The sequence below is a fragment of the Palaemon carinicauda genome, chromosome 9, assembly GCF_036898095.1.
Source record: "Palaemon carinicauda isolate YSFRI2023 chromosome 9, ASM3689809v2, whole genome shotgun sequence".
NCBI classification, from domain to species: domain Eukaryota; kingdom Metazoa; phylum Arthropoda; class Malacostraca; order Decapoda; family Palaemonidae; genus Palaemon; species Palaemon carinicauda.
In genome coordinates, this window is record NC_090733.1 from 150560731 (window position 1) to 150665730 (window position 105000).

A 105000-nucleotide genomic window follows, 5' to 3' on the forward strand; every position below is an offset into this window, starting at 1 on the left:
CAAACTCACTTGTTTGCTTTTAAATTAAAACTGCGACACTTAAGATATTAATACACTAACTCTCAGTTAAATAACTCCCAGACAGCAATATATAAAACACTGAATATCCAAAGGTCTCTTAGGTACACTCAAAACTAAACTGGGTAATTATCATTACGAATAAACTTACTACAGTTCATTAACAGGATATGAGCGTAACTATTCTAAACAATGGTGATTGGAATAATGCACTTTACAAAAATAAATATATTCTATATAAATTACAACACTTTGGAAAAGAATTTACATAATAACAAATACAATCACAGGAAATATTAAGTGTGAACAAAACTTAGATTGAGACAAAAATGTTACAATCTGAAAATTATATAATAACTTGACTTTAAATGTTAAATCTGAATAATCCTTAGACTAAGAAAAAAGAAATAATACTTACGAAAATTATACAATCACTTGTTTCATTTGAAATGAAATCTGAATACATTATCTAAGTTCGACACTAAATGAAAAATAGATAACCAGATCACAATACAAATACCTAACCTTCCTACAGGGCCCTTTACAAAAGCTCTAAGAGAATTTTCATAATAAGTACTCACTACACACGATATATGCAGGGGCACAAAATCTCTTTGGAGAGGACACACTATGGGTACTGAACACTTTTAAACAGCTGAGAGAGAGGTGAGATGGCAATTTTAAGGCTGGATTTCTCTATCTGTCTATCTAACCCTGGTGTCGCCTTAATATATGAAACCTAGATACTTCCAGAAACTTCCAAACATTTGGAAAGCGTGGAGGGCCGGGCATAAGCGTCAGAGTTACCAAGTATCACTCTCTCGAAAGTGTACTTAGACGACTCTCTCAGTCAGCCAGCTCCGCCCACCCTTTGTCCCGAAATAAAAAAAAAAAAAGATAACATCCTATCACTAGGTTTTTTTGCAAAAATTCTAAACCACATGGTATCCAAAACAATTGTGTATTCTCTCTCAAACATGAAGAAATACCTCATGAAAATATAAAAGAACATTACATAGGCCCTTGTTCATATTTCATAGGGTCACATAACACTCTCAAACAGATTACATAAGATTTTGTAACAAAAATACATGAAATAAAAAAGTTAATTCTTAAAAATAACATAAATTTACACATACTAACTTGAATAAAGAATACAATGAAATTAACGATGAAGGCCTAAAGTAATTTACATAATAAGCTTGAATCTACACGAGGAGAACTCGTCTTAAGAGCTGGCTAACCTCTCATCTATGCACAAATATATATATATATATATATATATATATATATATATATATATATATATATATATATATATATATATACATATATTATTACTTGCTAAGCTACACCCTAGTTGGAAAAGCAGGATGCTATAAGCCCAGGGCCCCAACAGGGAAAACAGCCCAGTGAGGAAAGGATATAAGGAAAAATAATGTATTTGAAGAACAGTAACATTATTAAAAATATTTCCTATATAAACTATCAAAACTTTCACAAAAAAAAAAGAAATTAGATAAAATAGTGTGCCCGAGTGTACCCTCAAGCAAGAGAACTCTAACCCAACACAGTAGAAGACCATGGTGCAGAGGCTATGGCACTACCCAAGACTGGAGAACAATGGTTTGATTTTGGAGTGTCCTTCTCCTAGATGAGCTGCTCACCATAGCTAAAGAGTCTCTTCTACCCTTACCAAGAGGAAAGTAGCCCCTGAACAATTAAAGTGCAGTAGTTAACCCCTTGGGTGAAGAGGAATTGTTTGGTAATCTCAGTGTTGTCAGGTGTATGAGGACAGAGGAGAATCTGTAAAGAATATGCCAGACTACTCGGTGTATGTGTAGGCAAAAGGAAAATGAATCATAACCAGAAAGAAGGATCCAATGTAGTACTGTCTGGCCAGTCAAAGGACACAACTTTCTAGCGATAGTATCTCAATGGGTGACTGGTACCCTGGCCAACCTACTACCTTTATATATATATATATATATATATATATATATATATATATATATATATATATATATATATATATATATAGATAGATAGATATATAGATAAACAGATAGATAGATAGATAGATACGTGTGTGTATGTTGTTAAATTACACCACCATTTATTAATTAAATAAGTGCCTTTATTTGAGTATACTCCAAAATTAAGAATTTCATAATTTCGTTACGGGAACCATTATAATTTTAATGAACAAATTTAGTGACATTTTACCGATCAACAATGGATTGTAGCCTACTGGTCTAATTGAAAACTTTTCTTATGAATACATAAAATAATAACATTCATCTTCACTTGTAGGAAGGAGTATAATTTAAACAGTATGATTACTATAAGCTAATTCTTTCGCATAGTTCAACCAGAAAGTTAACATTTTGTACAAAAAAAAGAAAAAAAAAACTATCGAAAGGATATTTATGAAATGGTATTTGGTTAACTGCTGTACTAAATAAATGTCTATGCTTTGATTGCAGAGGAAATTCCAATCACTGCAGCTGACGAATCGCTAGAAATTGGCTACATAATTCATTTCTTACTATTTATTCATCGGATGTCATTTAACACCATTAAATATAACATTTACAACAATGGCCTCTTATTCATTCAAACCAAAATTGTCGGAAAATTACTAACTAGGCTAGCTGACCTCCGTTCTCTGCTAGGGTTACTAAACATCGGACTACCGGTGCTACTATAGTGTGAGGTCTACCGCCATATGTGGCCTACCCAGGTGGAGGGTGAGGTCTACCGCGTGACCAGCGTCCTAGAGCCCCGCACCTAACCATCGAACATGTGAACTGCCCAAATCCATCAAAAACGTGACTTGCCCATATAAAAGGAAGCAAATGGAGCTCCTAAATCAGGTTTCCCCTCGGCCTAAAAGAGATATCATCGATTGAGGGCATTAAAAATGTTGTTGAAGGAGTTTTATAGAAGAGTCATTCTGACAGAAGAAGCAGCACTCACCTTTTTAAGAGAGCACAATCTCTTGGATACAGTTCAAGAAGCAGATTCATGCCATAAATGTGGTTCTGTTATGCAGGAAAAAAGAAAGCGTAACAGAGGAGGAGAATTCAAGCCTGTGTTACATTACCCTCAAAAGGGTATGGAAATATATAATACATTTGATGTACGAAGAGTGTATCGCTAGAATAAATGTATGGAAATATATGATAACATGTATATTTTTACCTTTATTCATTTTTTTAATGTAATTAGAAATCCAATTATCTTTGTCATTTCTAAGAGATGTTTAAATTAAGTGTTTATTGCTCAAATAAATGTATGAAATGTGTTTTATTTATGAGGGACGAATAATTCAGCTGTAGACCTCACGCTATAGTGCTAACGGGAGGTAGATCTCACGCTATAGTGCGGTAGACCTCACGCTATAGTAGCACCGGACTACCTCAGGGAAGTGTACTTTGCCCTATTTCATTCTGCATCTATACTATTGTTGTATCGAAAATACTACTATGACACACAATTTTACTTCTCCTTAAATGATATAGACGACGCTGCTGAAACTCCAAACCGAATCCTTGATAGTGTTAGAGAATGGATTACAATTACAAAACTAAAATCAAATAAGAACAAAACTTGGTGTATGGTGGTGGGAAAGAGAAACAGAGTGAGAAGCTTGGGTGATATTCAAATAAACATAAATAATGACTCGGTGCCGATATCTAGTAAAGTTCACGACCTTGCAACTTGTTTTTCAATGCCCAAATAAATAATGTAGTAAAAACTGCTGGTTATCATCTAAGAAATGTTGCTTTTATAAAAAAAAAAGTACCTCGATGAATACTCTACAAAGAAACTTGTAATAAACTGTGTAATTACCAGCATTGACTACTCTAACAACATCTACTACAATCTACCAAAAATACAACTTGAGAAATTAAAAAACATAATAAACAGAGGAGCAAGACTGGTAAAAGGTGCCTCACCTAGAGAAAGGATCACTCCTATACTAATTGATCTATATTGGCTGCCGATTAACGCGAGAATTTAGTTACAATATGTACAATAATCCAACTAACTATCAGAACCGGTAGTCCAAAATATCTAAGAGAATGGCTACATATTGTGCAACCAACATATCGTCCTGACATGAGAATAGTTACAGATGGTTTCAAACTATTAGAACATAGATACATGTCTACTGTAGGCTCAAGAGCCTCGAAATATGCGGCCCCGAAACTATGCAATAAGCTCCCACGAGACATCCGAATAATTGAAGATATTAAGGCTTTCAAGAAGAAACTTTAGACTCTTATTCTGCTAGTGTTTCGATAGCGATAATCTAACACTAGGCGAGCAATGCGCATTATAAATTGTTGAATGCTCCCGAATGAACATCATACAACAACCGTTGAGGTCCTTTAGAAAGTAGGGGCCCCCGGCTGCACAGGACCAGATAAGCAGCCCTTAAAGTAAGTAAGTAAATAAGTAAGTAAGTAAGTTAGTAAAGCTTTCAAGAGGAAACTGAAGGTTTTCTTATTTTCCGAGTGCTTCGATAATGTGGATTTGACATTAAACGAGCAATAGGCCTATGCAGTGTGAAATGCATAATGCCTAAGAATGCATACGATAAAATAACTATGAAGGTGCTGTAGAAGGTGGGGTTCCCCTGCAGTATAGGATCAGAAAAGCAGCCCTTAAAGAAAAGGAAGTAAAGTAAGCCACCTAGTGTACCTAGGTTCTAGTGTACATTAACATCATAAACTACCATTAACTATACATATAGTGAACGGCAAAGCAAACACATGCTTATCAAAAAAAAAAAAAAAAAAAATACGTTCCTCGATTATTCATTTTGAAAATGCTAGCAAATCCATACTGGTAGGCCTAGCAATGCCCTAGCTAAAAAGGATGAGTGGTAATTGGGCTTACCTTCAGATTAAGCTGTTAGAATGCCAAAACTGACGTAATTTTTCCGGATCATATTTCAATACACTCCACTTATGCCCTTTCTTGATGCAATTCAAGCCTCTGAAAATTAACAAACGCTAATACATTCCAGAGGTTCATTAAACTATTAATAACGATGAATTACGAAGACACAAAATAAATAGTTGTTCGCGTCACGGTGACAATAACACTACTGTATATGATCGAACAACCTGTGATTAGTTCAGCTCCTAAATTATCAATAAGATGTATTCAAACTTCTAATAATATTTTGTGCATTATATTATAATCACAAGACGATTTTGATAACTACGGTTGTATTTTACTTTTTTATTCTTTACTATGAACATATAAATAAAATGCAAAATTATTAAAAGTACTCGTTTGTAAATAAACCTAGGTCTAGGGAAAGTGGCTTAAATTCCCTGAAACCTGGGAGTAAACCGTTCCTAAATTCTTTATTCTGAAGCTTATAGGCTTAATTTCCGTACGATTTCAAGATTTAAGTCCCATTGATAATTATTACACTCTGATTAATAAAGTACGTACCGTAGAGAGCGGTTTATACTTGTAAGATTTTAACGGTTTACCATAAATTCCATTCTCTGAAGAGAATGTCAAAGAAAATGGACGAGTTCAAAATGAAGGTATCTCTGGAAAAAAAAAACACTATGTGCTTAGCCAGGAGGTATAGCTTTTATACGTACTACACACAATTTGGTGGGATCACGTGATCTGAGAGCAGTAAATCAAACGTTAATGTTCGATAACATAAAATAAGAGTTGGATTAAGCGCTAACTTATTGAATTATCCAACCGAGAAACATATGTGGTGGGCTTCTTCCTTTACTTAAAACAGATGGTTGTCACTCACTGTCCAAAGGAAAATGCAATTTTTTTGGGCGTTGTGTTTTACAGTAAGCAGAGTAATGAGAAACTCGACCTTCTTCATTTTGTTTCCCTGTGGCTAAACTAACTAGTATAGCTTTCCGTGAAATTAAAACACACTTGATGGACCTTCATGCTTATGGAGGTGTAGACCTGGAGATATTTTTCCTTTGTTTATTATAAAGACCACTGACTTCTTAGCTCCTAAATTGTATGTTACCTTTTGCAAGTTAGAAAGAAGGGTTTTAAGACTTATTGGAGAATTGGTAATGTAACTCCATTAAGTAAATGTCTTTAAGGTAGCTTTAGCCCTGTTGATTACCGCCCAGTTTCCACAAATCCTATATTATATAAAGTTTTAGAATGTCTATTGGCAAAGTGTCTAGATATGTATGCTGGAGGACCGTCTGTTCCCTAGTTTGCAATTTGGCATAATAGTATAATAATAACACTAACGAAAAGGAAAAAACAAAACAAAATGGGTGTCTGATGTATTTAAAGTTAATGTACTTTGGGCGGTTTTGATTACTACAACCGTCGAACCCATATTATCAAAGTTTTAAAGACGATTGAAACGAAAAATAAAATACAATTGATAAAACACATTTCACAAGGGAAACAAACAAATAAGACCAAAATAACCTATGCATTTGTTTAAAATTATATAACTGCAATGGGAGTATTTTGTACGATTAAATAACATCTTATACGAACAATGTTTATATCTAAATCAACATGCAACTTTTATGATAAGTCAAATTTGTACATGGAAGGATTTAATTATTATTTAGTTAATTTATACATTTCAGTACAATTAAATAGTTTTGATTGCATGGAACGGTTCACAATAAACAAATCCACAAAGGTGAAGTAAAGTAGAGTTTATGCTGTAGTGCCGGGTGACAACGAAGACGAATGTTGCAATGTTGCAACGAAAACCTTTAGTTAAAGTTGTGAGATCTAGTAGAGGTAATAAATGCTCATTTACACACACACACACACACACAGAATAGAAATAGCATCCACTCAGTGAAGCGCCTAAGTACATGCTAGAGGAGCACTCAGTTGAGGGCAAACCTCTACCATGGCAGCTTATTTCTCGACCTTGACCCTGACCTTTGACCTTAACGAATTAATTGGCGTGGATTTTCCCACACTTAAAATGTGTTTTTTATTTAGGCAGTTTAGCCTACGGTCAACAATAGTATGCCAGGATGACGGCCTAAGTCGAAGAGAGTATCATCCAATGTTTAGTTATCCCGAAAATTTAAATGGTAATTTATCAACATGAAAATAACTGTAATATTCTTGTCAGGTTTATTTTATGCCAAGCAAGTTTTTCTGCAATTTACTGTTAGGTGCCAGGTCAAAACTCCCACTTCCTGTAATTTCAGGATGCTACTGTCGGTATATTTAGTGCCCTTTTTAATACTAAGTGGTGAAATTAATAAATATTTGTGTTCGCCACACAAGAGACGCTACTAGCTTGTTGTATGCATGATAGCGGCTACCTGTATTGACAGCCGACTAAGAATAGGGGCGTAAGGCGGCGTCGCTGGGTGGCTAACCCATTAGGTAAGTAGGTAAGGATACGGTTTGTAGGTTAGGTTAAGAGGGGAAGTTTAGGTTAGCTAGTATCCATTTACTATGCACGTCGGAGGAACTGGCCGCTGATATACAAAAGCTCCCGAGTAGCTTTGATGACGAACAAATATTTCATGATCAGCAATGATATATGTACGGTTAGTTGAGATTTACCTGGTTTTGAATGGTATGTTAGGTTAGGTTTAGATGTTACTGCCGTTGCGAGGGGTAAATAGGTGTTCTCCTGTGAGTGCACAACTGTCATGGTGTTTTACTCCAGATTTACTTAAATAAATGACTTAATAGTCTACACTGTATAGTACGGTACCATATAATTGGTAGGCTTTTATTTTATGTTCGTACAATCTCCCTAATGAAAAAAATAAGGTAATTTATTCTCATGTCAGCACAAAGACAGTTTTGGATATGAATGTGGGGCTCTTTCAATCTATTTAGGCATATTATATGTTTTTATACACATTTTTCTCCTGGATACTTAATCACATTTGGTTAACTATGAGCAAAGTATAAAAACACTGAATAATAATCGCAGGAATAATCAAGACTTACATACTGTATTACTGTGGACATTTTTCATTGCCATTTGGCCAAACAGCTCATCCTTGGTTTTCCTATCTTTATCCTCTTGAGTTTTGGAAAAACTGCAATAGGGAATTTGTATGTGGTAGAACAGTTGAATAGTAGTGAACAATACTCCCTTGCTTTGCTGATTGAAAATAAGTGGAACTTGCTTATTACCTCTGCAAACGAAGTTGGAAGTAGGTTATATTTTTGCCCTTGTGGGTGTGTGTGTTTGTGAACAGCTTTCTGGCCACAATTTTAATGGTAGAGTAATAAAACTTGCAGGGATTAACACTTATGTAAAAAGCTGGAAATTATTAAATTTTGGAAGGTCAAGGTTACGGTTAAGCAAAATGTTAAATTCACGTAATGAGCCATAAGTTTGGACATCGTTGTCACAGAGACTTCAAACTTGGTTCATATTTGAGCATATGAAAATCAAGCTAAAATACAATAAGTACTGTAATAGAAAATCTAAATTTTTTACACCTAAAGGATTCTAGGCAATGACACCAAGGTAATAGATTTTAGACAAAGACCTTATAAGTATTTCAAAATAGATACATGATACAGTATATCATATTTTTAACTGAACTCTAATCAAAGGGTACCACACCCTGTCCTAATTTGGGCCCGAACCCTCAAACCTAACCTGGCCTTGCAAAAATTCTTTCGATAGATATCAATGTGCATTCAATTTAGCTTATGTAATGTGATATATTACACAAACCTATCTACTCTAAATGTTAATACTACCATTACACTAGAGGGGGTATAAGGCAACAGCTGCCCCTAAGAAGGTATTGAAATAATACATCTTATTTGTTCAATCTGATGTCAACATGATCTATCCACCAGCACAGGATACATCAAAGTTTGTTTTGAGGTAAAATGGCAGACATGAGAGATCTTTTGTAAGTTTATCACACCAAATCAATATTTTTATCATTATTTTATCTCACTATTACAAGTAAGGAATACATATTACAGTTACTTAGGATTTAGAGATTGCAAAAATGTAAGAATCAAATCTCACTAACTTGACACAGTTTCATTCACAACCAAAGCAATAATAGTTGTATTAATCTAAAACAAGAGTGAATTTTTGGCTAGGCACTTACCTTAGATGGGTTGCATATGACAAGGCCTCTGGCTGAAATTGGAACTGCAATATTGTAGTACTAATGCTTGCAAATTGGCTCAAAGGGGTTTAAGGGTCTGAAGATAACATCCCTTGAGATGACTGTTTCATTGGAAAATAGCTCAAATAACTTGATAAGATTTTTCCTGAAAATACCAAGTTGCCAAGTTATCAAAAATTACTTGAAATGTGTCATCTTATGTATGGTAACTCAATAAGGTAAACATCTAATCTACTGCATTTTTCATTCAAGTGAGGGAGCAGTTTCTCTCATTCAGTGTGTACAACTATTTAGAAGTTAACAGTTTATTTTTTGTAGTGAAATTAAACAAAAGAATTATAAGCTTAAGACTACTGTACTAGTTAGTGGTTAAAATAAAGTAAAAATACAAGAGAAGCAATTGAAAAATACAACCTAGGTAAATTTGTCAAGCTCTACTTTTTCTGCAAAAGGCACTTTACTGTGCGTTGTATATTAGCCTATGAATAAAAACTAAATCTGTTAAGGCTTGACTCTGGTCATTAATATAAGGTCTTTGGAGCATCCCTCTATCCCTTAACTGCATCATGTTAATCCTTCTATTCACCTCTGTTCTGCTTCCTTTCCTTAACCTCTTTTAACTTTATGTAATGCAACAGTAACTGGTGAGGATTTTCCACCAGTTGAACCTCATCCCTGAATGGCCTCCCAGATCTCATCTCCTTGCTTTTTGAACCAAATTACATACATCCAAGCTGTGGCCGATTAAAACTGGCCTCAATATTTGCCATAAAGAAATCTTGATATGGCTGCACAGCTTTTTTATACTTGATTGTACAGCAATATATCATAACATCACTTTATAGTACTTAGAAAGTTATGTCATACACAACTGGTGATAGGACACCCCTGGAGCCCTCCAACCTGTATAATCTCACAAACACCCCAGAGGCAGCATCATGCCTTGAGAGCATAGGATCCCCCATAGGAGGACTCAGAGAATCATGAAAAAAAGGTGATGGATGATGAACTAGCCCATGAAGTAAAAGGGCTGTATAGGGTAGAGGAAGAGCTGAAGTAATAAGATTTATGTTTAGTTTCTTATCTGACTAAAGACTTTTCCAGCCATAGACCCTGCCAGCCGACTTAACCTTACCTATGGCGCTGTCCTAAGCAAACATGTTATTTTTATTAGTAAAATAAATTTTTGAATATACTTACCCGATAATCATGTAGCTGTCAACTCCGTTGCCCGACAGAATTCTATGGAGGGATACGCCAGCTATCACAATACTAGAAGGGGGTGTACTTACCAGCGCCACCTGTGGCCAGGTACTATAGTACTTCTTGTTGACACCTCCTCAATTTTTCCTCGGTCCACTGGTTCTCTATGGGGAGGAAAGGAGGGTCGATTAAATCATGATTATCGGGTAAGTATATTCAAAAATTTATTTTACTAATAAAAATAACATTTTTCAATATTAAACTTACCCGATAATCATGTAGCTGATTCACACCCAGGGGGGTGGGTGAAAAACCAGTGTACAAGACTAAAGGATAGCTAAGTATCCCGTATTTCATATAATCAGTTATCCACAATAACAATGAAATAATAAGTACCTGGTAAGGAAGTCGACTTGAACCGTTACTCTGCCTTTAATAAGATCGTCTTCCTTACTGAGCGCAGCGTTCCTCTTGGGAGGCTGAATCAACTCAAAGGTGCTAAAGTATACAGGGCTGCAACCCATACTAAAGGACCTCATCACAACCTTTAACCTCGGCGCTTCTCAAGAAAGAATTGACCACCCGCCAAATCAACAAGGATGTGGAAGGCTTCTTAGCCGACCGTACAACCCATAAAAAGTATTCAAGAGAAAGGTTAAAAGTTTATGGGATTATGGGAATGTAGTGGCTGAGCCCTCGCCTACTACTGCATTCGTTGCTACGAATGGTCCCAGGGTGTAGCAGTACTCGTAAAGAGACTGGACATCTTTGAGATAGAATGATGCGAACACTGACTTGCTTCTCCAATAGGTTGCATCCATAACACTCTGCAGAGAATGGTTCTGTTTGAAGGCCACTGAAGTAGCCACAGCTCCCACTTCATGTGTCCTTACCTTCAGCAAAGCAAGGTCTTCTTCCTTCAGATGAGAATGTGTTTCTCTAATCAGAAGCCTGAATAGTAAGAAACTGAGTTCTTAGAACTTGGAAAAGAAGGTTTCTTGATAGCACACTATAAGGCTTCTGATTGTCCTTGTAAAGGTTAAGACCTTTTTAGATAGTACCTAAGAGCTCTAACTGGGCAAAGTACTCTCTTCAGATCATTCCCCACCAAGTTGGACAGGCTTGGGATCTCGAACGACTTAGGCCAAGGACGTGAAGGAAGCTCGTTTAGCAAAAACCGAGCTGCAAGGAACATGTAGCCGTTTCAGATGTGAAAACAATGATCCTGCTGAAGGCGTGGATCTCACTTACTCTTTTAGCTGTTGTCAAGCACACGAGGAAAAGAGTTTTTAATGTGAGGTCCTAAAAAGAGGCTGATTGGAGAGGTTCAAATCTTGATGACATAAGGAACCTTAGGACCACGTCTAGATTCCAGCCTGGAGTGGACAACCGACGTTCCTTTGAGGTCTCAAAAGACCTAGGGAGGTCCTGTAGATCTTTGTTGGTGGAAAGATCCAAGCCTCTGTGGCGGAAAACCGCTGCCAACATACTTCTGTAACCCTTGATCGTAGGAGCTGAAAGGGATCTTACTTTCCTTAGATATAACAGGAAGTCAGCAATCTGGGTTACAGTGGTACTGGTTGAGGAAACTGCATTGGTCTTGTACCAGCTACGGAAGACTTCCCCTTGAGACTGATAGATTCTGAGAGTGGATGTTCTCCTTGCTTTGGCAATCGCTCTGGCTGCCTCCTTCGAAAAGCCCCTAGCTCTTGAGAGTCTTTCGAAAGTCTGAAGGCAGTCAGACGAAGAGCGTGGAGGATTGGGTGTACCTTCTTTACGTGAGGTAGACTTAGAAGGTTCACTCCTAGAGGAAGAGTCCTGGGAATGTCGACCAGCCATTGCAGTACCTCTAAGAACCATTCTCTCGCGGACCAGAGCGGAGCCAACCAACGTCAGCCGTGTCCCTTTGTGAGAGGAGAACTTCTGAAGTACCCTGTTGACAATCTTGAACGGCGGGAATGCATACAGGTCGAGATGGAACCAATCCAGCAGGAAAGCATCCACGTGAACTGCTGCTGGGTCTGGAATCGGAGAACAATACAACAGGAGTCTCTAGGTTATCGAGGTAGTGAACAGATCTATGGTTGGCTGACCCCACAGGGCCCAAAGTCTGCTGCAAACATTCTTGAGAAGGGTCCACTCTGTGGGGATGACCTGACCCTTCCGTCTGAGGTGATCTGCCATGACATTCATACCGCCCTGAATGAACCTCGTTACCAGTTAGCTTTCGATCTTTAGACCAGATGAGTAGGTCCCTTGCGATCTAGAACAACTTCCACGAAAGAGTCCCTCCCTGCTTGAAGATGTAAGCCAGGGCTGTGGTGTTGTCAGAGTCCACCTCCACCACTTTGTTAAGCTGGAGGGACTTGAAGTTTATCAAGGCCAGAATAACCGCCAACAACTCCTTGCAATTGATGTGAAGTGTCCTTTGCTCCTGATTCCATGTTCCCGAGCATTCTTGTCCGTCCAAAGTCGCACCCCAGCCCGTGTCTGATGCGTCCGAGAGGAGACGGCGGTCGTGTTTCTGAACAGCCAAAGGTAGACTTCCTTGAGAAGAAAGCTGTTCTTACACCACGCGAGAGAAGACCTCCTCTCTTCGGAAACAGGAACTGAGACCGTCTCTAGCGTCATGTCCTTTATCCAGTGAGCAGCTAGATGATACTGAAGGGGGGGGGGAGGTGGAGTCTCCCTAACACGATGAACAGGGCCAGCGATGAAAGTGTCCCTGTTAGACTCATCCACTACCTGACTGAGCATCGGTTCTTTCTCAGCATGCTCTGGATGCATTCTAGGGCTTGGAAGATCCTTGGGGCCGACGGAAAAGTCCGAAAAGCTCGACTCTGAAGATCCATACCCAAGGAGACAATGGTCTGGGATGGAACGAGCTGAGACTCCTCAAAATTGACCAGGAGGCCCAGTTCCTTGGTCAGATCCATAGTCCATTTGAAAATCTCCAGACAGCGACGACTTGTGGGAGCTCTTAAAAGCCAGTCGTCTGACGGAGCCGGACACAAGATCATGGTACTGCTGCACAGTCTGTGAACTGTCAATCATGGGCAAGCGAGGAAGTACAGTGACAACCCGAATCTGTCTAGACTGTCTGGGTCGTACAGACAACTCCTTATCGGGTTGCTGAGGTTGCCGCACTGCGTCACAACAAGTCACTTCTGTTGGTTGTTGAACGTCTTACCCGTGACACATTGACTCCGTAAACAAAAAATCCTCTAACAAGGACTAAGCTTGGACTGCATGTCTTGCAACACAGCTCAAGGTCTATGGGAGCAGGTGTGGTAACAGACGGGATTAGCGACTGAAGTGGAACCATTACCTTCCCTGGAAGCATGTTATGCTTAAATAAAAGTCCATAGGAGGCTATGCAGCTAAAGGCTCCCTCCAAATGACAGAGTCCTCAAGGGAATATCAGAAGGAGGGAGAAAAGAACTTTCTCATCTACAGGGACCATATCCTAGAAAAGCTAAGTTCTCTCAGTGAGGGTTCACTGGTGCAAAAGCAGCAGACTAGAAGGCAACGTTATGAAACTGCTTGACAGTCTAGTGAGTTGGCAACAACCAAAGATGTGTGACTGAGAAGCATGCGGTAAGGTATGCAGAGCATGTTGTATGCAGAGTATGCTGTATGCAGAGCATGCTGTATGTAGAGCATGTTGTATGCAGAGCATGCTGAATGCGGAGCATGCTGTATGCAGAGCATGTTGTATGCAGAGCATGCTGAATGCAGAGCATGCTGTATGCAGAGCATGTTGTATGCAGAGCATGCTGTATGCAGAGCATGCTGTATGCAGAGCATGCTGTATGTAGAGCATGTTGTATGCAGAGCATGCTGTATGCAGAGCATGTAGTATGCAGAGCATGCTGTAAGCAGAGCATGCTGTATGTAGAGCATGCTGTAAGGTAAGCAGAGCGTGTGCATGGCGTTTAACATTTCTCAGAAATTCCATGACCAGTGCTAGAGTGCTTTATGCATGCTTGCATGGGGTTTTAATATCAACATAATATTTACCTTACATTCATAACTCATGATTCATATTTTTGCCATATTTTGCGATATTGTTAAAAAAAAATATATTGCAAGGAATACAAATATATTTTTATAAGTAAAACAAATAACCTCCATTATCATAAGGTTTGAAAATGGAGGTAAGGTATGCTGAACAGCAGAGTCAGAACGAGCTGGAACAACAATAGTTGTGGTTTCCTCTTCAAGACTCTGTTGAGGGAACACCTGAGGCTCAGTCTGCAAAGGCTGATCAAAGGAAGTAGCAGAAGGTAGGCGCATGGGTGGAGGAGGCTGACTCCTGGCATGAGTGGCTGAACTCAAGGGTTGCGCTTGCTGAGTGGTTGGCGGATGCGCAGTAGCAAGTTCCTGAGGAACGAGTTGAGGTTCCTGCGGTGTGAGCTGAGAGCGAAAAGGTAGTGGCTGCGCAGAACGCAGTAAAAATCTCGCAAGTTGAGGCTCCTGAGGCGCAAGGCTAAGGTGTTAAGGTGCTTGCCTTGAGGAGGGTTGAGCTCGCTGCAGCGAGAGCTGAGGAGACTGACTCATGGATGGGAGAGGTTGTACCTCAAGCGAGTGTTGCCTCACTGGTGGAACAGCAAGTGGAAGCGGAGGAAGAGAGGTATAAGCCTCCTGTTCCCATTGCTGAGGTTGCCTTAAGGAAGGCGGAGGGAGCTGCACACCACTGGGATCAGTAAACTCATAACGTGGCTCAACATCGTACGCCTGGCAGGTGGTACTGCGGTCAGGCGGAGCGAGCGCAGGCGGAGGGAGCGCAGGCGGAGCGAGCGCAGGCGGAGCGAGCGCAGGCGGAGCGAGCGCAGGCGGAGGCGCAACCTTCTCAGCCCGACACTCGCGCATCAAGACCGAAAGTTGTGACTGCATGGACTGCAGTAGAGTCAACTTGGGGTCGGCAGACACTAAGGTCTGCTGAGGTAAAGCCTTAACAGCAGCGATCTGTTGCGGCAGAACCTTACTCCTCTTAGGCGGAGTGCATTCAACTGATGACTGAGGAGAGTCAGAGCTAACCCAATGACTGCATCCGGGTTGTTGAACTCTAACTTCGTACGTCTGGCATAGGTCTGGACTTTACGTTTAAGAGGTCTTGAGACCTGAGACCAGCGTTTTCTCCCCTAAATTTCTTCTGCAGACGAGCAAAATAAGGGCTCAATCGTCTGCGGGTGGGAGTGACGGTCTCGGTAAGACACGCCCACAACCACCGAGGATACTTCTGTGCGCCGATCAAGGCCTGCTGAACCCTTTTGTCCTTCGACATTGCTTCTCCCCTGGGCTTGGGAGCTTGCAAGAGGTCCCGGACTGGGAGGACGACTGGCGCGCACAGAAGTACCCTCACGCACAACACTGACACACTTTGCGCTAATCACTTATCACTTTGATTTTCTGTTTGCACTTATTTCACTGAACTCGAAACTTTAAGTGGTTTGTACCTGAAACACGCAATTCTATCCTTTCTCAAAAGTTAGTAATTGCGAAAACAGAATTACAATGTAACAGAAAAATCTAATGAAAGATAAATAATTCAGTGGCTGGAAAGAGACTAAACACTAGATCACTCTAGAAACGTTTACCTTCTTCCCCTAAAGAGACTAGGGAGAAGAGCAAAAACGATAACAACGTTACCCGCTTGAATGAAACGTTTATCCTCCTCTTTCTCCCTCCGTCTCTATCTCTCTCTCTCTCTCTCTCTCTTGACTTAGAACCTGAGAGAAGAGCCCAATCATATATATCGTTAAAACATATTATTGTTAAAGAAAAAAACTGAAATATTTCCCAAAATGAAAAGTTCCTTTATTAGGATTAAAACCATTAAGTTAAGAAAGAATGAACAAAACGCTAGACACGGTTACTCTTACTGCAACGTGAAACCGTGAAAATTCTTTCTCTATCGTAACGATAGAGCGCAAGTTGAACGTTCTGAACGTCAACAACTGCAGAGACAAAACAAAACGTTAGTTCAACTTTGAAAACAGTACTAGACTATCAAAGAAATTCTTTCAAAGACATTAAAATAGCATAATATGTTAACAGGTAAAACCGAAATGACGGGCTCAATGTTAATTAACTTCGGTACCAAGAAAAGACCGCCTACTATTAGGAAGGTCGAATATAAACAAATATAAGAATTAATTTTAATAAGTTTATAATAAAAGGAAGTTAATCGAAGAGGCCTATAAGAGGCGGAGAGATATAAAATAAATCTATAACTTTTGTTAAGCAAAATTAAGAAAGAGAGTCTATACTCTCTTAGACACCAACACTTCCGTCTAAGGGAAGGGTCGGCCATTAAAAGGTGAAAGAGAGTTCATACTCTCTTCGTCACCATAATTAATCAAATTAATTCCAAAAGCTAACTAAGCTAATATAGAAGTTTCCAGTAAAGCGACAGCCGAAATCAAAGAGAAATACTTCACCAAAGTCGTGAAAATACTCCAAGAACATAAGCGTATCCCAGAACGTCTTGCCGGAAGCACGACAGAGGAAAAATTGAGGAGGTGTCAACAAGAAGTACTATAGTACCTGGCCACAGGTGGCGCTGGTAAGTACACCCCCTTCTAGTATTGTGATAGCTGGCGTATCCCTCCATAGAATTCTGTCGGGCAACGGAGTTGACAGCTACATGATTATCGGGTAAGTTTAATATTGAAAAATATCACTTAAGAAACTATTGAAGTTAACACCAGAATTTTGTATCTCACCTGCCTAGGAATACTTTTGTCCCTTTGGGTTTTAAATTGAATTTACCCTCACTCCTCTCATTTAACTTGGGACGTGGAGCGTTACTGTGAATCTGTGGACAGCTTTATCAGTTGTTACAAGTTTTGGTTATTTTCTGAAGAACCTTTCCAGTTTAGGTGTTCTTTATTACCAGAATTTTTAGGATTTTGCACTCCACAGAAGGAATGGCATACATTGATTTTGAGTGAAAATATTTTTAACCATTAAAGTAGATATCCATGGTTTTGGAAGTTGTATGATGAAAAAATTAATCTGCTGCAGTCTAGTAATGGCTTAAACTCCACTCTTTTGGTGTTAAGATGAACACTGTAGTAAATTTGTGTAAAATTGTCATTTCAAGATGATGCTCCAGGTAGAGCTTACTTTCATTAGCTCTTTGAATTGGTTGAAATCACATAATGTTATTGCATGGATGGAGCGTAAATGCTCATGGGTAATATTTGGTCAACAAAATACTGTACCTGCAGCTATTATGTAAGCTTGGCTAAGATCAAATTGGAACTTAAAAAGTTTCTGGGTTTCTTAGAAAATACATAAAAAATGGAATTTTAGTAATATAATTTCTTATTTCTATACTTACCTAATGTTCTTAATGCTTCTTCTCTAGAAGCTCGGTTTAATTGACATTCACCCATAAAATTTGTCTAATTTCCCTTCCCTTCAATAAACACAAGCTCTTAGTAAAGGAATGAAACATTCTAGCAGCAAGTTGTAAGAAGTCCAGAACAGACAAGCCAGAGTCTCCTTGTCCACCCAGTTTCTCTCTCATTACAGTTTAATTCAGACATCCTCCAGATTGTTTACCTATTACAGTACTGTATAGTACTGTGCATTAAGATAGCTTCCCCTGGATTTGTTAGAAATTTGGCGGGGAGTGTTCAAAGGAATAGTTTCTGGGAGATCATGATCCACATTCTCTTTGTGTATCGTTGCGATGCTTGCATTTCCCTCTAGGTCTCTCTTCAAGGAAAAGTATGTTTCAATGGCTGCCGATAAAGTTAAAAGTTCAAAGCGCTAAAGAGAAGTTCCGGGAATATCTAGGAATAACTCTGCTAGTTGGTTATAGTGGATATGATGATGATAGTGACACACATCTACCTTTAGATAATTCACAAAATCAGTAATTTTTTTTTTATATTGATGAAATTCAAAAGTTCTTGACATTGCTAGCTTCTTTTGTTGAAATAAGAATTCCTGTAAATTTTCTCTTAAAAACAGTAATTCTGATCCTAACCTCCCAGTTGCCCAACCTAACCCAAGTTCCAAATTTGAGTCTAGTTTCAATAGTTTTTTTTTTTCAGGGAGGGTTCTGAAAGTTCACCGCAATACAGATTCGATAGCCTCTCACAGAGCTTTGAATTTTTCAATTATTTTAGACCCTTCTGTTGCCTAACCCTTGCATTGCTGCAATCCTAGTCGCTCTGTTAGACAATTAGATCGTGCGGCAGAAGTGTTGGTAGTCTGCATCCTAATATCCCTCCATTCGCTAAAGTAAGCACTACTACATGTTGATGGCGTGACATATAGGATTCCCCTAAATCTTGATAGGGTGAACAAACTGGGAAATCAGCTGATTTTACCTTGATTCAACCTGCAGTTACAGGAAGATGAAGAGGAAGAAAACACGGAGGCAGACCTTGGAGGAATTACAGTATCGACTTTTCAAACCTTATATAATCTTATTGCTGAGAAATACCCTAATAAGTTGATTAAGTTATATCCAGAAGCTTCTTGTTCTTCCAAGACTGTTTATACCCCTTAGTTCACCAACTTTGTAGTGGATAGATAGAATCAATAAATTGTTGACTCAGATTCAGGTAAAAGATGACAAATTCGAAGATAATTTGTATTTTTCCTAACCATACAAACCTTAGCTATTTACAAAGGGTATTACTTTTAGCGTAGCTGAAATGGCGAGCCATTAGAATTTAACGAGGGTGTATTACCCCCGCGCTAGTTAGCGGGGGGGTAGGGGAGTGGTAGCTAGCTACCCCTCCTCCCCCTCACACACAGGTGAATACTCACTTTCACTTAGAGGTAGGACTTGTCTTGGGGGACAGGGCTGGCGGGCAAATATGTGTAAATAGCTAAGGTTTGTATGGTTAGGAAAAATACAAATTATCTTCGAATTTGTCATTTGTTCCGTAACCGAAATACAAACCACGCTATTTACAAAGGGTGACTTATCCCTTAGGAAGGGTGGAAAGTCCCCAGCCATACTGGCTTTGGCTTTACCCGGGGACTCAGAATCCGAGTGAGTCGCACTCGAGAAAAGGAGTCCCTGCACCTCACAAGTTCCTTGCACCGCAAGGAACCATGTGGCCTACGTAAGCTTGTGTGTGAAGGAAGAAGTGTGACCCGTCTTAGGCAGTTGACCTGGAGTTCCAGAAGGAACTCTGGGTTAGGACGTTCCCAATACCACCTCGTCAGGGTATGGGGGACGCGACAGTATTGACTCAATACTCGGAACACAAGGAAGCATGGTTTACCTGCAGAGGTTCGAGGTCAGCTATGCAGAGACCAGGATGCTGCTTCCCCGTAGAGGGGATGATGAAGAAAGAAGTAAGGGCCAGACATACTTCTTTCGTTCATGCAGACTAAAACCTGATAACAATGCCCTCAACCTTCTGCTACCTGTCCAAAAAGGAGCCTGAGGTTAGACCAGCTGTTGTGTAGCCACCACAGAGCGATAGAAAACGTATCGAGACTCCTGTGGGTCACGCCCTGCAGGAAGCGGGCTGCGAAGGTCATCAGACGCTTCCAGACTCCAGCTTGTAGCACCTGCGTCACAGAGTAGTATTACTCGAAGGCGAGGGACGTTGCGATGTATCCAACATCGTGCTGTAGGGAGACGTGACGGGGGAGGGTCTGAAGACAGGTCGAGATGAATGTCCTTGAGTCCGGGCTGAAGAGGTGTACTGGTGACTCTCCCCCCATGTCCTCCTTGTGTTCCCAAATCGGCTGCAACTGAGGCCAAACTGCAGCTGTTCCCAGCGCTAACCTCTCGATTCCTGTACTGGCAAGAAAGAGAAGGTCTTGGGACATCAGACACAGAATGGAGACTCAAAATCTTGAATGAATCGGACCGAAGGGTCGGGACCCTCAGATTCTGAGTCTAGCCAACAACTCAGGAGCGAGCCTGAATGTTGCCTTCCCCTCTTCCTTAGAAAGGGGGGGAGTAGTAAGAGACCAAGAAGATTGCTTACACACTGGCCGTGGCCAGAGTGAGCAGAAGACCCAAGGCGGAATACAATCCGAGGCCTGTCGTAAAAGGGTCTTGAGAAGATCTCTTAAAGGACTAAAAGTCCGAGCCATGCTCCAAGTTGGAGGTCTTCCTCCGACTAGGGCAGGGACGATCGTAGCTTCGCATGAGCGAGAATAGATCCAGCGGGCAGGAAAAAGTTATTCCTTTAAGCCTGAAGGTCAGGGAAAGGCTGAGCGACAGGCTTCATTGCCAAGAGCGGAAAGGAGTTTCCTCCCGCCGAAAGGCAATAAGACCGTTATTGCTGGAGAAGAGGCCTCACGGGAAGAGGTATATCTCCCACGGCACCAACCACCTTAGACTCTTCACTTTGCCTGGGAGACCCCTGTGGATGACTATCGCAGATGACGCGACCTCCGTACCGCGACTGTAGCGGGTTGTCTCTTCTAGAGGAGGAAGCGTAGTGTCTCCAGGCATGAAGCCGAAGCGACGCCCCGGTTCGGGAGAGATGTCGCAGTGTGGTTGCTTGAGTAGCCTGCGCCGTGGGAGAAGCTCTCCCGGGAGTTCCGTCAGGGGAAGCAGAGGGTCCAGAAACCGTTCTGCGCATAGTCCCAGTGGAGCTCTCCCATTGAAAGGTTGACAGACAACCTGGTTTTGTTGAGACCCATTGTCCGCAGACAAAAAGGAGGGAAGACGCAGGCGTCGAAGTTGTCCCACCATCACCGGAATGCATCTTGCCAGAGTCTCGGGGTCTGAGACTGGGGGGAAAACTAGCGGAAGCTTGAGGTTCCAAGCTGTCGCGATCAGGTCCCCCAGATCAGCACTTGCTGGTTACCCAAGGTCAAAGACCCCTAGGTACACTCTCTCTATGAGGCTCTGCTTGGATAGTCTGAGAGAAACATTCCCCTGCCTGGAATGAGAGAGCCGATGGTGGAATTGAGAGAATCTCAATCATCCCGGTATCTCTACTGCAAGATGTGAAGGTGTGAAAATGCGTCCCCTGCTGGTTAGCATGAAGTCGACACGCAACGGGGCGACTTGGCAGGAGCGGTAGGACTGAAGAGGGGCCAGACTAAGGCCCTTAAGCCTGCCTGAATGATGGAGAGGTATCCTTCAGGTCTTGACCATAGGCCTGGACCGGAACATGCCCCCCCCCCTTTCCTTTGACGAGTCCGAGAACCGCATCAAGAATGTGGGGAAAGGACGAGAATATCTACTACCATCAAGAGGCTCCATAGGTCAACACCCATTGCAGGTTTAATAGTTCCGCTGGTCCCATAGGGCCAGGGAGTCCGGTTAAACATTGCCTGAAGCCACCGGAACTTGGATCGCCCCACATGGAACTTATCCTGAGGCGACCGTTCGGACTATAAACGGGTCAATGAGGAAAGAAGAACTAGGAAACGTTCCAAGGTAGGGCTGAAAACTCTGCTTGACTGAGAACAGGTACTGCGACTCTCCTCAGTCTTGCCACAGTCAACCGAAAGGAAGGCTCGGAGGATGTGGTAACAGAATCTGGCGTCCCCAGGTGGTCACCCATCCAAGTGCCGACGTTGCTTAACCTCGCTGGACGGACGAGAAGCGGGGTTTCCAACGTGGTAAGGCGGTTGACTCAATATCATGGCCAGATACTCCAGATGTTGAGGCAGAGGAAGAGAAGGCTCCAAGCAAAATACCATGAGCCCACACTCATGGTCAGCATTCGGAAGCTTTTCCCGGCGCTGAAGAAGGTCGAAACCCGAGCCTACCGGAGTTGACCAGCCCTCCAAACAGCAGAGGAGGCGGAAGTCTGCACCTGAGCGGCCAAGAGGAAGGCAGGGAGAGTTCTCTGGGGAAACAAACCTGCTATGCCACGGCGGGATAGCCACACTGCATCATAAGCAGGAATACTTGCAGTTTAGGCTGAATTCGACGAGCACCCTGGAAGATGGATGGAATGGAAACTGAAAGTACCCGTCCTTCCGATCCAGGGTTAAAGGAGTCCTGTCGCCTCGTTACCAGTCTGATCGATTCTGCTGGTCTACGCTGGCCGAAGTTTGTTCGACAAACTTGATCAGGGCTGAGAGGTCGACTATGGACATCCCCTCTCAGATCCTTCCTTACAAGAAAGGATCGACTGAGGGGGCCGGGGGTAAAGCCGTCGATGATCCTAAGGAAGACCTTCGCCTAAGGTATGGATCATTCTGCCCAACCGGGCAACTCTGCTGATGCTATGGCATAGAGGTTCAGAGACACTGAATTCGCTGACAGAGACGGCAGGCGCGATATCCTTGGCTACTCACAGAGATTGTGCGGGAATGGGCATCGGGAAGCTGTCATTCGGATGAGTAACCTTAAGCATCCTCCCAGCGAAAAAACCTGCAATCCTAGAGTTCGTGAACTCCTTTTAGGACTATGCCCCCCCGGGGGAGTCTCCCGTGCCATCTGTTCCTGACAGGAGGAAACTGCAATTGGACACCTTGTCCCAGTTGTCGTAGCCGATAACTTAGGCCGACGTGGTTGAAAGAAAAGGGAGCTGGAGCCCTGCAGAGTCTGGAAGAAAGCGCCTTGGAGGAGTGAAACCGGAAGTCGATTTACTCCGCACAGCAGATGTTTAAGTCTCTGTCCTTGGGCAAAGACAAAACTCTTCTCAAGGATGGAAGGGTGTCTGAGGTTGTTGACCTCCACAGATGAGACACCCGAAGGAAGCCTTCAGTCAGTGCGTCCAGATGGTAAAACATCGAGCTTGTCCGCAAGTAGATACTTAACGACGAAAGGCCAAGGTGCCTGAGCTCGAGAGGAGGAAAGTACCCTTGATCTTCCTGTAGCTTCCTTGAACCAAACCTCGGGCCGTAACCGAGGAGGGAAAGGACCTGGTAAGCTCCCAGAGGAAGAGGTAAGCAGTCACCCCTTGTCCGATGGAGAAATCTTCAACGGAAAGCCCCCCCGCCAAAAATCCTTCCAGGGCGGGAGAAGGGGAGAGTACTCGTGCAGGAGAGGGGACCCTCGAGACCGACCTCTTGGGAACCAACTTCGCCCTGGGGGAAGTCACCACGAAGTCCACTCCTCTCTTTCTCTTCAGCGTAGGAGAGACAGCCGCTGGTTTGTTACCCTGGCCGGTGAGTGCTGGTTTCATAACCCTCATTAACGCCCGTGCCAGCGGATCAAACCATGTCTGCTGCTCCAAGGACACAGAGTCCGAAATCCTCGCTAAGGTGAAAGGGATCGGGCGATCCTTTGGAGAGGACACGACGGTTCCTGCCTGAAAAGAAGGTGGGAAGAATGCTGTACTGACCTGTCTTCATCCTGCACTACCAACCTGTGCTTGGATGGAGGTGATCCCGAGTGCCGCCTAGGAGCACGCGTCCCTGCTGCTACCACCGGCTGTGGAATTCGCCGCGAACTATGGTCGCGCGAGGGCGAACGGTCGCGCAAAGGCGAATGGTCGCGCGGGCGCACAGGCGAGTGGTCGCGCGGGCGCGCCGGCGAGCGATCGCGCGGGCGCGCCGGCGAGCGATCGCGCGGGCGCGCCGGCGAGCGATCGCGCGGGCGCGCAGGCGAGCGATCGCGCGGGCGCGCAGGCGAGCGATCGCGGAGGCGAGCGATCGCGCGGGCGCGCAGGCGAGCGATCGCGCGGGCGCGCAGGGGAATGGGCGTGACGGCGAGGGATCGTGCTGCCGCGTAGGTGAAGAAAGATCGCTGGCGGTAAGCGATGGCGAGCAGCATGTGTAGGTGAATGATCGCGTGATAGGGTGCGATGGTGATCAGCATCCGCAAGAGGGCGAGCGTTCAGGGTTGTGCGATGAGGAGCAGCATGCGTAAGCGGGCAATCGTTCAGGGTTGTGCGATGGCGAGCAGCATGCGCAGGTGAATGATCGCGTGAAAGGGTGCGATGGTGATCAGCATCTGCAGGAGGGCGATCGTTCAGGGTGGTGCGATGAGGAGCAGCATGCGTAAGCGGCCAATCGTTCAGGGTTGTGCGATGGCGAGCAGCATGCGCAGGTGAATGATCGCGTGAAAGGGTGCGATGGTGATCAGCATCTGCAGGAGGGCGATCGTTCAGGGTTGTGCGATGAGGAGCAGCATGCGTAAGCGGGCAATCGTTCAGGGTTGTGCGATGGCGAGCAGCATGCGCAGGTGAATGATCGCGTGAAAGGGTGCGATGGTGATCAGCATCTGCAGGAGGGCGATCGTTCAGGGTGGTGCGATGAGGAGCAGCATGCGTAAGCGGGCAATCGTTCAGGGTTGTGCGATGGCGAGCAGCATCTGCAGTTGAGGGTCGCGCGATGGCGGTCAGCATCTGCAGTTGAGGGTCGCGCGATGGCGGTCAGCATCTGCAGTTGAGGGTCGCGCGATGGCGGTCAGCAGCTGCAGTTGAGGGTCGCGCGATGGCGGTCAGCATCTGCAGTTGAGGGTCGCGCGATGGCGGTCAGCATCTGCAGTTGAGGGTCGCGCGATGGCGGTCAGCATCTGCAGTTGAGGGTCGCGCGATGGCGATCAGCATCCGCAGTTGAGCTAGTAGCTGGCGAACCATGTTCCTTCAGAAGTGTTGGAGAACGTTGGTGTGCCAGCTGTAACACACGTGGGCGATCTGGAGATCGCTGGCGAGCTGATGATCGCTGGCGAGCTGATGATCGCTGACGAGCTGACGATCGCTGGCGAGCTGATGATCGCTGACGAGCTGATGATCGCTGACGAGCTGATGATCGCTGACGAGCAGAAGGCTACGCGTGGAAGCCTGCGCAAAGAAGAAGAGTCCTTGACCCCGACCTGAACCGAAGTTCTAGATCGCGAGGGCGAACGTGGGCGCACAGGGCACGTAACAGGAACCACAGGGAAGATCATCTTGAAAGCGCTGACGAACAGGAGAGCGCTGACGAACAGAAGGGCGCGCAGGGAAACCCTGACACGCAAGGGAAGAACCCCCGTGGGGGCAACCCTTTGCCCCGAAGGGATCGTTGTCCGCCGGGAGACTGATGTCCGTCGGAAGACCGCTGTCCGTCGGGAAGACCGTTGTCCGTCGGGAAGACCGTTGCCCGTCGGAAGACGAGATTAGACTGCTGTCCATCTGCACCAAGACGGAAGATCGAGAAAAAGAAGTTGTAGGCTGCAAACGGAGATTCAAAAAGGCGCCTCAAGCACCCTTATAGGGAGATGAGAGGCCCTTACGACGAGGCGGACGGAGGGCCTTACGGCGAGGGAGGCCAACAGCAACAGAAGAAACCTCCGAAGAGGAGTCTCTATGAGTGTACTCTCTCGCGAACGAAAGAGAAACACTTCGTGGAAGAGACTGGTCAGCCAGTGACCTAAGAGGGGCAATCCTCCGAAGAGGAGCTCCTGCAGTTGCCCAGCCCCTTGAGCGAAACTGCAGGTGCGACCGCTCAGCACCAAGAGCATAGTCGCACGAAAAAAAGGCAAGAGAAGAACCCCCCAAAAGAGGAAAAGCTCAAGCCTGGACAGGAAAAAACTTCCCTCGGAAGGAAAGTTATCCGCCCAAGGAGGCAAGCCTCCTGACTGTTCTAAAATGAACTGGAGAGCTGTCCGTCGACACGGGAGTACTACCAGTAGAAGGAGACACGCCCCTGACGACAATACAAGGGGGGAGGCAGCAACAGCCGAATCCCCAGGACTCAACCAGACAGCTCACACCGTTGCTATATTACAGAAACGAACTAGATCGGTAACTGTAAAAAAAAATAAAACAAATAATATTAGTACACATTCATTCCCCCGGGAAGGCTCCGAAGAGGAATCCCGAGGAAAAGGAACAAGAATTACACAACAGGCACGTGCCCTCACAACCACTTACACTCGCGGAAGGAGAGCTGTAACCAAAACAGAATTATAACAATTATAATTATGTAACTATGTAATTATGTAATTTAAAAATGAATGAACACTAAAGAAAAAACGAAAACCCCGAAAGGAATCGTTCTACAAGCTGAAAAATTAACAACTACAATTAGATCCATAAACTAATTGAGACAAAATGTACGGCGTAGCAACCCCACCCACACGGGAAGGAAGCTACAAGGGCGTAGTAAAACATAGTAAAAGGGTGAACGACCTCAAGAGAGAGAGAGAGAGAAAGACCGAAGTCAAACTCGATCGCAACCCATAAAATTAGGCCGTGGTGGCCTAACTGCCGAGGCCTCCACGTAGATATCGTACACTACACACACACATCTGAAAAGGAAACTTACTTATTTCTATACTCAAATATATATACAAACATGAAAACATGTTTACATATATATTGAGTAAAAGAAAAGTAAGCGATTAAGTAAAGACAAAACAGACAATGGCTGCCAAGCGAGGACCAAGACAGACACGTCTGTCACAGTCCGAGCCAAAAGTGAAAGTGAGTATTCACCTGTGTGTGAGGGGGAGGAGGGGTAGCTAGCTACCACTCCCCTACCCCCCCGCTAACTAGCGCGGGGGTAATACACCCTCGTTAAATTCTAATGGCTCGCCATTTCAGCTACGCTAAAAGTAATACCCTTTGTAAATAGCGTGGTTTGTATTTCGGTTACGGAACAACTAGCAATTCAAGTTCCCGTTTAGTCCTTAAGCATTCCACAGTATAATGCAGAGGTATGCTGTCTTGTGTAAGACACATCAGTTGCCTATCAGAGTCGAGTTCCTCGTAGTCTCTAAACATTCTATAACGCTGAGATAAGTCTTACACAAGTCAGTACGACTTGTGTAAGACTTATCGGTCATCTAACAGAGTAGTTCCTCTTGTAGAGTCTCAAATTCTTTAATTACAGTAATATGTTATTTTTATTAATAAAATAAATTTTTGAATATACTTACCCGATAATCATGTAGCTGTCAACTCCGTTGCCCGACAGAATTCTATGGAGGGATACGCCAGCTATCACAATACTAGAAGGGGGTGTACTTACCAGCGCCACCTGTGGCCAGGTACTCAATCATTTGTTGTTGACACCTCCTCAATTATTCCTCGGTCCACTGGTTCTCTCTGGGGAGGAAAGGGAGGGTCGATTAAATCATGATTATCGGGTAAGTATATTCAAAAATTTATTTTATTAATAAAAATAACATTTTTCAATATTAAACTTACCCGATAATCATGTAGCTGATTCACACCCAGGGAGGTGGGTGAAAACCAGTGTACAAGATTAAAGGATAGCTAAGTATCCCATATTTCATATAACAGTTATCTCAAATAACAATGAAATAATAAGTACCTGGTAAGGAAGTCGAATAGAACCGTTACTCTGCCTCTTTATTTAAAGCTCGTCTTCCTTACTGAGCGCAGCGTTCCTCTTGGAGGCTGAATCAACCCAAAGGTGCCAAAGTACACGGGGTTGCAACCCCTACTAAAGGACCTCTACCAAACCTTTAACCCAGGCGCTTCTCAAGAATGAATAGACCACCCGCCAAATCCAAGGATGCGGAAGGCTTCTTAGCCTACCGTAACAACCATAAAAAACAACAATAAAAGTATTCAAGAGAAAGGTTAAAAAAAAGGTTATGGGATTAAGGGAATGTAGTGGCTGAGCCCTCACCTACTACTGCACTCGCTGCTACGAATGGTCCCAGGGTGTAGCAGTTCTCGTAAAGAGACTGGACATCTTTCAGATAAAATGATGCAAACACTGACTTGCTCCTCCAATAGGTTGCATCCATTATGCTCTGCAGAGAACGGTTTTTATTAAAGGCCAACGAAGTAGCTACAGCTCTTACTTCGTGGGTCCTTACCTTCAGCAATGCAAGGTCTTCCTCCTTTAAGTGAGAATGTGCTTCTCTGATCAGAAGCCTTATATAGTACGAAAGCCCATTCTTGGACATGGGTCTCGAGGGTTTCTTGATGGCACACCATAAGGCTTCTGACTGTCCTCGAATTGGTTTAGACCTCTTCAGATAATATTTGAGAGCTCTGACAGGGCAAAGAACTCTCTCTAGTTCGTTACCTACCATGTTGGAGAGGCTAGGTATTTCGAACGATCTAGGCCAAGGACGTGAAGGAAGCTCGTTCTTTGCTAGGAATCCAAGCTGAAAAGAACATGTTGCAGATTCGGTTGTGAAACCAATGTTCTTGCTGAAGGCATGAACCTCACTGACTCTCTTAGCTGTTGCAAGGCAAACGAGAAAAGCAGTCTTGAGGGTAAGATCCTTGAAGGAAGCTGACTGGAGAGGTTCGAACCTAGATGTCATAAGGAACCTTAAGACTACGTCTAGATTCCAGCCTGGAGTGGAAAGACGACGTTCTTTAGACGTCTCAAAAGACTTGAGAATGTCTTGAAGGTCCTTGTTGGAAGACAGGTCCAAACCCCTGTGGCGGAGAACTGAGGCCAACATGCTCCTATATCCTTTAATCGTAGGTGTTGAAAGGGATCTCTCATTCCTAAGATGTAGAAGGAAGTCAGCTATTTGGATCACAGAGGTATTGGTAGAGGAAATTGAATTGGCTCTACACCAGCTTCGGAAGACCTCCCACTTAGACTGGTAGACTCTACGAGTGGAAACTCTTCTAGCTCTGGCCATCGCACTGGCTGCCTCCTTCGAAAAGCCTCTAGCTCTAGCGAATCTTTCGACAGTCTGAAGGCAGTCAGCCGAAGAGCGTGGAGGTTTGGATGCAACCTGTCTACGTGTGGTTGACGTAGAAGGTCCACTCTTAGAGGTAGAGTCCTGGGGAAGTCGACTAGCCATTGAAGTACCTCTGTGTACCATTCTCTTGCAGGCCAAAGGGGAGCAACCAGCGTCAGCCGTGTCCCTTCGTGCGAGACGAATTTCTGCAGAACTTTGTTTATTATCTTGAACGGAGGGAATGCGTACAGGTCGAGATGGGACCAGTTCAGAAGAAAAGCATCCACATGAACCGCTGCAGGGTCTGGAACAGGGGAACAATAAAGCGGAAGTCTCTTGGTTATGGAGGTGGCAAACAGATCTATGGTAGGTTGACCCCACAAGGTCCAAAGTCTGTTGCACACACTCTTGTGGAGGGTCCATTCCGTGGGAATGACCTGATTCCTTCTGCTGAGGCGATCCGCTGAAACATTCATATCGCCCTGGATGAACCTCGTGACCAGAGTGAGGTTTAGACCTCTTGACCAAATGAGGAGGTCCCTTGCGATCTCGTAAAGGCTCCTCGAATGGGTCCCTCCTTGCTTGGAGATGTAAGCCAAGGCTGTGGTGTTGTCTGAATTCACCTCCACCACTTTGCCTAGCAGGAGGGACTTGAAGTTCAACAGGGCTAGATGAACTGCTAACAGTTCCTTGCAGTTGATGTGGAGTAATCCTTGTTCCTTGTTCCATACTCCTGAGCATTCCCGTCCGTCCAAGGTCGCACCCCAGCCCGAGTCCGATGCATCTGAGAAGAGATGAAGATTGGGGGTCTGGATGGCCAATGATAGACCCTCCTTGAGAAGGAGATTGTGCTTCCACCACAGGAGAGTGGTCTTCATCTCTTGGTTGATAGGGATAGAGACTGCTTCTAGAGTCGAGCCCTTGTCCCAATGAGCAGCAAGATGGAATTGAAGAGGGCGGAGGTGGAGTCTTCCTAGCTCGACAAACAGGGCCAGTGATGAGAGGGTCCCTGTGAGACTCATCCACTGTCTCACTGAGCAATTGCTCCTCTTCAGCATGCTCATGATGCACTCTAGGGCTTGGTTTATCCTGGGGGCCGATGGAAAAGCCCGAAAACCCTGACTCTGAATCTCCATTCCCAGGTACACAATGGATTGGGAGGGAATGAGTTGAGATTTCTCTATATTGACTAATAGACCTAGGTCTCTGATTAAGTCTAAAGTCCAATTGAGGTTCTCCAGACAACGACGACTCGTGGAGGCTCTCAACAGCCAGTCGTCTAGGTAGAGGGAGGCTCTGATGTTCGATAAGTGTAGGAATTTCGCTACATTCCTCATCAGATGAGTAAAGACCATAGGAGCTGTGCTTAGGCCAAAACACAGGGCTTGGAACTGATAGACAACCTTTCCGAAAACGAATCTCAGGAAAGGTTGGGAGTCTGGATGAATGGGAACGTGAAAGTATGCATCTTTCAAGTCCAACGAGACCATCCAGTCCTCCTGTCTGACCGCTGCTAAGACCGACTTGGTCGTCTCCATCGTGAACGTCTGCTTGGTGACATACTCGTTGAGAGAGCTGACGTCCAGCACCGGTCTCCAACCTCCTGTCTTCTTGGCCACAAGAAAGAGACGGTTGTAGAAGCCCGGGGATTGATGGTCCCGGACTATAACCACTGCCTTCTTCTGCACAAGTAGCGACACCTCCTGTTGCAATGCTAGCCTCTTGTCCTCTTCTTTGTAGTTGGGAGAGAGGTTGATGGGCGATGTGGTCAGAGGTGGTTTGAGGCAGAATGGAATCCTGTAACCGCACCTCAGCCAACTGACAGACTGTGCGTCTGCACCTCTCTTCTCCCAGGCTCGCCAGAAGATCTTGAGTCTGGCTCCTACTGTTGTCTGGAGAATCTGAGAGTCAGTTCTTTCCCTTAGATGTCCTGGATCCTTTCCTAGACTTGCTCCTGTGAGAGTCTGGACGGGAGCTTCCTCGGCTGGGGGCTCTACCACGAAAGGGCGGTATGAACCTCGAAGCCGGGGTATCAGCCACTGGGGAGCGATAAGTCTTGGGGACTGAGGTGGCAACCTTAGACTTACGAGCCGATGAGGCTACAAGATCGTGCGTGTCCTTTTGTATCAGGGCAGCAGACAAGTCCTTAACTAGCTCCTCGGGAAAGAGGAACTTTGAGAGTGGAGCAAAAAGGAGTTGTGACCGTTGGCAAGGTGTAATGCTGGCGGAAAGGAAGGTACACAGTTGTTCCCTTTTCTTCAACACCCCTGATACAAATAACGACGCTAGCTCACCCGATCCATCTCTGATGGCCTTATCCATGCAGGACATTATTAGCATGGCAGAATCTTTGTCCGCAGGAGAGGTTTTCTTGCTGAGGGCTCCCAGGCACCAGTCGAGAAAGTTGAACATTTCAAATGCTCTGAACAACCCTTTCAGAAAATGATCCAGGTCTGAGAAGGTCCAACAAACCTTCGAGCGTCTCATAGCAGTTCTCCGAGGCGAGTCCACCAGACTTGAGAAGTCAGCCTGGGCAGAGGCAGGTACTCCTAAGCCTGGTGCTTCCCCTGTGGCATACCAAACGCAACCTTTCGAAGCGAGCTTCGTTGGAGGGAACATGAAGGAAGTCTTGCCAAGGTGTTGTTTAGACTGCAGCCACTCCCCTAAGATCCTTAAAGCCCTCTTGGAGGATCTAGCTAGGACAAGCTTAGTATAGTTGGACTTAGCTTGTTGTACGCCCAGCGAAAACTCAGATGGTGGAGAGCGGGGAATAGCAGAGACGAAGTGGTCTGGGTAAATCTCCCTGAGTAGAGCCAAGACCTTACGAAAATCAATCGACAATGGAGAAAGCTTAGATTCGTCCACGTCTGATGAGGGATCAAGGTGTGCCTCCTCATCATCCGACACCTCATCAGCAGAGGGTAGCGAAGCGATCGGACCAGAATGCTGAACCGCAGAGTCAGAACGGGTAGGAACAATAACAGTGGTTTCCTCTTCCAGTAACTGTTGAGGGAAAACCTGAGGCTCAGACTGCAAAGGCTGAACAACAGACGAAGCAGAAGGCAGGCGCATGGGTGAAGGAGGTTGACTCCTAGCAAGAGAGGTTGAACCCAAGGATTGTACAAGCTGAGCGGAGGACGGAGGCGGAGTAGTCCGTTCCTGTTCCTGTGAGATGAGCGGAGCATGATGAGGTTGAGGCTGCGCAGAACAAGGTAAAGTTCTCGCAAGCTGAGGCTCCTGAGGCGCAAGTCCAGGGTGTAGAGGAGCTTGCCTTGAGGAGGGTTGAGCTCGCTGCAGCGATGGCTGAGCAGACAGACTCACGGAGGGGAGAGGTTGTTGTACCCCAACCGAGAGTTGCACCACTGGTGGAGCAGCAAGGGGAGGCGGAGGAAGAGTGGAATAACTCTCCTGATCCCAAAGCAAAGGTTGCCTTAAAGAAGGCTGAGGCTGAACACCACTGGGAACAGCGAACTCCGAAAGTGGCTCAACATCGTACGCCTGGCAGATGGTGCTGCGACCAGGCGGAGCAAGTGCAGGCGGGGCGAGCACAGGCGGAGCGAGAACAGGCGGAGGGAGTGTAGGCGGAGGAGGAGGTGCAACACTCTCGGCCCGACACTCACGCATCAAGTCCGAAAGCTGAGCTTGCATGGACTGAAGCAGGGTCCACTTGGGATCGGCAGAAACGATAACAGACTGAGGTAAAGTCACAGTCGGGCTCTGTTTTGGCAGAACCTTACTCCTCTTGGGCGGAGTACAGTCGACAGATGACTGAGGCGAGTCAGAGCTGAGCCAATGACTGCAACCTGGCTGAGCACTCGCGGACTGGACTCTACGTTTAAGCGGTCTCGAGACCTGAGACCAACGTTTCTTTCCTGCTAGTTGATCAGCGGACGAGAATAAGACGGGCTCAATCGTCTGCAGGTGGGAGTGACGGTCTAAGGAAGACACGCCCGCAACCACCGAGGATAGTTCTGTGCGCCTAACAAGGCCTGTCGAACCCTTAAGCCCTTCGACATTGCTTCTCCCCTGGGCATGGGAGCTTGCAAGAGGTCCCGGACTGGGAGGACGACTGGCTCGCACAGAAAAATCCTCACGCACCACACTGGCACCACTAGCACTTGGCACTGCACCGACACTAGCACTCGTCACAGCACTGGCACTAATTCCACCCACTGCACTCTTGACCTTCAGTTCTTTAACTTCGGCCATCAGAGACTTATGGTCACTTACCACTGATTCTACTTTATCGCCTAAAGCCTGAATAGCACGCAAAACAACTGACATATCAGGCGGAGGGCACACAGTAGGTTCGGGGGTAGCCACTACAGGGGTAGGAAAAGGAAGGGGATCATGAGGTGAGGAAAACATAGAAGAGTGAGAAGAACTTCTCCTAACTCTACCTCTCTCTAACTTAGATGAATATTTTAAAAGACGGACAAATTCCAATTCCGAAAGTCCGGCGCATTCCTCACATCGATTTTCTAATAGACAGGGCCTGTCCCTACAGTCAGAACAAGCGGTGTGAGGATCTACCGAGGCCTTCGGAATACGCCTATTGCAAGACCTACATCGTCTATGGGAGGGGGCTTGCGAAACGTCAGACATCTTGTTTCAAAGAGTTAGTCAAAGGGTGATCCAAAAACAAGCAAAATTCGTTAACCGTTATATCAGTATTATATAAAAGCTATCTAGCTAATATAAGAAGGATTCCAGTAAAGCGACAGCCGTTAATCTGAGAGAATACTTCACCAAATATCCGTGAATAAACTCGAAGACCATAAGCGTATCCCAGAACGTCTAGCCGGAAGCACGACAGAGGAATAATTGAGGAGGTGTCAACAACAAATGATTGAGTACCTGGCCACAGGTGGCGCTGGTAAGTACACCCCCTTCTAGTATTGTGATAGCTGGCGTATCCCTCCATAGAATTCTGTCGGGCAACGGAGTTGACAGCTACATGATTATCGGGTAAGTTTAATATTGAAAATTAGATGTTTCTTCTGCCAAACCCTTGCAATTCTGCATCCCTATTCACTCTTTTAGTCATCCAGATTGCAAGGTAGAAGACCAACCAGGTAGTATGGATCCTTATATCCCTCCTCTCACTAAAGCAGAGCAAGCACTCTTAAGCAACATAATTTTTAATTTGGAAGTTGGCATTTCATTTTGTTGATTCTCTTGAAGCTAGTCATTTGCATTATGTTCCATGTGATAACGCATTTTCATTCTCTTGCAAGCTCGGCCCCTAACTCATCATGGGTTTACATTAGTTTGATAAATACTAACACCCGTGCCTTAAATTTTATTGTGCGTTATTTACATTCAGTGAAGAAATATAGTAAAAAAGTAATAAAAGACTAATAAACAAATAATCCATCGCTATTACGCTGGGAAGGTCGTTACATATACTATGCATTTTGCCCCTTAACCTCAATATATGCTCAGCACTAAGATGCCAGTTGTAAACGATGGCTTTATGAGTGAAGTGTCAAGTAAGATCTTAATAGATAAAACCATACATAACTTGTCTTTTTTGTCAAAGTATTGGAAAAGTTTATAATTTTCAGTTTTTATTTACAAATATGACACTGAAATGTGAATATTACACCATTTTAATCCAAATCCGGTTTATTTTACATATAGCTGTAATTTTTTATAGCAGTAAATGGGTATACAGTTTGAATAACGACATAGCCTAGTCCAAGAGGGCTTATGCTAATTTTATATCTCGATGTATGATGCGACCTCCTTAAATTTAGCTTCAAAATTAGTCTTCAAAGCTCACATGTTACGCGAGTATATACGGTACTTATGATCTTGTAGCAAAGGCAAGGCATGGCAAGTCTGGCAAAACACATAAGCTGGGATGATGCGGGAGATGTACATGATAGAAGAGACAGAGCAAGAGTGAGGGCTGTGTGGCCAAGTCAGCTCAGCAAGAGCTGGAATGAGCTGGGCGGAAAAAGGGGGAAGTGGCGCAAAGCAAGCCCAGTGCAAAATAGCTCGTGCTATTTGAAATTGACGCACTGCGAGATTTTTTATTGCGAATATCTGATTTTTTATTTAATAGGTATTACGTTCTCTGTGTCACAATCTAGTGAGACCGCAAAGTATAAACCAGCATAAAGCATGGACTGACTGTATAGGTAAATGTCAGGATGAGGAGACTGGACACTTACTACATGTTTCTTTTTTCATCACATCCCCAATATTAGAACTGCTTCCCCATTGAACCAAGTATCTGTAAGGTCTGAACATAAAAATTATGCATCATTTCAAAATATTGTAAAAAAATGTTGATAGGACATTTAAAGTGAAAAGATTCCCACTTAGATTTAGATTTAAAGTTAAAATTTGCCATCTGAAGTTATAATACACAAAACCCTAGTTATTAAATAACTTGGTACTTGATTGTCTGGATCAGTGGTCTGTTATGCACTGAAAAATGCTAAATACTGTGATTTGGCAGAATTTTTAATAGAGTACAGGATATCTCAAGATTAGACCAAACTGTAGAAATGATTAACTGATGGCACATTATTGGGCAGTATGGTTATTCTTAAGCAACAAGAGGAATGTTTAAGAGTTATCTTCAAAGATATTTGGAATATTCCATTAGCATTTTAGGAGGTTATTAAATTGTTTTCCCTTTTTGTTGTGGAAGGGGGCATCCAAAAGAATACAGTACAGGGGAAGAGTAATTAGCTGGCCATGAGTATGGATCAATGGGATGTAGGTCAGACTTGTTTAGTCAAGGCTTGCAGTACTTATACAAGATATCATTTTTTCCACCTTCCACTCTCAGATCACCTGACAGGTAAAAGGCAAACTATATATCATGATAGAGAATATCTTTTTGGTAACAATTTAAATTTGTCTATTGGTAGTTTTTTTTTAAATTTAAACTTTCTTTACTGATGAATTTTATATATTGTACTGTAAGGGTATTTATTTATTCTTTTAATCTGTATTTAATATGATTTAAATATGAAGCTAATTACTTATTTATTTTTTTACAGGACTACGAAGGGTGAGTTTGTATTATGGCAATGCATCTAAAGGCACAGAACAAGCTTTTAACAATACAAAGGTCGCAGAAGAAACAAGGAACATACCCATTAAATACCAACCGTCCAGCGGAAGTTTCATTTTAGACACCATAAGGTATGCAACATCATCAGGAAGAGTAGATTCAACATTCAAGCCTCCTCCAAAAATAATTATTGATGTAAATGAAGAGAAACCTCCTCCTCTATATAAATACCACATACCAACAAATGCTTTTCAGAAAGTAATCTTATCTGTAGGCGCTGCTACTGCGGCAATCTTAGACCCTCGTCGTGCTGACATGGTTGCAGTTTTAGGTGAAACAACTGGTTACGATGCACTTTCAAAACTTTTTTCAAAGATGATTCAAGATACCGAAGGACAGAAAATTTTACTTGATAAACCTAGAATCAACAGTTCTTTATTGGATTTAAATGAACTTTCCAGACTTCCCGAAGGAACTCTGGGACATGCGTATATTAAATTTTTGGATGACAATCAAGTCACTCCTGACTCGAGACTCCCTGTGCAGTTCGTAGACGATCCTGAGTTAGCCTACATTATGCAGAGGTACCGTGAGGCTCATGATCTATTTCATACGGTTCTTGGAATGCCAACTAACATGTTGGGTGAAGTGACAGTTAAATGGGTTGAGGGGATCCAAACTGGATTACCAATGTGTGTAGGTGGAGCTATATTCGGTCCTTTACGTTTCAAGCCTAAACAACGCCAGAAGTATCTCTCCACTTACCTTCCTTGGGCAATTAGAGTTGGAAAATCTTCAAAGCTATTGATGAATGTTTATTTTGAAAAAAGATGGGATCAATCATTGGCAGAGTTGCGACAGGAATTAGGCATTGAAGAACCCCCTATATAGGACTTCCTGCATAAAATTCTATTGTTTACTTAGTATCATAATGTACTGTATATATTGTAAATTGAAGTTACAAAGTCATTAGAGATTTTATTTTCTAGTTTTCCGAGAAACTGGCTTTTTCATTTGTAAAAGAAATATTTACTCTAGATGAATTTCATTTGCTAGAACATTATGCAGTACAGTAAGAAGCTTATTCTATGTTGCTTGGTCATTAGGTGTCAATTATATTTCAGTGAATACAGTATAACAAAAATGTCAAAGATGAAGATAGTCATTGGTACAAGCAAGTGGTTACAATATTTCGCTTTTGAAAAGGAGAGTAAAGACATGTACAGTGGCAGACTCCTTTATTTGCCATTTACTTTGAAATCGTAATTTGAATATTAATATAAAATGGAATTAGTATGTTTGTTTGTACTTTTATTTCAAAATTAATCCATTATCTAAACATAGCCAGTATATATCACGGGTTGCTGAGAGCATTATGTTATTAAACTGAAATAAACTTTATTACTAACTAATAAGATGTTTTTTATTTTATGAAAACTATCCCCAAAAGAGATACAGTATTTTATGTCTTTACAGACAAATACTGGTTGGTTAGCTTTAAAAGATATATAGAATTTTGGTCATATGGCCTAGTGCTGGGCCTTGGGAGGTCATTCATACCAAGGTGTAATGGTTGGAAGGCTAAAAAGTCAGTGAAATTAGGGTCCAAGAAAATGTTGCAGACCCTTCAGTAATGCTTATAACGCACTGACAGCATTACTCCCCTTGGGAGTACTGGCTGGTTTGTGACTTTGTCTACTATACATCTCTTTTGCAGATGATTCTTGATTCAACTGCTTTTTCCGAGAATGTAATTGTTATTTAGGTAAAATTTGGCTGCTTTTCATAAATAATATTGGTTACATTTATGATAGGAATAAGAAATACCTACTCTATTAAGAAAATAATCATGTTAATAATTGTGCTACAAACTTACTAATAACTAAAAGGTCAGGAATAATTGATAAAATGTACTGCACCATCTTTCATTTCTAAAATGAACCATTTGACAGGTTATCAAGATAGGTCTTTGCATATGAAATATAACCATACATTTAAATCCTTTCTCATGCTGCACTAATGTGGTTTGCAGTATATGCACAAAGTATGAATGAATGAGCATATTGCTTATAAACAAAACCCATGATTCTAAGCACGATACTCTCTAAAAATTACTTACAAAGCTACAAGTTATTTAATGAAGGAGAATCTAGATAATAAAAATAAATGTACCTAAGAAAGCAAAGAAATTCTCATGCAGTACAGTAGTACTGTAATTGATTGGTTTTCTAACAAGGGACCTCAACTGCTTTGTACCAAAGAAGAGCATTGTATGCTGTGTCTGAATTACAGTACAACACTATAAAATCATAGCTTTCTTAAGACCTGAACTGCTCATATTGCATTCACTCAAATCATTGCTATGAATGGCATCCTACTGCAAATGGAGTGGATTAAATCCAGTCCTATAAATAACATTTGGACTTAGATGAAAACACATGGGTGTTGTACCGGTAGTTATTTTCTGAGTTTTCATAAGAAAATTACTACTCTATATAACTTTAATAACGCTTAGTAAAACCAAGTTTCAGTTGTGTGTGATTACACTTCATTTGATAATGTGCACTTGAAGTGTTAACTCAAAGAGCACATGCCCCTACGTAAAGTGTCAAGAAAATGTAGTATAGCATCTTTATATGGTCAATAAATATAAAACTTTACAAAGAAGTTTAAAACACTAAAAAGGTTTGGGTTGCACTTACTATACTCTATTTTCATAGGCATCAATTGCAACTAAAGCTTGCTTTTTCACACTTTCAACAGTTTTTTTCAAGTTGTCTGTTACCTCTCTTAATTTTTCTTTCTTTTCTTGCAATAGTGCCATATTTTCTATAATTTCATCATTCATCACAATAAATTCCTTGGCTTGCTGGAATAACTCTTCTTCGCTCAAGTCCTCATTACTTTTCTCCGGATCTTGGACATCTGTAGTGCCTGGTAAAAAAAGTATAATACTGTATCTTAGTTTAAATGACAACATATATATGTTTTATTACTACAAAGAAATTGGTTGCATATACTGTACAAACAAAGAGAAAGTCATTACAAATCACTATCAAGATATTAAGTAATTACAAAAACCAGCTGTTGAAAATGAACTCTAGATAATCACATATTTGTAAAATGAATCTACTGACAACATACTACATGTTTTTATACCAAAAAATTGACAAATTCGTAGATAATTTGCATTTTTCCTAACTATACAAACCTTAGCTATTTATTAGAGGTATTACTTTCGGCATAGCTGAAATGATGAGCCATGAAAGTTTAGCAAGGGTTAACTACCCCCACCGCTAGTTAGCGGGGGGGTAGGGGGGGTAGCTTGCTACCGCTCCCACTCACACCTGTGATTTAGCTCACTTTGCTTGGAGGTAGGACTTCAAGGGGGATAGGGCTGTCGGGCAAGTTTGTATAAATAGCTAAGGTTTCTATAGTTAGGAAAAATACAAATTATCTACGAATTTGTCATTTGTTCCGTAACTGGAATACAAACCACGCTATTTATTAGGGGTGATTCACCTATTAGGAAGGGTGGACGTCCCTGCCAATCTGGCTTTTGACTTTACCCGGGGGTTCCTAATCTGAGTATGTCAGTACTCAAAAATAAGGAGTCCCTGCACCTCGCTAAAACCTTGCTACGCAAGGTCCACGGCCTACGCAAGCTGTGTGTTGAGATATATAGAAGTGTGACCGTCCAGGCAAAGTTATTCCGAGTCTTTTAGAAGGAAAAACTGTTGTAACCAAGACCTTCCCAATACCACCCCCCCAGGGTATGGGGACGCAACAGTATTAGTTTTAATACTAGGTACACAAGGGAGCATGGTTTACCTGCAATGGTTTGAGGTCAGCTTGTGCAGAGAACCCAGAATGCTGCTTTCCCTGAGAGAGGGGAGGATGAAGAAAAGAATAAGAGCCAGTCAAACCTTTTCATTTACGCAGACTAAAACCGGGTAACAACGCCCTCAACCTTCTGCTACTTGTCCAATAAGGAGCTTGAGGTCTTAAACCAGATGTTGTGCAGCCACCACAGGACCGATAGAAAACGTATCAAGTCTCCTGTGGGTCACGTCTTGCAGGAAGTGGAATGTGAGCGTAGTTTGACGTTTCCACACCCCAGCCTGAAGAACCTGCGTCACTGAGAAGTTTCTCTTGAATGCCAGGGACATAGCTATGCCCCTAACATCATGAGCTCTGGGGCGACGTGAAGGAGGATGGTCTGGATTCAGAGCATGGTCTATGACCTTGCGAATCCATGCTGATACTGTATTGTGTTCTTGGTGACCCTCCTCTTGGTCCTTCCTGTGCTGACGAAGAGTGCAGGCACACGAGGACGGGCTGCAGCTGTTCTTTTAAAGTACAGCCTCAAACTCCTCACTGGACAGAGTAAGAGATGATCAGGGTCATCTGTTACAGAACGAAGACTCGAAATCCAGGAGTCGAATCGTGGATCCGCTACTCCCGGGTTCTGAGTCTTGGCAATTAACTCAGGGACGAATCTGAACGTTACCTCTCCCCATCCCCTTGAATGGGCAATGTCGTATGAGAGACCATGAAGTTCACTGACTCGTTTAGCCGAAGCCAAAGCTAGCAGGAACACCGTCTTCCAAGTTAGGTGGCGATCTCTTGCCTGGCATAATGGTTCATAGGGAGGTCTCTTAAGAGACCTGAGAACTCGAACCACATTCCATGGGGGAGGTCTCACTTCAGATTGAGGACAGGTAAGTTCATAACTCCGTATGAGTAAGGAAAGTTCTAGCGATGAAGAAATGTCCATTCCTTTCAGTCTAAAGGCGAGGCTTAAGGCTGAGAAATAGCCTTTTACCGCCGAGACTGACAGGCGCATTTCTTCACGCAAATATACGAGTAACTCCACTATTGCTGGAATAGTGGCATCGAGAGGAGAGATACCCCTCACGACACCAACCACAGATTTTCCACTTTGCCTGGTAGACTGCAGCTGATGACTTTCGCAGGTGTCCAGACATCCTGACCGCAACTTATTGCGAAAATCTTCTCTGAGAGAGGAGATGCTGGATAGTCTCCAGGCATGTAAGTCGTAGCGAAGCTACGGCTTTGTGGAATATGTTGGCATGTGGTTGTTTGAGTAGATCGTGTCGTGGAGGGAGTTCTCTTGGTGGCTACGTTAGGAGTTGCAGAAAGTCCGGAAACCATTCTGCGTGATGCCATAGCGGAGCTATGAGGGTCATTGAAAGGTTGACCGATGTTCTGGTCTTGTTGAGTACCCTCCTCATCAGACAGAATGGGGGAAAGGCATAAACGTCGATGTTGTCCCACCATTGTTGGAATGCATCTTGCCAGAGAGCCTTGGGGTCTGGGACTGGGGAGCAATACAACGGGAGCCTGAAGTTCAGGGCCGTTGCAAAGAGGTCCACTGTCGGAGAACCCCACAAAGTCAGGACTTTGTTGGCTACTAGATGATCCAAAGACCACTCGGTACTCACTATCTGAGATGCTCTGCTCAGGTTGTCGGCGAGCACATTCCTTTTGCCAGGAATGAAGTGTGCCGATAGTGGTATCGAGTGGATCTCGGCCCATCTCAGTATCTCTACTGCTAGATGGGATAGGTGCTGCAAAAAAGTACCTTCTTGCTTGTTGATGTAAGCCACTACTGTGGTGTTGTCACTCATCACCACCAATGAGTGGCCCGTCAGGAACTGTTGGAACTGTTGAAGGGCCAGAAAGACGGCCTTAATCTCTTAGGAGATTTATGTGGAGGTACTCTTCTGACTCTGACCAGATGCCTGAGGTCGTGTGGTGCAGCACGCAGGCCCCCACCCTTTTTTTAAAGCGTCTGAGAACAGCATCAATTCCGGGGGGAGGACGAGAAGATCCACTCCCTTTCGTAGATTCTCGTCTGCCACCTACAACTCGAGGTCCGTCAGTTCCGCTGATCCCATGGGGATCCGGATGTAAGGGGATCTCATCCTGAGGCAACCATTGGGAACTAGACGGGCCAGTGATGAAAGGTGACTGAGGAGACGTAACCACGTCTGGGCTGGAAGTTCTTCTCCTCTGAGGAAGGGTCTGGTGACCTTCCTCAGCCTTGCTATTCTGTCATCTGATGGGAAGACTTTGTGGAGATTGGTGTCTATTATCATGCCTGTGTATACCAGTCTTTGTGTAGGAAGCAGGGATGACTTCTCGAGATTTACCATGATCCCCAGATCCTGGCAAAGTCTCAGAAGTTTGTCTCGGTGTTGAAGAAGGGTTGACACCGAGTCTGCTAGGATTAGCCAGTCGTCCAGATAGCAGAGAAGACAGATGACAATCCTGTGTGCCCAAGATGACACTAGGGCGAACACTCTGGTGAAAACTTGAGGCGCTGTGGAAAGACCGAAGCACAGCACCTTGAACTGGTATTTCCTGTTGTCTAGTCTGAATCTTAAGTACTTCCTTGAAGACGGAAGGACTGGGATCTTGAAGTACGCGTCCTTTAGGTCCAGTGTACACATGAAGTCCTGTGGTCTTACCGCTAGTCTGACCGTGTCTGCCATCTCCATGCTGAACGGAGTTTGCTTGACAAACTTGTTCAGGGCCGAGAGGTCAATGACTGGTCTCCAGCCTCCAGACGCCCTTCTCACAAGAAAGAGTCGACTGAAGAAGCCTAGGGACCCATCGAGGACCTCCTGGGGAGCGCCCTTCGTCAACAGGATCCGGACTTCTGCCCGAAGGGCCGGACCTTTTGCTGATCCCATGGCAAAGGAGTCTATCGACACTGGATTCTTGGTCAGGGGAGGGAGAGATGTTATGAACGGGACGCGATACCCTAGAAGAATCATGGAGATTGTCCAGGGTTCGGCCCCGAGTTGCTTCCACCTGTCCGAGCAACTTTGTAGGCATCCCCCCACTGGTGGAGAAGCAGGGGGAGTACCTATCCTAGCGTTTGCGGCCTCGGCTGCTCCCTCTAGGATTCTTCCCTCCCCTGGAGGACTTAGTGCCTTTCCTGTCCTTGGCAGGAAAGAGCTTCTTAGACACCATTGTCTTCACTGCTGATTTGGTCGTCGTGGTCTTGGTTGGACGGGGCTGCTGAGGAGCTAGAGGTTTATAGGGCTTGGATGTCAAAGCCCTATGGAGGAGGAAGTCCTGATACGAATTCCTCCATCTATCAGCAGCATGTTCCACGTCCTTAGGCTCAAACAGGTGGGCTCCCTCTAGAGAGAAATGTCTGAGCCTAGCTATCTCGACGTTGGGGACTTGTTGGTGGAATCTCTCTGACACTGCGTCTCGACGTTTCAAGATGGTATTCGCCCACAAGTTCGAAACTTGGTAGGCGAGAAACTCGATCGTGCGATTGCCCGAGAGAAGGAAAGTCTCCATTGCCTTCCTGGTACATTCCTTGGAGAAATCCTCAGTTCGCACCAGGATTCCCAAGGTCCCTTACCAGATATCCAGCCACGAAGTAGCCTGCATAGCATACTTCATGACCTTTTCCTGATTAAGGATCTTGGCCACCAAGAACGAGACCTGCTAGCTGGAGTCTCTCTCTCTAGAGAGACTTCGTTAGTGAGCTCTTCCAAAGACTGGTGGAGAGGAAGAGCTGGACTGGGCTCCTCCAGGCTCTCGAAGTACCTCCTCTGTTGGACACGAGAGGTGGGAGGAGCTTGTTGGTAGAGCCGGAACGTTGGGAGGAGGCATACTCGGAGAGCTGTAGGGCGATCTTAGCCCTGGCACCCTTCAACCCTTGAGACCAAGGCAGGGCTGCACTGGTCTTTGAGGGCTTCTGGGTGCCAAAGACACGGTCTAAGACCATGTCCTTGCTCTCCCAAGGGGGGATCTCTGGGCTAGTGAACCCGTTGAGAACCTCTATAAGAGTCAGGACCTGCCAGAATGCATGTTCTGACTCTTTTTGCTCTCCTTCCGACGTTGGACTTGCAGCGAAGTCTCCATCTTCCAACCCCGAGAGCTCTTTCCGGGGTGGGTCGCGGACATCCCTTGAGTGGCTGGCTGTCTCCGTCTTCGTTTTCCTCGTAAAGGACTTTGGCAAAGTCTTGGAGTCTTTAGGCTCCTTCTAAGGAAGGAGGTAGGACTCCAACATCGAAGGCCTGGATGTCGTGTCCTTCCTGATCTCTGATAGGGAACTCTCTGCGTGAGGGGAGGCTTCCTCCGACGGTGGAATGGAGGAGGTCCTTTCCCCACGCGACTCCCTTGGCAAAGGTGAGGTGAGAGAGTATCCCGGGAAAGATACAGGCGGGACTAGCCTTGATGGCCTGACCAGAGTCAGTTTTACCCTCGAGGAAATGACCACGTCAGAGTCTCCTCTTTTCCTCTTCAGGGGGTGGGAAGAAGCCATGGTTCTGTGTCGAGAGTCTGGAGCTATAGGCTGCTCCGATGAGCGGCCAGACAGGGCAAGATTTAAGGCCTGCGCTACAGCTCTGACTAAGGCACTGACTGAACCATGGCTGATGACTGACCGATACACTGTCAGACAGATCCCCTGAATCCCTGCGAGGAGTTTCCTTTAAAGGTGGATCCGCCTTAGAAGGAGGCAGTTTGGGGATCCTGAACCCCTCTGCAGAAGCCTGTTCCCCTTTTCCCAATGGGCATTCTGAAAGGCGTTTGCGGGGAGGGGAGTGAGGCGATGGTGACCTGACCGAGTGCAGTGCTGGCGCGCGGACGAGTGTTGGTGCGGGAGAGTGCTGGCGCGTGGGCGAGGGTGCAGGCGAGATCTGGCGCGCAGGAGAGATATGGCGCGTACGCATGGGCAAAGGATGGCGCTCGCGCGTAGGCGAATAATGGCGCATGCGCACAGGGGAGTGATGGCGCGTAGGAGAGCGCTGGTGCGCATGAGAATGCTGGTGCGCAGAAGCTCGATGATGCGCAGGCGACTGTTGATGCGGGGGAGAGCGCTAGCGCGCACGAGAGTGTTGGCGCGCAGGAGAGCGCTGGTGCGCAGGAGAGTACTGGCGCGTGGGCGCATGTTGCAGCTGCCGTCAATGAGGGTGAGCAGGTGAAGGGGCGCGCCAAACATTGTAGAGCGCTGACGAGCAGGCTGGTGCTGACAGGCTGCTGGTGCACTGCAGGAGGTTGGCAAGTTGAAGGGCGATGGTGCGCAGCTGCGCACTTCGGTAAGGCCTCAAGAGGCTTTACTGGGAACAGGAACGGTGATGGAAAGTTGGCAGGTCTGTTGGATGGTTGATCAGGAACCGGGATGTACCCTTTGGAAGGGCGAGCATCCACCGATGGAGATCACGAACCATCTGCAGAGAGGTCCAGGACTGAAGTCAGAGGACTAGTAACAGGTCCAGGCACGGTCGAAGGTCGAGGGCCAGAAGATGACTGCAGCGGAGACTCCTCTGCAGGTGAAGGCTGCGACAACGAAGCAGAAGAGCCGATGGTGAAGGGAGACTTCTAAGGCAAAGTGGAAGGCGAGCTTTTCGACGAAGACGCCCTCTAGGGGTCGTTGGATCAGCAAGCTGACCGTACGCCGCAGCAGTCTTCCGAAGAGGAGTCTCTATGAGTGAACTCCCTCGAGGGGGAGAAACACTCACAGGAGAGACAGATGTTGAACTTAGTTTCCCCCTCGAAGGATGATCAGGAACGGGGGAACCAAGTCGGCAGCGACAGCTGGAGAGTCTCGAGGAGCAGAGGAGTCGGACGAGATCATAGGCGACACCTCTGACATCACAACGTCGACAAGGGCCAGAGGATCTACCTCTGATGGCGACGATGACTGCTACACTCTAGCACCCTTGCGGATGATTTGCAGCAATGCGTCCTTGGAGGGCGGACCCCGAGAGCCCAAGGACAACCAAACCTGTAATAAGGAAGTTAGTGACAAGGCCTCACCCGGGGGGAGAGGTGGGGCAGCTTCGCTAGGGGAAGCAACACCATCTCTCGAGAACCGAGGTTGGCCGATATTAAATTGGTCTACGCAACTACTCGACGGTCTCTTGGAAGAGACAGAACGAGTAGGAGCTTCGGAGGAGGGTTGGGAGACGGAAGAAGAGGCCTTGGGTTTTTCTCCCTTCGAAGGAACCTTCGAAGGAGAAATATCCCGTTTAGACTTCTTCCGCCATCGCCCAAACCTCTCCCACTGGTAGGAAGACCACTCCCTTCACTCACTACACTTATTATTACAATCACACCGTTGACCTCTGTCGGTGGGACAAAGGGTGTGGGGATCGGTCTCCACCGCCGATATAAAGGTTCCACAGGGCCGGCCGGTGAGTCCAGGGCAGGTGTGCATGGATGCAGAAGTCAACTCACAAACACACACTGATTGACTGGGGCGTCTCCATCTTAAATGGAGTTTGTTGAACAACCTCGTTCAGGGTTGAGAGGTTGATGACTCGTCTCCAGCCTCCAGACGCCTTTTCTACCAGAAATAACCGACTGTAGAAGCCTGGAGACCCGTCCAGGACTTCAGCCCAAAGGGCCTATTCCTTCACAGATCCCTTCCGGTCAGAATCTGACATTGTCGGATGGAGAGTCAAAGGAGGACGAGAGGGCGTGCATGGAAAAGGACCAAGGCTCAGCCCCATGGAGCATCCACCTCTGCCAAGTGCTCTTCAGGTATCCCCCACTACAGGACTGGTCGGGATAATGCCCTCCCTGGCGGGAACGTCTACGTTTCCTTCTCTTACCTCCTCTGCCCATCTTCGAGCCCTTAAAGCTGTTTGGAACCTCAAGGCTGTGCTGACTGCTTCTTTGGGTGAGAGCTTTTCTTCGAACCCTGGTGCTTCATCAGAGACAACCTCTGTGATGGCAGACCAGGGAGTAAGGACGTGAAGTCAGTATGGAGGAGGGAGTCCTGGCTTGCCTTCCTCCATCTGTCAGCCACTGCCTCAATATCCTTGACATCAAAGAGGGAGGGACCGTCCATTGAGGAGTTGCGCAACTCCATCGCCTCTCTCCTCGGCACCCGCAGTTGGAATTTTGAGATCACAGCGTCGCATCACCTGAAAATCCAGGTGACCCACAGGTAGACGATGTTCTGCATTAGAAACTCCAGTATCCTAGCTCCTGAGAGGAGGAAAGCTGACATAGCCTCCCTCTTCTGGAGAGTAGAGAAGTCCTTGTTGTTAACGAGGTAGCCTACTGTCTCCAACCAAGCAATGAAACAGATTACAGTACAAAGAACATTTTGCAATCCATTCCATGTTTACTGTTGGCAGTGTAAGCTGCAGAGAAGCGCATTGGCAAAGTCACCAGTTTGTCCAGTGAAGAGTTCTGAGTAAGAGCCAGAATCACCGGATCCAAGGGTAGAGGAGATAGATTGTCCTCTACTATCTCATTATATTTCCTCTGCCATACGTACGGAGGAGGAAGTGATCGAGGAGTTCACAGACCGGAGGGAATGTGATGCTCCCGAAACCTGAGCAAAAGCCTCTGCCGCCTTAACCCTCCCTGACCAAGGTAAGGCCACCCTAGTATGGTGGGCCTCGACATATCATAGAAGAGATCCAGGACCTTGTCCTTTCCCTCCGCTGGAAATTGATCTGGTTCCTCTAGTGAGTTGACCTTTCTCATGAAGAAGAGAACTTGCTGAAAGAGATGGTCTGCATCTACAGAAGAGATATTGGAGCTGGCGGACGCCGACAATACACCATTAGTGTGTTCCGAACCATTGTCGAAGGGTTCCTCCTCTTCCAAGTTAGCACCCATAGCTGCCTGGGGAGGGTTCAAGTCGTTAACAGAGTTCCTTCTTGCAGAGGAGTCAGCTCTCGCTGGAGGGCCGCTGTGTTCTGATCTTACGGAAATGGACTCTGCGGTCAACTTACTTTTCACCCCAATGTTGACGCTCAGCCTCAGCCATAGAATGCCAATTCTTGGGGCTGGTCTTTGCTCACGGTCGGGTGATAAAATCTGCAAGAAGGGAGGATCTCTCCTTCCTCTATGCCTCCTTAGGGCTTGTACCTTAGGAGGAAGTGGGAGGAGCACTGCTACTGCAGGAAAGCTCGGGCCGGTCTAGCACTAAAGGCTGTTGCCTATAGTTGTCCGTGAACAAGATCTCCCTAAGAGTTGTCGATCCCCTGCTAATTCAAGATTGAACTGTATCCCCCAATGGGGGACTGTTTGCCTCTGATTCCATTTCCTCCTTTGCAAGATGATGGGAACTACCCCCAGCTTCTCCCAGATAGGGTCCTGGCCAGTGGAAGCCTTGGTAGTCAGGTACCTCTGATACCTTGTGGACTCCTGAGGAGAAGAAGGTCTGGGGCAGCACAAGGAGGAACTTGGCGAGCAACACTGCTAAGCTTGGGATCAGTAGGACCTTCATTCCCCAAGAAGGAATTCGAAACCTCCAAAGGGAAAGATGGAATATCCGGGGGTGGAACAGGTGGAGGAAGATTGGCTGGTACAGCGAGCCTATGCTTCACTGCTTGAACAAGGTACAAGAACCGTGGTGTGTCTATCGAAAACGGAAACGTTCCTAGTGTAGTACCACGAGACTGTTTCCTCGACTTGGATGCGAGTGGCAAGGAATGGGAAGGCACGAGAGGACATTGACTAGTGCTCTTCCCTATGCTCAGCTTCTCTAGGGAAGCAGGTGTCGTCAGCATGAATAACCGAACGATCAGTCTGAGCAGGTGAAGCTACCTTACCTTGTAAGGGAACACGTTCCTCTTGTAGGGTAGACCGATGGCGAGGTGAGCGCTGGCAAGACAGAACCTGGCAAGACAAAAGCTGATAAGCTGGGCCAGTGCACACACCTTTCTCAGCATGCACAGATAAGGTATACTGTAATCTACTTGCATGTAGTGCACAGAGCAAGCTAGTAAAGCAGAGCTGACCTGTGCATAAGTCAAAGCTTCTTACGCTTGCGATTCAAGATGGTAAGACTCGCTATAGTGAGCAATGCGCTTATTAGAGGTAGAGGGCATACATCTAGTAGGCACTCTAGCTCGCCTGCCCACCTCGCTAGGTGATAGGGTGTGCAACGCTGCACGAGACTCGTCTGCTAGACTAAGGGTAGCAAGTTTCTTTGCTACTGCATCATGGAGAGAAACTCTCCTGTTTGTCCTATCCTTCAAAGGGGAAAGGAGGGTTGCCTTCCTATCCTGCAAGGGAGAGGAACTTTGAGTGATTGCATGCAGGCAGTAAAGCAGGTTCTACCTCACGAGAAGTAGAAACCAAAAGCGCAAGCTTCTGAGAGTGATTACACTCAGGAGAAGGCCGTCTCTTCCGTGGGCAGGAAGGACGATCAACCCCTTTTGCCCAGTTAGTTATTTTCCCTGGATACGAGAAACAGGCTGAACAGTGGCTAGTGAAGGGTAGCTCTCCCTCGGAAGGGAAGGCTGCCCAACACCTGGAGACAAACCTCCAGCAAGCTCACTTTGCTTACCTACCGGCTGAGCAAACCCAAATAAAAGATCCACATCATGAACTGCCCTTGACTGCCAAAAGCTAGTCCCAGGGTTCACCCTGGAGGGATCCCCTACCAAGTCACTCTGAGGAGTATTGTCAGCAACTGCTCACACCCACCCGCAGAAGCCGAATAAACGTTGGGGGAGCAGGGGAGCAGGTACTGAGGCCGAGACAGTCTGATACGCATGATACTCTTTCGGTCCAAGACCTATGGAGTTTCGAAGGGGAAGATGGGGATCAACCCCAGGGGAGGCTGTATGCTTCCATTGTGCATCCAACCAAAAGACTAATAGAAGCCTTTTCTTGCAAAAAGAACCTGTGACCCCAAGGAAGGCCACAGCTGACATACCGCGTCATCAAAAAGAGACTCCCCTAAAAAGCCAGCCAGCGCTGCTTCTCTAGGGGAAGCAACAGAGACCTCTGGAGTATAGGGTTGTCCCAGAGTCATATGGGCACCACTTGCGTTCAACTACTCCAGGGGAAACCAACTGAGCAGAGTCAGGATGGTGAGGTCGATCTGACGGAGTCCAATGGAGAGGTTTCTTCCCTTTCGAGGATGATCCTGAAGGGTAAGAATCCCTCTAAGCCTTCTTCATCCGTTGCCTGCTAAATCTCGTCCACTGGGAGAGCATCCACTCCCAAAACTCGTTGCACTAAGACTTGCATACAGGAGTGACCCCCACACTCAGGGCAGAGACCGGAGGATTAGTCTCCACCACTGACTTGAAAGTGGTTATGATCCCCTGGGGTGGCCTGATCTTGACAGTCCAGATCTATTGGCAAAAGCCTATGGTTGTCCGTAAAGGAGACCTCCCTGGGGATCTCAAACCTCTGCTAGTTCTAGGATACAAATCCCCCAGAGGAGGAGTGGTTGCCTGCTGACCCCACTTACTCTTCTGTGGCTTGATGAGAATAATGCCTAGCCTTTCCCACTCAGGATCCCAACGGGTGGAAGCCTTGGTACTCAGGTACTGCTGGTACCTAGAGGACCGCTGAGAGGAAGGAGGGCGAGGCACAGTCTGAGAGGGAGCTTACCTAGAGGAACAGCTACATCTCGGGTTAACAGGCAGACTACACCTCCCCGAAGAACTCGAAACCTTCAGTGGGATGGAAGGGGTACCCAGGGGAGTACAACTGGAGGATTGTGGGTTGGTCCTGAGACCGCCTTCCAAACTGCTTGTACCAGGTATGCAAACCATTGTGCATCCTTCAAAAAGGTGATGGCACTAGAGGGTGCAGACCTGGAGTGTTTCCTAAGCTTAGTAGAGTGCCTAGGAAGGGTACAGGATGATCTGACGAACCGCCGTGTTCCTCTCCATGCTCTATTTCACTTGGGAGGTGATTATGTTCAGCCTGTCTACGAGCGTTTGCGCTCTCACCACCTACCGAAGTAGAGTGGGAAGCTGAAACGGTAAACGCTGCCAAAGTATTATTACCTAGAGAGTGTGATCACTGTCCTCCTTGCTGATGAGGGGGATAAAGAGTGTGTTGGTAAGGCAACACCTGTGGCAGTGTGCGCATGTAAGGTAGGGTCTACCTGTTCTTTTGTCTCGACACCTGCCCGTAGTGCACTGAGAAGTGCACTTGCGAAGAAGCACTCACATTGGAAGCATGCGAGGTGTATACCTTGCATGCAGGTGAGCTAGCTACTTGTGCGTAGCTGCCTGTGGAGCATGCGAAGACAAATCTTTGTGCACTAATGAGTGAGAAATAGCAAACTAGCTATGGTGAAACATGGCACATAGTTGGAAGAGCGCGCAGACCTTCGTCAGGTAGAGGAGCTCGCCGGCCCACTTCGCCAAGTGTTCGGGTGCAAAACAGTGAGCAAGACTAATCTGATAGACTAGGATCTGTGTCTCAGCAAACTAGCTTTCTCAAGAGAAAAGCACACCGGCTCGTCCTTTCTCCTGAAGATGAAGGCAAGAAGCCTTACCCTCCCCCTAAGTGGGCCGATGTTCGTCCACCTGGGGGCGATTAAGTCTGGGCTTTTACTGCACACTGACGCGCAGACAGAGAAGCAAGTTGTCCCTCGTAAGAGGTAGAAACCATAGGTGCAAGTTTCGAAAAACCTGACCCTGCAAAGAGCTCACCCTACGAATACGACGGAAAGAGGTGGGGACTGCAAACATGTGCCTAACCTCATTACTGTATCATCCAGGTCGTAAAAGCTATACTCTGAAGAGCTAGAGCGAGGCATGGAAGAGTCCAGCATACACTTGCGGAAGCCCTAGGGGAGTGACCACTCAGGCGAAGGTCGTCTTTTTCTGTAAACGGGAAGGTCGTTCAACACCTGATGCTACCAAGGAGAGTCCCTCCCGCAAGCAAGAAGGTTGCCCTACCGCAGCTGGCGAAGGGTGACTCCCGCGAACAGAAAGGTTGTCCAACACCTGGAGGAGGATTTACAGGCAGCTCACTCTGCTTTCTCTTGGCATGCTGAGCAAGCCCAGGCAGAAGGTCACCATCATGAGTTGCCAAGGGAACACAGCCAAACCTGGTCCTTGGATTCTCCACGTAGAGATCCTCAACGAATAACCCAGAGGGTACTGGTACCTGTCTGCATCTGCTCACATTCATCTACCGAAGTAGCCCAAACGTAGAGTGGGCTAGCAGAGGCTGAGGTTGGTACATCCAGAGACATGAGAGAATGCTTCGGTACAAGACCTCCAGAGTCTTGAGGGGAGGATCAAAATCAACCGCTAGGTCCCAAGACATAGGACCTCGAGAAGCTGTTCCTTGAATCCATGAGCCCAAGGAAGGTCAAAGCTGATATACCATGTCAGCGGAGAGATTCTCCTACAGCGGAAGTCGGCGCTGCCTCTCTAGGGGAAGCTACGGAGACATCGAAACCGGAAGGTTGTCCCAGGGTCAAAGGGCCTCCACTCATAATCGACTGACCTTCGGAGGAGCCCGATCGAGCAGAGTAAAAATGGCAGGAATGAGCCAATGAAGTTAGACGGCGGGGTTTCTTTGCCTTTAAAGATGACCCCAATAGAGTAGAATTCCTCTTTGCCTTCTTCTTCCGCCACCTACCATATCGCTGCCTAGTAAACAGCATGTGGCTGTTTGAGTACAGTAGATTATGTCGTGGAGGGAGTTCTCTCGGAAGCTCTGTCAAGAATTACACCAGGTCCGGGAACCACTATGCGTCATACCATAGCAGAGCTATGAGAGTCACAGAGAGATTGTCGGATGCTCTGGTCTTGTTGAGTACTCTTCCCATCAGACAGAAAGGGAGAAAGGCGTAGACGTCGATCTTGTCACACCATTGTTGGAATGCATAAAGATGCTGTAACAGTGCCCTTCTATGTCAGGACAAACCTGCATAATCAATCCTCATGTCAAGCACATCTGAAAAGAGAAAGGAAGGGTATTAAGTTTTAGGCCTGTTGTTTATTATCTATTTTGCAGAAGATAACAGTTATCATTCTCTTCCGAGCCAAAATGAAAAGTGACGTATTGTTACTGGTACGAGTGTGAGCAGGTGGCAGGTCTACCCCCAGCTAACTAGCGCTGGGTAGTTACACTTGATTTAAAAGTCTTACAGCTAGTTTCAACTATTGATGAAATAGATCTCCCTTAAATAGTTTTCTATATAAAGTAGTGCCGGAACAAAGCCAGTTTATCTAAAGGGTTGACGGGAGAGAGAGACGGCATGTCCGAACTCTACCCACCCAAAAGCAAAAGTGATGCCATACCACCGGTCTGTGTGTGAGCAGGGTAGCCGGTCTAACTCCCGCTAACTACCGCCAGGCTGTTATAGCTCGCTAAAAAATTTATGGCTAGTTTCAGTTTTTGCCAATGTATATCCATAGTATAGAGCAAAAGGGTTTATATGGTGTGCAGGAAATATGAGTAATAGCCTAAAAAACTTAAATCACTTATGTATGAACTATTTAAGGATTAAAAAGACAAATTCGAAGATAATTTGTATTTTTCCTAACCATACAAACCTTAGCTATTTACATTGGGTTTAACTTTTAGCATAGCTGAAATGGCGAGCCATTAGAATTTAACGAGGGTGTATTACCCCCGCGCTAGTTAGCGGGGGGGGGGGGGGGAGTGGTAGCTAGTTACCCCTCCCCCCCTCACACACAGGTGAATGCTCACTTTCACTTAGAGGTAGGACTTGTCTTGGGGGACAGGGCTGGGGGGCAAATATATGTAAATAGCTAAGGTTTGTATGGTTAGGAAAAATATAAATTATCTTCGAATTTGTCATTTGTTCCGTAACCGAAATACAAACCACGCTATATACATTGGGTGACTTACCCCTTAGGTAGGGTGGAAAGTCCCCAGCCATACTGGCTTTGGCTTTACCCGGGGACTCAGAATCCGAGTGAGTCGCACTCGAGAAAAGGAGTCCCTGCACCTCACAAGTTCCTTGCTCCGCAAGGAACCGTGTGGCCTACATAAGCTTGTGTGTGAAGGAAGAAGTGTGACCCGTCCTAGGCAGTTGACCTGGAGTTCCAGAAGGAACTCTGGGTTAGGATGTTCCCAATACCACCTCGTCAGGGTATGGGGGACGCGACAATATTGACTCAATACTCGGAACACAAGGAAGCATGGTTTACCTGCAGAGGTTCGAGGTCAGCTATGCAGAGACCAGGATGCTGCTTCCCCGAAGAGGGGATGATGAAGAAAGAAGTAAGGGCCAGACATATTTCTTTCGTTCATGCAGACTAAAACCTGATAACAATGCCCTCAACCTTCTGCTACCTGTCCGAAAAGGAGCCTGAGGTTAGACCAGCTGTTGTGTAGCCACCACAGAGCGATAGAAAACGTATCGAAACTCCTGTGGGTCACGCCCTCCAGGAAGCGGGCTGCGAAGGTCATTAGACGCTTCCAGACTCCAGCTTGTAGCACCTGAGTCACAGAGTAGTATTACTCGAAGGCGAGGGACGTTGCGATGTATCCAACATCGTGCTGTAGGGCGACGTGACGGGGGACAGTCTGGAGACAGGTCGAGATGAATGTCCTTGAGTCCGAGCTGAGGAGGTATACTGGTGACTCTCAACCGTGTCCTCCTTGTGCTCCCAAATCGGCTGCAACTGAGGACAAACTGCAGCTGTTCCCAAAGCTAACCTCTCGATTCCTTTACTGGCAAGAAGAAGGTTTTGGGACATCAGATACAGAATGGAGACTCGAAATCTTGAAGGAATTGGACCGAAGGGCCGGGACCCCAAGATTCTGAGTCTAGCCAACAACTCAGGAGCGAACCTGAATGTTGCCTTCCCCCTTCCTTAGAAAGGGCGGAGTCGTACGAGACCAAGAAGATTGCTTACACACTGGCCGAGGCCAGAGTGAGCAGGAGACCCAAGACGGAATACAATCAAGAGGCCTGTAGTAAAGGGTCTTGAGAAGACCTCTTAAGGGACTGAAAAGTCCGAGCCATGCTCCAAGTTGGAGGTCTCACTCCGACTATGGCAGGGACGTTCGTAGCTTCGCATGAGCGAGGAAAGATCCAGCGGGAAGGAAAAAGTTATTCCTTTAAGCCTGAAGGTCAGGGAAAGGCTGAGTGACAGGCTTCATTGCCGAGAGCGGAAAGGAGTTTCCTCCCGCCGAAAGGCAATACTGTAACATCGTTATTGCTGGAGAAGAGGCCTCAAGGGAAGAGGTATATCTCCCACGGCACCAACCACCGAAGACTCTTCACTTCGCCTGGAAGACACCTGCGGATGACTATCGCAGATGACGCGACCTCCGTCCGGCGACTGTAGCGGGTTGTCTCTTCTTGAGGAGGAGGCGTAGTGTCTCCAGGCATGAAGCCGAAGCGACGCCCGGGCTCGTGAAAGATGTTGCAGTGTGGTTGTTTGAGTAGTCTGTGCCGTGGGAGAAGCTCTCCCGGGAGTTCCGTCAGGGGAAGCAGAGGGTCTGGAAACCGTTCTGCGCATAGTCCCAGTGGAGTTCTCCCATGAAAGGTTGACAGACAACCTGGTCTTGTTGAAACCCATTCTCCACAGACAAAAAGGAGGGAAGACGCAGGCGTCGAAGTTGTCCCACCATCACCGGAATGCATCTTGCCAGAGTCTCGGGGTCTGAGACTGGGGGGAAGAACAGCGGAAGCTTGAGGTTCCAAGCTGTCGCGATCAGGTCCCCCAGACCAGGACTTGCTGGTTACTCAAGGCCAAAGACCCCCAGGTACACTCTCTCTACAAGGCTCTGCTCAGATAGTCGGAGAGAACATTCCTCTGCCTGGAATGAGAGAGCCGATGGTGGTATTGAGAGTATCTCAATCATCCCAGTATCTCTACTGCAAGATGTGAAGGTGTGAAAATGCGTACCCTGCTGGTGAGAACACGCCAGAATCATGAAGTCAACGCGCACGGAGCGACTCGACAGGAGCTGTAGGATCTGTAGAGGGGCCAGACTACGGCCCCGAAGCCTGCCTGAATGATGGAGAGGTATCCTTCAGGTCCTGACCATAGGCCTGGGCCAGAACATGCCCCCCCCCCCCTTTTTTTGACGAGTCCGAGAACAGCATCAAGAATGAGGGGAAAGGACGAGAATATCCACTCCCATCAAGAGGTTCCATAGGTCAACACCCATTGCAGGTCTAATAGTTCCGCTGGTCCCATAGGGGCCAGAAAGTACGGTTAATCGTTGCCTGAAACCCCCGGAACTTGGACCGCCCCACATGGAACTTATCCTGAGGCGACCGTTTGGAACTATAGAAGGGTCAATGAGGAAAGGAGAACTAGGAACGTTCCAAGGTAGGGCTGAAAGCTCTGCTTGACTCAGAACAGGTACTGCGACTCTCCTCAGCCTTGCCACAGTCAACTGAAGGGAAGGCTCGGAGGAGGTGGCAACAGAATCTGGCGTCCTCAGGTGGTCACCCATCTAAGCACCGACCAGAACCGACGTTGCTTAACCTAGCTGGACGGACGAGAAGCGGGGTTTCCAACATGGTAAGGCCGTTGACTCAATATCATGGCCATATACTCCAGGTGTTGAGGCAGAAGAAGAGAAGGCTCCTAGCAAAATACCCTGAACCCCCACTCATGGTAAGCATCCGGAAGCTTGTCCCGGCGCTGAAGAAGGTCGAACCCGAGCCTATCGGAGTTGACCAGACCTCTGAAAGCGAAGGAGGCGGAAGCCTGCCCCTGAGCGGCCATGCGGAAAGCAGGGAGAGTTCTCTGGGGAAAAAAATCCTGCGATGCCACGGCGGGATCGCCACACTGCATCTTAAGCAGGAATACCTGCAGTCTAGGCTGAATTCCACGAGCTTCCTGGAAGATGGATGGAATGGAAACTGAAAGTACCCGTCCTTCCGATCCAGGGTTTAAGGAGTCCTGTCGCCTCGTTACCAGTCTGACCGATTCTGCTGTTCCACGCTGGACTAAGTTTGTTCGACAAACTTGATCAGGGCTGAGAGGTCGACTACGGAACTCCCGTCTCAGATACTTCCTTACAAGAAAGGATCGACTGAAGAAGCTGGGGGTGAAGCCGTCGATGATCCTATGGAGGACCTTCTCCTAAGGTATGGATCATTCTGCCCAAACGGGCAAACTCTTGCCGACCCTATGGCATAGAGGTTCAGAGACACTGAATCCGCTGACAGAGACAGCAGGCGCGATATCCTTGGCTGATCACAGAGATCATGCGGGAATGGGCATCGGGAAGCTGTCATCCGGATGAGTAACCTAAGGCATCCACCCGCGTGAAACCTGCAAGGGAGGGGGGTGCCAATCCTAGAGTTTGTGAACTCTGCCGCTCCCCCTAGGAATATGCTCCCCCCCCCCCCCCCCCCCCCCCCCCCCCCGTGGGAGCCTCCCGTGCCATCTGTTCCTGACAGGAGGAAACTGCAATTGGACACCTTGTCTCAGTTGTCGTAGCCGATAACTTAGGCCGACGTGGTTGAAAGAAAAAGGCGCTGGAGCCCTGCAGAGTCTGGAAGAAAGCGCCTTGGAGGAGTGAAAACAGAAGTCGACTTCCTCCGCACAGCCGCTGTCTATGTCTCTGTCCTTGGGCACAAACAAACTCTTCTCAAGGATGGAAGGGTGTCTGAGGTTGTCGACATCCACGGATGAGACACTCAAAAGGAAACCTCCGGTCAGCGCGTCCAGATGGTCCAACATCGAGCTTGCCCGAAAGTTAGATACTTAACGACGAAACGCCAAGGTGCTTGAGCCCGAGAGGAGGAAAGTACCCATGACCTTCCTGTAGCTCCCTTGAACCAAACCTTGGGCCGTAACCGAGGTGGGAAAGGACCTGGTAAGCCCCTTACACAAGATGAAGAAGAGGAAGGTGTAAGCAGTCACCCCTTGGCCGATGGAGAAATCTCGAACGGAAAGCCCCCCGCCAAAAATCCCTCCAGGGAATGACGGGGAAGGGCTAACCCAGGTTCTGGAAAGAAGAGTGTTGCTCAGACCTCCCTGAAGATTCCTCTTATTCTTGCATGTGCCATGCTCTGCGTTTACGGGGTGAGGCCGTGTTCTGGAAATACGCTCCAGAAGAACTCGCCAGGCTGGCCATGTTGCGAAAACCCCAATGGGAATCGTGGTCGCAAGCCCCCTGTGGCTCGCGCAATGGTAAATCAATGATTTGCGCGTGGGCGAACGTGGAAGCGCCCATGCGCAATCACGCAGGAACGCAAACGAAGGTGAGCGAAGGAGCGCAGAAGGAGGGTGAGCGTGGTAGGAAGGGCGAGAGCTGGTGGTCGGCGAGCGATAACCCATAGACGAGCAATGGATACTGCAAGAATTAAGCCGACATTCGTGCGAAGAAACACTGTCGGTTCGCGCGACGGAACCCCGTCGGTTCGCGCGACGGAACCCCGTCGGTTCGCGCGACGGAACCCCGTCGGTTCGCGCGACGGAACCCCGTCGGTTCGCGCGACGGAACCCCGTCGGTTCGCGCGACGGAACCCCGTCGGTTCGCGCGACGGAACCCCGTCGGTTCGCGCGACGGAACCCCGTCGGTTCGCGCGACGGAACCCCGTCGGTTCGCGCGACGGAACCCCGTCGGATCGCGCGACGGAACCCCGTCCGCGGGCGAACATTGGAGAGCATGAGCGTAGACATGCAGGCACGTGGGCGTGCGGTCGCGCAGGAACGTGGGCGTGTGGCCGCGCAGGCACGTGGGCGCGCGGGTGAGCACAGGCGGTCGGGAATCCGATGGCGAGTTGACGAGCGATGGCGCGTTCTGCGAGGCGATAGCCCGCAGGAGAGTGACGGAGCGTTGGCAAGCGATGGCGCGTCGGCAAGCGATGGTGCGTTGGCAAGCGATGGCGCGTTGGCGAGCGGTGGTGCGTTAACAAAACGCTAGCGAGCAGATGAAGAATCGCGCGGGTGCAAGGCGATTGCCAACGCGAGAGAGACTAGTGATGGTTAGCGCGCATCGCGCTAACAGAAGGCGCGCAGGTGCATCAGGAAGGTGAGCGCTGAAGCAAGCTGTTAATCAGGCGATCCTAGACGGTCAGAAAACCGTTGGCGCCCATTGGTGCGTGACAAAGAAGGGCGCGCAGATGTGCGCTGGCAAATGAAGAAAGCTGGCGCACAGAAGGACAGAAGCAAAGGTCGCTGGCGAGCAGGAGGAAGATCTACGGCGAGACTCAGCTACCGGAGATCGTGGTCCACAGCAGGCGAGCGCTAGAACGCTACTGATGGTGGTCAGGGGAACTGACACGCGTGGCAGATCGATGGCGATCGTTGACGCGTAGGAGATCACTGGCGAGCAGGTGAATGTTGACGCGTCTAAGGTCGCTGGCGAGCTGATGATCGCTGACGAGCAGAAGGCAACGCGTGGAAGCCTGCGCAGAAGAAGAGTCCTTGACCCAGACCTGAACCGAAGTTCTAGATCGCGAGGGCGAACGTGGGCGCACAGGGCGCGTAACAGGAACCAACAGGAACAGCAGAGATGATCATCATGCGAGCGCTGACGAACAGGAGAGTGCTGACGAACAGGAGAGCGCTGGCGAACAGGAGAGCGCTGATGAGCAGGAGAGCGCCTGTGCGCTAACACTGAGCAGGAGCAGGAGAGAACACAAAAATCCAAAGGGGAGGCAACAACAGCCGAATCCCCAGGCCTCAACAAGACAGCTCACACCGTTGCCATATTACAGAAACGAACTAGATCGGTAACTGTAAAAAAATAAAACAAAAATCATTAGTACACATTCATTCCCCCGGGAAGGCTCCGAAGAGGAATCCCGAGGGAAAGGAAAAGAATTACACAGCAGGCACGTGCCCTCACAACCACTTACACTCACGGAAGGAGAGCTGTAACCAAAACAGAATTATAACAATTATAATTATGAAACTATGTAACTATGTAATTTAAAAATGAATGAACACTAAAGAAAGAACGAAAACCCCGAAAGGAATCGTTCTACAAGCTGAAAAATTAACACTTTCAATTAGATTCATAAACTAATTGAGACAAAACGTACGGCATAGCAACCCCCCCCCCCCCACACGGGAAGGAAGCTACAAGGGCGTAGTAAAACGTAGTACTGTAAAAGGGTGAACGACCTCAAGAGAGAGATAGAGAGAGAAAGACCGAAGTCAAACTCGATCGCAACCCATAAATTTACGCCGTGGTGGCCTAACTGCCGAGGACTCCACGGAGATATCGTACACTACACACACAACTCTGAAAAGGAAACTTACTGATTTCTATACTCAAATATATATACAAACATGAAAACATGTTTACATATATATTGAGTAAAAGAAAAGTAAGCGATTAAGTAGACAAAACAAACAATGGCTGCCAAGAGAGGACCAAGACAGAGACGTCTGTCCCAGTCCGAGCCAAAAGTGAAAGTGAGCATTCACCTGTGTGTGAGGGGGGGAGGGGAAGCTAGCTACCACTCCCCTACCCCCTCCCCCGCTAACTAGCGCGGGGGTAATACACCCTCGTTAAACTCTAATGGCTCGGCATTTCAGCTGCACTAAAAGGTAAACCTAATGTAAATAGCGTGGTTTGTATTTCGGTTACGGAACAACTGATAAATGGAAAAACTCAAAGCAGCAGTAAAAATCCTTACCTGCACTGGAAGAAGTAAGAGTGAAAATTATATCGGCATTTGTTGCTGCTTTTAAATCTTCTTCCATCTCCTCCCAGGTTGGTGGGTCTGGACGAGCAGGGAAGTCCGGTTTTTTCTTGGATTTAAACATTTTTCACGTATTTGACTGAAAAATACATATACACTTGAAACATGTAAGCAGCGTTTCACTTATAGCTACTTAAACAATAGATGTTACATATTCATGATTACTATGTGTACTGTTTCTCAAATGATAAGTCCATTAACTGTTCTTTAGGTATGTTTTTACTGGAATTTTAGAGAAAAAAAATACTGTAAATTAAATATGACAAATTTGGAAGAAACTTGTATTTTTCCTAGCAATACAAACCTATACTGTAGCTATTTATAGGGGATATTACTTTCGGCTTAGCTGAAAGACGAACTATAAGACTTTTAGCGAGGGTTAACCATCCCGCCGTTAGTTAGCAGGGAGGTAAGGGATAGTTTGCTATCCCGCTTACACACCTGGGCTGAGTAACCACTTTTGCTTGGAGGTAGGACTTCTAGGGGGATAGGTGCTGGCGGGCCAATCTGTATACAGTAAATAGCTACAGGTTTCTATCGTTAGGAAAAATACAAACTGCTTCCAAATTTGTCATTTGTTCTGTCACTAATATAAACCAACACTATTTATAGGGGATGACTTACCCCTTAGGAAGGTAGAAGTCCGTGTCAACTGGCTTCTTGGCACTGACCCTAGGTTTACGCTTACATGCTGTGCCCATAACTAGTAAAAACCCCACACCTTGCAAAAACCATGCTACACACAGCCAGCGCCTACGCAAGCTGTGTGTTTGTGATACCAGCAATGTGACTGTCTAGGTAAGAGTTCTTAGAGTCGTAGGAATCTTTCGAGGCCAAGGGTACCAAAGACATTACCCAATCCTCCCTCGTTAGGGGTAAGGGGATCGCAATAAGTATTATTTCCATACCAGATTACACAAGCAAAATGGTTCTACCTGCAGATAGGTGAGGACAGCTTTGCAGAGGACCCTGGATATTGATATCCCCAAGAGAGTGGCTGATGAAAGAAAGAAAGAGACAGTCTTTTTTACGTATTCATACCAGAATAATCCTGGGTAACCTTTGCCCTTATTGCTACTTGTTCACCAAGGAGCCCAAGGTGTTTAAACCAATTGTTTTGCAGCACCCACAGGACTAATAGAGAAGTTCCTGTGGATCACGTCTTTCAGGTAGTGGGTGGTGAAGGTTATCTGACGCTTCCAAATGCCTGCTTGCAATACCTGCACCACAGAGTAGTTTCTTTTGAACAACAGGGATGTTGAAATGACCCTAACACCATAAGCTCTTGGGTCAGGATTCGGGGCCAGGTCAATGACCTTGCGAATCCTAGCAGAGATGGTGTTCTTCGTGACCCTTCTCTTGACCTTCCCCGTGCTGATGAAAAGTGCTGACACTAGGAGACGAGCTGCTAATGTTCTTTTGAGGTAGCACCTCAAACTCCTTACTGAGCATAGTAACAGTTGATCTAGATCCTCAGTTACAGTGCAAAGACTCCCAATCCGGAGGGGCCCGAATCCAGGATCCACTACTCCCGGCTTTTGAGTCTTGGCAAAAAACACAGGGACAAAATCGAGAGTTACCTCCCCCCATCCACTTGAAAGGGTGATGTCATAGGAAAGACCATCCATGTTACTAACTCTTCTGCCCGAAGCCAAGGCAAATAGGAACACCATCTTCAAAATGAGGTGGCGATCTGTTGCATGGCATAATGGTTCGTAGGGAGCACCCTTCAGAGATTAAAGGACACGAACCACGTTCCAAGGAGGGGGACTAACTTCTGACTGGGGGCAGATAAGTTTGTAGCTTCCAATGAGGAGAGAACGTTCCAATAATGAAGAAATATCGACTCCTTTCAGTTTAAAGTCAAGGTTCAAGGCTGAGCCGTAGCCTTTTACTGCCTAAACCAAGAGGTACATTTTCTCCCTAAGGTGCACAAGGAACTCCACTGTTATTGGAATAGTGGCATCGAGGGGAGAGATACCCCTTCCATGACACCAACCACAGAAGACAGTCTCCTTAGCCTGGTAAACTGAAGCTGAGGATTGTCGAAGGTGTCCAGCCATCTTTCTCACATGAAAATCCTCTCTGAGTGAGGAGGTGCTGGATAGTCTCCAGGTATAAAGTCGTAGCCAAGCTACAGCTTTGTCGAAGATGCTCGCATGTGGCTGTTTGTGTAGATCATGTCGTGGAGGTAGTTCTCACGGAAATTCCGTCAGGAGTTGCAGAAGGTCTGGGAACCACTCTGCGTCATGCCATAGCGGAGCTATGAGAGTCAGAGAGATTGTCGGATGCTCTGGTCTTGTTGAGTACTCTTCTCATCAAACAGAATGGAAGAAAGGCGTAGACATTGATGTTGTCGCACAGTTGTTGGAATGCATCTAGCCAGAGAGGTTTGGGATTCGGGACTGGGGAGCAGTAAAGTGGGAGCCTGAAATTCAGGGAGGTCGCGAACAAGTTCACAGTTGGGGAACCCCACGAAGTCTGGACTTCGTTGGCAACTAGATGATTCAAAGACCACTTAGAGCCCGCTATCTGAGTCACTCTGCTCAGATTGTCCGCGAGCACATTCCTCTTGCCCGGAATGAAGCAAGCCGAAAGGGATACGGAATTGTCTTCTCCCTATCTCAGTATCTCTGCTGCTAGATGGCATAGGTGCTACAAAAAGGTACCACCTTGTTTGTTTTTGTCACTATTGAGGTCTTACTCATCAACACCACGGAGTGACCCGCCAAGAACTGCTGGAACTGTTGGAGGGCTAGAAGGGGCTGCCCTCATCTCCAAGAAATTTATGTGCTGGTACCCTATGAACTCAGACCAGAGGCCTGAGGCCATGTGTTGCAACATATGGACTCCCCATCCTTCTACTGATGCACCTGAATAGATCATCAATTCTGGGGGAAAATGCGAAGGTCGACGCCCCTGCAGAAGTTCTCATCTGATACCCACTACCTGAGGTCCGCCTGCTCTTCTAGCTATAGTAAGCAGCTCTTCTAGGAGCTGTGACATTACATAAATGCCATGGTTGTTTCATGTCTTATAGGAGGGCACTCCAAAATCAAACCATTGTTCTCTTCTCTAGTCTTGGGTAGTGCCGTAACCTCTGTACCATGGTCTTCCACTGTCTTGGGTTAGAGTTCTCTTGCTTGAGGGTACACTTGAGCAAAATTTTCTATCTTATTTCTCTACCTCTTGTTTTGTTAAAGTTTTTACAGTTTATATAGGAGATATTTATTTTAACATTGTTACTCTTCTTAATATATTTCCTTTTCCTTTTTTCCTTTCCTCACTGGGCTATTTTCCCTGTTGGAGCCCCTGGGCTTATAGTATCCTGCTTTTCCAACTGGGTTTGTAGCTTAGTAAGTAATAATAATAATAATAATACGGGGGCTAAAATGTTCGGGGAATTGCTGGTCTGATTCTACCTGGACTTTAGCTGCCACTGGAACGATCAAATCCTGAGGCGGCCGTTGGGCACTAGACAGGCCAGGGATGATAGGTGACCTATGGGACACAACCATTGCTAGGCTGGAAGTTCTTCTCTTCTGAGGAAGGGCCAGCTTCCTTAGACTCTGTACCTTGTCGTCTGATGAGAAGACTTTCTGTTGATTGGTGTCGATGATCATACCTATATATACTGTATCAGTCTTTGAGAGGGAAGCAAGGATAACTTCTCAAGGTTTACCATGATCCCCAGATCTTGGCAAAGCACCAGAAGTCTGTCTCGGTATTGAAAATGGGTTGCCACCGAGTCTGCTAGGATCAGCTGGTCTTCCAGATATCTCAGGAGACACATTGCAACCCTGTGAGCCCAGGATGACACTAGGGTGAACACTCTCATGAAGACCTGAGGTACCATGGAAAGACCAAAGCACAGCAAAATCAGGCTTGGATGAGCGAGGCTTAAAGTGGAAGGTTGTTGATCTTCGAAGATTCCCTCTTGGAAGGGAATGGGACCGGATGTCAACCATGCTGAAGATCCTTGGAAGGTAGTTGGTTCCCGGCTGCCCTAGCCCTGGGGGAACAAGTCTCCCTAGGGGGAGAAGACTCAGGACTACTGTATACCTGTGCACAGGAGGCTACTCTTGACGGAGCGGAGAACTCTAAGGGAGAGAACAACTGGAGTCATACTGTAGCAATCACGCGTTAATCCAGTGTCCTACTGGCGAGCAGCGATCCCGAGCTGACCTGAAAGGGTTAGAAGAAGAGTTACGATCTTGCTTATGCAAGTGGCAATCTAGTCCTAGCGATCAGCGCTTGCGGGCCGGAAGGTGACTAGATGAAGCAGAGGATCTAGGTGAACGGCGAGGAGCTGGCAAAAAACGAGTTAGCGAACACCGATGTACCGGCAAACGACACGGAGCTGAGCGCTGAGAGGTCTACAAACGGCCTGAGGGTGAACACCTGTAAACTGGCTATTGACGAGCAGCTGGTGAACAAGGAGCAGTTGGTGAACTACACACAGCTGGCAAGTGACGAGCAGTCGGGGAGTGACGAGTAACGTGCAGTCGGAGAGTGACAAGTGACTGGCGAACAGCGAGTCAAAGGAGAGTCCAGAGAAGCAGGCTAGTAAAAGCAACGCGTGGGCTAATGGTGATCTCACGATGGCGAGGAACAAGGCAAGGAGTGATGGTCATGAGGTGACGAATGATGATCTCTAAAAGATGAAGGACAATCTTCGGGTGACGAGGACAAGCAGCATACAAATGGCGAGACTCCGAAGGCGAACGTCTAGTGGGCGAGAGATAAGATTACTGGTCTCTAGAGGAACTGAAGAGACGTCTCCTGACAGGAGAAGGAAAACGTCTAGTGTCGAGGAGGACTACGCTCTTTGGGAGCTCGTCAGTAGCGACAAAGTTTCTCCGCAGGTGGAGGCATTAAAGGAGAAGCATGATGGTGTCTGGAAGTTTTCTGGAAAGTGGTCTCTGGGGAGAATCTCACTCTAGGACGAGAGAGATGCCCATTCACAGGAGAGACCTGCCTCAGACTTTGCTCCACGCTTGACGGAAGAGTCGGCTCAGTAAGAAGGGGAGCACAGTCTTTGGCAACAGCAGCGGCAGCAGATGAAGGCAAGGGGCGGGATCCTTTGGTGGTCAAGGTAGACAAAACATTCTGGGATCATGCTGTACCACACTCGACGGTGACAAGGGCTCCCCTCCAAAGAGGCGGTGTACGCTTCCTGTAAGTACCAAGTTTAAGGAGTTCCAGCAATGCCTCCAGTAACACATCAGAGAATGAGAAGGCTCTGCTCAAGGGGAGGAGCAAAACTGCTTCTCTAGAGGAAGCAGTCCTGTCCCTCAAACCACAAGGTTGACCTGATGTTAGCCGGCTTACATTTCTACTAGATCGTTACCCAGGGGAGATCAATTGAGCAGGAGCTTCGGGAAAAGATCGGGAGGTCAAAGAAGTCCTATGTTCCTTCAACTTTGAAGAAGACCCTGAAGGCGAAGACTCTCTCTTAAGCTTCTTCTTTTGCCAGCACCCAAACCTCTCCTACTGGGAGGCAGACCAAACCCGGCATTCAGGGCAGGTGTTGTCCTAACCAGGACAGAACGAACACAACGAATATGAGTCTGTATCAATAGAGGACATGAAAGTCCCACAGGAACAGCCCTCAGGTCCTGGACAAATTCGCATGAGGACGGTCTAGGAGAAAGCACAAACACGCTGAAAAGAAAAAGCTCAAAAAGCAATTAAGTCAGTAATGACAAGTCAAAAAGGAGAGGAGGAGAGTGGCAATGTCTGTTCTCCACTGAGCCAAAGCAAAAGTGGTTATTGTACTCAGCCCAGGTGTGAGTGAGCAGGGTAGCAAACTAACCCCCACCCCGCCGCTAACTAGCGGGTGGATGGTTAACCCTCGCTAAAAGTTTTATGGCTGGTCTTTCAGCTTTGCCAATAGTAATATCTCCTGTAAACAGCAATGGTTTGTATTAGACACGGAACAACTAATGATTTTATTAATGAAAATCTTGAGTTGTGTGAATTACCAAGGTAAGTGCTGGATTTATTTATTTTTATCAAAATAACTCTACAGCAGTTCCCACTCCAGTAAACTAACCTATCCTAACCATTAACACCAATTACAACTATATATATTTCCCAGAGTTACTGTACTGACAAATATGAATAATAGTTTAAAGGGTACTCATGAATTCCAGATGCAAGGGACAAGACATTGCTCCAGAGACAAGACAATGACCAAAAGATTGACCATATATACAATTATACATACAGTATGACCAAAGCCCCCTCTTCATCAAGCTAGGACCATAGAGAACCAAGCAAAAGCCTGCTAATGGCTCAGCAGGTAGACCTAGCTCACAAGGATGGTGATGTTGCAGACACTACTGGAAATTATCAAGCTTGATCAGGTCTCAAAAACCTGTCAGTAAGATTACCATACAATACCACAACCTATTTTAACTATTAATCGAGGTTTGCTCTATGACAATACTAAAGAAACAATTAAATTTCTAAATATGAGAAATGTTTCTTTCTTTACACACAAAACTATACATAATATGGCTTTCCCTCTTTTTTTTTAATTACTGTGTTTGCTTGATATATATAATCAAGTGGATACTAATCTAACACGGTTCATTAGGCCACTCTTACAAAGTCAAGCAAGCCATTGAATGTGATCCATGTTCATTAGTTGGTTGGTTTTTCTCAGGATATTGAAAAATCTTAAAGTATTTTTTCAATATTAAACTTAGCCGGTGATCATATAGCTGTCAGCTCTGCTGCCCGACAGAAAAACCTAAGGACAAAATACGCCAGCGATCGCTATACAGGTGGGGGTGTACATCAACTGCGCCATCTGTCGAGCAGGTACTCAAGTACTCCATGTCAACACAGAACCAATTTTCTCTCTGTCGTGCCACTGGCAAGACCTACTAAATACGCTGTTACTAACTGGATTTGTTTTCACAACTATTTGGTGAAGTACACTATTCCAGTTTTGAGCTTTCGCTATGCAGGGGTTTTATCTTCATCTCAAAACTTGAACTCGTTTTGGATAGATTTAATTATGGTGACAAAGAGAGTATGGACTCTCTTTCACTTTTAAATGGCCGACCCTTCCCTTAGACGGAAGTGTGTTTAGGTTTTTAGTAATTTTGCTTAACACGTTATAGATCTATATATTTTATATCTCTCCGCCTTTATTAGGCCTCTTCGATTAACTTTCCATTTATTATAAACATATAAAAATAAATTTTTATGTTTTGTTTATATGCGACCTTTCCTGATAGTAGGCGGTCCTAACTTGGAACCGAAGTTAATCAACGTTGAGCCCGTTATATCGTATTTAGCCTTTAAAGAATTTAAAACTTTTTAAATTTAATGTTTTATGAAAGAATTTCTTTGATAGTCTCGTACTGTTTTCAAAGATGAACTAACGTTTAGTTTTTTAGACTACGCAGTTGTTGACGTTCATGACGTTCAACATGCGCTCTATCGTTACGATAGAGAGAGAGTGTATCACGGTTTCACTTTGCAGTAAGAGTAAACCGATTCTGACGTTTCGTTCATTCTTTCTTAGCTTAAATGGTTTAAATTCTAAATTAAAGGAACTTTTTATTTGGAAAACCTTTCAGTTTTTTCCTTAAGCCAAATAACATGTTTTGACGATATATAATTGGGCTCTTCTCTCAGGTGCGAAATCAAGAGAGAAAGAGAGAGAGAGATAGAGACGGAGGGAGAGAGAGGAGAAAAAACGTTCCGTTCAAGCGGGTAACGTTGTTCTCGTGTTACTCTCCTCCCTAGTCGCTGTACGGGGAAGAAGGTAAAACGTTTCTAGGGTTTTATTCTTGTCCCCAGGCTATGTGCGGTGAGAGATTGTAAACGTAGTTTATTTGAACTAGTGTTTAGTCTCTTTCCCAGCCACTGAATTCTTTATCTTTATATATGTTTTCTGTTGCATTATACGACTGTTTTCGCAATTACTACCTTTTAATGAATGGTAGGATTGCGTGTTTCAGGTTGAAATCAGTAAAAGTTTCGATTTCAGTGAAATAAGTGCAAAACAGAAAATCGAAGTGATAAAGTGATATGCGCAAAGTGTTACAGTGTTGCGTCCGAGGGTTCGTCTGTTCGTGCCTGTCGTTCACCTAGTCCGGGACCTCTTGCAAGCTCCCAAGCCCAGGGGAGAAGTAATGTCGAACGACTTATGGGTTCGTCAGGCCTTGATCAACGAACAGACGTTTTCCCTCCGTGGTTTCGGGCGTATCTACCCAAGATCGCCCCACCCACACAAAGACGAGAGAGCCCATTTACTTCTCGTCTGCGGAAGAGGTTTCTCGTAAGAAACCTTGGACCAAGGTCTCGCAGCTTATTAAGCGCAAGTCGGTCCCTTACGCGCAAGTCCAACGGCCCAGGTGTAGCCACTGGGTCAGTTCGGACTCGCTGCAGTCTTCCGATGACTGCACACCTCCTAAGAGAGGCAAAGCGGTACCGCAACAGGCAGTAACACCGTCTGTTGCCGCACCTGCTGCTGTAGACCCTAAGTGGTCTTTGCTACAGTCTATGCAGACACAGTTAGCATCTTTTATGCAAGAGTATCGTGCGGAGAAGGTTGACGCTGCACCCGTTAGCCTACAACCAACTACGGTTGTGCGTACAGTAGACGCTGACGCTACCTGCTCCCGCACTCCGCCTGTGAGAGTTCCACCACCCATGCGCAGTGTACCCTGCCAGCCGCACGTTGACGTTCACAGACGCACGCTACCCTCCGTTGACGTTCGCGAGTTACCACAACTACAGGAGGGTGGAGTTAAGTTGCTTTGTTTTGACGCTGTGCTTCAACCTCCGCAACCCACTGTGGTTACCGCTACTCGCCCGCAGCAGACTAGTCAGTCAGGAGTAGAGGCTTTGCTTCCCCACACAGCTATGGTTGTTGCCAGCTCACAGACTGTCAAGCAGTTACATGACGTTGCCTTCTGGTCTGCTACTAATGCACCAGGGCTGTATGTCCTCACGCACCTGTTGTGGTTGACAGTTCAGTTTTTGACAGTTCACAGACTGTCAAGCAGTTACATAACGTTGCCTTCTGGTCTGCTGCTAATGCACCAGTGAGACCCTCACTGAGATAACCTAGCTTTTCTCGGACAAGGTTCCTGTAGATGAGAAAGTGCTGTTCTCCCTCCTACTGATATTCCTTTGAGGACTCTGTCATTTGGAGAGGAGCCTTAAGCTGCTTAGCCTCCTATGGACTTTAATTAAATCATGATGATTTTTTAAGGATCTTCGTCCGGATCTTGTAACTGCTGCTCCTCGTTCGCCTAACGTCAGAACTTACACTAGGCCTAGCTACTTCGAAGCCGTTGTTGTTAAGCTAGTGCTCTCTCGCTCTCCTAGAGAGCGTTACGTTGGCTAGGCGACTGGTTTATGCACCAGGAGGAGTTTTAGGGATACAGCCTTTGATTTCCCTTCTTTTAAACTGGCTTATAGAGCGAGAGTCTGATAGGACACGAGAGAAGTTCTCGGCTTGGGAGTTCATGCCTCTGCCCAGGTAGACTTCTCAATTCTGGTAGACTCGCCCTGGCGCCTAGCCAGGAGACGCTCCAAGTTGTTTACAGGTCAACTTCTCAACTTTTGTCGAGCCTTTGAAGTTTTGCTGTACTATTATGTCACACATAACAAGGCTTCCAGGGATGGTAAATGGTTCCGCCTCAGTCGCTAACCCCGTCTGTTGCCACACCTGCTCCCGTAGACCCTACATGGGCTTTGCTGCAAGACATGCAGTCCAAGCTTGTGTCCTTGATAGAGGACTTAAATACGGAGAAGAACCTTCTGGCCAACAACCTTCCAACCGGTTGGTTGTGCGCCCTGTTGACGCTGAGGTATCCTACTCGCGTCTGCCAGTTGAGGTGGTTCCTCCACAGATGCGACCCAGTGTGGGTTGCCAGTCGCACGTTGACGTTAAGCGACGCTCGGAGGTGGTTGTTGACGTTCAGTGTGTCACTAGGAAGACGTTCAACAACCAGCAGAGGTGACTTGTTGTGACGCAGTGCGTCAACCTCAGCAACCAGGTAGGGTGTTGACTGCACAACCCAGACAGTCTAGACAGTTTCGGGTTGACGCTGTACTTCCTCGCGCACCCATGGTTGTTGACAGTTCACAGACTGTGCAGCAGTACCATGATATTGCGTCCGGCTCCGTCACGCATCCACCAGTGCGACCGGATTCAGCGAGTCAGACGTTGCCCACTCCGTTGCCGTTTCCTCATCAGTTTCGGATGAGGAACCCTCTGATGAGGACGTTGCTGAACAAGACGATCAACCCCCAGACCTGCTATCCATCCAGAAGATGCTGAAGAAGGAACGCTGCCCAGTCAGGCTGTGGATGAGTCTGGTAGGGACACTGTCATCCGTGGATCAATTTGTGTCACTAGGAAGACTACACCTCCGTCCTCTTCTATACCATCTAGCTTTTCACTGGAAAAAGGACAAGACGCTAGAAGCGGTCTCGATCCCGGTTTCCGGAAAGATAAAGTCTGGTCTGACTTGGTGAAAGGACTATATCAACCTTAGAGAGGGTCTTCCCCTGACTGTTCAGACTCCCAACCACGTTCTCTTCTCGGACGCATCGGACGTAGGCTGGGGTGCGACATTAGACGGTAGGGAATGCTCGGGATTATGGAACTCGAGTCAAAGGACAATGCATTTCAACTGCAAGAAGCTACTGGCAGTACGTCTGACCTGGAAAAGCTTCAGGTCTCTCCTTCAAGGCAAAGTGGTGGAGGTGAACTCGGACAACACCACGGCTTTGGCGTACATCTCCAAGCAAGGAGGGACCTACTCTCTGACATGGTACGAGATCGCAAGGGACCTCCTCACCTGGTCAAAAGGTCTAGACATTTCACTAGTAACAAGGTTCATCCAAGGCAACTTGAATGTCATGGCAGATTGTCTCAGTCGGAAGGGACAAATAATTCCAACAGAATGGACCCTCCACAAGGATGTATGCAAGAGACTTTGGGCCACCTGGGGCCAGCCAACCATAGATCTCTTCGTAACCTCGATGACCAAGAGGCTCCCAATATTTTGCTCACCAATCCCGGACCCAGCAGCAGTTCATATAGATGCCTTTCTACTAGATTGGTCACATCTAGATCTATATGCATTCCCTCCGTTCAAGATTGTCAACAAGGTACTGCAGAAGTTCGCCTCTCACGAAGGGACAAGGTTGACGCTAGTTGCTTCCCTCTGGCCCGCGAGAGAATGGCTCACCGAGGTACTTCGATGGCTAGTAGACGTTCCCAGAACACTTCCCCTAAGGGTGGACCATCTACGTCAGCCACGCGTAAAGAAGGTACACCAAGGCCTCCACGCTCTTCGTCTGACTGCCTTCAGACTATCGAAAGACTCTCGAGAGCTAGAGGCTTTTCGAAGGAGGCAACCAGAGCGATTGCTAGAGCAAGGAGAACATCCACCCTTAGAGTCTACCAATCGAAGTGGGAAATCTTCCGAAACTGGTGCAAGTCAGTATCCGTATCCTCGACCAGTACCTCTGTAACTCAAATAGCTGACTTTCTCTTATATCTGAGGAAAGAACGATCTCTTTCAGCTCCCACTATCAAGGGTTACAGAAGCATGTTGGCATCAGTCTTCCGTCACAGAGGCTTAGATCTTTCCAACAATAAAGATCTACAGGACCTCCTTAAGTCTTTTGAGACCACGAAGGAGCGTCGTTTGGTTACACCTGGTTGGAATTTAGACGTGGTACTAAGATTCCTTATGTCAGACAGGTTCGAACCGCTACAATCAGCCTCCCTGAAAGATCTCACCTTTAAGACTCTTTTCCTGATATGCTTAGCCACAGCTAAAAGAGTCAGTGAGATTCATGCCTTCAGCAAGAACATCGGATTCTCATCCGAAACGGCTACATGTTCTACAACTTGGTTTTCTAGCCAAACACGAGCTGCCTTCTCGGCCTTGACCAATATCGTTCGATATTCCAAACTTATCGTGTGGTTGGAAATGAACTAGAAAGAGTCTTATGTCCTGTAAGAGCTCTTAAGTTCTATTTAAAAACCTTTACGAGGCCCGTCTGAAGCTTTATGGTGTTCAGTTAAGAATCCATCTTTGCCTATGTCAAAGAATGCTTTATCCTATTTTATCAGACTGTTAATACGAGAAGCTCATTCCCATCTGAATGAGGAAGACCAAGCTTTGCTGAAGGTAAGGACACATGAAGTTAGAGCTGTCGCAACTTCCGTGGCCTTTAAACAAAATAGATCTCTGCAAAGTATATTCGACGCAACCTATTGGAAAAGCAAATCAGTGTTCGCGTCTTTTTATCTTAAGAATGTCCAGTCTCTTTACGAGAACTGCTACACTCTGGGACCATTCGTAGCAACGAGTGCAGTAGTGGGTGAGGGCTCAACCACTACAATTCCCTAATTCCATAACCTTTTTTAATCTTTCTCTTGAAATGTTTTATTATTGTTTTTGGGTTGTCCGGAAGGCTAAGAAGCCTTTCGCATCCTACTTGATTTGGTGGGTGGTCAAAGTCATTTCTTGAGAAGCGCCTAGATTAGAGGTTTTGATGAGGTCCTTTAGTATGGGTTGCAACCCCTTCATACTTCAGCTCCTAGGAGTCGCTCAGCATCCTATGAGGATCGCGAGGCTCAGTAAGGAAGACGTACTTAAAAAGGCAGAGTAATTGTTCAAGTCGACTTCCTTACCAGGTACTTATTTATTTTATGTTTGTTATTTTGAATAACTGCTAAAATGAAATACAAAATACTTAGCTCATAATAATGTCAACATGTAATGCTGGTCTCTACCCACCCCCCCGGGTGTGAATCAGCTATATGATCACCGGCTAAGTTTAATATTGAAAAATGTTATTTTCATTAATAAAATAAATTTTTGAATATACTTACCCGGTGATCATATATTAAAGGACCCTCCCTTCCTCCCCAATAGAGACCCAGTGGGCCGAGGAAAAAATTGGTTCTGTGTTGACATGGAATACTTGAGTACCTGCTCGACAGATGGCGCAGTTGATGTACACCCCCACCTGTATAGCGATCGCTGGCGTATTTTGTCCTTAGGTTTTTCTGTTGGGCAGCAGAGCTGACAGCTATATGATCACCGGGTAAGTATATTCAAAAATTTATTTTACTAATGAAAATAACATTTTTCTAAAAATGTAAGAAATTTTTCCTATACAGTACATAAACATCTTCGGAAATTAATAATGACCAAAATATGGTAAAGGGTGGTTTATCTATAATACATTAACTGTACAGTACTATACTTTGTTCTTACTTTAATTCCCATTTATGTTTGCTGCAATTGCTTGTCAGTAAAGACAGGATTTCCCATACATACTGACTGAGGTAAAACATGTCACAACTCAATTACACAAGTTCAATGGTAGTTTCATGTCTTATAGATCATAATTTTCAGCATAATTATGCATTTGCGATGATATACAGATGTCTTTTCAGTTGGGTGCAATGTTCTTTTGCTGTGTGAGTGTGAACTTGTGAACTGAACAAAATCTGAGACCAAACATATCTCTTGTAAGAAACTAATTTATTTTTAATTTTAAAATAACAGTAGAATCTCTAAAACTGGGAAAAATGTGGTTTTCCAGTTTTTCATGTGACATGAATTTGAGATTAATTTCTGTTATTAACGCATGGCTAACCCATTACAATGTCTCTTTGTCTGACAATGATAGGGAAACGCAGTTAGAAACTACTGTACATCTTTAGGGTCACGTTAGTATGAAACGTACGCCTACGACTCGGGGGAAAAAAAAATGTCTCCACTCACTCTGGCTGTAGTCGGGCAGCCTGTGTTAAGAGTAGGCTACTATAAGTATAATTTTTTTCTTTGTTTTAGACTCAAACACCCCAACATAATAATATGTACTCAACCACTAGGATTTCCCCATTTTCATTTGAGATGGGAGTGTTGTAATGTGTTAAAAACAGCACTTGTGAGAAATTGATATAAAGTCCATCACAATCCCTGGTATAAAATAAGTAATTTGAAAGTATTTACAGCACATTCAGCAATCCCAATCTGAATAATTAGCTTTCCGAAATCTCTCTATGGCCTTAGGTATAGAAACAAACTCCCATTTTCTATGAGACAGTTAGGTGTCTACTATCAGGCACCCATATGATAGTGAAATCGCAGAGGTAAATCCTAGCATCAAGTACCCCTACCAGGATGTATGTATAATGACGGCTATACCCTATAACTCCCATATTTTCAACCCTATAGCTAAGAATATAGCAGTTACCGCCCCCATTTGGTAAGTTGGCAAGGACACAAATTGTAGGTTAGGTGGGGAAGTTTAGGTCAGGTGGTGTTCTATGCACACGGGAGGTCCTGTACGTCGTTATAAAAACGCTCTCTCTACCTAACCTAACCTAAGTCACAGCCATATTACTTACCAGGAACAATTCATCCCTTGTGACCCACATTAGGCCTAACCTGACAGAGAAACATTTGTCGTAGTGTACTTACATTATCCATAATTTGGTGATATTTCAATAATTGAATAAACTATCATTTAAATACATTGAACATCTTTAGACCTATAAGATTTTTGGGGTGTACGTATGATAGCGGCCACCTGTATGTTTGATTACGGGTAACTTAAAATACGCCAGTGTAAGAGGGCTCGCAGGGGGACGTTAGCCCCCAAGTTGGGTAAGTATGTAAGGACACGGCTTGTAGGTTAGGTTAGGGGGGAAAGTTTAGATTAGTTGATGTCCATTTTTAATACACATGGGAGGAACTGGCAGCTGATATACAAAGGCTCCAATTTAACTTGACCTATGTTGGTTTGCACACTGTTTTAACTATATAAGCTTCTTATTATTATTGTAAAGTGCCAAGGCAATATACGGAAGCAGCAAACAAACAAACATATTGTCAGAATGTTGGATTAAAATACAGAACAGCTGACATGCTTCAGTAAATTTCAAGTTTAGACCAGGGCAGGATTCGTCATGCCCATATCTTTTAAAACACTTGTCAGAGAAAAATCTGGGGTAAAGTTTTATTGTATTACAGGGAAACTTTTTATGTAGAAAAAGGTAGTTTGTTCCCTAGGTTACATTACCCAGTAATACAGTACAATAATACCGTTAAATTGCTACATCAGATTGCTTGTGGAATACTGTACATTTGCCTCGATAATTACCAAGGATCTATTTTTTAAATAGCTTAAAGGAAATATTTTTTTTTTTTATCCAGCTTAAGTGCTCTGAGAAAGAATAAAAGTCACTCACCTAATAAAGGATTTGTATTCATTCACCAAAGAAGAAAATTGAAAAAAACTTTTGACACTTGTCAAGTTGGAGTAAACCACTGTATCATAGCTGGCAATGTTTCTCTGTAACGGCGCACCAAAAATAATAACCATAATTCTGTACATTATTTCAAAGTTTTGTGCATTATCATCTAATTTAATTCCTCTACCATATCATGGCCTATATTTTCGTTTTTTTTTTTTCTTTTTTTTTTACTTTTTTCGCATTCAGTATCATTGTCTCTTTCTTCTTTCCCTTATATTCATATATCATTAGAGTATTGCCTTTGATTTTCTTCCATGATGACTCTTATTTTCATTGAAAATATCTTGTTTCTTTATGTATATTTTGACCTACCATTCACTAATTTGGTTTTCATAGATATCCGACACCTCTTGATATTGTCTTCTTATGTTATGTAATACTGCGATGTTATAGGTTATAGCTATAAGGATTTTAAATCATCTAAGCTTTTATTGATAGTAATGTTGGTATGTTCTTGTCGTTGTGATAGAATTCTATAATTTCACTGCAATAATGATAGAATTCTTGATTCTGTCCAAATTCCCTTACGGTTTGCTTTGCACTCGTTTTCTCCACGAGCTTTGGCTAAAATACCGGTCTTCATTCTGCATTCCCTATTAAATGTTCACATTTCCACCTAATTGTTCCTCCTCCTCATTAAATGCCTAAACTATTTATAATTTTGTGAGATTACTTCCTATCTTTTTTATAACTTCTTCAAGTGCAGTATGATTTAAACAACACACTTTAGCCTACCCATGAAACTTAGCATTATATGGCCACATCTTCAAAAAAGACAGAATTCCATATTTATTTAAAGTTCTTAAGTCTCCACAGTGGGCTATACCTAGCAATCTTTTTCCACTTAACTTATGCTATTTTTAGAATTCACTCTTAGGCAGTATAGACTAAGGACAGATCATTAAACTGTTGAACTATGCCCCAAAGGCTAAATATATACCCATTTACTTCTCAAAGTCCTAGCATATAATGGCTGCTGATGACTCAGCAGGTAGACTTGGGTCCAACTTAACACTCCCATCTCTAGCTCACATTTGCTTGTGGAATTTGTCAAAGAACTTGTTTGGAAATTGCAGACTGTTTTACTAACACTCCCACAACTGAATGTTTTCTTATCAGAACTCACAACTTGGTATCTTCCCCAGAAAGTAAACAACAATGTTCACTGTGTTGAAGGGTGATTTTTCTGGTCCTATCATACAGTTCCGGTAGGACCTGCTGCTTCCTCCGGTCGCCTTGGATGACCGCGGAGGTAGCAGCAGTAGGGGATTCAGCGTTATGAAGCTTCATTTGTGGTAGATAACGGGGGAGAGTGGGTTGTGGCACCCTAGCAGTACCAGCTGAACACGGTTGAGTCCCTTGTCAGGCTGGGAGGAACATAGAGAGGAAAGCCCCCACCCTTTTTTTTTTTTTTTGATGTTGGCTACCCGCCACAATTGGAGGAAGTGCCCTGGTATATGTTTGGATCATACATGGAAAGCCTGCGCACTACAATATTTGTTTGTCATAAACATTCTGAGACATATAACATAGAGTATTCTGCGTTATCAAATCTACATTGTTGAATCACTTAGAAAATAATTAAGTACAGGTATTCAACATCTTTTTGAAGGCCTAAATATCTTGTCCTTAGGATGCTTAATGGAACCATGTTATTTAGTTTTGGGGCCAAATATCATAAACTACAATAGCAGCACATTTTTGCTCAAATAATGTGAAACTATCTGTAAGGACTCTCGTGTCAACATTTGTTGGATGCATGTGTAGCAATTCTTTTAAGATATTTTAGATGTCCGGTTCCAATGACACAAACAAAGACTGACCTGTTGCCTTAGGGTTCTGCAACTCATTTAAAACTATTATCTATTACATTAGTGATGACATCATGCATGAAAAGTTTTATGAGCACATCAACCATTTACTGACTACAAAGTAATGGAACCCAACCCGGGGGCCCCCCAAAAAAAGAGGTATTGTATGTTTAAGTATTGCAAGTGTCCTGTTTGCAATCCCAGTTCTGCTCTTGAAAACTGTCAACATGGTGACCTTTAAATTAACTTACTGTAAACGTTGCTACAAAACTTCCTTAAATCGTTGAGTAATGTGAATTACCATACGACCACATTGTGAATAGCTACCAGGTGTGCAATGAACAATCAATGAAAATGGACATGAAAACTGCACGATGACGTAACTAAACAGATCCTGCCATTCTTTGGTCCTAATTCCATATAATTAAACCAAAGTCAATGTAATAGCTATACAATAAAACATATAAAGTTGACTGGCCTTTGTACACCTTATCCAAGGAAATTTTCACTAACAAAAATAAAGTTAGACTTGATAGTTATAAGTGATCTTTTTACTTTAATCATAAGGCACCTGATATCAAGGTCCTAAGCCTTTTACTCTTCAGGTTTTTCCTGAAACACTCTCAAATAAGACATGGAAAAGGTATGGAAGTCATCTACTTTAAATATTAGTTAGCAACAACAGCCAACCATGACTGACTGGAATGGATTTATGAATTTGGGATATTAGTCAGGGGTGAGGCCTGCAAGACTATTCAGTGTTCAAATAGAAATGAGGAAAATCATCCAGTTACATTATGAAATAAAGATTAAGGTTAAACAGTAAGATGGAAGAGGAAAGGAAGTTTGGCATTTCTTAGCTCTATGAATGTGTCCAATTCTATGTGATACTTTCTTTCATTTCCTAATTTCATCCTATGGAAATTTTATTTGACGACCTGGAACTTGAACTATTACTCAGTACGGTATCATATTAAAACAGCTATAATGGAATAATTCCTGAAATCCAACCATATGACAGTGTTGCAGCGGCGGAAGGTCACTCAAAATGGTGATGTAACTAGTGAGAAACTGCTGTTCCCCCATGAAGTAAAAGGTAAAAGAGGTTGGACAGCAAACAGTAAGAAATAAACCTGGAATAGAGATAAAGTACTCTAGAAAGTGGGTGCAGTTTAGAGCAAAAAACTTCTCAAAAGACCATTATGTAATGCTTCCAGGTCACTCCATGAGGTTCATCAGTATTTGAACAGCTATATATCCAGAAAGTAAATGAGACAATGTACTGTACTGTGCAATTATCTAAAAGTGAAGAGAGGAAAACCACCAGTTGCACTATAAGGTGGCAGTTAGAGGGAGGGACTGGATAATAAAATCTCTTCAATTTCAGTGGGAAAAGAGGTAGCGAGACTGGACTGGATTTACGAACCTCAGCTACATAGTTTGTAACTGGGACCAGGGAGGCCATTTAGCACTAATAAGAAACTGGGATTCAGGTCAGCACTGGGTCCAGGGAGGTCATTCAGCACCCACGTGTAACAGGGGGAAAAGACCATGCTGTAGTATGAAGGAAAAATTTTATTCTGGACAGAAACTTGGAAGAAAGGATGAGGGAACAAAAGATTGGTATAAAGTTAAAAAAATAAATGTAACTAAGGGACAAAAGAACACTGCAAAGAGCTACAAGTATGCCTTCAGTGTGCTGCTTGAGTGTACTGACCCTATTCGGGTGGACAGAAAGCAAGCGGGAATGGAGGTAAAGTAGAAGGCTAAAAAGCGAATGCAGCTCGGGACACAAAAAACCCTCCAAATATTGCTTAAAAATTGCTGTGCGAGGTGCACCGACACAAGTACTGCACATTACCTCTGGATCAAGAAGCTCGAAGGGGATACAGTTCTGGATCAAAGAGATGCAAAAAAATTCTATTTTGGTAATGACCCGAGAACCCTTATGGAACTATCCCTCCCATGGGGTGACATTACTGCACTTTGTACACAATACTAAAAACCATGACCAGGTGTTGAAAAAAACATGTGTAAAAATTTTATATTTTAAGATTGTTAGTACCTTAGTATGAGCAATAGTGCCTTTTCACAAGTTAGTGAACCGTTTTAACTCCTTGCATAATAGTCAAACCCCATTGTTTTTCCTATTTATTACATGTGGTCTCGATCTCATAATGACTTTCTAAATGAAGACTACAGAATTTAGAAATTGTAATAAATTAAAAGATTAAATAAGGCATTCAGGGGGAGGGGGAGAGTTGCATTACAAACTAAAAGATGTTAAATGAAAAGTAGAGCAAACAAGTGGAAGGCTACAAAGTGGAAACAGCTAAGGAATGCCTGGGTGTAGTAAAGACCCTCGAATATACCCTGGCATGAGGTGTTATGATGACAGTTCTTCCCTATGAAAACATACAGGTTGGGGTATACAGTAGGTACAATAAAAGTAGCTGAAAAAATTTAAACAAATGACTTAACAATATTTAAAAAGATGAAGGAACATCTGACCAATATATGAAACTCCAAGATAAATCCCATAAGGTATACTGAAATTTTCTTATGACCAAAGGTAAAAGATTATTAAGCAGTGTGGAAAAAACAACTTCTAAATCTAGTAACTGATCCAAACCATTTGAACAACACGGACAACATGTACAGTCATATTCAAGGTTTAGCATACTTATTCAAGCTTTAGCAGACATGCCACTAAGCTAAAATTATATATATAACTACTTAATTCCGAGATATTAATGAAGACTTGCTGTAAAGACTAATTAAAGTTTCAAGCAAAGACCTGTAAAAAAATTTGCAGTTTGTCAATGCATTCCTCACTGCACCTCATTATACTGACCGTCTCAGTATGTACAACATTCCACTAACTTTAATGATCTTTAATGATTTGAAATTATAAAATAATTCTTTAGCCATCTCAAACTCGTGAAGTTTCTTCTTCACTTTATTGAAGTTACAATTGACTTCTCTTGATAGGCAGTTAGCTGCTAAGGTAGACTGTGATGAAGTAGAAGACAATTGGTAGATGAAAAACGAATATATTTCCATATTTCCCAACATAAAATCACACTTTATATGTAGCTTGTGTCAACTTTAAATAGTACTGCTGTAGTTTAAAAAACAAGTGGTGAAAGTAAGCATTTTCACAAGAGAATAATACCTACTTAAGGAAATAGGAACATTACTGTGGAGAGAATTTATATTCAACACAAGACTTTCATAGCTCAAAGAACATCTTTGCCATCTATAATACAAATCACTATCAGTTTCATTAACATGAACTCTGACATCTTGAAGCAGCACTGTGCATTAATGAATTCCATTACAGACATCAAATACCACTTTACCGTGTTTCATACTTTTCTCAATGTCCCAAATATTTGTACTATCTCAGTCATACAATAAATCCATGAACAAGAAAATGAGTGGAAAACAAGTAGCAAGTTTCAAAATGATCAAAAAAATATTTCAGGACTTGATATTTTATTCTCAAGAAATGGTACACTTACAAAATATAGATTGCAAAACCACAGACATAACTATCATGGGAAAATATAGGTGAGAAATTTCTCAGTGTTCAAAGTTCAAACACCTCCAAAGCTTCTTAAATGGGTTTGATCTTGAAGTGTAGACCAATCAAGGAGAAGACAAGACACTTAAGATCTTGCACAAGGTAGTAGAAACATCTCAAGCCATCGGGATCTCTGAAAAGTAAAGTATATAAGAATTACATTAGATTATAGTTAAGAAGTTTAGCAATAAACAACTACAGTACTTATCTAGGGAAAACTATCCGAGAAAATGGAAAAATATCTCAATTAAAAAATCTACTGTAAATTGGGATTATTTTCTATAAATACTATTCAATTGCATTCATTTACAGATATTCCCACACCGAAAAAACTCATTCAGTAGTCCTTAGGCATCATATCTAATAAGTGATATTCAATAGATAAAACTAAGAACTTACTTGGAATTATTAACATCTACAAGAGAGCCTATTTTTGATGTGGTGAAAGAAATATGTTCGTCGCCAATCACAATCTCCAGTTCCTGTCTTCCAACACGATCAGGCTGTGGCCAGAGAGCATCGTCTTCTTGCATGATTTCAGAATCATCAATGATTCTCTTCAACTCTTCCATTACACATCGATGGACATAGGCCTGATGAATACAATTAGGGGAGCTTTAACAACATGATTCTTGTATTTCAACATATAATTAAATGAGACTTACCAGGACACCACAAATACTCAAAATTATGTAAAAGCTTCTAAAAAAAAAATTGCACTAAAAACAAAATTGGAAAGATTGAAGGCAACAAGATTCCCTAAGGTAACAATAAGGGAGGTTCCATTTCTATGTAAACCTAAGTTTAATTCTTCTTCCATGACATTATAACTTATGATTAACTGTTACTAGAAGATCCCTTGCTTAAATCATTTCCCATTATCTATTCCTAAGTTAATATTTTCTACTAATTTCAGGTCCATTAACCTTATTCCTTTAAGCTAATAATACACTTCATTATTGATTTCTTCAATACAGTATCAACTTTTATTCCTATCTTCATCTATTAGCTCTCTCTTCTCAAGCGAGCAATCTATTCAAAAGAAACTTCTTGGCCAAGCCAAACCCCATTTGACTTATCCCAAAAGAATATTTTCCCTTTATGAATCATAGTAATATGTTATTTTCATTAGTAAAATAAATTTTTGAATATACTTACCCGATAATCATGTAGCTGTCAACTCCGTTGCCCGACAGAATTCTACGGAAGGGATACGCCAGCGATCGCTATACAAGAGGGGGGTGTACTCACAAGCGCCACCTGTGGCCAGGTACTGCAGTACTTCTTGTTGACACCACCTCAATTTTTCCTCGGTCCACTGGTTCTATGGGGAGGAAGGGTGGGTCAATTAAATCATGATTATCGGGTAAGTATATTCAAAAATTTATTTTACTAATGAAAATAACATTTTTCAATATTAATCTTACCCGATAATCATGTAGCTGATTCACACCCAGGGAGGTGGGTGAAAACCAGTGTACATGTATATCAAGAAGCTAAGTATCCCGTATTTCATATTATCAGTTATTCAAAATAACAATGAAATTATGAGTACCTGGTAAGGAAGTCGACTTGAGCCATTACTCTGCCTTAAATAAGTTCGTCTTCCTTACTGAGCGCATCGTTCCTCTTAGGAGGCTGAACAAATCTAAGGTGCTGAAGTATCAAGGGCTGCAACCCATACTAAAGGACCTCATCACAACCTTTAACCTCGGCGCTTCTCAAGAAAGAATTGACCACCCGCCAAATCAACAAGGATGTGGAAGGCTTCTTAGCCGACCATACAACCCATAAAAAGTATTCAAGAGAAAGGTTAAAAGGTTATGGGATTATGGGAATGTAGTGGCTGAGCCCCCGCCTACTACTGCATTCGTTGCTACGAATGGTCCCAGGGTGTAGCAGTACTCGTAAAGAGACTGGACATCTTTGAGATAGAATGATGCGAACACTGACTTGCTTCTCCAATAGGTTGCATCCATAACACTCTGCAGAGAACGGTTCTGTTTGAAGGCCACTGAAGTAGCCACAGCTCCCACTTCATGTGTCCTTACCTTCAGCAAAGCAAGGTCTTCTTCATTCAGATGAGAATGTGCTTCCCTAATCAGAAGCCTGAATAGTAAGAAACTGAGTTCTTAGACCTAGGAAAAGAAGGTTTCTTGATAGCACACCATAAGGCTTCTGATTGTCCTCGTAAAGGTTAAGACCTTTTTAGATAGTACCTAAGAGCTCTAACTGGGCAAAGTACTCTCTCCAGTTCATTCCCCACCAAGTTGGACAGGCTTGGGATCTCGAACGACTTAGGCCAAGGACGTGAAGGAAGCTCGTTTAGCAAAAACCGAGCTGCAAGGAACATGTAGCCGTTTCAGATGTGAAAACAATGATCCTGCTGAAGGCGTGGATCTCACTTACTCTTTTAGCTGTTGTCAAGCACACGAGGAAAAGAGTTTTTAATGTGAGGTCCTAAAAAGAGGCTGATTGGAGAGGTTCAAATCTTGATGACATAAGGAACCTTAGGACCACGTCTAGATTCCAGCCTGGAGTGGACAACCGACGTTCCTTTGAGGTCTCAAAAGACCTAGGGAGGTCCTGTAGATCTTTGTTGGTGGAAAGATCCAAGCCTCTGTGGCGGAAAACCGCTGCCAACATACTTCTGTAACCCTTGATCGTAGGAGCTGAAAGGGATCTTACTTTCCTTAGATGTAACAGGAAGTCAGCAATCTGGGTTACAGTGGTACTGGTTGAGGAAACTGCATTGGTCTTATACCAGCTACGGAAGACTTCCCCTCGAGACTGATAGATCCTGAGAGTGGATGTTCGCCTTGCTCTGGCAATCGCTCTGGCTGCCTCCTTCGAAAAGCCCCTAGCTCTTGAGAGTCTTTCGAAAGTCTGAAGGCAGTCAGACGAAGAGCGTGGAGGTTTGGGTGTACCTTCTTTACGTGAGGTTGACGTAGAAGGTTCACTCCTAGAGGAAGAGTCCTGGGAATGTCGACCAGCCATTGCAGTACCTCTATGAACCATTCTCTCGCGGGCCAGAGCGGAGCCAACCAACGTCAGCCGTGTCCCTTTGCGAGAGGAGAACTTCTGAAGTACCCTGTTGACAATCTTGAACGGCGGGAATGCATACAGGTCGAGATGGGACCAATCCAGCAGAAAAGCATCCACGTGAACTGCTGCTGGGTCTGGAATCGGAGAACAATACAACAGGAGTCTCTAGGTTATCGAGGTAGCGAACAGATCTATGGTTGGCTGACCCCACAGGGCCCAAAGTCTGCTGCAAACATTCTTGTGAAGGGTCCACTCTGTGGGGATGACCTGACCCTTCCGGCTGAGGCGATCTGCCATGACATTCATACCGCCCTGAATGAACCTCGTTACCAGCGTGAGCTTTCGATCTTTTGACCAGATGAGGAGGTCCCTTGCGATCTAGAACAACTTCCACGAAAGAGTCCCTCCCTGCTTGAAGATGTAAGCCAGGGCTGTGGTGTTGTCAGAGTCCACCTCCACCACCTTGTTAAGCTGGAGGGACTTGAAGTTTATCAAGGCCAGAAGAACCGCCAACAACTCCTTGCAATTGATGTGAAGTGTCCTTTGCTCCTGATTCCATGTTCCCGAGCATTCCTGTCCGTCCAAAGTCGCACCCCAGCCCGTGTCTGATGCGTCCGAGAGGAGACGGCGGTCGGGTTTCTGACCTCCTCTCTTCGGAAACAGGAACTGAGACCGTCTCTAGCGTCATGTCCTTTATCCAGTGAGCAGCTAGATGATACTGAAGGGGGGGGGGAGGTGGAGTCTCCCTAACACGATGAACAGGGCCAGCGATGAAAGTGTCCCTGTTAGACTCATCCACCACCTGACTGAGCATCGGTTCCTTCTCAGCATGCTCTGGATGCATTCTAGGGCTTGGAAGATCCTTGGGGCCGACGGAAAAGCCCGAAAAGCTCGACTCTGAAGATCCATACCCAGGTAGACAATGGTCTGGGATGGGACGAGCTGAGACTCCTCAAAATTGACCAGGAGGCCCAGTTCCTTGGTCAGATCCATAGTCCATCTGAGAATCTCCAGACAGCGACGACTTGTGGGAGCTCTTAAAAGCCAGTCGTCTGACGGAGCCGGACACAAGATCATGGTACTGCTGCACAGTCTGTGAACTGTCAACCATGGGGAAGCGAGGAAGTACAGTGACAACCCGAAGCTGTCTAGACTGTCTGGGTCGTACAGACAACTCCTTATCGGGTTGCTGAGGTTGCCGCACTGCGTCACAACAAGTCACTTCTGCTGGTTGTTGAACGTCTTCCCAGTGACACACTGACTCCGTAAACAAAAAATCCTCTAACAAGGACTAAGCTTGGACTGCATGTCTTGCAACACAGCTCAAGGTCTATGGGAGCAGGTGTGGTAACAGACGGGGTTAGCGACTGAAAGTGGAACCATTACCTTCCCTGGAAGCATGTTATGCTTAAATAAAAGTCCATAGGAGGCTACGCAGCTAAAGGCTCCTCTCCAAATGACAGAGTCCTCAAGGGAATATCAGAAGGAGGGAGAAAAGCACTTTCCCATGTACAGGGACCATATCCGAGAAAAGCTAAGTTCTCTCAGTGAGGGTTTCACTGATGCAAAAGCAGCAGACTAGAAGGCAACGTTATGAAACTGCTTGACAGTCTAGTGAGTTGGCAACAACCAAAGATGTGTGACTGAGAAGCATGCGGTAAGGTATGCAGAGCATGCTGTAAGGTAAGCAGAGCATGTTGCATGGCGTGTAACATTTCTCAGAAATTCCATGACCAGTGCTAGATTGAGTAATATCGCATTACTGTCCATTGAAAGTGCACGTGTCGAGGGAATTGATTTAGACTGTTTTGTTGATGAATTTGATAGCCGGCATGATAATCGTAGAATTAAGCTGCACTAAATATACGTACTATAATCTACTTCACCTCAGGAAAGGGAAACTCGCCCTGTTGGCAACACTGCATTACTTCATGCATGCTTGCATGGGGTTTTAATATCAACATAATATTTACATTACATTCATAACTCATGATTCATTTTGTTTTGAAGATATTTTTGCCATATTTTGCGATTTTGTTAAAAATATATTGCAAGGAATACATATATATTTTTTTTATTTAAGTAATACGAATAACCTCCATTATCATAATGTTTGTGTAGGCATACATGTATATGATTACAAATGCAAGTTATGAAAGTAATGAGGTGTTATTATTGTCATTTGTTATTTCAAAGTTGAATGGGAAGAGGCTCAAGTTGAGGAGAAAGTGGCAGATGCATGCGTTGAGGTGGCTGACTCATAGCATGAGGTTCCTGCCTCAAGAGTTGCGCTTGCCTCAAGGGTTGAGGTGGCTGCGCAGAGAGAGGCTCTTGACTCACGAGTTGAGGTTCTTGAGGTGTGAGCTGCGAGAGTTGAGGTAGCGGCTGCGCAGAACGCAGTTCCTGTCTCACGAGTTGAGGTTCCTGAGGAGCTAGCCTCAAGAGTTGAGGCTCTCGCCTTGAGGAAAGTTGAGGTAGCAGCTGCGAGAGCTGAGGTGGCTGCCTCAAGGATGGTAGAGGTTGTCGTACCTCAAAAGGTTGTTGCCTCGAAGATGGTCTAACTGCAAGAAAATCTTGCCTCAAGGCATAAGACTCCTGCTCCCATTGTTGAGGTTGCCTTAAGGAAGGTTGAGGTTGCTGCACAACGCTGGTAACTGGCAACTCCGAACGCGGTAGGGTAGCTTGAGGAACCTCAACTTCGTACGCCTGGCAGACTGGACTGCGGTGAGGCGGAGCGCTCGCAGGAGGAGGTGTAACCTTCTCAGCCTGAAACTCACGCATTAAGACCGCAAGCTGCGACTGCATGGACTGCAGCAAAGTCATCTTGGGATCAACAGACGATAAGGTCTGTTGAGGCAAAGCCTTAACAGAAGATGAGGTCTGTTGAGGCATCGCCTTACCTCTCTTAGGAGGTGTGCAGTCACCTGATGACTGCGGAGAGTCAGAGCTAACCCAATGACTGCATCCGGGTTGTTGAACTCTAGAGGTCTGGACTTTACGTTTAAGAGGTCTTGAGACCTGAGTCCAGCGTTTTCTCCCCGAAATTTCTTCTGCAGACGAGCAAAATAAGGGCTCAATCGTCTGCGGGTGGGAGTGACGGTCTCTGTAAGACACGCCCGCAACCACCGAGGATACTTCTGTGCACCGATCAAGGCCTGCCGAACCCTTTTGCCCTTCGACATTGCTTCTCCCCTGGGCTTGGGAGCTTGCAAGAGGTCCCGGACTGGGAGGACGACTGGCACGCACAGAAGTACCCTCACGCACAACACTGACACACTTTGCGCTAATCACTTATCACTTTTGATTTTCTGTTTGCACTTATTTCACTGAACTCGAAACTTTAAGTGGTTTGTACCTGAAACACGCAATTCTATCCTTCCTTAAAAGTTAGTAATTGCGAAAACAGAATTACAATGTAACAGAAAAATCTAATGAAAGATAAATAATTCAGTGGCTGGAAAGAGACTAAACACTAGATCAAATAAACTACGTTTAAAATCTCTCACCGCATAAAGCTTGAGAACAAGAATAAAACTCTAGAAACGTTTACCTTCTTCCCCTAAAGAGACTAGGGAGAAGAGCAAAAACGATAACAACGTTACTCGCTTGAACGAAACGTTTATCCAGCTCTCTCTCCCTCCGTCTCTATCTCTCTCTCTCTCTCTCTCTTGACTTAGAACCTGAGAGAAGAGCCCAATCATATATATCGTTAAAACATATTATTGTTAAAGGAAAAAAAGTGAAATATTTCCCAAATAAAAAGTTCCTTTATTAGAATTAAAACCATTAAGCAAAGAAAAAATGAACAAAACGCTAGAAACGGTTACTCTTACTGCAACGTGACACCGTGAAAATTCTCTCTCTATCGTAACGATAGAGCGCAAGTTGAACGTTCTGAACGTCAACAACTGCAGAGACAAAACAAAACGTTAGTTCAACTTTGAAAAAGTACGAGACTATCAAAGAAATTCTTTCAAAAACATTAAAATAGCATAATATGTTAACAGGTAAAACCGAAATGACGGGCTCAATGTTAATTAACTTCGGTACCAAGAAAAGACCGCCTACTATTAGGAAAGGTCGAATATAAACAAATATAAAAATTAATTTTAATAAGTTTATAAAAAAAGGAAGTTAATCGAAGAGGCCTATAAAAGGCGGAGAGATATAAAATAAATCTATAACTTTTGTTAAGCAAAATTAATAAAGAGAGTCTATACTCTCTTAGACACCAACACTTCCGTCTAAGGGAAGGGTCGGCCATTTAAAAGTGAAAGAGAGTTCATACTCTCTTCGTCACCATAATTAATCAAATTAATTCCAAAAGCTAGCTAAGCTAATGATAAAACTTCCTGAATAGCGAAAGCTAAACTCTAGAGCAAATACATCACCAAATCGTGAGCAAAAAACTCCAGAATCAACAGCGTATCCATGTAGGTCTAGCCGGAGGCACGACAGAGGAAAAATTGAGGTGGTGTCAACAAGAAGTACTGCAGTACCTGGCCACAGGTGGCGCTTGTGAGTACACCCCCCTCTTGTATAGCGATCGCTGGCGTATCCCTTCCGTAGAATTCTGTCGGGCAACGGAGTTGACAGCTACATGATTATCGGGTAAGATTAATATTGAAAAATTAATGTTTCCTGAATAGAAAAGCAAATTTCTTTTCTTGCATCATCATAATCTCCTCCTATGCCTTTTCACGCAAAGGGCCTCGGTTAGATTTTGCCAGTTGTCACTACTATATCTTGAGCTTTAAAATCAATACTTCTCCATTCTTCATAGTCATCAGCCATGTAGACCTGGGTATTCCAAATCTTCTAGTGCCTTGTGGAGCCCAGTTTAAAGTTTGGTGAGCGAATCCCTCTTGGGGAGTGCGCAGAATATACCCAAACCAACTCCATCTACCCCTTACCATATCATCCACATATGGCACTCATGTAATCTTTCATATACAGTAGTTTCATTTCTAATCCTGTCTTGCCATTTAACTCCCAATATTCTCTGAACGACTTTGCTCTCAAATATGACAAATTTGTAGATAATTTGTTTTTCCTTAACTTATACAAACCTGTAGTTATTCGTTCGGATATTTTTTCAGCAAAGCTAGAAGGTAGCCATTAGACTTAAAGTGCGAGGTGGCAACCCTGCCTAACTCCTTCAGCAGGTAGGCCTGGGGTACAGTATACTCTCACAGCTGTAAGCTACATCATTTTTTATTGCAGGCAGGACTCCTGGGGGACAGGTGATGGTGGGCAAATGTATTTAAATAACTACAAGTTTGTATTAGTTAGGAAGAATACAAATTAGCTTCGAATTTGTCATTTATTCCCATACTAACAAACCTTCCGTTATTTATTTGGATGACTCATTCTTAGGTGGGTGGAAGTCCTAATTCTGGAATGCACATTGAACTGGTTTTACATAGTACAGTATATGACTGTGGTCTAGGATAAACTTCAACACCTTTCTAAAATATACAAAGTGAGTATAATAGCAACCTGAGCAATTCAGCATAGTAAGAGTTTGTCGTCTTTTATAAACACATTCTGAGTTTATATAGGAATAGCAAGAAGTTTCCCATTGCTTTCCTCGCAGAAAACAATGGGGATGTGGACAGTGTATAGATTTATGACCTATACTAGGCTAGTACTTGTAACACAGAAAAGTTGCCTTTAAACGCCAAGGACGTCATGAGCTCTAGGTCGTTGACCGACGGAGGAACAGGAGCAAAGGCTTTTTCGATCACCTGGCGCATCCAGGGCAAGGCAAGTGTTCTTAGTGATCTTTCTCTTTACCCTACCAGAGCTAACAAGCAGAGGTGTTAGTCAGGGCTGTGTTGCTGCAGTGCATTTAAGAAGTACTGTATCTCAAACTCCTCACTGAGCATAGTAACAACTGATCTAGGTCACTGATTGCAGAACAGAGACTCACAATCTGAAAGGGCCCGAATCTAGGGTCCAGTACCCATGGATTTTGAGTCTTAGCAATAAACTCAGGGATGAAGCCGAGTGTCATTTCCCCCTCATCCCCTTGAATGGACGATGTCATACAGGAACCCATGAAGTTCACCGACTCTCTTTGCCAAGGCTAAAGTGAGGTTTCAGTCAGTTGCATGGCGTAATGGTTCGTAGGGAGGTCCTTTTCAGGATCTCAAAATGCAAACCATGTTCCAAGGAGGAGCCCTAATATCTGACTGAGGGGAAGTGATCTCAAAACTCCTTATGAGTAGACTGTATGAGTAAAGAGAGCTCCAACGAAGAGGAAATGTCAACTCCTTTCAACCTAAAGGCGAGGCTTAAGGCTGAGCAATAGCCTCTCATTGCCGAGACTGAAAGAAGCTTTTCCTCCTGAAGGTATACAAGGAACTCCACTACTACTGGTATAGAGGCATTGATGGATTGATTTAAGGTTTTAAGGCATCCTGACATAGAGGCATTGAGAGGAGAGATAATCCTACTACGACACTAACCACAGAAGACTCTCCATTTTGCCTGGTAGACTGAGGCCAAGGATTTACGCAAGTAACTGGACATTCTCTCTGCAACTTGACGTGAAAAGCCCTTCTGAGAGAGGAGACGCTGGATGGTCATCGGGCGTGAAGTCAAAGCGATTGCCTGGTTCTGTGGAACATGTTCGTGTGTGGTTGTTTGAGTAGCTCTGATCGTGGAGGAAGCTTTCTCGGTAGATCTACTAGAAGTTGGAGGAGGTACGGAAACCACTGTGGATAATGCCATAGCAGAGCTACAAGGGTCATCACTAGATCTTTGGATACTCTGGTCTTGTTAAGCAGTCTTTTCATCAGACAGAATGGGGGAAAGCCGTACATGTCGATGTTGTCCCACTGTTGTAAAATGCATCATGCCATAGAGCCTGAGGGTCTAGGACCGGAGAACAGTAAACAGGAAGCTCGTCCCCGCGCACCACTGGTGGAAGGAGCGCTGTTCTCTGGAAGATCCTCACCTGCAGTTGAAGGGTTCCTACGGGAAGAAACAGAAGGCTGGAGGTTACAGGATGATGAAGTCCCAGTATGGCAAGTAAGATAGTCGTCAGCAGAAGGCTGTTGGAGGGGCAAATGCGAGCGATCGCCTTATCCGTGTGTGGAAGGTCCGAAGAGGGTGACAGACGGACTTCGCAAAAGTATGAGATGTTGAAGGGTCTGGCGAAGGGTCCTTCCTAGCACTGCGCTGAAAAAGACGAACAAGTTCTTCCTTCGTAGGGGGCGCAGAAACCCCTAAGGTAGGCCATACCTGCAAAACATCTGCAAAATAAAATGACTCTCGGGCAGCTGGAGGTGAAGTTGCTCCTCTAGGGGAAGCAACTAACACCCCAGTACACCAGGGTTGCCAAGGAGTTGAACGGTTTGCGCTCCTGCTCGATCGTCCCTCGAAAAAGCGCGAACGAGGAGCTTTAGAAAGAGATTTGGGGGTGCGAGAAGAAGAACGCTCTTTCCTCGCCCCTGAGGGAAAGATCGCGCTTAGCCTTCTTTCTGCACCATCCAAATTTTTCCCATTGGGAGGCAGGCCACTCCTTACACACTTCACAGGGCGAACCCTGCTCACAACGATGCCCTCTAAAACATGGACACACAAAGTGAGGGTCGGTATCCAGCGATGACATGAATGTACCGCACGCAGCACCCTCGTTCCCAGGACAGAAGAAAGCAAGCACGCCTGAAAAAAAGATTAAAAATGTCCAACGACAGCCTTGGGAGGAGAGAGAGGAGACGTCCACTCTCCACTGAGCCAAAAGAAAAAGTGGCGTAGCTCACAGCTGTGAGAGTATACTGTATATAGAAGTGGCTGGATAAACCCCAGCCATCCTCAGCCTATCCAATCACCTTGCACTTTAAGTATAATGGCTACCTTCCAGCTTCACTGAGAGAATATCCAAATAAATAACGGAAGGTTTGTTATTATGGGAACAAAGGGCTGCCTCAGTAAACGAGGATATGGCAGGCTCATTCTGCAGATGTATTCTTAAATGAGAGTGAAGTGAAACTTTAAGCACTTTAACCGGAGAGTTCTCCAAAAAGGAAGGAGTGATGTTGAACATCTGAAATAAATTGTTCACCACTGAGCACACTCGTATAATCAGGAACTAATATTATGGTGACTGAATCCCAAGCAGCATGTGATGCGGCCTATGCCTAGGGAACAGTCTCAGGTAGCAACTCATAATCGCTATACCCCAACAGCAACAAAACATTAACAAAACTATTACTAATCTGAAAAGTGTATAAAACCATGGCCGTGTTCCTTGGTTACTGAAATTACAGTGGGCTGCAGTAAATGAGGTTAAGGGTAGGAGATATCGTGTATCACAGGAGAAGGTATACGATTCTTGTTCTCCAGGGAAGAAGATGGGGAAGGGGATCTATCCCTTTTGCAACATGCATAAAAGTTCTTCCTGCAATACTCACAAGGAGATTCGGACGAACGCCGCTTACCATAGCAGTTCAAGGGAAAAGGGATGAGGATCAAATTCGACCCGGCTCATGTAAGGTTCCACAATGGCGGCCTTCAAAGCCTGGCCAAGTATGCATGATACTTGAAGATACTCATAATTTACAAAACACTATAAAAGAGTAAAGGCACTGAAAGGGTAATCAAAGAGTAGATTTGATAATCATAGCAATGGAGGGGATTTTTCTCTAACGACGACCAAGAATACAGAGTGACTCGGCCTAGCGGTAGCTTGTGAGTGCTGCCCAGCCGTGAGAATGCCAAGTAACCTATTACATAGTTACTAGTTAGGCCTCTTTTCCTTTTCCTGATTGTAGTAAATTGACTTAGGTCTTAAGAGTAAACACATATAAAGGACTTAGGCGTTTGTATCCTCGTAGGAACAAACTGTCCTCAAAGAATATCTTACCTCTTTCCGGATCATGACGTCATTCTTGTAATTTGAGTTATTAGCATATCGAAGTTTACCTGTGGATAAGAGATTGAAAACCATTACAAAAATTTTACTTGTGAAAGATAGCGCATCCAACAAAATGAACTTAAACTAAAGCACAAATCATATCCAAAACTTTTAGTTTCTGCATAAAAAATATGAAATATCTTTCCACCCTTTATATATTGATAAAAAATTAACAAAATATACAAACATTTTTATATCCCAATAAGAAATTTTTTTCTACTTAATGGCATGATAAAACCTAAGTTTCAATTATCAACATGATGTAGTTATAAAAAATACTAAAATTAATATATTTTTATTGATCCCACCTATATGCCACATAATATCACATAACCACAGCACACAAGGATTACATTCTTCCATGTAGCCTACTAATTTAGCAATGTTAAACTTGTGAACATTCAAGATAATACATTTCTTCATGCATATTGGTATAAATATTGCAACCCACAAACAAGCTAATAGGATAGGATGAATGTGTAAATAATCAAAATTTGTAAACATAGTCTCTAATTCTATTAAAAAAAAAAAAAAACATTTGCTTTATAATCATATATATATTTACTTTAAAACAAACAAGCTCATTTTAAATAAATATCTACATGATTGATATTAGGATTGATGAAGTTGAGACTTTTCTGGCTAGCCAATTTCAAAATGCACAATGAATACTAATCACAACATTCGATGGTACAGAGTTGAAATTTAATCCTATACAATTGCTTCTTACTCAAACTGTAAATTGATTTATAAAATCCATTCCATTTTGTGATACTGTATTGAAATTTTTTATTCTTGTTTATTCCTTAATCTAAATATAACTAATGAGGAACAAGACCAACTAGGCTAAGCATGATCTGGTGCCCTAGGTGACGTTAGGTTAGGTTAACATTATTCCAGTATTTTGCTAATTTCTGTTTTGTCCAATTACAAGAATCCTTTGTATACAGTACTGTATTGAGGTATCGTCTTTTGCCACTGTTAAATAACTAAGGGTCGTAAAAGTTTAGGCTGATGAAATATTTGTAAAGGAAACAGAAATATATGTTAAATTCGACAAAATCATATAAAAAAAATATCTCAACAATTTTAAAAATTCAGGTATTACTGCAAACATTAATAGGGGTGTATGTACAATAGCGGCAACCTGTATGTATGATGACAGCTAACTAAGAATACGATAGTGTAAGGGAGGTCTAGCCACCTGGTTAGGTAAGTAAGGACACGGCTCTTAAGTTAAGTTAGGGATGGAAGTTTAGGTTAGTTGGTGTCCATCTTTTGTGCACGCGGGAGGAACTGACCGCTGATATACAAAGGCTCCCTTTAATCTTGCCGCACCTGCTGGTAAACAACATTACAAGACAAAAGAATGCCAATTATTTAAGGTCGACTCATTGGTCATCAACCATTCAAAAGCTGCAAGTTGGTGGAAAGTTGATAATGTCTGTAAATCCAATTACCTTTATTTGGACACTACTACATTCTTATGTCTAGTATATAAATATAGGTGTAAGAATCGTTCTCAAAGTTTAGTAATTCAGTAGTGCACAAAATGGGAAAAAAATCATCTTATTTGGATATGTTGTATGAACGATACGTTACTACTACACATCCATTCTCTCAAATTTATTGTATAAATAACACTCTTCCGTCATTTTAAGATTAGACAATAGGTACTGAGATGACCACAGACAACCCCCGGTGAGTAAGTAAGGTAGGCGAGTAGTCTTAAAACATAGCAGTTCATAGAGGCTACAATATCTCAGCCTAGTCTGGCCTGTGAGGAACTGGCCGCTGATATACAAAGGCTCCCTAATTTAAATTCACCTATTAAGTGGGCTACTTATCTCTTTCTTAACCAAAATAAGCACTAGATCTATCCCTATAGCATAGAGCAAAACAGGGAAGCCTGTGTTTGGACTACTATATATGCTAGTGACAAGGCTACGAAGCCTACCGGGACATGACTAGTGAACCGTGGTGTAGGATAAACGTAAACCAACTCTATTTGAAAGACTTCGTTAATGAAGAAATGCGGCGGTAAATTAAAGGTTTATAAAAGGAATAATAAAATAACACCATTACTATTTCTTCACGAATAGCCTGTACATAAAATAATTAGAACACTGCCTCAGGCTTTACTATAGTGCTCCCAAACGAAAGTGGCAGTCGAATGACAGTTCTTCTTAATATTTCGTATAGATTTCAAATAATTTCATACTTTCACGACCTCTCGGTGAGGATACAAGAAAACAATTTGCCCAGCTTGACATTTGTGTATTAGGCTAACTGATTTAGCGAGTCGGACTAATCCTGTTCTCTGAGAATGGGTGACCTCTAAATCTTAATCTTTTGATTCTTTCTGGGTTTTTTCTACCTACAGAGTTTTTCAGTACACTGGAGTTTTTTGTAATCCTTTTAAACACATACACACAAACACGCACACATACAAATATATATATATATATATATATATATATATATATATATATATATATATATATATATATATATATATATATGTGTGTGTGTGTGTGTGTGTGTGTGTGTGTATATATCACAAGCACATGCCACACACACACACACACACACACACACACATATATATATATATATATATATATATATATATATATATATATATATATATATATATATATATATATATATATATATAATGCCGTATATCATATTCACTCAGATAAAGATGTGAAATTAATAAAGGCATGTGCGCCTTGTTTTTAGATGCATTAGAGACTTTTAATCTATTCCAATTTCTTTTCCATTGGCCCCCTGGGAGAAATAGCCGAAAAGGGAACTATATCCGGGATAATGACCGACTGAACTGCCCCACCTTTAAGACCTTAATCCATCCTCTGCTTTAGGGCTTCTCCAGATAAAATGACCGAAATATTCAAGATTCGATGCGAAAAAATAAGCTCTCAGCTGCCACTTTCGTTTGGGAGCACTATAGTAGCCTGACTTTCTAAAACTAGATCGCTGGCCAACTAGATGGGAAAAAAATTACGAGCCGATTTTCACGGGAAAAAATTTGTTATACTCACCATCTGGTCTAAATTCAAATTCCAAAAACTCGTGGCCGAACTTTCCTTTGTGTCCGACGTAGTATCGAATATAAAAATCCCCACTGGACATAGCGATTCAACGAAGATGTGACAAAATCTGGAGAAAACTTATAACGGGTGTGGAATTGTTTACCGGGGCGAAGTGACTGATTCACAGGGTTGCCAGTTTGGCCTTTTTTCCGGCCAAAAAAAAACTCAAATTTGACCTTTTGTATTAAAATAGGTTGGCCTTTAGTAATATGAAAAAAGCCGAGCCTTAAATACTATATTTTTGACCTTTTTCTATTAATGGGTTGACCTTTTAAAGCCTCTGTTGATTAGAAATTGACCTTTTCTCATTTAGAAAACCTGGCAACCCTGTGACTGAAGCCGAATTCTTCTCGCCGTATTGGGTGCAGCCGCCGCAGCTGTCAATTCGTACCTAATTGCAAATTTGCAATATTTCCATTGTTATCAACAAAATTATGGTAAATTTTACGATTTTATAGCATTTTTACTTTTTACTATTATAATTTTTACAATAAAAGGATTTTCTTTGCTTAAATTTACTTGAGTTTCTCCTACTAATTATCAAAAGCTAATTCCACAACTAATGTAGTCTGCTACTACTACTCCTTCTACTACTATTCAATAATAGCTTTTCCTAAAAAATATGCTTACACGTCTTAAAAAACGCTGAAAATACAGTAAAATAACTAACATATAATTTATATAAATGTAGAAAGAAGCCTACTACTTAATAATTTATCTTTTTAGGATATTATGATTCATTAAATTGTGATGTTACATCTATGTAACGGCGCTTTACAAAATAAACGAGAACTCGAAAGAGACGCGAAAGGTAAAGCATATAATAAAGTTTAAAGAAAATTGAAGAAATAACAAAGTTGAGGCTTGTCAGCGGGAATGGCAGTGGGGATTACATTAGATGAACTTATCACCAAAGAACTTATCATTGTAACCAAGACAATGTTGAGCATGAAAGATGAAAATTAAAATTATAACAACAGGGGTGAAGTTGATACTTTCATTGCTTTAAAGGCTGCTTCTCTGGTCCTATACAGAAGGGGAACCATACTCTCTACAGGACTTTCACAATCATTTTATCATGTTCGTTCCACAGCATTCAACATTTCACACTGCATAATGCTTGTTTATTGTCAAATTCCCTCTAACGAAACACGTAGAGGACAAGAAAGTCTTCATTTTTTCTTTTGAAAGCCTTAATATCTTCAGTCTCGGATGCCTAGTGGGAGTTTATTGTATAGTTTAGGGGCCGCATATCTAAAGGCTCTAAAGCCTACAGTAGGCATCTATAATTATTATTATTATTATTATTATTATTATTACAAGTCAAGCTATAACCTTAGTTGAAAAAGCAAGATGATATAGCCATAAGGGCTCCAACAGGAAAAAATACCCAAGTGAGGAACGGAAACAAGGAAATACACAACTACAAGATGAGTAATCAAAATCAAAATATTTTAAGATCAGTAACAAAAATAAATTAGAGCTCTCATATATAAACTATAAAAACTTTAAAGAAAAGAAGACATAAGATAGAATAGTATGCCCGAGTGTACCCTCAAACAAGAGAATTCTAGGCCAAGAGACAGTGGAAAGCCATAGTACAGAGGCTATGGCACTATCCAAGACTAGAGAGCAACGGTTTGATTTTGGAGTGTCTTTCTCCTAAAAGAGCTGTTTACCATAACTAAAGTCTTTCTTCTACTCTTACCAAAAGGAAAGTAGCCACTTAACAATTAGGCTACAGTGCAGTAGTTAACCCCCTGGGCCAAGAAGAATTGTTGGGTAATCTCAGTGTTGTCAGATGTATGAGGTCAGAGGAGAATCTTCAAAGAATAGGCCAGACTATTCAGTGCATGTGTAGGCAATGGGAAAGTGAACCGTAACCAGAGAGAAGGATCCAATATAGTGCTGTCGGCCATTCAAAGGACCCCATAACTCTCTAGCGGTAGTATCTCAACGGGTAGCTGGTGTTCTGGCCAACCTACTACCTATTATTATTATTATTATAATTATTATTATTATTCAATCGACTATCAAACCCATTCAATTCAAGTACACTTTTCTGTACCATTGTAATGTACAGAGGCATAACATAATCAGATAATCATGAATAAGTCACTTCATCTTCTACCACCTATAAGATCCCTAACATCTTTGAAGAGGTTTTGCATCATTCACTAAAAAGAGTTACAATGAATGTGAAAAAACCTTTTCAGTGTCTTTATAAACTTGTTTAAACGTTTCCCGAAGTACATAAAGAGAGATGAATGATCTTCAAACTGTTTATGTGTGGCTTTCTCTTTTTCATTGTTATTAACATTATTATCATATTTTTTCGTTCTATTGCTCATAATATCATCTCTGCTATCTGCATAATGTGTTATAACAATAAGAAAAGGCAACGTTTTTCATATCTTTATCTGTTTCATCTTCTTTTCATTGGTTGTTGTTGTTGTTGTTAGCCAAGCTACAACCCAAATTGGAGAAGCAGTATACAACAAATCATGGTATCCAACAGGGATAGCAGTTCTGTGCTGAAATGAAATAGAGAAATAACGAATAAAATTCATAAAAGCAATAATCTAAGAAAATATGAAAAAATATCATATGTAACACGCTAGAATAGAAAAGCCATATGAATAATCTATGAAAGGAGGTGGCTTTTCCTTTCATTTAATCAAGATATCCTTCGGAGGGTAATAAGCTTACCATTGGTGAAAGGAACTTCCTGCTTATATATAGACTCATCGCTAGAAGACGACTGAATTTATTTTGTATTCTGAAATAATTTTAATTTCTTCAAAGCTTCTTATCTAATTTAATGCACCCGCCACTCTCTCTCTCTCTCTCTCTCTCTCTCTCTCTCTCTCTCTCTCTCTCTCTCTCTCTCTCTCTCTCTCTCTCATAGATGCTATTCAATTGGTTGGTTTTCTTCTCTCTTAACAAACAGGTCATATTTTAGCTTTGGAATTCTCTTCTATGCTTAATTTCTCTTTAATCCTAAAGTATTCCCTTTTTTCAAAATGGATACGCCAGCCCAACCCGGTTCTTCACATCATCCCAGACAGACAGACAGAGACAGAAATTAGACGGAAGTCGTTGTTTAGGAAATCCATAAATAAAGTGTGTAAATCTATCATATCTTTTGTAATATGGACACATACATATATACTCGTAAATGTATATATAGACACACAGACACACATACAAACATGTGTTTATATATATATATATATATATATATATATATATATATATATATATATATATATATATATATCATATAAGCCTAAACACCTCTTAATATCGGATTTTCTCTACCTTGGGATTAGAGGTCCAAGAGGGAATCATCTTTGATATTGTAGCTGATTCCACCTTGGGTCTCTGATCCCGAGATAGAGAGAATCCGATATTAAGAGGTGTTTATGAATTATATATATATATATATATATATATATATATATATATATATATATATATATATATATATATATATATATATATATATATATATACATATATATATGTATATATATAATCCCATATAAATGTACAAAAATGATCATATATATATATATATATATATATATATATATATATATATATATATATATATATATATATATATAATCCCATATAAATGTACAAAAATGATCATATATATATATATATATATATATATATATATATATATATATATATATATATATTTATTTATTTATATGTGAGTGTGTATATATATATATATATATATATATATATATATATATATATATATATATATATATATATATACACACTTATGTATGTATGTATATTACTTTTCATTTTACATTATATACGCCTGATATGTGGTTTGGCCTCGAAAACAAGCTCGTTGCACATGCAGATGATGTTATTCTCTTTGCATCAATTCTATTTCATGAATGTAGATTTGGAGTCTCTGGTTCCCGTAATAGAGATCTAGTTGAAATTAGTACATAGTACAAATTATGGGGCATAAAGATGAACCCTAATAAAATTCAAAATATGATTGTAAGTAGGTCAAGGCCAGTGGCTCCATAACAACCAGATATTTTCATTGACAACATCTCTTTAACTGTATACAATTTATTTGAAATTATAGTTGTGATTCATGATTGCAATTTTACTGATGAGAAACACACCCAATGTTTCTTCTTCAAATGCTCAAAAAGAGGGTAAAATGAGGAAGACTTCAGATTTTCGGTAATCAATCTATCCTGGAGTATTGTTTAAATTTTTTCAGTGGTTTTTTTTATTTTTAATATTGTACTCCTGTGTGGTCTTCAACTGCTAATTCTCATCTTAATTTGTTGAACAAAAGCTTACAGTAAATAAATTCCTTTCCCCACATGTGGATATCAATCTCTGGTACCATCGTTCACTTTGTTCTTTATACAGGTTGCATAAGATTTTTCATAATTCTGACAATATTTTGCATTCCGATTTTCCCAGACGGTACTATCCTACACTAAGTATGCAGTTAATTCTAAAAGACTTGCCTTCCCCATCATAAGGGTCAATACTACACAGTGCCCTACAGAAGTTTTATTTCAGAAATGAGTAAATTATGGAATGATCTTCCTAATCAGGCAATTGAGTCAGAGGAACTTCAGAAGTTCGAACGTTTTGCAAATACTTTTCTGTTGAAAATTTTGACATGATTCTCATTTCTTAGTTCATATATGAACGATCTCTCTAACACTTTTACTGAGCTTGACATATCTCATATATTTTTAGTAATTCTCAGCTATAGAATATTCGTTACTTCTTTCTCTATTTCTTTTTCCGCTATAGAATATTATGTGTAAACAGTATATGCATAGTATATTTATACTGCAGATATATCATCATCAGCCCTTACTCTCTCTCTCTCTCTCTCTCTCTCTCTCTCTCTCTCTCTCTCTCTCTCTCTCTCTCTCTCTCTCTCTCTCTCTCTCTCTCTCTATAATGCATATTCCTACTGTATACACATATTTAAAAGAAGCAATTATGTTATATAATAATACTCCAACACAATGAAAAATTAAACAACTCAGCTATTATGTCCGGTAGCTTCGTCCCCATTAAAAAGAAAATAAGCTCAACAAAAGTAAGAGGAAAGAAGAAAAAAGAGAGAACCCATTTTCTTAATTAACAAGAAATATGTTTTACCGTTTCCTAAGTGACACTCTCCCCATTCCGAGAATCGCGTGCCCATCTTCATTGTCTTCTTTTTGAAATAACTCGTGGGAATGGTCTTCCTCTCTTGTAGGTTTTTGGAGTGCCATTATTAAAAAGTGATTGAAAGCTCTAAGGAGCTTTCTGCGTAAGGGCTTTGTTTCGTTTGCTAACATAAATGCACAGACAATATATATATATATATATATATATATATATATATATATATATATATATATATATATATATATATATATATGTATACATATATATATATATATATATATATATATATATATATATATGTAGGTGTGTGTGTGTGTGTGTGTGTGTGTGTGTGTATTGGTGATGGGAATTTAGCACACCTAGAGTATGCTGATGATGCTGTCCTTGTTAGCAGAACACCACAGGATTTGCAATGATTGCTTACCAGAAGACGTGAAATATCACACGAGGTTGGGCTGAAGATAAATAGAAGAAAGACAGAGATGATGGAAACGTAGTATGCAATGGAAGATGAAATATCATTGGAAGGAGAAAGGATTAATGAGGTAGAATCATTTAAGCATTTAGGAACTATGATCTCCAATACAGGGTCTTTAGAATTAGTTTAGTGAAAGATCGAAATAAGCAAATCACACAATGACTGAGTTTAGTAAAATTTGGAAATCAAATCGCCTGACACTACATTTAAAAATCAGACTATATATCAGTTTAGTGATTTTTTGCAAAGATGCTTTTAGATATTGTTGTATTTCCTTGTTCTTTGCTTATTTAGTAATGGTAACTACGCATCACTTGGTGTGTCGTTACGGAAAATCGGCTTAATTTGTTGGAGATAAAAGTTAAGACCATGAAAAATGATACTGTTTACATGCTTACGGCCAATATCATTAAGTATATGAAGCATCGACTATCGTATCAGATCGCCTTTTCTTAATTGCACACCAACGTTTCAGTTTTGGGACACAAAAATCGTCATAGAAAGCATCTTGCCCTTAATATGGACTCCTCTATGTCTCTACAATGTAAGAGAGTTCTTATAGAAATGATAGGTTCCTTAATAACTATATAGATGAGAAATATGGGAAAAATCGTTAAAATCTTCTTCTTCTTTTTCTTTTTTGTCTACATCTTTTCTCACTTCTATGTGGGGTCGATGTTTCTGGTCAGCTTTCTCCTTTCCTCCTTCTCCGAAATATTCTTCTTCGTTGAAATATTTTGTTTAATTACCAATTTTTGAGATAAAAACAACATTATAATACACAATTTTCAGTTTAATTTATGCACATGTAATTACCTTGTTGTATTTTCATAGACTAAATCCTATTTGTTTTTCTAAGTCAATACAACACTGTTATTTCCTCCTCTACAAGACACACTTCTTAATAGCTTGGGTGACGAAGGGGCTTGGGGGCTGATCATATGTATACTTCCCAGTTCTCTCTCTCTCTCTCTCTCTCTCTCTCTCTCTCTCTCTCTCTCTCTCTCTCTCTCTCTCTCTCTCTCTTTATATATATATATATATATATATATATATATATATATATATAAATATACATATATATAAATATATATATATATATATATATATATATATATATATATATATATATATATATATATATATATATATATATATATATATATGGTCAGTTTCTAGTGCATTGTGTTGTGCTGTGGCATTGTCACTGTCCCTTACCTCTGCCATTCATGAGCGGCCTTTAAATCTGTATTCCAACTAAGCTATACTGACGAAACGGTTGAGCATATAACAGAGCAGACAAATATACATGCAGTAAGGGATAAGAACTGCAAGAACTTCAATGGAGATGAGGATGAAATGAGGAAGTGTCTAGGTTTATTACTCATTAGTGGATTTCACAGCGTACCACCTGAAAAGGATTATGGTTAACTAGTGAAGCCTTAGAATACCAATATTCTCCAAAACAATGAGTAGAGACAGGTTTCGATCAGTTATTATTATTATTATTATTATTATTATTATTATTATTATTATTATTATTATTATTATTATTATTACTAGCTAAGCTACAATCCTAGTTTTAAAAGCAAGATGCTATAAGCCCAAGGGCTCCAACAAGGAAAAATAGCCAAGTTGGGAAAGGAAATAAATAAACGATAAAAGAATTAATGAACAATTTAAATAAAACATTTTAAAAACAATAACAACATTAAAACAGATATTTCATATGTAAACTATAAAGACTTATGTCAGACTGTTCAACATAAAAACATTCGTTTGAACTTTTGAAATTCCACTGATTCAACTCAGCTGAGTACAAGAGGGCAAGAGTTTTACCTAGACTGGAAATGCTCAAAAAGAGGTGTGAGGAAAATGGTACTTTTCGTGAGAAACAATGTTTTGAGTTTTGGCTACAAGATGTGGATGCTGTACGGTGGAGATGGGTATTCTTATAATTTTGGAATATACGGTCGTAATGAAGTAAAGGGAGCCTCACCTCTCGAAACCCATGCTGTCATATATATATATATATATATATATATATATATATATATATATATATATATATATATATATATATATATATATATATATATGTGTGTGTGTGTGTGTGTGTGTGTGTGTGTGTGTGTGTGTATGTGTGTGTGTGTGTGTTGCAGCCAGTGGCTAATAAAGGTGAACAAGTATTTATTTATATTTCTTTTTTGCTAATTATGATATCCTGAGTGAGTCAGTACATAAGAATATTCGTGAATGTAGGACAGTTCGTGAAAATCGTAAAAGAAAATGTTCCCTCACTTCAAAGAAATAAAGAGAAAATATATGGATCGTTTGATTATAAATCAGATAAAACAGTATTATGTACAAGATGGAACAACAATACTATTATAACTGTTGCAAGTAATTATTATAGAATTGCCAATCATAGAAATGTGAAAGAAAACTTGAAAAACACCAGTTCGTTAATTATATCTCTGCTTTTTGTCTGTGACAGAATGCACTCACCTCATAGATATAGACTGCGTTCTGAGAAGTAGTGAAATATCTATATATCCTGAATTTGTTTGTCGGTGCAGCATATAAATTCTAGAAGCATATAAATTCTACCACAAGGGTTCAGCATATGGAATATGGGAGAGAAATAGCTCGGTCATCATCAAAATTCAAACGGGAAGAGACAGGCGAGGAGGTTCAGCAAACTTTCCCAGAGGCTATTAGATATCATGTTAACCGTTTTGTAAGATCTACTGGACAGTGAAGATGTTGTGTTTGTCAGAAAAGCAAGCCTACAATGTGTCAAGTTTAAAAAAAAAAATGCACAAATTATCTAGCGAATTATATACTATAAAGCATCCTGGTCTTCCAACTAGGGTTGTAGCTCAGCAATTGAGAATAATAATAATAATAATAATAATAATAATAATAATAATAATAATAATAATAATAATAATAATAATAATAATAATAATAATAATAATAATATGCCACAAGAAATGAGAAATATGTGAAATCTGCAGTATCATTTTTTTTCTTTAAACATTTCAATTTTTGTCTTGAATATTTTGAAGCAATAAAGAAGGCATAGATACTTTAAGTTAATTTCTCTGATATGTGTAGGTCTCATATACTTTCCTAATAAAAGAGAATCCATAATTTCTAATAAATCAGGACTATGTTCAATAATGTTATCCTTAATTAATTGATAAACAACCTAATATAAAATATATAAATTTGTTATAATCCTTAATCGTAAATATGCCAAT

The 105000-nt window shown here is 43.5% G+C and overlaps 3 protein-coding genes across 3 annotated transcripts; 1 reads left to right on the forward strand and 2 right to left on the reverse strand.

The window, feature by feature from the left end:
* Positions 1-6659: 6659 nt before the first annotated feature.
* LOC137647276 (ubiquinone biosynthesis protein COQ4 homolog, mitochondrial-like) lies at positions 6660-37250 on the forward strand. The gene is made up of 2 exons (XM_068380673.1): positions 6660-6801; positions 35868-37250. The coding sequence occupies exons 1-2, from the start codon at positions 6756-6758 to the stop codon at positions 36770-36772; spliced, it is 951 nt and encodes a 316-aa protein (XP_068236774.1). The 5' UTR covers positions 6660-6755; the 3' UTR covers positions 36773-37250.
* Positions 37251-37714: 464 nt separating this feature from the next.
* Positions 37715-75663, reverse strand: LOC137647277 (UPF0449 protein C19orf25 homolog). The gene is made up of 3 exons (XM_068380674.1): positions 75523-75663; positions 60198-60342; positions 37715-38815 (listed from the first exon to the last, which is right to left on the reverse strand). The coding sequence occupies exons 2-3, from the start codon at positions 60325-60327 to the stop codon at positions 38583-38585; spliced, it is 363 nt and encodes a 120-aa protein (XP_068236775.1). The 5' UTR covers positions 60328-60342; positions 75523-75663; the 3' UTR covers positions 37715-38582.
* Positions 75664-80566: 4903 nt separating this feature from the next.
* LOC137646933 (protein mago nashi homolog) lies at positions 80567-96193 on the reverse strand. The gene is made up of 4 exons (XM_068380005.1): positions 96019-96193; positions 92903-92961; positions 81385-81578; positions 80567-81118 (listed from the first exon to the last, which is right to left on the reverse strand). Exons 1-4 carry the CDS (start codon positions 96107-96109, stop codon positions 81019-81021), a joined length of 444 nt encoding a protein of 147 aa, XP_068236106.1. The 5' UTR covers positions 96110-96193; the 3' UTR covers positions 80567-81018.
* Between the last annotated feature and the right edge of the window lie 8807 nt (positions 96194-105000).

Bases quoted from the DNA above. Each gene is read 5' to 3' on its own strand.
- LOC137647277 (XM_068380674.1), bottom strand. From the start codon at position 60,327: ATGTTTAAATCCAAGAAAAAACCGGACTTCCCTGCTCGTCCAGACCCA. The intron at 38,816-60,197 runs GTAAGGATTTTT...TTTTTTTACCAG, and splicing joins TCTTACTTCTTCCAGTGCAG to GCACTACAGATGTCCAAGAT.
- LOC137647276 (XM_068380673.1), top strand. From the start codon at position 6,756: ATGTTGCAACGAAAACCTTTAGTTAAAGTTGTGAGATCTAGTAGAG. The intron at 6,802-35,867 runs GTAATAAATGCT...ATTTTTTTACAG, and splicing joins AGTTGTGAGATCTAGTAGAG to GACTACGAAGGGTGAGTTTG.
- LOC137646933 (XM_068380005.1), bottom strand. From the start codon at position 96,109: ATGTCCAGTGGGGATTTTTATATTCGATACTACGTCGGACACAAAGGA. The intron at 92,962-96,018 runs GTGAGTATAACA...TCTTATCCACAG, and splicing joins ATTTGAATTTAGACCAGATG to GTAAACTTCGATATGCTAAT. The intron at 81,579-92,902 runs GTAAGATATTCT...TGTATTCATCAG, and splicing joins ACGTCATGATCCGGAAAGAG to GCCTATGTCCATCGATGTGT.